Source organism: Chanos chanos, chromosome 2 (assembly GCF_902362185.1).
Source record: "Chanos chanos chromosome 2, fChaCha1.1, whole genome shotgun sequence".
Taxonomy (NCBI): Eukaryota; Metazoa; Chordata; class Actinopteri; order Gonorynchiformes; family Chanidae; genus Chanos; species Chanos chanos.
In genome coordinates this window covers 37,241,275-37,345,471 of record NC_044496.1, presented here as the reverse complement: position 1 = coordinate 37,345,471, position 104,197 = coordinate 37,241,275, and the positions used below count along the sequence as shown (strand labels likewise).

General features: G+C 42.0%; 2 protein-coding genes across 2 annotated transcripts; one reads left to right on the top strand and one right to left on the bottom strand.

The window, feature by feature from the left end:
* The first annotated feature begins 13,101 nt into the window (after positions 1 to 13,101).
* klf13 (Kruppel like factor 13) lies at positions 13,102 to 30,879 on the top strand. Its single transcript, XM_030765700.1, has 2 exons — positions 13,102 to 13,847; positions 30,510 to 30,879. The coding sequence occupies exons 1-2, from the start codon at positions 13,400 to 13,402 to the stop codon at positions 30,827 to 30,829; spliced, it is 768 nt and encodes a 255-aa protein (XP_030621560.1). The 5' UTR covers positions 13,102 to 13,399; the 3' UTR covers positions 30,830 to 30,879.
* A 17,323-nt stretch (positions 30,880 to 48,202) lies between these two features.
* otud7a (OTU deubiquitinase 7A) lies at positions 48,203 to 75,283 on the bottom strand. Its single transcript, XM_030766536.1, is given in 13 exon segments — positions 48,203 to 49,720; positions 50,292 to 50,376; positions 51,240 to 51,354; positions 53,312 to 53,395; positions 55,129 to 55,146; positions 57,473 to 57,622; positions 57,944 to 58,071; positions 61,032 to 61,144; positions 62,031 to 62,158; positions 63,929 to 64,030; positions 65,689 to 65,907; positions 66,805 to 66,984; positions 75,181 to 75,283. Coding segments are annotated over 13 exon segments (2,925 nt in total). The 5' UTR covers positions 75,266 to 75,283.
* Positions 75,284 to 104,197: the final 28,914 nt, after the last annotated feature.

Genomic DNA, 104,197 nt, shown 5'->3' with positions numbered 1-104,197 from the left:
AGGTGACCTTTCTGACTTCAAAGGGATGTGGTGATTTGTCAGCTTGTGCTGAATATTCTTTTGGTTTTATGTGCTTCTTCCTGATGGGTAATACAAAACTACAAACTTGGCTCTGTCATCGTCATGAGTCTAGTTTAATTGATCTAATTCCAACGACACAAAGACAAAGCCCCCCTTCAGCAGACTGTGCCAGTCCAAGACGCAAGATTTCAAGTGTATAACAATGATAGCATCAGTTCAATTACATTTTATTATCTTCTGTACTTGCCAACGGGTTTGAACCAATTGAACTTAGCAGGTGTTTGGCTTGTCGTGGAGTGAATAGGATAGTGGGGGAAGTGTGTGTGTGTGTGTGTGTGTGTGTTTCTCTGGGGTTTCAAAGGTGTCTGGCTCTGCCCCCCCCCTCGTTAAACGGTCCAGGGGTGGGGTGAAGGCAAGAGTCTGGGAGATGTACTATCAGCAGGGGAGGCAGAAGGGAGGGATCTGTCTACCCTGCTATCTGCTCCGGGGGTAGCAGAAAGGAAGAGAAATCAGCCAGACAGCACAGAGGAAGAGAGAGAGGTGGCTAGAACAACCCCAATCTCTTTCCGCTGATGAGCGTGGGTTCCGCCCTCTCTCCTTACATAGGGAGTTCTACCCTGGGAATTATCCAGCACTAAAGACCAAAGTAAACAGTTCTTGGAAAACCTGCCTGAGGGGGGCAAACGCATTCCATGAATCCCCCTCCTCCAAGCTGAGAGGAAGAAGAGAAATGGGGGATGGCTGGCGGCTGCCTAATGGCACATCTCTATCCCATTTTCTTCGGAGTGTAAGCGTGGACAATAGGTTTCCGCTTCACACAGGCCTTGCTGCTCATACATGTGGTACCCCCTAAGAGGTGAATTCCTTTAGCCCTGGCTCAGGAGAGGAGATGTAGGGCCATGTGCTTACGCTGTTCAGAGATTTCAAAGCAGCAGCAATCCAGAACTCACATATGTGAAAGACTTAGGTTCAAAATTTGTCCAGTAGAATTAAGGATGACTTCTCTCCTTGGTGTGAGAGGATCCCATAAAGACTCTCTATTTTCTGTCAACTGAGTCTTCTTTGGTGTTGGGCAGAGCCCCCTTCACGCTAACTAACCTTGCTCCCTGGGTGCAATTCAGGGACCTCATCTCACAGATGTGGGAGGAGAAATAACATCAAGGTCTTTTGGTGCTCAAGTCAGCTGTGTAAACTTCCAGTATCAAATCAGAGTCTGCAGTCCCTGGAACTGGAGGAGTCAGGATTAAATGCTTTGCTTTCCCCCTTTCCTTTCTACACTGTCTCGCTTCTCAGGGTGCACGATCAGGGGGATTTGTGGAAGAAATCAAATAATTTTTTCACATATCTTCCAGAATACGTGTGAAAAACGTCACATACTGACTGGAATTCCAGATGAATTCAACCACTGTCGGGAGAAGTGGTGTTGCTTCCTAATTCATCAGCAAGTCGACATCAGAGACCAAAACAGAGACAAAACTCCTTCAGTTTTTCTTTCTGCGAAAACAAATGAGTGGCATTACAGTGGCGCATACTCCTTTTAAAAGAACTTTGCGAGTCCTTCTTCAGACTGCTACAATGATTTTCTGAATGTAGATATATGTCAACATGAGATGTAATCACACAAAATCAATATCAGTCCCTGCACTTATTTGATTGTCTCACACGCAACGAGCTTGGTCAGGATTATTGGGCATTACATACATAGCTAGTCAATACCTGTACGTGTTCCCTTAGCCAAAGGTGGCTGACTCTTACTATGCATTATGCAAATTGAGTCTTTTTTGGTAAGTTCCAAAGGATAACTAACAAATACAGCAATATACAAATGAACTACACAGAACTTTACATGTAAAACAAAGCAAAACAACTTTCTCATTGAATTTGAGCTGAATTTATGAGAAAGCCCATCAGCCTATGTAGACATCTGTGATAAAAATTAATGTCTAGGCTTAGCCTCTAAGATCCTATTTGCTTGATTAAGGAAAGGAACATGGGTCAATGCATTGAGACCATGGGCAGGGATCAGCCAAGTTCTGCAGTGGTTTGCGAAGCATATTAAGACGTGGTAACTGAGCAAATCCAAAATACAAAATAGTCTTGTGAGGCCAGATCCGGTTCCCACTATATAACTTAGGGTTCTTTTTTTTTTTCACCCAATGGTGTAGGCGTGAACTAATGTTAATCTTTCAGGATCGCCAAAGAAACACAATGACCTTGGTATATATCACAATTACTGGTTTGGAAAGTCATTAAATGATCTGACTAACAGAAAACCAGACTAACACGTCTATGATCATGTCAGATGGTAATTTTCCAATACACAGCACATGGTGAGGCAGAATTAACGTTTGGGTGGAGATACTGTAGAAGGAATATTGCTCTTTATCACACAAGCTCCAGTCCTGACTCATTTGGTTTCAGGCCACAGTTAAGATGTGAAGATAAGAACCAGTGGGGGAGGAGGGGGGCGGGGGGAGGGGGCAGGGCAGTAACTTAGAATATCACTCCACTGGACATCTCCCCAAGTCAAAGCCATCAGCCAGTGAGTATTTAAAATAATGCATCATTATTGGACCCTAGACCGATGAGTCAAAAATGTGGTGGTCTGTTCTAATGCAATGTACGATCTTCAAACCAATTAAAGAGTTGTTGAGAAATAAGTAATAAGTGACGATGTTCTCAGAACATGCATACTGGAGAGAGGGATATGGTAAAGCCATTCCATATACATTTCAAATGAAATTTGCCCTCACATTTACGCTCATTCTACAAGAATGACCAGCAGAAATGGAGTATGGAATGAAGTTCTTCTGAATGGGGAAATTACATTTGGTCTACCCCACACAAAATACAAAAGCCTGTGCAGCTTGCTTACTCAAAGTGACAGTATTTCTTGTACAAGCATCGATTGGTCAGGGAGCTTTGGAGCACTGTCAAAAGCCCCTGTCTAAGACAATTCATCAAGATCTGTCTAATCTTGCTGATGATAGCTGTCTTGCTTGTATTTATGGGGTCTTATCTGCGGCTGTGTTCATTAGAGGTGAGTTGGGTGAACCGTAGCACAGATGGCCAGTGGGCTATCAGCTAATGCCTAGGAGATGAGGTAATTGGCCAATGCTTTGGGGAACAAACAGTCTATACCTGCTCAAGTGAATGGGGGTCAAAGACAAGATTATTGGTCACCATTTGGACAAGGTTCCTGTCAGCAGGGAGCCTTGCTTTTTCTAATGGTTTGCTACTGTGTGTGTGTGTGTGTCTGTGTTTATGTACTGGGAATGAGTTCCAAAGTCACCCGGGCCCAGTTAGAACACATTACAGTTGTACAGCCAAAACATTTCCCAACATCTAGCCAAAGTTTTGGTTGTAATATTGACACAGAAATTACACTAATGCTTGGAAAAAAAAAAATGTCAAACTAGATTTTTTTCTTTCAGGGTAAAGGTAAGGAGACTTTCCAAAGCAAAAAAAAGAAAAAGACTTTCTGCATTTTTAATAGCCTTTTTATGTCTGCTGAACACAGGACTCTGTTTGCCTTGTCTTGTGATGTGGATTTTTTCACAGTTTGCACTATTCACCTAAGTGTCATCTTCTGTTTTCTAACATCTCAAACAGACTTCAGAGTTGAAAACGTTAAATTCTCCAGCACAGTCTTCTTTGAGGGGAACCCAGTGGAGAAGAAGTAAGAAGGCACATTTTGAAAGAGGAACTCCCAGTGGCCCAGTTTATCCAGAGCTGAGCAACACGTATCCTCTTCAAATACCACAGACACCAGAAAGCACTGGAAGGGGAAGAAGGTTTCTCTAGAGTTCAAATAGTACTTTTTGAAATATTCCATTACTAAGCAGAAATCATTTGGGACAAAAATGTGTATAAGCGTGAAAAATAACTGTTATAAGAATTTTTGTGGCACCAGAAGTTACATATCATGATGGTGTGACTGGGTTTGGACGGTTTTGCCTGATTCAGAACTGTCCAGGCCAGTTGCACTGAATTGGTCCTAGTAATAATAATAATATTTTTAAAAAAAACATCTCTAAGTGCAAAGCATTTCCATTCCCAATAATTATCACAATCAGTATGCAGACATTTAATGACATTTGGAAAGTACTTTTCACTTTTTATTATTCTGTTGTAACACACTATAACTTCTCTGTGTTAAAATGCATTGTTAACATCTGTTCTCGTAATGTTATGCTTCTGAAAGAATTGTATGACTAAGGCACAGCACACTTGGTATTAACTGAACATTTCTCATGATTCACAATCAGAAAACTGCTGTATATAAAAACAGAAGAAGTACCAAAACAACAATGTCTGATGACTCAAAGGCTCATCATTACATTGTCATTCCAGTTTAACTGTCTGGAGCATGTTGCTAGAGCCTTCCATAGGGGTTGATATCTCACTCATAATAGTTGGTGGGTGTGTTTGGGGTTGTACTGTAATTTGCATGGTGCCTGTTGTCTGGGTGAGGCTGTTCCTAAACAGAAAGGCACTGATGTGAGCCTCTTGGGTCTGCTAATTGCGGGTTTGATACAATACCGTGGATTGGAGATGTGCTTCAAATAGAGACTGGGTCTGCAGAAGCTACGAAATGGCCTCTCCTCATAAGCTTGTTTTGCAGGATTGTTTAGAAATATTCCCACTGAAAAAAATGGTGTAGTGTGACTACATACATTTTCACTTTGTCAGAACACTGAATTTTATGCAAGTGTATTTTGTCAAGAGTAGCAAATGAACAATTACAGTCCAAACTCTCAGAGCTGTGCAAATTTATCTTGCTAATCCTCAGACATTGAGCCATATCACAAAAGACCTATATTCTCACAAGTTAAAACAGAAATCATTCAAGGGCAGACTGATATTGGAGTTGAGGGTGCGGTTAAGAGGGACTAAACATTCATTGCCTGTTGGATAAAGACTTCCATTCACAGGTATTTCTAAAGAACTATGTGTCACCATTCACCTACAAGACTTTGCATACTTATTTGATAAACGTACTGTGCTGTCCTACTTCATGATTAATCAGCAGGAGTGTTTTTAAGCTGTTGGTAGTTGCCATGGTATTAAAATTTGGCCTATTTTTTTCCTTCCATATATCAAATCCTTGTCTTGCAGACTAGACAAGTGAACCCAGCAATTGAGAGATCCTCCTCCATCCTTCTCTATGACCTCTCTCTCTCCCTCCCTCCCCTTTCTCCCTGGAGTTGTGCCAAGCCTACACTGCAACTCCAGCTTCAGTAAAAGGCGGAGAATGGGGGATGGGACAAACACGACTAGTTATTATACACTGTATGGGTGGTTTACAGAAAACTCATAGCTCGTTGCAAATTGTGTTTCCACATAAATGATCTGTTTACATAAATGTCATGTACAAAAACGGGCAAACGCTGGGTCACCTTTCTGAGCTGTATGTGCACTGTGTAAGTCGCCCCATGATTTCTAAATGTATAACTGTAAACAACTTGTGGTTAAAACTAAGCGCCATACTTAAACGCTACGGCATGCTGTTTAGCTATTGCTGTAGTAAACAACCCCACAGTAAAAAGCTATTTTGCTGGACGCATGAACTTGTGTACATATGAATTTTTTAAAAACTTTATTCGAACTTAACGTCTTTCCTTGAACTGGTGCCTCGCACGTTGTTTGGATTTATAAAATCAATTGAAAGTTTTATGCATTTAAATGTAGATTATGCGTGAGGTTCTGGATGGAAAGCTCCAGTCGAGCTTTCCACACGAGACGTCTCTCATGTTTGGGGAGTGATACGCACGTATGCACGCCCGACCTAGACAGGCAACTGCTGACTGATGACAATCTGTTTTACAACTGTGTTTGCTTGGAATGAGAATGTGTTACTGGCTCGGTATGATGGTAACATCGCGTGTCTAGCAGAGCAGTCTAGCACAATTTGGTGACGCAAGGGGAGCTATTAATATCACAGGAACGGGATGTACTCTATTCTGCACTAGGGTCACTCCAGGACAGAAACAAACAAAGTTTCTCGATCGTTGCTCTATCGTGGATCCAGATTACTACGCTGATCAATTATTTGGTCGCGAAGCCCTTTTTTATTTTAGCGACTGTTGTGATATACGTGTCTTGAACTTAAAGACGTCGACTCTGTGCGTTCAGCGAGCCATGCTAGGCGCTGCGCAGTCGATGCGAGCCTCGCCCACTAGTGAACCCGTTGACTCGTTGCACTCTGATCAAAACAACTACACAAAGAATGTGTGCGCGCGCGGGGAAGGAAGCTGCGCATGACCGTTTGTTTTCATACAGAAGTGTACACTTCACCTTACAAAACCCCCTTGTTTAAGGAGTGCTGATATAAAACAATGTATCGCATATATCACAAGCTGGACATTGTTATTTAGAGCGAGAAATACTAAATGAGGATGTAGTGCAAAGTGTAACCTTGAGGTTTCTGAACCTTGTAAAGTTGTAAACAAACGCGAAAATCTCTAATGTAATGGAATTGAATATAAATATCACCGAATAATTAATTGGCTCCTTTGCAGCAGGACATCCAGCAAATTATGCCAGTAATGAAGGACACAAGTATATCCAAATGCCCATCAAACAAGATATAAATAAAATGGAGGGAGGGATGTGGGGTAAAATGGGACAAAATGCAATGCATAACAAAAGTGAGAGTTTCCATTATATATCTTGCTTTGTGGATTACTGTTAATGTGACTTATTATATGTGGTGTAACACACACACACCCACACACACACACAGCTGTTGTATGTACGTGAGAACTTAAATATCTTCTGGATGTGGAACTGACTGCCCATGCACACACATACTCTACATGTGGAAATACGTCACACGAGTTTACACAGCATCCCTTAATCAATTCACTGCTCCATATGAGACCTATGGATCACAGGGGTGCAGTCAATGCATGGCAAAGCAAAAGCACATCAGATGATGAAACATCCATGAAAAAGACAAGCACTCACAGATGTTATATCTGCCTTACCAGCTGCAATTCTCATCTTAGGTTTTGTAAGATTTCTGAGGCAACAATGCATTTGAAAGCAGAAATGGGATTGCAACACAGACAGATATTTCATTTGTTTCACATGGGTGTGATCTCAGGAAAATCAATTTTGTACCACATGCACACTCATGTATACCTCCACAAAGTATAAATGAGTCCCCAACAAGCTTGCAACCTGCTGTGACATATAGATGCATTGATAAGTAGTGGGAGAAATCTAGCAGGCTACACAGTTTCCTGTTTGGCATTGCTGGGCCAAATGGTATCTGTCAATGGCATTATGCAGTATTACCCCTCAGAGAGGAAAGAGAGTTTATCAATAATCCAAAAAGGTCAAATGGACGCAATTTATTGAGTTTAGCATGAAACGGATACCATATTAGCATGAAGAATGTATGTGGCATGCTTTTTGGTGCTATAGTCTCTCTGATGACCCTTGTATACTCTGTATCCCAGTGCTCCTGCTCAATAAAACTTGTTTTTTTTTTTCTCCTGCACATTGGCAGCCCAAGGGCATGGCTTGTCTATTGGAGCCCCCTGTGTTCTCTTCAAATAAAGTATAGACCAACTGACCCAATTCGAATCCCATGCACTAGATACATTTATGCTCACATACATATTTTTGTGTTGTTTCCTGTGCCCCAAACTGACTGAGTATTTGTGGTGGACTTCAAAATCTTTGGTGTGAAATTGACTTTTTTCCCACTCAGACAGCTGGTGGCATAGCATTGCTTTTCTGGTTGAGGAAAAAGCAGTGAAGAAAATCAGTCTAGTATTCTTCTCTGACGCGTAACTCCTGAATACCCTGAGGAGAGAAAGAGAGCGGCTGAACTCCTTCAGTGTCTGTAGAGCTGCGCAGAAGAGGAGAGCGCTGGCTCAGAGAGCTTGAAAAAGGGAGAGAAATGGAGCCCTTGGTCCACAGCATCATTACATTGAGTTAATGCAGGGCCTGGAGGTCATGGTGATGCTGAATAGAATCAGTTATAGAAAAGATGAGGCTTCTTACTCAGCTCCTACGAGGTACTTCTCACTCCAGCTGGCTCTCTGATCAATGAGCCCTGAGAAGAGCCACCATTCACGAGCAAATAGGACAAGAACAGTGAAAGCACATTCGTGCCATCGTGCTCCATTCGGTTCTACCACAAGTGAAAAACAATCTTTCCGTACCTCACTGGTAGCTTTGGCGACAGCGCATGGTTATAACGCACAACATGTCGGCCCTCAGTCCATATAAATGAATGATTAACAAAGAGAAAATGATGCTGATACCAGAATGATCATCAAAAAGGAAGCATACTATGTTTTCTTTTTACCCTTGTCTTATCTCACTGGTGCCAGATTGTAGTTTCATTCTCAGTTTTAAGAGGAATATGAAATTAACCAGTCTTTTGTAACTTCTGTTTGTGCAGGGTGTGATGGGGTGTTTATTACAGGGATGAGCAGTGATAAGGTTGTAAATAGCCCTGTGGCACGTGTAGCCTTAGTACAGACTTGGGCAGAAGCCAGGCTTGAAGAACATTAGAATAACATGCAGTTTGGACTTGTTTATATGCCTGTGTGACATTCTCTGGAACGGCGTTATTTGAGATTATCAGGAACATGGTGTTATATAATGGCAAATACCGGAGTTTGGACTCTGATACGAAGATGAGGAAATGTTAGTTAAGAAGAGGGAATTTGAGATTTCTAGTTCCAGTTGTTTACTGGAACTAGAACATCACAGTGAAAGCTGCAATTAATCTTATTCTTCTTAAGGTCTGGAACATTCTTCTGTTGAATGTCAGCATATTGTTGTCAGACACCTCGAATTTTTCATTTAAAGCCAACAATACACAGCTTTACAGTTTTTCAAGTTGGGCTTGTCATGTCTACACTGGCAGAATGAGCTATAGACATACAGACATTTTGTTTCACCCACTCAGCACTCAATGACTAATCCACTCACATTCTCCTCAACTCACCTGTGAGCACAAAGAGAAAAAAATCCATCAAGACTGTTCATCACTCACTTGTCATCATTGCAATAACAGATGAAATTGTGTTTGAAAAAGCTACACTGGGGGATTATTAAGATTATTATTAATCTTAATACCTCATCCAGAATACAAAATACAACATGTCTCGAACTTCAGTAACAAGATCCTTAAATATGACTCATAATTATGTTTTAATACCATCTTCATAGGTCAGAGTGACCAATGAATGTAGACTGTGCCACTGAGGTAAAGTACTGTGTTAGGAAATGGCTTCATTGTGTGTTGTTGCTAATAATGTGAGGATGTCTGTAGTCCTGCCCAGGACAGTGTGTGTAATTGAAGTAACTGTTGCTTCAAGTGAAATGTCCGTCATTGTGTACCTTATACACAACCACACTCAACACTGCTGCTGTCACACAAAGAAAAAAGAAATTCAGTCAACAGCAAAAAGAGGAGAAAATCAGCATGTATTTCAACTTTTGTATGTTGGTCTTATAATTACCGATGAGAACGCTCATGGAGGTAACACTGCCAGTGCTCATGAAGTGGGGAGGAGGGGTGTGTACGTGCAAATATGTGTGTGTGTGTGTATGTGTGTGTGTGTGTGTGTGTGTGTGTGTGTGTGTGATGTGTTAAACGGGCACACCCTCGTGTTAATGTGCTTGAACGTTGTACCTGGCCTCTCACATGCGGTGATGTATCTACCACTGGGGCAGATGAGCAGGAAGACGATCTTTACGCACATGATGGGAAATGAGACGTTTCCCAACTCTGAGTATAAAGAACAAAGTCAAACCACAAGATGTAAACAACCACCGAGTTTCACAAAAGTGAAAAGCTCAGCATTGACATTCAGTGCTACTCCCCTCCCCTTCTGATACACTCACTCACACTCAGCTGGCTCAGTTCACTTTTCAATTCAGTTTCCTTTACTGGCATAGCACCTCATTTACAGTAAACACACTACCCATACTGCTACTGCTACTACCACTACCGCCACTACTACTAATTATAATAATAGTAAAAAATATCCATCACATTGCTATTCTAATACAGAAACTATGATCATGCATATGCTTGCATCTGCATATACACCCACCCACCCACACACATTCATAGACAATCACATGGACATGCACATGCTCAAAAACATATACACTCTAAAACACCGAACACTGATAGTCACTGTACGGACAGAATAGATTATTTTGAACTAATCAGGCAGGCTATAGATGAACAGACTTTGGGACAACGCCAGAGTTGCTTACTGCGCCTTGGGCAATGGCATACTGTTACATATTCTGTTGTGGTATGTCCTCAGCCAAGGATGAATTGTAACTTTTTCCTCTGTGGTAACTGCAAGAAATGTGGGAATGCATTTTAAAATTTTGTTTCATTTGACAAAATGAACTACCTGTCTCACAGAAAAACCATAGAACAAATCCTCAAAATGAAAAGACTGAAACACAAGATGAGTGTTATCACTGCATCAGCTGATGAGGCACCTGCCTCGTTTAAAACACACGTAAAATAACCCTCTGAGTGCATTCTTTAAAGCTACTCATTACTGCACAGTATCTGACAGAAGGATGAGCCATGTTTGAATAAGTTTATGTTTTATGACCTCTGCTGCTGAGATAAGCGTTCGCCTCTCAAATGGTCAGGGTGCCCCGACACGTTCTCGACAGGCATGCGATCTGTTGGTGATTAAGAGAGACACTTGAAGGCTTAAACGCCTGTGTTTCACACACACACACACACACACACACACACACACACACACACTGGAATGGTACAGGATCACATGTTTGATCCACATGAGTTTAGGCTGTAAAATATGAAGACACTCACCATGACTCTGCCTTTGCTTTTGTTCCCACTGCACGGTATAGCATGCACAGCATGCCTGCAGTCCATGTGAAACTATGATCATGCAAGTCCGTATACATTTCTACTACAGCTGCAACAAAATATAGAATCATTACATCATAACACATAATATATATATACATGCATGACACACAGAATGTGACCTAACTATATCTAATGCATTTGACACATTATTAAGAACCATTACATAACCATATTATCATATATGCTGGCAAAAAAATACATTTGATATTTGTTCTAGCATCAGTCTACAGAACATTAAATTAGTGCCTTGGTTTAAGGGACCAATTTTTTTTTTTTTTTTGGACAAACACGTGACAGAGGCTCGTGTTTGTGCCATCACCGATACCCACACTACACTGAGCCAAGGAATTGGGGCCATGTGTTCTAGGACAGCGTGGCTTTGACTGGACAGTTCTAGCAACTGGTGTTTGAGTAAGTTGTATCGTGCTAACATGAGAACTCTCCCCTTACAGACAGTCTGGGAGGTTCGTTAGGACATATATCTATTGCTCTGGACTTTCCAGCATGTCACCGCCTTAAACTCCTAATATGAATCTCCTTGTCTAGTAGCAGAGGGACAGTGGGTTCAGGTTGTTTCCACACATGTGGACAGAATAAAGAAGAGACTCATTCCTCTATGTTTCCACATTGAAAAAGCATTTGAAGCTCTACTGCACTGTTAAATGAGAGAAACGATTAGCCAAAGATATCCATAAAATGCATTTATTTATGGTGACATACAAAGAAATATTCAGATTTGTCCTTGGCTGGCAAACTCAGAATACAGCAGTCATTTTACTACTGAATTATCAGTTCATTTAGAATGGCTGGGCTGTACAGTTTTTTTACCCACAATTTTTCTCCCATTTTAATCTTCCATCAACATTCTTAAATCATTTGTGTATTTGGGCAGCACAAACAAACTACAAGGGAGCCAACAATTATTTTCCCCTTCTTGCAGAAATAGATTGGTGTAATATTGTTTTTCTTTAAGGATTTTTTTTTTCAGGTGGATGATTGTTGTATACAGTTTCCTCCTTAACACGTGTGAGTGTTGATAGCAATAGGAATGGGAATGTTTCTCTTTTGTGTTTGAGGTAGCCATCTTGTGAAAGAGGAACTGCCGCTCTTGTGTTGTCGTGCTCGTCATAGATTCAGGCTGCAAAGCACCACATGAAACGCAAGAACTCCCAGTCCTCATGGTGAAAGAATATGTAAAGTAATACAGCCAGATGGTCTTCTGAATGCAGCGTAGCCTTGTTCTCACTGAACACCAGGAACTTTCTAGAGAGGCCTATTGTGAAAGGAGCTGAAAGAGTGTACATGCTTTCCCACAGAAAGGCCGTGCATCGTTAGCACTGAAACCCTCTTCTCTCTCACACCATGTTTTAACCCAAAACAGTAAATGTGGTCGCTTGATTTTTCACCATGTGTTTGGAATCTAGCAGCTGTTCTTTTTGCGCATTAAAATACCAATGTCTATAGCATAATATATTTTTAAATTGTGTCATTTGATAGTGTGTCTGCAGGGGATGGGAGTCACCAGAACAATTTCTCGGTTTGCGATGGTGACGGTCAACTGTACCACATGTCATTTCAAGAATTATCTCCAATCACTTGAGGACTCCTTCCACCCAATAATATTACTTGCCTTTTTGGCTGGGTAATACATTTTAACAACATAATCGGGCTAATCGATGATTTGGAACGGGCAGGTTTTCGTGTGCAAAGTAGAGGAGACGAATAACAACAGTGACAGTGGCAACGTTAACGACATTCATGACAATGACGTACACGTCCTACCGGTCAGCATAACGTGATCCATATATTACGTACAATATATATTACGTGAGTGATCCACCATTATCCATTGCTTCAGAGATATATAAAAATATTTTGATTTTACACACATACTTCATTATTTGAATGTAGTTAAAAGAGTATCTGAATACATAAAACTACAACGTCTGGTCGCTATATTGGGATTGGTTTCATTTACACGAATTCAATGAAGTTTCCCAAGCACTTTACAAAGTTTTAAGGGGCTATGTGAGGTAGGGCACTTCAGGACAAAGCATCATCCAATGAACGCACGCCCGCTCTGACGACGCTGCCAAATGCTACCGGCCGACACGCCCCCAGCATGGATACACTCAGTTCTAATCGGCGCTGTGCATACTGTCACTTTGCTGTGGAGGAGACAGCGGCCACGATGGGAGTTTTCAAACTCAATCAAGACAAGTTTTTAACCCTTTTACCGGGAGAATACATCTAAAGTGAGAAAGCGTTCCGTTGGATGCGCTCAAGGTTCTGTTCTGCATGAATTACACACAGGATGTGAATCTTGTTGAAAAGCCGGTAATTTCACTAAGTGAGTTTGCTTATGAGAGCTACCTCCACATCAGCACCACGCAAAGGGATCCACGGAGTATTTTAACCAGGTGTCATTTTGTTTGAATGTCATAAACGGAACATTTTGGGGCTATTTTCTTTAACGAAATGGATCACTTTGCAGCAGAGTGCCTTGTGTCAATGTCCAGCCGTGCAATTGTTCACGGTCCTAAAGGGAATAGGGAGATTAAACCCGAAACTGCGGCTGCTCCCAGAAACGGAGAAGAGACTAAGGAACCCTTGGTGAAAGACAACTCTTCTCTTTTTGTGGTTGCCAGAATTTTGGCGGATTTCAATCAACAAACCCCAGCCAATTTTGCCGATCAGGCTAAAATTAAAGAGGAGAGCATGCCAGCAACCCTAACAAAAGATGATGGAAACTCTGCCACACCTACCACCATCACCGCCGACTCTGCTCTTAAACAAAGAGGCAAACGATTGAGGGGTCGAATTGAGCAGGAATCCCCCCAGAAAAAGCACAAATGCCACTATTCAGGTTGCGAAAAAGTTTATGGCAAATCGTCCCATCTCAAAGCCCACCTAAGGACACACACAGGTCAGTTTCCATTGTAGCGTTTAGCCGCTTTTCAGATCTAAAATGTTAGCGACTGAAACTGGTTGGAATAAAATAGACTGAAGTGGATTTACACAAATTGATCCATTAACGTAACAGTCTATTTACGCTGATACTATGTGACCGAAAGTAAACCATACATTCTGAAACAATGTGTCTTATTTCCAGCTTAGATGATCAGCACTGCTTATGTATACAGAAGAAAAAGTGTTGTACCATTTAAGACGTTTGTTCAAGTTAAACTGAGAGATATTTAACTAAAGGAAGTAGCATCGTAAATATTGTCACGCCCATTATAAGAAGCCACAGTCAATAGCAACAGTTCTCCCCCATAATTCTCCATTGCCTCGCCTATCGTCTCTGGCGCGAACTGGGGGTGTGACCCCAGCTTCAACGTAAACGAAAAACAAACGTTGTATAAGCGATTCTCGCTATACTAACCAACCCGACACAGCGAACACATTAATGAACATTCGTCATCCTTTGTTTTTAGTAGTACTAGATTATAAATATTAGGCTACTTGCTGCTTTCAAGGGCAAGATCAGGTAAAACGCACCGTGATGTAACCAGTCATAAAATACTGTAGCATATGTTGGAACCTGCAACGTACGGACAGCCACGTTGGTATGCGAAAAGTTGACGAATCTGGCACTACTTGTCAGCCACGGAGTCACTTTGCAGATATAACGGAAAATGCTGGGATATAAACTCGGTCCGTTCCATGTGTAGATATCGTCAAAACGCGTTATTTAGCCTTTTCACTGGACAGATGCTCTTCAAGATTAAAGAAAAGGAAAATAAAAGGGGAAAAGAATGAAAGTGGGGGTTGGTTAGAATTCTGCAGTTTGCCTGTCTGACTCTAAAGCTCTTTGTTGTGATGTGCCACACCCCCGTCAGACAGACTGCCAGCTGATCTGGCCAGCAACAGACTCAGCTAGCTGAGCACAGAACAAGGAATAGGCAGAGTACAGCTCTACTTATTCCAGAGAGCACCACCCTGAAACAAGACATCAAATAATCAAGACAAGGGTGGATCAAATTTGTTTCTATATATCACATAATAACGCATATACACGTCTAGACTTTTCCAGTTAAACATATTTTGTGAATCTAAATATTAAAACAGCTAACATAGCTGTAAATATTAACCTTGAGAATGCTACCAACATGCTGCGTACTATATGCATTTCAGATGCAAGAACTAAAACATGCTTCTTGTTGTACGTGCTGTAGTACACCTTGTGCGCGGATTCACCATATATGTTACACAAAGTCCTTTGTGTCTGGGTTGTTGTCTCAGACATGACTTGTTGCTAATCACTGAGAGTGCAACACACGAGGAAAAGGCAGTCTCAGCAAGTCCTTCAGTATTGTGTGTGTGTGTTGCGTGTATGAGTCGAAAGAGTTGGGCGTTATCATGGTATGAATGCCTTTGCTGATTGCCAAGTGTACAACTGTAATAACAAAAACTTAATCTCTCTCTATCTTACTGTTGCTTGCAGTTGGGAGTGTTGCTGTGCCGTTCTATATGGGGTGTGTTCCAGCAACATTTACAGCGCTGAGCAGCTGAGCCCGTGGACTGTTACTTAATAATGGGTAGCGCAGTAACGTGTTGGTTATACTTACTGTTTGTGTATGGGCAGCGGACAAAATTAGGGATGTACTGTAATACATTAACCCCCAATCATTGTTGTACCTGTGGCTCTGGATAATCATTTATATCAGTTTAACAAATTTTTAAAAATTACCACGAAGTCTTGATATAGGAAGCTTGCATTGGCAAAACAAAATCCCTGGTGAGGAGCAAGGACATTTGAACAAAACCAACCTCACCTCTCCGTCTAGACCGGATTTTAGCCAATTACATTAGATTTCACAAAAGACTGATCCACCTGGTGCAAAAACGTGCGCAAAAACACTTGGGATTTTGTCAAGTGTAGAGTACTCATGCCTGAAAACTTGCTTATACAAAAAGAAAAGACAAAAAGAACATTTTCCCGTCTGCTTGCCTCCACAAATGACAATGGTGGAGATCGAATAATCACGTCATTGATTTTACTTATATTCCTTAATTTTTGTGGCGATATGGGATCTTGTTACCCAACGTAGCTCGGAATGTCGCAGGTCGTCATGTGGAAATTGTCTGAGCTGGACTAATGCAGCGACTGGTTTTTCTACACCTGACAATCTCTTTGCTGAATACCCTCAATTATTTTGTTCTCATAAAGTAGGATTTAGTACAGTCTGTAGTTTAGGACCTACTCAAATTATATGTTGATATATCAGTCACGAAAAAGCTAATTTAGAGAACGTTTAATACCACAGTTCAAGACACTGTGGTGTCTCGTATTTTATGGTCTACATCTAAACCCTGCCTTGCTTCCTCATTATCGATTGGGTCATTTTTCGCGTTTCTGTCTTTTGATTGGACCATGATCCAGTTGCCACATTGCGATTGGGTCGTTTTCCGGCTGAATAATGAGTGTTCCGTCTCATTTGTTTTGGTAATCAGAGAATATGGGTCATTTCAGTTCAGCAGCCCAGCCTTGGCCAATATGCTACGTCCTGGGCGCATTTCCTAAGCACTCAGCAGATTTTCCGACAGTCTCTACCAGTTGAGCAAAGAGAGAATGGATCTCTATCAGTACTCCAGCCAGATTTTTTTGCCAGTGGTGGACTAACATTTGAAGTTTTAGGAGCGCATGATCGCGCAAAAGTTCGCCGCCACGTGGGCTATTAATCAGTTTAGCGTCTGTCGCACAAAAGCTTTTGATTTGCTATAACCTGTTTAAGAAAACCAATGTGTTTCGCTTGAGTTCTGCTACTGATGAACAGTCGGTGAACCTAATTAAAGAACATTCTCTGTAATTACGCATTTGCGCTTATCTTGACCGCAGAAGGGTTTTTTTTTTGCTATAGGAAGACACCTGCTATTATTACGTTCCCTGATGGAAGATTCGGTACCTCGGCTGTGAAGAAACTGTAATTACTTGCTAACTGAAACTGTGTGCCATAGACAGTTGGTCACCATTATGTCCAGTAAACGGAGTAGGCTATATGACTATTGTTCACACTTGGGAGCAAATGCTTTAATTCCCTTTTTGAGAGTGAGGGATGGCAGTTTTGTGCTGTTCCATGTTCCAAGATAAATTCTTCATTAGGCTTGAAATTCTGCCTACACAAGTGGCATTGCTACGTGTATGGAATGAAGTGGTGAATTAACAGACGTTTTTGGAACAAGGAGTCGACCGCGCCATTTAAGCTAAATTAGCAATTATGCCTCTCTCTGTTAGATTTTCAGGCGCGGACAACATTGTTTTTCGGGTCAGTGGAAGGACGGAGTGGGACACTCACACACTGATGCAGCGTAGAAAGCCGCGAAACAAACATTCCCAGATAATGCACAGTTTAATCGCAGTATAATAATGAGCACAGACTAGAGAGCACGGTTTGTCCAGGTCGTTGTGTAAGGATTACATATTGTCGTTTGTTCTCTAATACCCTCCTCTCCCCATCCCCCCGCATATGCGAAATCTCAGTAGCTATTTCGCTGGTTTTGGATAATTTGCTAGGTCTTCAGTACAGCTAGCGGGGGGGGGGGGCAAATTCTGTCAGTCACAATAGCGCAACGACTCAATTTTTAGCGGCAGTGTCAAAGAAAAATGTTCGTATGTTCGACCAAATGATCGTTCTCTGGAGCGCTGATCCCCATCCAGCTGTCTAACTGGAGGGGGGGGGTGGGGGGAATACAGTGTTATAAAAACAAACTGGGGTAGCCAAGAGCACAGAAGTCCTCATTTGACTTAAGAAACGCCCTGAACTCTGTGCTGAAGCCTGCTTAGTGTCATTTGTCTTAATGCAACAAGAGCTGGTCAAAGAGTAGCCTACATACCATCTGCTTTCAAAAAGTCACACCAACTCTGTTCTGACTAGAGCTATGATCCGAGAGTGGTTAAGTTTGACCTTGGAGGGGGATAGATTGCAAAATACTACATAACTGTTTGTTTTAAATACTCTATCTGTGAAAGATGTTGATAAAGAGTTGCAGTCTGCATCACTGTAAAACAAGCAGTTCTGACTACTTTAGCTTCTCTGGCACTTTGTCAAGTATCAGTGTAAAGCATTCGTTTGTTAATGAACCCCAAAAGTCATCAGTATTTCTTGATTCCTTTCTTAATTTTCTATAATTCAGTCCTTTTAAACAAACTCATGTTTCTGTAATCTGTGACCTCAATGTGCTGTTTATGTGGTAGCTGTCATTTATGGGGGCATATGCTGTGTTTTTGTGCACTTTACAGTGTGATATTGACATTAGAAACAAGTGTGCTCACTTGTACAGATTTGCCTCAAAGAAAAGGGTTTGTGTTGGAGCAGATGTACAATTGTCATCAAAAGCTTGCTTTAACCATGTGGCAGTTGGCTCTAAAACGCTGCTTTGATGGGAACAGCACTCATGCAAGTGCATAATGGCTGAGCATAAACCCCTATTTTTTCTTAATGAATTGTTTAGACTTATTGTGTTTTATTTTTAGTCTGATCAACCTTTCTTTATTTTTTGTTTGATGCAGATACTTTCCTGCAATGTTTGACTGAAACATGATTAGCAACAGACTCATTGGAATGTAGCTAAGGCCCCATCTTTCCAGCTCATAATGATATTTAAACTACCCGTTAACGCAAACATCCTTTGCGTGTTGAGTCAAATTACACCAGCTTACCCGCCAACTGTTTAAAACCAAAAGTCGACAATGCTAGGTTTGAGATCTTTATTGGAGCCCTTATTGTGAAAACAAAACCCAAGTGTGAAATGCACTAGGCCATCCCCAGTAATCCTGTGGTTCTAGAATGTTCCAGCTGTATGAATGACCCTTAGTTGAACTCTCAGGAGTTCTGACACATCTTAGGTTGTCATTACACCGGGCTGTCTATTGTGGAAAAGAGACCTTTGTACACGCAGGAGAGGAAAAATGGAAAACACAGTCATGCAAAAGCAGGTTACAAGGCTGCTCATCTAAAAAGCAAGTCACTCATGTCACTAGACCAATGGAAGCAGTTGAAGATTACCTTTGAGAACAGGCCCTGGGGTGTTAAATGTGATCATATATCTGTGCCACGTTTGTCTAAGTGACCGCTATTATAGATGGTGTTTGTCTAAAACGCTCTTTTGTATGGTATGCGTTTATATGGTATGTGTTGACAGGAGTCATTTTATAACTTCTTCATTAATAGGACACAGTATGTAATCAGAGGAGGAACAAGCCGAATGTTCAGTGCCATGTCCACGGATGGTTATGTAGTGGGTGGTGGTCCCTCTGTGAAATAAACTCTCACAGAACTGGAATGGCACAAGTTCCTCTGCAGAGAGAGGAAGTGACATGGTTAGAGGATTGAAAAGAATGAGACTCTGACGCATCTTGGGTAATTCAGTGTGGGCAACGCTGTTTTTCTCACTCTTTAAAACGCCTGATTTACTTGACATTTCAAACAGAGCCTCAGCTTGTTGTCTTGTGGCTTGTCAAGTGCAGCTTCAAGTGGTCCTAGTCTTTTCTGCCTAAAAAATTCTTTTGTAAATACTGAATGAAAAATACGATTATGTTTTATGGAATGCGAATTATCTTCTCATTGTAATATATCCTTTTTATTTTATTTCAGTTTACTGCTTTTGTGCATGACGTCTCAGCTGTCTGCAGAGTAGTTTTTTTCTGTCTAATATTTGATCTAATCTCCATTTGCTTATAAGCCTCAGAGTCACTGTACACTCAGCTTTTGACTAGGTTACACTGTGTACAAGAAGCCACTTAAAATCTGTTACACCAAACCAAGACTTGTTTGAAATTTTCATACATAAGACATAATTGTGAAAAAAAAACACCACTGTTAAATTAACTCCGGGTGTTGAATTGTCACTGAAGGTGTTAACACAGAGAGTGTATATAGGAGTCCACATGGACTCAAATACACACCCTTAGTATTAATGTAACTCTTTTTTTGCTTTGTAAAAGTTAGTGCTCAATAAGTTCGTTTGGTTCTTAAATTGGTTTGAATGGCAAACCCATGACAGAGCTGCACGATACGGAATTTAGCATGTGGGTCCTTTAGCTCAGTGTAAAGCTCTTTCCCCCACCTGTAATCTAATATGTCTTTAGTACAACTCATAATATCATCTGCGCTTATTCAACATCCTCATTATCCTCATACAGACATATGACTTTAAGATTATTCTAATAACATTTTTTTGTGTACCAGACCTATTTTAGAGTTTTGATTATAACACTGTAACACAGAGGACATAAAATACCATTCAGAGTCATTTAAAATGGCAGCCCAGATCTTGTGACTCGTGACTTAAGTGTGCTGTAAGCAGTAGGTTAAGTAAGATGGCCTCCATGCTCCTAGAGGCCTGTCTTTATGTGGTGGTTTTTGTTTTGTTTTGTTTTGTTTTTCTTCTCCTCTGCCCTGAATCAGTTACCATGAGCAAGAAGAGTAGTAAGACAAGGCGGACACGAGGTTACATGTGGAATACAAATTGCTCATTATGCTATGAGCAGTTTCAGTGCTGGGAAACCACAGCAGGTTTAGGGGTCTAAGGTTAGCAGACAGCTTTGTCTGAGCTCCTGGAATTGGAAGGGGTGGGGGTTCCCCTCCGACCTGAACAATCGTCCTAAGCTATGGAAAATGGGACGATAATGCTGCAAATGGACACGGGAGATAGGATAAAGCAGATTTACGGGGACAGGATCTATAAAATACAATATGTCAGCTGAGGCTAGGGGGTTTTTTTTTGTTGCAAACGTAGTCCATATTAACTGCTGCAGACAAAGCCACATGTTGGCATTTTCCGCTGAGTTTGTTCAATCACAGTCTGTAATGAGGAAGATTTCTATCTGTGGGAACATTACAAGCTGGACAACATTTTTTTTTTTTTTGTGGAAAGACTGCTTTGCCACGCAGTGCCTTGCTTGCTTGTGTTTTTCCCCTTTCTTGTCATTGGAATGTAATGAAGTAATGAAGTATGGAATATGCACTTACTATAGACTCAGAGATGGCCCCTTGATGAGCTCATTAAAAGTTATGTCTTTTTTTCTGAAGGAGGAACTCTCACTATTCTTATTGGGAGGCCTTCTCTATCCCTCGCTGTGAGGGTCCTCACGAAAGACCCACCCACTCCCTGCATGAGTCTAAGATACACTTCACTTCCAATCACCTACAGAACCTTGTTAAATCATTCATATAAACAAAAGCCATAACGACATATTTTACAGTCAGTTTGCCTTTTTGTTTTCGCCTCAAATCTACATGTTCCTCACAGTTCTCCTCTGCATTGTTCACTGGAGGCCCTGGAGTACCACCTATGGAGTGTGAACAAAATGTACATGTGACATTGTTCCTCGCTGGGTTGTGGAGTGCACAAGCATGCATACAGAACAAATCTCCAATAAAGATGGTATGGTGAACTCAGGCAGGGATAGCCTGAGGACAGCCCAACCAACAGTACCTTTTTGGAACGTAATGAGCAGAAGATCTGAGAGATCATATGGATTTGATGTACAGGACTTTTCCAGTCAGCTGTGTGTTTATGGTCTGTAGTACATTGTGGATTCCTGTGGAGTCAGACAGACCTCTGTCACACTCCAGAGCTCTCACGCTAGGGTGTAAACTGGGTATTCCTGTCCCGCTTGGGTTGCCACCCTTACCCCAAACACAGTGCTAAGCTGTAACTCTGCTCAACCCAGTAGGTCAGATGTCCCCACCCTGTGGCTTGTGCCAACTTTCCATTACGTTTTCCCAGGTCTGCGCTGCCCTGAAACATGCGGTTAGATGACGTTTTGCCTGGGGGTACGCTTTGGCATGATCCACCTGCCCACTATCTGTTCCGGGCCAGACGTTACTTAATGGTTTCCGGTTTAGACAAATATCAGTGAGGGTGGCTTATTGGAATGTCGCTTACCTTATGTATTTTTGGAAACCTGTTTATATAAACATGCAAATTATGTTAATATGATTTTTGTTACAGATGTAAAGAACTACTTTTTGAATATTTTTTTTTTCTATCATATAGGCTATTGTCAAAGTACCAGATGGATTTTTAGCTGAAAAAACGGTTTTTGAGTGAAATCATACATCTCGATATCTTTAGATCTGTTTGGAAATCCACTTCATTCCACACATGTAAATGAACTGGAACTGGCCCTCTCTATTCTAGCAAAGCAGTGCTGCCAGCCTCGTTTCTCTCTCTCTCTCTCTCTCTCTGTCTGAGCACTGAGAGCATATGGGGTTTGAGATGCTCTATCCTTATGAATGTATCATCATCTTCTTGATGTTCGCCCATATACAGTCATGCACGACTCATAAATCTGACTGCAATATAGCACTGTTTTTTTCCCCATGTGAAAACCATGTGTCTGTGCACTCAGCAATAATGAGAGCCCAACATAAGGCTTCTTACTGTTACCTCTGTTACATGTGCGATTCCAAGTTGTGCTCCTGTGGACCTACTGGACCGCACACCGCACACTGCTCCTCCATCTCAGCTCTAAAAACCCTTTATTCAACTTAACGTTTAGAAACGTGCCGTCTGAGTTTGGGCAAGAAAGGATGGGACAAAGCCGCCCATAGTTAAATGGACGTGGATTTCTCCTGGGCCACTGCCAGGATTTCAGACCTCTTATACTGACTTTTACAGCCCAGTGGGCTTATGTGTTCTTGACTTAGCTTTTATAAAAGCTACTCTGTTTCTTCCCTGCCCCCTTGCTCTATGTGCCCTGTAAGACTTAAGAGAAAGAACTGGTGCAGTGTTGTCTGTTGCCTGGCCTTGTCCTTCTCACTGGTCTTTACTGGAGTGGTGTGAATTACCCTGGGCAGGAAAAGGGGGATCTGGAGCTTTTTGTGGCTTTGCATTTTTCACCTTCCTGATGTGGGAACCAGTGTGGGAAAGACTGTCACGCTAGCACAGCAGCTCCGCAGCGAGTGAGACGCGGTGTACAGTACAGTGAGGCATGGGGGGTTGGGTAGGAACGCAGGGATCTACTGTCAATGCCCTCCATTGATGTAGGTCATTCGTTCAACTGCATTCACAGGCAATCTGATTTGCGTGTTCAGCTGCAACTGCAGCAGCAGCAAGTCTCATTGTTGATTTAAAGGAAAATCTAAATTAGAGGAAGAGAGAGAGATAGAGAGAGGGAGAGAGAGAGAGAGAGAGACCGTGGGTACATTCCCTCTCTAAAAGGGGTATTTACCTTAACTCCTGTCTGTGAGCTGGTTGGTCCTTCACTGTGTGTAATAAATCAGAAACTGAGGGATTGCGGTTAGTGAGGACAATGAGGCGGGGCCAGAGGGGAGATGAAAAGAAACATTGAATAGACATATACTGGCTCCAGGTGGGGGGAGGGGATGGCCCTGCTATTTCACATATCGAGGTAAAAAGACCCCCCCCCCAAACATCTCACACACACACACACACACACACCACACTGAATAGTTTGTGTACTGGAAGTCTTCGTTAGATTTTCAGGGTCAAACAGCTTTTCAGTCCAGAGTCAACAGTTTTTTTTGGTAGAACATTTTAACAAGTATTTATACAAATGTGAGTAGATTTTTTTTGGTCTTTTTTTTAATGGAGTGAATGCTGTGAGTGTAAAGCCTGGGTGAGGGTTGAGGTCAGGGGTGAGCTGCAGGTTAGGTTAAAGTTACAGGCAGATTTAAGTTTCGATTGAAGTCTCTTGTCATGAAACACCAACATGCGCTCAGATTCTTATTGGAGCAAAAAAAAAAAAAAAAACAAGAGAGAGAAAAAAGCAGCACGCTGCTAGAATGTGAGTCACGGATGATGGGGCATCTCTCCGCCCCCCTACCCATGTCAGGGCCTCTGAAGACATAAACAGCCAGTTAAGGGTACAACTGTCTCCATGTCCTTAGTTAACCAAGGTTTAAAACGATCAGGTGCTGGTGCTTGCAGCTAAAAAGGCTACCGGGCCGTTGGTAGTGCAGTCCAGGCCTGTGAGGAGGTCCACTCAAGGTAATTGATGAGGAGGAAGAGATGAAATGACTGATGCAGTGAGACATGTTTGTGTGGTGAGAGATAGTGAGAGAGCTTAGAGGAGGCCAGCTGGGAGAGAGGGAGAGAGAGTCTGGCTTCCCGCTCTGTGCATGTGTCTGAGAGGGGCAGAGAGAGTGTCTGTGGTAATGCATAAGTAGTGGAGAAAAGGGAGGAGTAGGTTAGACTGAGTTATAGTTATCACTGTGTAGCTCACAGGTCTTATTCAAATGCTTGACTTTGGCTGCTCTCCCACCATCAGTGTGGCTGGTGCTATTGTTCTCCGCCCACAAGCACAAAAAAATGAGAGAGAGATCGATGTACAATTCAAAAGCGTGGTTCATTGTTGTTTTTTCATCTAAGACAAAAAGAGGATGATGAATTGATCGTGGCTTTGGCGAGCCTTGTCTCTTGCCACGCCCAATTCAGTCTTGATCATTAGGCCTGACCTACCCATATGGTTTTGTTAACCCACGGTTCCATAAATGTTAAACTACTCTTGAAGCCCTGAACTGAATGAAGACAGTACTGAGAGGTTGACTTGAAACTTGCTCTAAGGCTAGACTGTCTCTACAAACACACACACATACACACACACACACACACACGGACACAGGTTTTCAGATATGTGCTACTCTAATAGCAAGTGGAGAATTCTGTAATCTGGTTATAGTTTCACTTTGTCCACACGCAACTCTCAAGACCTTCACAGAACTGATATGCGTGTTGTGTCTCCTGGTGACGTACATGGTATGCTTATACACGTTGACCAATAGCAGATGACCATTCAGTGGTAGTCATCATTTTATTACATTCTGTTTATGAGCCAGTGTTTTATGTTGCCATGGTGTACTGTTGAATCATCATGTTCCTGAGCTGGGTGTGCCCCCCCCCATAACATGGTCACCGAGTCAACTAAGTACACCCTCTTCCATGCTGCCTTGCTGCAGTGGCTGATGAGGTCATCGAGTGAGCGTGGCAAGGATGGAGGGGTCTGCCACGGCAGCCGTGTCCTGTCATTAACCCACAGTGGAGCGCCAGGGCCTGGTTGGCTCTCGACTGGCCCTCGGCCACAGCCATAAACACAGAAATAAATTATAGCCCTCGTCTGGTTCCGCGGTGCCATTTTCAGCTCAGGTTTCCCTTGTGTGCCACTGATCCAAAACCGGGCACTCTTCTCAGAGAGCATGGAAAAGTGTGCCGAGAAACCTTCTTTTCAGCATGTCTGACTGAACATCTTCAGATTCTGGTTCATGCCCTGTTTCCTCCAAAAACCCTCTAAACATGACTTTATCCCTTTTTGAAACTGTTTGCACCATGGTTTGCTTTTCTCTCTCTGTGTTTTTTATGGGAGGCCGTGAGGAGAGAAACGTAGAGGCTGAGTTCGAACTGATAGGAGTTTCATGATAAATAAATGAATTCTATCCATTGATGTAGGACGTAGAATGACAGACTGCAGATTGTGTCGTAGTCCAACAAACAGGTGAAGCTAATTGAACTTTTGATAAACCACAGGCCACCATTAAATTCATGAATGGCCAGAATTCGCTTGAATCTGCCTATGCTCATATTAAAAATGTGGAGGAACACAATACTACAAAAGTATGTGTTTAGGCATATGGAGACACCCACAGCAACCCAAACTACAGATACTTATGTCATTTTACTGAAACGAACACCCAATCAAAATCTGAATACTGTCTCAGTGCTTTGATAAACAAGGTCATCGACTGAGACCTGCGGAGGAAATTCTCTTATCTGTCTAGTCTTCTTGATAGACACAAGCAATCAGTGGTAACTGTCTGCTGGGTGACAATAACTGAGGAGTTAATAGAGATGAGTGTTAGGAAAAGCTCGTTATGGAGCTTGTTTGAGGGCATCCTCAGCAATCATGTCTGTTTATAGCTCTTGTTTCTCCAGAGTGCGGGCTGGAGAGAGTTTTTTATAAGGTTTACTGAGGTCGCAGAAGACCCATTAACCTTCCAACCGCCGACTGTGCTCAGGAGCTGCCCATGGCTGGGCAAACCAGAGGAATTTTATCTCCTCTGGAAAGTGATGCTGGTAGCTCTTGTTGGAACAGGTTAGCGACGCAAAGTCTTGAGAAATTTTGCTTTCGCCGTCCAGATGAGTGTGCATGGGTTTACGCGTGCGATCAGATATCTGAGTAACAGATGGTTCTCAGAGCTGAAAAGCCCCCTCTCCCATGTCTCTGAGTGAACCTTCTCAATACCCATTCAGAGCAATATCGATGTAATCGGGCTGCAGTATATGCAATGTATTCATGCGCTGGGAAAGAAAAGAGGATGAGCACTTTATTTACCGACCCAGTGGCCCCGAAGGGGAACAGTTATATAACTCTGCTACCTGTGACATAATCGGAGAGCCTCTGAGGGAGACACTGGCGCTTAGTTAGCCGAGGTGCTCCGTGATGTAACTGCTTCTCCGGGTAACTGGGTCACTATGTTCGTTAGACAGGCGCTCCAATCCAAAGCTTCCCTAATTACTCCTGCCTGCTTCTACGAAGGCATGGCACACACTGTGCTCTGGCAATGCGCCAAATGACGAGACTAGCCAATGGGCAGGCCCGTTCGTCACGAGTGGGCGGGGACATCAGCCTCGTCTACAAGCAAAGCGGAGAATGAAGTAGAACGCATTGAGTGGTCGATGGGAATGTATTTTTTTTTTTTATAAACTCATTGACTTGTGACCGGGTGCTAAAAGCTTGTTTGTCATGGCATGGCTCCACTACGGGCAGTGGTTTGCCTATTGTTTTCATAATGGAACAAAAGGGGAGGTTTTCAAAGCCTTCCCACTGTCCCCAGAGTTTGGCTTATATTATGCTTATAGAGTCAGCTTCCCCCCACGTTACGAAACCGCAAAACACACGGATTCCGTGCCCTGCTAGCCTTTCTCCTAAGTCTTTAATTGGGTCCCATGACCGGGAGTACACAGATGTACGAATGTTAAAGTCTGTGGTAATTGAAGTTCTATATGACCAGCCTCGTCAGAGATGGGCTGACAAAACAGAAAGTTCTAAGCGCAGCAGTTTTTGAATGGAGGCTCAGGCTTGTTTTAGAAACATGGTGACATAGCCTGCCACTTTTTGTGTGGCTTTTTTCTCCTGACTAAATGCATGAGTGACCCCTCTCCTGGCCCTCAAGAGCTTTCTGGACAGTCACCATCATCAGCTCTGCAGAGAATAGACTCACACTCTCTCCTAATTGGGGGAAAAAAACCTCTAGAATGATCCTCAAAGTGTGATGAGTGTGGTCTATCCCTCTAGTAGTAAATGACACATTGATGTTCTCGGTTGCCTCTTTATAAATATTTATTAACATCTAACTTTGAGCATGTTGTAATAACTTGTCCTTGCTTCTTATAAATGTGTGTAAACGCCTTACGATGACTTACACCAAGTAAACAAAACAATATACCCACTCTGTGAGCAAATATACTGATTCTTTCAGATTTTCTTTTAATAACAAAATCAGCTAAATCAATTTAAACTAGGATAAGGAGCTTATGTCTGCTTATAACTTCCGGGTATTTTGGTGCATTATAACTGCCTCATAATGAATTACACAGTTTGGTTTTTGAGGCATAAATGACACCAAATGGTTTATGTTTCCCCAATGTCAGTATATTCCATATATTACACTTAGGGTAGATTAATATTGTTGTTAACTGTGTGAACTCTAGAACACACGTTTCAGACTTATATTGGTTTTAGTTGAATGATATAGCAGAACCTTGTATCAACGTTGATTGAACGATATTAGTACCTACAATGGAGCGCTTTTGCCTGGTTTTGTCGTCAATTTCTGTCATGCTGTTGTGTTGTGCTCTTGTGATATCTCTCCTGCATCATCACAGTCGTGCTGAGCTCTCTGGTGACTGGTGAAATATTGATGGCACTGGATCTGTTACCTTAGCTACTGGTCTGCCTTTGCACACAGGGACCGGCATACCACACACTTAGACCCATAACTCACACTCTATCTCCTCATTTTACTACAAGCCTTCTTTTATTAATCCAGCAGTAAATCAGAGACTCGTTCTTCTCCTCCCTCCATGCAGGGTCTCTCACGGGCCAATGTAATTTAGGTTTCCACTGTTTCTCTAAGAAACTGGGCTAATCTTAGACTTTGTCTCTTTTTGTTTATATTTGCAGATGATGGTGGGGTCCAGGATGTTTAAACAAGGTCAAACATGAATGGCCCTTTGGATTCATTCTGTAGCTTGTATCTGTTCTGTGGGATAATTTAGAGAGAATTAAAACTGTGTGTTTTTGTATATATTCATTTCGGAATGTGTATGTGCCTTGAGTGCTTATGTGTGTAGCCAATGAGAGTCATATGATGGGTGTGTTTTCATAGGAGTACAGTTCTGACATCTGATTTGCTTACTTTTATTTACTGGGAGAGCTAGAGTTCATACACTATATAGGTGGAGATTTTGTTTGTTAATACACAGTATATTTGTGTAGTTTATGTGTGTGTTAAGGGATTTTTTTGTGTACGTGAGAGTCTGGATAACGAGGGTGTGTGTGTCTGTGGGTGTGCATGCAGTTTTTGTTTGTGCGTGTGTGTGTGTGTGTGTGTGCATGTTTGTGGTGTACAGAGTCTGCCCCTTTGAGTGTATCAGGAGGTGAGGCTGTCTGGATACAGATGCAGTCTGGGAAAGTCTAGACATGTTCTCTCTACTTATGGTTCCTTTTCAGTAACCCACTTCTGGTTGGGAGGGGGAAAGGCACTCCCACCCCCAAAGTCAGTATACGTTTACCATCACGTATGTGCGTTTGATGTCTCCATTTTCCATCGCGGCTTTGAGAAAAACCACAAAACAAAGACAGCTATATATACAGTGTGAGATCTTGTGTGTGCCTGTTCTGTCCAATTTAACAGAGTAATGACGGAAATGGCTGCGACTTTTCTTCCCCTCTACATATTTGCTTTTCAAACCTCCAGCGTCACAAGATGAACAGATATAAGCGCGTACATTACCGTTTCATTGGGGAAGTTGAACAACGTAGCATTCATAACCTGTTCTAGCAAATTGCCCGGATCTTTTTCTGTAAGCATAACAAAGAGAGAAAAATTCTGCATTTAACATGGTAAAATTAGAACAGAGTGCCATGCTATTGTCAGGCAGAAAACCACTGAGATGGAACTAAAATGAGTCCTTTAGCAGACACGTTTGCCACAGGGAGCACAAAATGCTGGAGTTAGGGCAGTATCCACTCTTTCCAAATGAAAATTGTAAGGAAACCACACCAAGATATATAGTTCCATCTGGCTTTGGCTCGATTTGTGTCAAAGCCTAGTTTTATGGCCTGATGGAGGGGGTGGGGGTGGAGAGTATAACTCCCTTTACACTAGCTCGCTGATAGCTACATGTTGGAAGAGGAGTATGGTACTGGTCTTAAGATTATTAGTGTCTGAACACTGTCTAATTAGATTGTGTGGCTGGGTACTACCGCTGCTTGACGCCCATGTTTCGGGTTATTCTTTCTTTACGTTTTTGTTTTTTTGTTATTTTTTGGGGGGGGGGGCATTTTTGAGTTAGTCCTCTGAGAACAGTAAGTGAGTGTTTACCATGTTTATCAAATTTGTTAACTCAATCACTGAACTCACGATGTCCTACTGAAAGTTCCAGGAGTTTACAGTGTCCACTAATTCCCTTATAGTTAGCCGGCTAAAATGATGCAATGCTGGTTAGTCCGGAACATATAGCTCATTCTTTAATGCTCCACATTCCTCGTTAAATGTCTCCTACATAGTTCAGTGCTGGTAAGGACCATTTCATAGGCTGTATGCCTGCAGAGAAAAAGAGAAGGATCGCTACCTATTCTCACCTGTGACTTGGAGAATTCCAAATTTTATTTCATCTGTGGCAGATGAATTTGAATGATCTTTGTCTTTGATGTAAAGCCTTATTTGATTTTGGCAGTCAACAGATCTTTTTGAGGCTGGATGCCGTGAGAGCATTGTGTATGTGGACATTTTGTGTCTTCACTGTGAGGGAGAGAGAGAGAAACGGAGAGAGAAAGAGAGCGAAAGAGAGAGAGAGAGAGAGAGAGAGGGAGCACAGGTATGAGGGGGCTGTGTATATGTGCAGACATTAAATGGGGGCCATGCAGGATACAAAGGGCACGGCAGGATTCGGCTGCTCTGAAAGACGCCTTTGTCTACGTAAAGCATGAAAAAAAAAGTGAAAGAAAAAAAAAACAGTCAGACTTAGATCAGCTGGTACAGCCCTACTCTGTTAATTACCATCAGTGACATACAGCAGTGTCAACGACTTTTGGCTTCCTTAACACCTTTTTGTGGACTCAGCACACAAATTGAAATTCCTTCCAATCAGAATCCGACATATGTGATTTAAAAATAGAAACAGGCAAGACAAAGTTCAAGATCCCTGGCTTGATCTCTTCGTTTTAAGATCACCCCACTTTCAAAGTGACTACAGCGCCCAGCCATAATCCATGTGTACAGTGTAACGTATAGGTTATGATAATGTATGTTTTGAAAATATCCTCATTATATGCCAATCTTTGTGTGCCGGTGTTGGGTAAACTCTGAGAGCCGTATTGTCTGTTCTGCACTGACAGGAGAACGGCCTTTTCCGTGCACCTGGCCCGACTGCAGTAAGAAATTCGCCCGTTCAGACGAGTTGGCCCGGCACTACCGCACCCACACCGGCGAGAAGAAATTCGGCTGTCCCCTCTGCGACAAACGCTTCATGCGGAGCGACCACCTGATGAAGCACGCCCGCCGTCACTCCGACTTCCAGCCGGCCATGCTGAAGAGGCAGCCGGGGGCGGCAGGGGGAAGCGCAAACGCCCGACCGGGTTCCCTCAGCGACTACAGCCGCTCAGATGCCTCCAGCCCCACCCTCAGCCCCACCCTCAGCCCAGCTAACTCGCCTTAAACCCCCAGCCGCACTTTCTGCCATCTGTCCCTGGGGCTCCAGGCTGCCCACCCCCCCCTTTTTTTTCTCTTTTCTGTCTCCCTTTTTTTGATAATTCTAGTGTTGCACAGTTGTTGGCAACCCCCCTCCCTCTTTGCTAATCCCTTGCTTGCTGTGGTGTACTGTAGTGTACATAACTGCTTCTTGTAGTGCAATTTCATGTGCAACCTAAAAGGTAGAAAAAAAAAAAGAAAATCAAAAAATGATATGCCTTTCCCAAATGGCAATATATACACGATGTACCATATGTCTGTATTTTTCTAGCCTCTCGCCACAGCTAGGTTCTCCATTGTGTTTTTTTCTTTTCTTTTCTCTTTGTGCGTTTGTTTATACATTTCTTTTTTAAAGTAGAAACAATAGACATAGATATTAACAGATGTATAATTTTTTTTTTCATTTGTTTTTGACCTTTGATTTAAAACGGGTGAGGGAGAGAGGCAAACACACATCAGGATTCAAGACAGTTTCTATTTTTTTTTTTTTTGTTGTTCCTTTAAATATTCACCTCGACTGCACAAAACAAACATCACTTTACTCTGAAATTCAACAGAGGTTGAATTTTGCGCCCTGCTCAGGGAAGGCCTCGTTAGCTTGAAAGAATGAACATGATGAAGAGAAATTCATACATTAAAAAAAAACAGCCTTACACTCAACTAAATTTGCACTCTTTTCCTTTTGTTTTCTTTGTTGGTTTTCACATCAGGGGAAACAAACTCTGGGTTAACCGTCATGATAACTCAAAAACAAATATTTTGATCCTCCTGCCTGAAAGACGTGGCATAACAGCTCATCCCAGATACTAAGAGGACTGGAATACAAGTCATTGTGCTTTTTAAAGACTGGAATTAACATGTAGAAACACGTTAACTTTTTGTTTTGTTTTTTTTCCCCTTCCTTTCAACGTAAGCATTTACAAGATCATCCTTTTTGCTCTTTTTTCTGGTAGCCATAATTCCCGGACTCTTCATTTCAAAGGGAGTCCTCTTCATGCCGTCTGAATGTAGGTGATCACACGCTCGTTATGTGTTGAGCCCGCCCAGCCGGGAGGTGGCTGACAGCACCCCAGGTTTCCTCAGAGGTCAAAAGATGCACCCTTAAAATGAGGAGGATGAAGTTTTAAAGCAGCTGTTTCCTCAATAGGGACTGCACATCTATCAACTTCAGGGTTTCACAATGCAACACAACACACACACACACGCAGAAAAAGAGAGAAAGGGAGTTGTGTGGAGGAGCGCAGAGGAGGTGTAAATGAGCTAACAGTGAGTTTTTCTGCCAGCGATAACCTCTGGAGAGAGCCAGGCTGGGATATTGGCAGTCTCTTAGGTAACAGCAGACGCCCTGGCTCCCTGCCCTGCCCTGCCCACAGACCGACCGACAACCCCCCACCACCACCCCCCAGTCCCCCCCCCCCCTTTCTTCCCCTCCTCTTCCTCCTATGTGGCCCAAGTGCTTAGGAAGCGGCTGCATCCCACACAGCTCTATTCATAGCACACCAAGGAGGGAGTGACACACCGCTGCAGCTCTAGCTTTTCCTGCTTGCCTTATAAACTCTACCTGGCTCTCCGAGAGAGAGAGAGAGAGAGAGAGAGAGAGAGAGAGAGAGAGGCAGACTTCAGAGCCAAACCACAGGGAGGGATACCCCTGACTGGCTTGATTTGGGTCAGACCTCTGCAGTCTCTGGCCTAAGCTAGGCAGAGCAGGGTTAGATCACTGTGGTAGGAGGCCTCCATAAGAACAAAGGCAGCTATCTGCAGGAGGCAGGAAGGAGAGGGCTTGACCCAGAGAGACACAGATAAAGAGGGAAGGATTATCATGAGTCAAGCAGTCCAGCGGAAGAGACACCCAGTCGGTTTCTCCCTAGAGGGACACACCCTGCTCTTCTCCTCTCCTCTCCTCTCCTCTCCCCTCCTCTCTGGTCCTGTTTTCTACTCTCTTCTTCTTTCCTCTTTTCCAGTCTTCTCTTCTTTCCTAACTTGTGCTCCCCTCTCTAAGAGAAGAAAAAGTATCCCAGGATACCTCATTGAGACACAGAGAGGAAAATAACCTCTGCTGATTGGCTACAGTCCAAGTTCTGAAACACTGGGCTCTCTGAAAAAGGAAGTAGAACCCCAAATAACAGAGGACTGAAAGAAAGCAAAGAGGCAGAGACAATGAGCTTGAAATGTTATCAGAATTGAGGAGAATTTTGCCTCAAGATGTTATCTTGACCTGTATCTCAGAGTGGAAGGAAAAATGTACTCATTCTACAGCTGTTTAGAAGCACAGGGAATGTTAGTGTGTCTCAGACAGAACCGGTAATATGTTTCTTTGAATGACACTTCAGTTTTTTTGTTCACAAGCACAGGGAACTCTTCAAACACACACACTTTTTTACTGCTGTGACATTGGTGAGGCAATTCAGCATGTCACAAACTTCATTACCTCAGTGTACAATTAAACCAGCCGCTTTCAAACTTGACTCTCATTTAAAGGGGGCTGCATGTTCTTGTAAAAAAGAAAAAAAAAGAAAAAAAAAGAAATACAGATGTCGTTACCAAATTTCGTTTGTGAATTCACACATATCATTTAAAAGTGAGGAGGGATTTGCCATGTTTTGCTTGCTTTTGCCTGTGAGGAAGAAACTGAGGTTGGCGTGAGAATATTGCCTTGTGTTTCTAGCCTCACACATGCCCCGCCAGCTCAGGCAGAAGGCTCACAAAACGCTCCAGGAATACAGGCACCACTGTCTAAACTATGGTGGTGCCTCCGATCTGTACCACACATACACACTCACACAGTTTCAGCAATGTTACATGTACATACACTCTCACCAACCATTCACAAAAGTCATGCCAGCCTGTCTAAGCTTTCCGGCAAATTCTCTTACCTCTGTTACCCACCCCAGCCCCCTATATCTGCCCACTGTGGAGAGGGGCAGGGGAAGGGAGCTCCAGAATGGCCCAGCTGGATGAGAAGTGTCCCTGGGTCGGGGGAGCAGGTGGAGGCCTGTGAATACTGGGCCTTGTCCCTGTAGCCCCCTCACTAACCCCCCCACCCACCCACTGGGGGCCCCCCTCTCCCAAACCCCTTCAAAAAAAAACCAAAAAAAAAGGAAAGAAAAAAAAAGCGCATAATCAGATCTTTCTCTCCACTTCGCTGTAAAGAAAAACAGCCCTAATGAAAATATCCTCTATCATGGCCGGATTATTCTTGCAATAATACGCAAGCTAAACTCACTTCGCAGTTAGATAACCTCTCTTTCAACCATGGCATGATGCTTGAAATGCTACTGCATTTAAAAATGATAATAATAATAATTTTTGCCAGCACTCTGGGAGTAAGTCAGCTTTTAGATCCACACACTTGGGCATTTCACATCTCTGTCGAGCTTTATTCTTAAAGCCATTCAAGCAAAATCAAGGTCTTCTGCTTTTTTTTCTGTTTTGGGATTTTTTTTGTTTTGCTTGCATATTGTTATAGTACACACTTATCCTTACATCGCATCATTTTTGTACGGTTCAGTCATTATACCCGGGGTTTTTTTCTGTGTTTGGTCCACACTGCTGGTTCAGTTTTGGGCCATGTGCACAGGAAACTGGGGTAGTGCTCATTAGAGGAATAGTCCTTTCCTCCATTACTCCCCATAACTTTCTTCTCCAGTCCACTCATCAGTACCCAGCTCCTCTGACAACCCAGGATCCAACCTAACAAAGGTTTTCCCTTACTGGATCAACGACGAGAGAGTCTCTGATGATGGGAAAAATAGTAAAGTTTCCCTAAAGCGTCCCTGAGTTGAACTTCGTGAACACACACACACACACACAGCGACAGGTTAGAGCAGTACTTACAGAGCACACATCTGTTTGTCCTTTTTTAATAGTTTTTTTTTTTCACTGTACCGAAAGTACTTGAATCACAAGAAAGACCATTGAACACAGATTAAGACATGTCTTGGGTAAACTGTACTTACTCTGTCCAATCACAAACAACTCAAAACATTCACATGAATTATCTGTGCTCATGGATTATTATTTTTTTGTTTGTCATTTGTGTTATATTGTCCTGTATTGGGTTGATTTTTTTTCAGCTTTTTTGCGTTCAGGTCATATGTATTTAATTATTATTATTATTATTATTATTATTATTTTATTTTTTTTCTTTTGTTTTGCGATTACTGCTAATAGTATTTGTTATTTTTGTCTGCCGCAGCAAATCTTGCTCCATGCTTTGTTTTTCTTGCATTAAATGCAGAGTGTGTTGGACACTGAGGGAAGCAAACCCCTACCATTCAACCTCTATTCAAAGACACTGAATGCTCTTTGTGTTTGACAGGACACAGGCAGATAACCTCTCTTTCCAAGAAAAAAAAAACACAAAAAACACAAAAAACCGTGGAGTCATGGAGGATGTGAAGAGAGGACTGAGGAGTTTTGGTTAAAAGGGAATTTTGCTGACTTCTTCCCATACATTGCATTGGACTGATTGTTTTTTTTTGTTTTTTTTTTGTGATTGGCTTTGTTTTGAAATGTCGTGTAACCATAGAGACCACAGCATTGTGAGTAGATTGCGTAGTCACTTATTTTTTATTATTTTTTTTTCCATAGTTAAAGGTTTAACCAGATGTTTATCATAATATGTCTTTCCAAACTCATACCTCTGTAAAACAAACTGAGAAGGTTATAGTGATTTTTTGAAACTTTGGAGAAGTTAAAAAAAATCCATATCTGAAATAGTGGACCCACTGTAAATTAGAGGATGTCATTTTGTCAGCCAAACAGCATTCTTTTAATGACTTTGTATAATTTGATGCAAATCTACCTGAAATTTTCTCTTGTACCTGCCCCCTCCCCTTGTTGGCTAAGTCTACCAATCAGTTTGATTGATTTTGATTGAAGTTTAGCACAGAATAGAAAAAAAATGGATTTGGTCATAATGTTAATGATTAAGGTGATATTGAGTGCCAAAGGCATTAAAGTGGTAATTCCAGTAAACGGCAAAACTTTAGACAATGAAATTATACTGCAATTTTAAAATAACCTTGTACAGTTTTCTATGAGTTACGTATGTTTTGAAATGTATGTAGATGATTGAATGATGTGTATTAGATATGCGAGTATTCTTTAAGTTTAAGGTTTCCTTTTGGTGTGATCTTGTATTTTTTGAGTAATTTTTTTTGCTTTCTTTTTCTTTTTTCTTTTGATTTATTACTGATAATTTGTCATTGTTGTACAGTTCAGAACAAATGTTCATGGTTAGTTATTAAGAAAAATCTCAAACATAAATATTGTCATTGTTGAAAGTGAATGCCCAACCATTCCAAAGGATTGCAAATACATTTGCTATAAATATGCTGCTTGTATCAAACCAATGCATCAAAGCTTCCTTTCTTTTATGTATTTATTTTATGAAGTACTCTTTATGACTGTGATGTAGTTACTACAGGACATTGTGAGTAGTTCTATGGGTACTTTTCTTAACATCCTCTGCTTTTTCTTCTTCTACTTCTTTCTTGTTGATCTCTCTCAACATTTGTTTTTTTTCCCTCCACATAGTCCTGCTCTCATTGATTGGATTGGTTCTTGTAGAAATGGATACAGCCATGTTATGTTCACAAAACAAGACATACCCCCCCAGCTCCACCCCACCCTACCCTCTCAGAAAAGGGAATCTGAAAGACTGTTTTCTTTTGTACATGGGAAAGATAATTCTTAAGCTGGTCTTCCCGTGTGAAGTAATGTAACCCAAGTGGATGCAGGCGTGAATGACAGTTAAGCTCGTTGTAAATAAAAAAAAGAGCAAGGCCCCTCAGGATGTAGTATGTTTTGGTTCGAAAGGGTTAAAACACATTGTTGCCAAGGTGAACATGGTGCCAAGACCCAGGGTTTGGCCACATTCTGAGGGTTATAAAATGATAGTACTGGGTGACAGACACATGCCTGTGTTTTCTTACAATGCATTTGGTTTTTTTTAGACTTGTTACCAAAGGCTTCAGGAATGAATGAATAAATGAAAGGATGAATGTGTGTATCACTTAACCTGCTATTTCAAGAGTGCAAAGTAAACTGTGTCTTTGTAAGCACTTGAAAGGAATTATGGATAACATACAGATCATAATTTATGACTTGCTGGCTTATATTCAAAAGAACCCTCCAGAAGGTTTTTCCTTACAACTTTTATGCATCCTGATTCGAACAAAGCAAACCCATAATTCTCTTTTTTGTTGTTGTTGTTGTTTGCAGCGTTGTGCCAAGAGAATGCAATCCTGCTCAAAAACACTCAACAAATTGAACTGAAGAACACATTTGGTTTTTGTCACCCCAGTATTACATCTGTATGAATATATAGACATGCAAAAAGTCTTAACTGTGGTTAATTCCTCATTGGCTGTGGTTTGGTTGGCAGTTTTTGGGCCCAAATGACACAGATGGAACCTTGTGGGTCCTTATAAGTAGAAGAAGCACTGTGCATTTAGCCGTTAGGTTTTCTCCAAAGAACCCCATGTGGAGATGAAAAAACACGCTATGGTTGTGTACAGAAACCCCTGTGATGGTGTCTGTCTCTATCAGCGCAAGCACATCTTTAGGAATTAACAGGGTGTGTGACTTTACAAAAAAAAAAAAAAGTTTTAAAAAAGTATGTGTTTGTTAGTTGACAAACATGTTTTGACTGGTCATATATATATATATATATATATTTATTCCCTGTGTTGTTGGAATAAATGAATGGAGAGTGGATTTAGGTGATTTGCGAGGGCTCTTGAATGTGCTTGGCTTTCTCCTCTCTCAGAAGTCATTGTTGAAAACCATTTTTTGAAGATTGTGAATGGGTATGTTGTGGATTTATATGGGTAGCATCAGCAGAATTGATCCGCCTTCAGTTTCTGGTGATAGACAAGTTGTGACAAAGCTACCTTGAACTTCTAGAAGGTTGTTGAGGGAGAATTTAGCAAGGGGTATTTCACCACCTCACCCCATCCCCCCAAAACATCTTTATAAATTGATGTCATTTATTGCAAAAAACACCACCTGCTTTCATCTTATAGAAATTCACCCCCTGATGTCTGGAGACCTTTCATAGTGTACTGGTATTCACAGTCTCCAACATCTGGGAAGGGCCTGGGTTTGCAGTGATTGTTGAATTGGGTTGTCTTTGGAGCAACTCAGTAACATTTTATCCTTTGACTTCTTGAGTGACTATAATTAGCCAGACCCCTTGACTTGACTAGAGCATTAGATGTTGATGGCATTTTGCTGTTCCACTGTTAAGACTCCAGTGATTTATTAACAATTTTTTTTTCATTTACCAATTATGCACATTGTTTTGTACTGTTAATAACCCTCTAATCAGATTAGCAACTGTAAATGTTGTACAGAGAGAATTTTAGTGAGGCTCATAGGCCTCCTGCTGTCCCTCTAGATTTCCTCTGTGTGAATTCCACTTGCCTTCCTTATGTCCTTGTCTCGATTTTCTACATCACCATGCGATGCCTGTTCAAGTGACGTCATGGTGCTTTTCTCCTCTCTCAGCACCCATGTTATGCGCTTTTTTTGTACAGTAACTCTGATTCAGCTAAGGCCAGTTCATCTCTCTCTCCTACTCTCTCTCTTTCTCGCTCTCTCTCTCTCTCTCTCTCTTTCCTTCTACTTTGTTCTCTCTCTCTCTCTCTCTCTCTCTTGTCTTTCTATGACCTCATCCTAAACTGCCGGTTACCATTTTACATTTTCTTCTTTTTTTGCAATCAACCAAAATCACTACAGTAAAGTATTACAGATGTACAGTTCCATGAATTCAAACGGATAGTAATGTGCTGATCTATGGTTTCTCTGCTGTATCTTTTTATTACATCATTTTTTACATGTTAGACAAATATATTGTGACTATGTCCTATGCAAATATGAGAATTAACAAAAAATTGTTAAATAATGTATGTTGTCTTAACTTGTATGCATGAAATAGTGAAGTTTACATTCAAGAATAAATTCATAAATAAGCAACAGAACTGAGTCGTTGTTATATTTGTGGGGCTGCTTTAATGTTCATTTCTCTAGCACAGTAAGAGGGTTCCTTTGATGTAACTGGGCAGTCAGGACACATTTAACTGACACACCCATTTTTACCCATTTCACTCATGTCAGATCTAATCACAGGCCACATGCAGATTTTAAAACTTCACAAAAACACACAAAATGAACCCAAGATCAATTCATTAAAATATGTGTTTATTAATGTCACATGTAAGAGTGTTTACTAATACAAATATCTGCACACATCCCTATATATGGAAAATGATGTATAGGATTTGACTATTTGTGTTATTTGAATGGGTTTCCATGCACTGCACGTGCCATGGTAATTGGCATAGTAATACACGCAACATACGCTCACACCAGACTCATGGCTATGAGGCATGGCATAGCTATCACCAGGATCCTGGCATCGGTGGTAGGCAGTTACACGTTTACGTCATTACTTCTCCAAAAGCCCTCGAAACAAGGCCAGAGGACACATGTGCTGCTCACCGGGGTACAGGCTGGCTCGAGGAACAGAGACAAAGAAACCTCCAGCCTGCCTTTCTATTGCATCTCTATGAACCCATGATTTTGCAGGAAGTGCACCCCATGTTCCCCGAATGGCTGCGCGTATGCAAATCTTTACTGTAACTGACGTGTTTCTACCACAACATGGGAAAAAAAAAAGAAGCAAAAACGCTATTTGTGATTTCTTTTTTTTTTCTACTCAGTGATGTGTAACAGAACATAGAACACTGTGTAGATTTCTGAAAAAAAGGAACAGAAATACAGAACATCCTATTCAGCATGATATGAAATGCAGTTCAATGTGGCTCACAGCTGTGAACTGTAAAAACTTGTATGTGTGTGTGTGTGTGTGTGTGTGTGTGTGTGTGTGTGTGATGTCGTTTTTCAGCTATGTGCATATAAAATCCAAAATTGGGCAATAAATGGCACAGAAACAGCTTGAATAAGAATTCCAGAAATCAGAGTAAGAATTAATTTCATATCTGATGTATTCTATATCTGGGGTGTATTAGTCCTAACCAGTTACACAGCCAAAAAAAAAAATGTTCTGTTGCAAACTGGTTTGCATGTCTTCAGTTAGTCTCCATCACTTCAGAACATAACAGGAAGGAGGAAAGTGCTAAAAATAATTTAGTGGAGGATGGAGTGTTCCCTACCCAATCTGCCCACCTCCTGCCTGGCTGTCTGTTCAAGCTGCCACCATGCTAAGCTAAAATATCATCCACTGCCACAGGGTACCTCTCTCTCTTTCCCTCTTTTTCTCTCCCTCCCTCCCTCTCTCTCTCTCTCTGTCCCTCCCTCCCCCCTCTCTCACCCCCCCCGACTCTCTCTCGTCTTTGCCTCCCCCTCCCTCTGCTTTTTTCCCTCTCTCCTCTCATTTAACGGATCCCCTACTCTTAAAGCGTGATTATAAGCTGAGAACTTTGTGGCGGGAAAAACCCACCTCAGCTGACAGCTTGGAGTCACTTTTATTGCCTTTCTTATTCTGACACTGTCATTACGAAAAGAACATGGTGAAATTCTGTCTCATCTCCGTTCCTCTCTTGGATGAAAGGATATCCTGCCATCTTAGAACCAAAGATTACTCTGCAATTTAAGACCCATTAAACTAAACCTGCATCCTGTTGCCATAGGAGAGACGGACAAAGTGACACATCGTGGTCCAATCATATATTAGTGAAAGGCAGTTTTTCTGCAGTCTGATGCTATTAAAACTTTAAATAACTCAAAATAACAATACAGACTTGATACTAGAAAACCCTATTCTTGCATCACATTCCTGTTCGATATTAAAACCTTGTTCCCTGTATGCTTTACCTGTTTGCTAAATTTAATTTGTCTGTCAGATATTGTGCTTTCATCAGGGTGTATACAGACTGCTGTTGTGTCTTGAGGAGATCTCTGTTAAAGGAGGGGAGAATGCATGTCTTACAGTTATAACTGAAGACTGTTGGAATGGTCCATTTTTCTCTCTCCCCCCCCCCCCCCCGCAGTGAGTGATGGTGCGGCTTGTGCCAGGGGCCATGTGAGGACAGCTATATGAGCTTTAGAGAACGCGTTGTTCCTGTCCTGAGTGCAGATCAGTGGGCGGAGGAATATGAGAGCTGAGCAAAAAAAAAAAGGGGGGGGGGGGCTATATCTTTTTTATTTCCTTATTTATTTATTTTCCTTTTCTTTAGATATCTGCTTGGGTCTTAAGAGATGCAGTCTAGATAAAAGAGGAGGTGGAAATGTGATAGCTATTTTTTTCTAACCACAGTTATTTTCTCCTCAAGGATCTTCTATGTGTCCATAGTGGTCCTGCTGTGCAATGAATTAATTGTGAGAAATCGTGAATGTATCCGACAGCATAAGGGTTTAGTATATGTGAGGGGGTGTATTGTGTGAATGTGTGAAAGAAGGTACTGGTTAGAGAGGCAGAGAGAGATAGAGAGAGAGAGAGACAGAGAGAAAGCCAAAGGGAATGAGTGAGTGTAGGTGTAGTTATGGTACCCAGTGCTGCTTTGTGAGGATCTGGGCTCGGATTTACTCAGACTTAGTGTGGGTGTCTCTCTGTGGGTGTTGCTGGTCTTCTGTGACCTGCCTCGCTGGGCCTCCTCTCCATCCACTCCATCACGGCATGCGTGGGCGGCACCGGCTGGCACTATCACACACAGCTTGTCCTGGAAATGACGCGGTCGCAGCACAGAGAGAGGATGGCACATTCTGGGTACCAACAAAAGGCTGCACTATCTGCTCAACTGAAAAATTCCCTCCACCAGTTCGGCTCTCTTGCCGCCTCTCCTTCTTTTGCTCTACCTCTCTAGTTCCTATCATCTCCTTTGTCTCTCACCACTTCACTTTCTCCTTTCATCTCTCTGTGGGTCCACAGTGAAAGACAGGAGAGGTATCCCACGGTGCCCAGTCGGACAGGGGTAAACATTCCCTGTGGGGCAAACAGTATGAAATCAGGCTGTGCCTAAAGCCACCGAAACATCAAATAGTTTCTGTGAAACCGCAGAGAGAGGTCTGAAAGTTCTTCAACCTCGCCAGAACTCTGCAGTCAACTATAAACTCCAAATGACACGCATTTGATCTGTAAAATGTGAAGTGAGTTGCTGTCTTTGCATTTCCAATGAGGTTTTAATCCTTACATGTTAGGAATGCAAGGCTCCATCACCAGTTTATCAACATCTTACTTTCAGTAAAGCTTATACAGGCTTTTGCATCAGCTCTACATTAACACTTCATTCAGCAAGGCATGTTGTTTAGGAGCCTCTAAATAACAGAATCCGGTGTGTTACACCAGAATGGACAGAATCAGGTGTGTCAGATAACAATAGACAGAATCCGGTGTGTCAGATAACAGTGGACAGAATCCTGTGTGTTACACCAGAATGGACAGAATCAGGTGTGTCAGACAACAATGGACAGAATCAGGTGTTTTGGATCAGAATGGACAGAATCAGGTGTTTTGGATCAAAATGGACAGAATTGGGTGTTTTGGATCAAAATGGACAGAATCAGGTGTGTTATACCAGAATTGACAGAATCAGGTGTGTCAGATCAGAATGGACAGAATCAGGTGTGTCAGATCAGAATGGACAGAATCAGATGTTTGGGACCAGAATAGACAGAATCAGGTGTTTCAGATCACAGATGAAAGAGGAGTGTGGGAGGACAGGTTCAGGGATGCTGGGGAGGTTGCCTCTGGATTACTACAGCAAGAAGCTTCATTTTTCTTAAAAAAAAAACGTCCATAAATTGTGTAAAGACACATAAACCTGAATACATTACTCAAATAAGAAGTAAGTCATAACAAATGAGAAATGAGGGTATGTAAGTAATAGCAGAAATAACAAATCAGAATGTTCAAGAACTAAACCTGTCTATAGAGTTACACTTGGCCAAAAATCTTTCTGAGGTAGTCAGTTATCTCAAATACTTTGGGATTTCATGTGTCTGCTGTTCCATCTCAGCATAATAATGTTGTCTGGGAAGAAAGTTATTCTTCATAAAGCGTTGAAAATTAAAGTCGTGCTTCTTGCTTTAATTTGCGCGCTTTAATGAGCAAGAAACACAAAACAAACATCAATATTTATTAGGAGAATTCAAATTTCCTTTCGCCCCTGATGTGGGCTGATCACTGCAGAGTGGTGATAGATATAGCCGAGACAGACATAAAAGCAGAAATGATAATAATGTTTTTGGTAAGCACTCTTCTTGGGAAATTACCTCCATGCAAGCAGTAACACGAACCCAGGGCTGTTGTCTTCATTTTAAGTGAATTTTAATGCCTGCCAAAAACAACCAAACCTGTTATAATGTGCATATGTGTATGTAATTCGGCGTGTGCAACTTTCAGTGTGTTTCTGGGTCAAACAGAAATTCCAAAATCCAGGGGAATTCAAAGATAACAGACACTCACGCTTATGCTGTCTAACTCTCTGTCCCTGTCTCTCCCTCACACACACACAAACACACACACACACACAAACACACACACACACACACTCAGTGAACTCACAGTTCTATCACAAGATCTCTTCAGAAACATTCAGTACTTCCCACACACACACTCTTCTCACAGCCAGTCAACCTGGCCTCTGTGTCTTTCTTTCTTTCTTTTTTTTCCCTTTGTGAGAGAATCATAAAACATTTTGGTTGCTTTGTTGTAGTCATGTTGTGGAGAATTCTCATCAGTGTTCCTGCAGAGGCTCATCTAGCATTGTCTAAATCTCTTATTTCTTTTTATATCATCAGAGCATTTCAAACTGAACGTTTTAACGATGAAACATCACATTTTGTTCTTTTTTTTTTTACTGTAATTTAATGTCATTTTTTTATTCTCTTCTATTCAACACTGTCAAATGCTTATGTAATTCTGACCATCTAAATTTGCCAAGGGGAAATTTCAAGGGAAAATGGATTTTTTCCCCCTCTCGATTCTAATGAATTTTCGGCAGTTTGACCTGACCTTAGCCCTGTGTTGGTGGGTGGAATTTGGAGCTGGGACTGGATCCTGGAGTGCTGGTTCTCTGTCAGTGTAGCACACACACATACTGTGCAGTACAGAGAACTAGCAGTGCAATCACGAGATCCTCTAAGAGACATTGAGTTCTTCCCACACATGCTCTCTCTCTCCCTCTCTTTCTCTCTCTCCCTCTCCTCACAGCCAGCCCATCCGTTTCTTGCTCTCTCTGTCTCTCTCTCTCTCTCTCTCTTCACAGCCAGCCCATCCTTCCTCCTCTCACTCTCTCTCTCGCTCTCACTCCACCAACGCAGCAGACGCACGCTAGCTCACATACCACACTGTACACACACTGCTAGCACATGATGATCTTTTCCCTCTGTCTGTCTGTCTCTGACTCTCTCTCTCTCTCTCTCGTTTCTTTCTTCTTCTCACATTCCTTTCATTCTTATCACAGCTCAGTCCTTGCCTAATGCCAGCAATGTCAGCAGCAGTCTAACAAAAGTCAACTTTTCTAGACAGACACACACACACACACAAAAAATACAAAGCAGAAAAAAAGCTAAAGCAGTAGGATTGCAGGATTGTGTGAGTGAGGACAGCTATGTGGAGATGTGCAGTGTAAATTAGGTCATGGGAGAATCTCCACAGACATGCTGCCGATTGATGGGAAGATCTGAGCCTGTCGTTTGAAGTATATTTTGCCTCAAATTTAAGCTGTACCCTCTGGGGGGGGGGGGTGGGGGGGAGACATCCACGAACTCTCTATATGTTTGTGTAGCATATTAGACTTCATATTTCATGTTAACTGAATCATAGACATATAAATCTAGATCTCGGAATTTTGTATGTACATACCAGTCTTAACTGTTGAGCATGTGAGATCTACTAGCTGATATTGAATAAATATATATATATATATATATATGTGTGTGTGTATTAAACATATGTTTGTGTGTGTGTGTTTGTGTGTGTATGTAATGTCACATTATCTAATGTATCAGTGGTCAAATCGATTAGTCTTCCCACTTAAAAAGCTTAATAACCAGCGACGTGACGGTCAGGTTGTTCAGTGCTAAGCTTATTAGAATATAATTAGTGGGTAACTGACTGTCTGGTAAGCCTGGGGGAAAATGCTGTTAGATTTCTGGAATGTTACCCTTTAGAGAGCTGCTGAAGAACATTTCTTCAGTGTTTTTATACAGTCCCAGACCTGTTCAGTGAGATTTTATCGGTGTGAATACTGTCTTGCTGAAGAGTTAAGCAAAGAAAGAAAAAGAAAAACAAGAAAAACTTGAGGGTGAGTTAGCTTCAATTCAAAATACCCCTTCTCATGAATTACCAATGTCAGCAGCAGGTGAAAGGAAAATCCAGTCTTCAGGTAGACTGTTGGCTGTCTGACATTTGCATAGTCTCAAAAGAACGTTTTCTTTTTTTCCCCCAGTGACTTATGAGAACTACAAGAATGCAAACAGCAGCGTTAATAAATTCACCATAAACCACAGAGGCTTTGCGCCTTGCGCACTTTATGATTTGTATTTAAAAACCAAGAGCAATTGAAAATTCATTATCCAGGAATGTGTGTGCAAGTGCATTAAATACACAGAGGTCTTTTGAGAATCAGGAGCCATGAGGCAGATGGAAGACAGGTGACCTGCAAAGCAGCTGCCTGCTACAGTAATTCTCAGTATTTTTGACTCAAGCTCTGTTGGATTAGCGTGGCAAGCTCTGCTGTTGCTACGCGGTGACAACGGACAGCTGAGTTTTTACAGAGCTATCAGAGCTGGACAGGATATAAAGCATTACAAGTACAATGGCCTATTTCAGTTCAGATGGGTCAATTATATGAGTTTAGCAGAGGCACTAATCGCTGCTGTATTACAGACTCATAGAGCCTGAAACATTTCTCAAATTTCAAAGTATTACACTCACACCCAAAAGAAGAGCATTCACTCAGACACATTTAAAAAAAACACACAGAGACAAGTCTGATAACAATAAACTAATCTCCTTGATTTATCTTTTTTTTTCCTCCCGCTATTTACATCGGTACCTAATGTGCAAATTAATAATTTAAAGTAGTGTAAAACTCTCAAATGAATATAAAATCATATTTTACAGTTCTAATCTGGTGAGACTCCATGAGTTTGCCACATAGTAAAGGAGGAGAAAGGCAGGGAGGAGAGGAGGAATTGCAGTGTATGGAGTAGAAACGAGGGAAGCCACCACACAGGAAACAGAGGACATCCTTGGCCAGAAGAAAGAAAGAAAGAAAGAAAGCGGGAGAGTAAGAGACAGAAAGAAAGCGAGATAGAAAGAGACAGAGAGAGAGAGAGAGAGACAGAGGGACAGAGAGACAGAGAGAGAGACTCATATAAGGACGGCATGGTATCCAGTTGTCATCACAAAAAACACACAACGACAGCAATGTTATTACAGTAGTAACATTCAAAAGAGTTAAAAAAAAAAGAAAAAAAAAAGCACTTTGAGAGAACCTCAGCTTTTTTCAGAGGTATACAGGGTGGATAAAGCACTAACAATGTCACAAAAAAGGCTTGTGGTGGGGCTTTTTTTTTTCTTCTTTCTTTCCAGCGGCACTGGAATCAAAGCCAGTCTTTGAATGGCCACATTCTGACATATTAGCGCACCTTATAATCTCACCACCAAGCTGCTAAACACCTGTGTGTGTGTGTGTGTGTGTGTGTGTCTCTAAGCAGAGCTAGTTAGTAAGTTTTAACAAAGTCAGCCGGTATATTCAGCGAAACGATGGGAGGTTTCTATAGTTAGAACCCGCAACCTTGTCTGGGAGGATAAAAAAGAAGAAAAAAAATTGAAATATATTCTTAATTCTACATGGCAATTTAGGAAAAAAAAGGGCAGATATGTATCTTTTCCAATTTTACTCCTACATTTAGGGATTAAAGATTTATGAGTCAAAAAAAAATATCATTTGATTTTTTTTTAAAAAAAACTGTACCTGAGGACTAATTAAAAGTTGAAGATTGTTTTTGGCACACATCATAGCTAAAGGAAAAGCAGAGGGATGGATCTACGGCTGGCTAACACGGCTGAGCTTACAAGATTATTTGTGAGTTACACAAAACCTTTGCCAACAGTGGGGTGGGCGTGTCTATGGAGATTACAGATGGGTTTTTTTTTCCCTGCTGTCCGCTCAGACCTCTGATGTATGAGGGTCTCTTTTCCATTAGCTCAGAACAACATCTGAGTAAGGTGTAAATTGGGCCGTCTATGGTTCGTTTTACGTTAGCTCAGCGTTTCCAATGAGTGAATCTAATAAACTGCAATAGCATGTACAGCTAGTATGAAATAAACATCAGATTTCCTCTGATACATTAATGAAAAAAACAAAACAAAAAAAATACAAACTAAATTGTACACAATAAGAGAGCATCGAATGGAAATATGAAACCGACATACACAAAGGTCCTGTCAGATCATTCATAAGCTGATGTTTTGTGTGATACAGCGTACATATAGTCCACAATATCAATCTATCAGCACATTTATATAAACCACAGGATGTACACTGGACGTGGATCAGGACATGCTGAAATCTCATTCAAATCTCTAATAAAAAAGAAAAAAAAAATCAGTTTATGGCTGACGATATGGATGCATAGATAAAAAAGAGGGAGGGGTTGACATTACCAAACTTATTGCTTCTTTTTTTTCAAGAAAAAAAAAATCCATGCTTAGCAGTACTTTTCCCTCCCATGGTAATTATTTGTAACACACAGCAAAACACACATTACTCAGTACAGAGACTTTCCAAGAACTATGCTGTGGAGTATTGCATTCAGATCAGCCTCACTCCAAACCTCCAGTTCACTTTTGATTGGAGAGCTTCATGGAGGTTCACTCTTTCTTTGACATTTCTATTAAAAGGTATGAGGATATTACAATACGTACTCTGAGCAAAATACACAGATGTGAACTTTTACTCTAAAACAAGTAAAAGATCCAATTCAATCTGGCATCAAATAAACAAACAAACAGACGAACATACAAACAAAACAGAACAAAATGAAACAAAAACAAAACAACAGCACAATCTCTGGCCAAAGCTGTAAACTGATTCCAGTTGCACTTCCTTTATCATATTAGGTAACAGTGTCCTCTGCTATTGAAGGAAAGGTAACAAGAATACAGGGAAACCATTCTTAAATAGAATAGGAAACTGCTATGCCAGCAGTTTTTCTTTTTCTTTTTCTTTTTTTAATTTGTCATTATTACTCATCGAGTGCAGAGGGGTGATAATGTGTATGTCATTCCTTTGCTGAGTCCGGCTGGATGCGTTGGTGGCTGTGTGTTTGCGTTTGTGTATTAAGAGAAGTGTGTGTGTCTTGGCTATCCAGGCCGGTGTGTCTTGCCCTCCCTCTCCCTGCGTTTTAGCTCCTCCCTGTAGCAATAAGAGCAGTAGTTCTCCGTCTCTGGTCTGCCGTAGAAGGAGCAGTTCTCCCTCTTACAGCGTTTCTGCTGGAAGCAGTACATGGGACAGCCGCTGTTCCTCCCTTTGGTTTTATCGTGGCTGAGCCAGGCGTGTGGCGTCGGGTCTTCGTCGGCGAACTCCAGGCTGTCCCGGATGTCGCCTGCGTCGAAGCCATTGGTGTATGTGTGTGACTTGTGCTCCCCGGGCATGTTGTATGGAAGAGCCTCCACTGCATTGATGGTGCGTACCCCAGACATGCGGGCTGGGCTGTAGCTCTGGGAGGACAGTGAACGGTTCTGCTGGGGGTATGTGGCACAGGTCTTCAAAGTACCCACCACTGGCTTATAAGGGTCATCCTGGAAGCTGGGCGACTGGACGTTGACATCTCGCAGGTGGATGACACTGTGCCTCTGGATGGGCGGGGTATGGCTATAGTGGGCAGACACTGGGACGGGCCCTTGTCTCTTAGCACCGATACTGGGGGAGGAAAATGGGATCGGAGACATGGAAGAGGCGGGGACGGGGGTGGGGATGGGAGTAGAGATCGGGGAGCCCACCAGGGTGGGGCTGTTTCTCTCCTGCGCCTTCATTGTCAGCTGTGGGTTATGGCTCGGATGGAGGACCGGCGAGCAGCTCTCGGGCGGAGAGCTGTCTGAGCGTTCTCTCTGAAACACACTCTCCTGTTCCGGTTTCTTCAAGGCCGCCCCGTTGGTCGAAGCCTTCTTCTCAGCCTCAGCTTTCCTCTTCTGTTCCTGTTCGGCAGTGAAGCGTTCCTGAGCACTACTCAGGTAGAAGCTGATCATCTCCTCGTGGAACTGATGCCGATGGCTGGTGAGCAAGAGCCCGGCAAAGATGAACTTCCGTTCGCCTTGCATGGCGGCCCGTAGAATGTTGAGGCTCAGCTTGACGTCCGTGCTGTATTTCCAGCTCTCCAACGCACGGTCACCAGATGCTTTTCCTGAACCTGGCTGCCTCTCGCCGGGGGAACTCCCCGACGCTCCATCTGTGGGTGAGGGACTGGTGGCCTTCTCTGATGAAGATGTGCTGGCCGATTGGCCAGACTCCTCTTTGCTGCCCTTGCGGGTTTTCGAATCCTTTTTCTTAGGCTTCTGTTCCCCGTTCTCAACGCTGCGGCCGTTTGTTGAGTTGGATTTGCTGATCTTGCCGTGTACCAGTCCACCCAAACCTCCCATGTTCCTCTTCAGCTTGATGCCCAGAGTTTTGCTGAAACTGCCAAGCTTGTTGGCCACTGAGTCTGCCCTGGTTTTGTCTTTGTCCTTGCGTTGCTTTTCCTTGTCCTTTTCTTTGCTGGACTTGCCATTGTTGACGTTGGAGTTGCTGCCGACGGATTCTCGGTCTGAGTCCATGGATTCAGCCAGAGACTGGACATCCTCACCTGCTGAGGCTGTGGGCGACTCCGGCTGAGCCAAAGGAGCCTGAACAACACAGATTATAAATGAGATACTACAGTAATAGTATAGACTGTCAATGAGATACTATAGTAACAGCACGCGCTGTCAATGAGAAACTATAGTAACAGCGTGGACTGTCAATGAGATACTATAGTAACAGCATGTGCTGTCAGTGAGATACTAACAGCATGAATTAGTAACCAAATACTATTGTAATAGCACAGACTAACAATGAGACAGTAACAGAACAGTGTATGGAAATGCAACGGTAACAGTAGCACAGACATACAATTAGACACTAGATTATGTTTGTAGAAACTAGTAATCACAGTAACATCAGACTATCATGAGACTCTATAACACTGCAAAAACCAGCAAATGAATACTATAGTAACCTAGACTGGTTAGACCACATGAGCTGTAACAACCATGGTAATGTTACAACAGTAAAAAACAAAAATATCACCATAACTCTAATACTCAAACAAGCAGGTAATTCAGGCCCTGTTTAAAAAAACTTGTGAGAATCTTTAAACACTGAAATGTATTCAGATTAAGCTGGCCTTTACAAAGAGGCAATGGAGGAGGCACCCACCCTTGTCTCTGATGGAATTCGAATCCACGTTACATTCATGTAGCTGTGCAGAAGATTCAATTTTGCCTCCAGTGACAGAATCAGACTAGAGAAGACAGAATATTTTAATCAAACACTGGCATCATTCAGAGTCATCCTATAACATATTAATGAACTGGCATCTCGTTCCAGGGCTGGAATCAGCTCCGCTTCTTGAATAGTCTGTCTTTTATCTGTGTATGGTTGGAAAAATTTCTCCACCAAGTGATGAAGACAGACAGAAATTAAATCAATGCTAAATTCCTCAGTCACCAAGAGGCGATGAGGCTATTAGTGTCTATTCATCAGTACATTGAGGATTCAATGGAGCATAAGGCTACTTTATTACCTTATATTCAAGAACAGATGTTTGCTAAGGGCCACAACATTTCCTAATCTGCAACCCGACTATGGGTGTGGCAGTTTATATTTCATTTACAGTTGATTAATTGACTTCTTTACGGTTAGTAGCAAGAAGAACACTAGCGAACAAGAAAATTCGTCCATTGAGCCCAATGAAAAAAGAGCCTAAAACCCTGATAATGGAGTGAGGATAATTGTTGGGGGTGGGGGGCTCTATCTGTCCCGGCTGGCTGAGCTTTTCCAGATGAATATGCTGTAATAGTATGTTCTCCTCTCATTCTATACCCTGACCCTGAGGCCTAGATTTAGCTGAGCTAAATCCCTCAAATGCTAGGAATAATATAGCCAGAGAGACCCTCATTACACCTCCTCCTCCTCCTGTCTCTGCTCCTCTTGTTGAGGCATGATGGGTAAAGGGAAGCCATAAAAAGTCTCCTCACTCACCCCCCGCAGCCTTGTTGGGGGGGTGCCTGTCACATGTGTACACAAACACACACGCACATGCACACACACACACACACACACACACGCACACACATCACACACACACACACAGACAGGCCTTACTTGGCCAGCTTGGCGTTGTCATTATCGTCCCTCCCCCACTCCCAGTCTGGTCCGGGGTCCACGGCAAAGTGCAGGGCAAGCAGCTTGTGCTCTGAGTCAGTCAGAGGGATGACGGCTAGGAGAGAAAAGTAGGAGAGCTTTAGTTCTGTAAGAAAAGGGTGGCTCTGGATGACCTTCCAACAAACATGCCAAAGTCTTTCTCCAGAACAAAGATCCGCACTATTAGATCTTTCCTCGAAACAAGAAGTCAGAGGCAAATGTTAGTGTAATACAGGCAAGAGCCTGTGTAGATACAGTAAAGCTACAAAAAGGCTATGATGCTATGAACCGTAAGAATGTGTTTGGCAAAGCTCTGCGCAAGATTAATGTGCACATTATCCCTTTCACATCTCTTAAAAAAAGCCTTTTGAGATGGCTTGCACCATGGTAACAGGCTTCGGTCTCTCTTGTTGCGTTTGAAATGTTTGACTGAAGTGGCACTGTGCTACGCTTTATGACGGCAGACGGTGGAGAGCTCTAGAAGCGATAATGAAAGCGCTGCACTGTGGCAAAACCCATTTTCTCGTGCCATCCACACCACACACAGGAAGATCTGTTTCAACATTAATCACTGAAAATACAAGCCAGACGCGGACGCAGGTTTCCGACACCGTTTGGGTGGAGTCTTGTTTCCTAAACAGACGAGAGGATGACAGAGTCTCGCTCTCCTCCCACTACACTCCTTCTCTCTTTCCCTTCTCTGTCCGACCGATGGCTCTTTCCAAAATAGAGAGGGAGAGGGAGAGAGAGAGAGAAGCTGAGAACTAGCGTCCTCATGACTTGAGGGGAACTCAGCGTGTTAGAGCAGAGGACATTCCTGTCTGGAACACAGTATTGGTTCGTCACGACATCACTGCCATTTCCTAAGATCTGGTGTGGAAAACTTCTCGACACATGGCCCAGGGAATAATTTCAATCGGTCCCCAGCTTTAATCTTACACTCACCATGGGAGCGGGGGGTCTCTTTGTGCCGTGTGTGTGTGTGTGTGTATTTCTGAAGCAGGCCTCCCACCACAGTAGCCAAAATACAGCCACACCACAGACTTCCAGTCTCTACCTCCCTGTTGATTTTTAAATAAGCAAAAGCCTTTTTGCCCTCCACCCAACTCTTCATTCAGAACGCTCTTGCCAAGAGCCAAATCAAAAATGTGATATCAAGAACATGTCACATCACAAGGCATCCACATGTTATTTTCATTTTGGAGACATTTTTCATTCTTCGAGATCTCAAACATCCACACTGTAGCTTCAGGTTGTGAGAAACATTAGTGTAATGACAGTTAATTATTAACATATGGAACAATGTGTATGAGAGCAAACAAGCACATGAGGTCCTGTGCTATTAATGCTCTTGGCTCCTATTGGCTGCAGTAACTGAGTAATTCATTCACACTGCAGACATGGCAAATATGCTTTCCCACATTGCACTATTAACTACAGCCCGTCTGGGTATCTGAAATGGATATTGTGTGAGTGACATCTTTGGGTCATGTTGCAAGGTGTTTTGCTGGTCACGGACCCATGGAAACTCTCCAAATGGAGTCATGCCAGGACAGAAGTCAGACGACCATAGGAGGGAGAGAGAGAGAAAGAGAGAGAGATGAACAGGGCGAGTAGGAGGAACTTTTGATTATGGGAGTTTACTGAAGAGCCTTGCACGTGTCTTTGTGCATTCACATATACACCTCAAACAAAGACAAACATACACACACACACACACACACACACACACAAACCAAAACACAAATACGCACACACCTAAATACGTACGCACACTAACACGCGTTTGCCCAAACATGCCGTTACTCCCACTCAGGCACACACACATGTACATACTATTCCCACAAACCCGAGGTCAGATGGTGGACATCGGGGGTATGCAGGGTTGTGGCCTGACTCCCACAGCGCAGCTGTCTTCTCCTCTCAGCCCAGCTCACAGAGCCGATGGCTGATCTGTTGTTCCCATTTGGGCCTGGTCCAAATCCAAACACTACTACAGCCAATTCAGCTGTGTGGGACAGTGTGTAACATACTGTAGCCATTCTCCCTGCTGGAAACCGTTGGTCAGTGTCCTTGACTGACCTTCTCGAGCGCCATATGCATTTTGGACGTCACATCTAACTGAAACACAAGCAGCCACACCAGTTGCTTCCTAAATGGTATAGTTGGAAGTCCTCCCGGACAGAGCTGAGGAACGGCGGAAACCGAGGGGGAGGGAAAGGGTGGAGGGGAGAACGAGAATCATCACTCATTCTCCGATAAGTGATGAGAAAAAACACAGACACACAAGTTCTATGTGCTTGAAAACGTATGACCCCAAATAAGGTCACTGGTGGTATTGTATGAATAATACAAACAGGATTTGTTGATAGATAACAGGGTTGACAGACTATGACATGCTACATTACCCCTACCACACACAGAAACTTCATTCCTGCCGTGCACAGAACAATACAATTTAGAAGAACAATTTAGTCCAGTCCGGCGTTGGTGTCAGAGCTGCGCGAGATTATTCAGAAAACATACCGTATGAATCATGCATTTTCAATATGAATGTGAATGTATTACCAAAGACTGGCCAAAAGCATTCCAGAGGAGTGCCTTGCTTGTTTCTGTGTGGTTTTCTTCTAAATAGACTCCCTCTAGTGGGTAAAATTACTCACTGCACACATGTCTTCAAAACAATTTTGTCACGCAATCAAATGTACTGATGTGAATTCCAGGATTAAAACAGCTTCCAACGGGAGTATATTTTAAAAAAAGGGCTGTAGTAAACAACAATCATGTGTATAAACACAGCCTTCAGTTTTTACTCCCCTGATGTTTCATCAGATGTCACATGACCTGTAGCACATGTAGCCCATATTCTCACAGCCGCATATAAAGCAAAAGAGTCTGGCCATAAACAGCAGACTTCATCAGCAAGAATGATGCTGTGACGTCAGTTGTAATCAGCCTTTAATGGGAAACACGGTTAAATTTTTTTTAAAAATCTGAGAGGGCGAGCTGGTGGTCTGGGCGAAAAAAAAAAAAAAAGAAAATGCCGCTTTTGTACTTGGAACAGTTGAAAGGGTTGGTTAGTCGATGCCAAAGAAAACCTGGAAGTCTTTTAAAAGTGGAAGCGTGAGCCTGAAATAGCTGCAGAGGTTTTCCATGGGTAGACTGCACTCACACAGTGCTGGACCACAGTAAAGAAAGATGGGCGTTTTAAAGAAGGCACCACTGGTGTGGCCCCCAGACACTAGACTCATTCAGCTGCAGTGAGGGAGTGCACATGTGAATGAAAGAGGGAAAAGAGGTCTATATTACAGCACGATACACCTGATGATTTGACACCTCAGCTAAAAAACACTTTATTGCTGTACTGGGACCCCCCCCCCCCCCCCCCTCAAAAAAAAGGAAAAAGGGGGGGGCATGGGACTCAGCTGACAAAGCTAAAAAGTCACAAGACTTCGAAGACTGAGGTTCCAATTCATTCTCTGTGGCATAACTTCATTTTTTTATGTTAATCTTCTGATCTTCTGACTGGAACATAGAGGAAAAAAAATATCCCTCACTAAAGAGGCATGCATAAAGCAACCTTCATACATGCATGCAGAAGTTAATGCAACAGAACTGGCAGAGGGAAAACAGTTATGCGCTGGTCTAAGAGGAAGGAGAAAGAGAGAGAGAGAGAGAGAGAGAGAGAGAGAGAGAGAGAGAGAGAGAGAAAGAAAGAGAGATAGGAAACACAGTGAAGAAAACAGAAAGAGTAGGGGGAAGTGAGTATTAACAGAAAAAACCCAGAGTGAGGGAGTGGGTCTTGTGATTCTAACTGTTTCCAGGCGCTTAGCAACAGATGACCTCATACCAGACTTCTGAGGGCAGTCTCTTTTACATCATTTATATAAAGAAGAAGTGAAAAGATCTCCCTCCCTTTTGCTCTCGCTCTCTCCCACTCACTTCTCAAAAGCTCATTTCACAGGCGTTCACTGTCTAGTAACTGGAGACAAACCACATCCGGGTAGAGGTGGAATAATTATACAGTAGCTGGTGTGCAATGGCCTCGATCCAGGAGATACAAGAGGCGTACATTATTTTGAGTTACCTTTCATATCCCAGAGAAAATTCATCTACATAGGAGCTCTCTAATCTGTCAGCGCCCTGCTGCTTCAAAACCAACCACAGCCCCCCTGGCTCATGGGGTCAGAGAGTCCAAATAAACAGGAGTGCTCAGATGGCCAGAGAGGACGATGACGCCATCTACTGAACACATCAGAAGAGCCTCTCTACCCATAAATGATTCATTATTCCTTTAAGACACTTCCACAGTGCATCTCTTTCTTCCCGTTTTTAAAGATGACTCCGCTGACAAAATTTGGAAGCGTGCTAAGCCATAGTAAATGAAAATAGAACAAGTTGTCTCCCTTATATCACTGATTTACTATTATAATTATAAAAGCACATTGCAACAGGTCCAGGCATATTGTTTTCTGACACACATGCCTGTAGAGGAGTGTAAAACTATATGGGTCATTAAATTTTTAAGTAGTCTGTGTAAGACTATGTAACTGCACTGAATTTAGGCAAGTCTCGGCAATGTGACTGTTAACTGAATGAAAAAGTATCCATATGACAAACACAAAAATGCACCTCTGACATTTTGTATACTACTTATAAAAAAAGTATATAAGTAATAAAAGTACGCATGAATTTGTACAAAGTCACTCATATTGCTCAACAGTTCTCATGCACACTAATCGGGTCGTACAGAGTCGAAAGATGTAAATCTGCTTGTGGTTGTGAAAGAAACTTTCCATACGCCTACATGGGAAGAGTAAGTTTAGGGTGAGTGTGTGTGTGTGTGTGTATGTGTGAATGCTATCCTGAGTGCTAATGACCAGGCCTCGCAAGTCTGATAGCCCAAATATGAAGAGTCTGGGAGAGATGTGGGGACAGAGTTGGCTCAATGTCCATGTAAATGACAGGCCTGCATCCAGACCACACCACAGAGAGAGAGAGAGAGAGAGAGAGAGAGAGAGAGAGAGATGGTATCAGTCCTATTTGAGGAGGGTCATCACAGACACCTCCTCTGGCGCTTTTCAAAAGATCAGTGCGAGAGGCAGTCAGGTAAAGTTCAGACGCTCACCAGTGGACTGTAACTGTCAGAGAAATCTCTCAAACACAGAGCCACATACACAGTACCCAGGGCTTTAAATACAAATGAAATAAGATTTGCAGATAATAAGTACCCAAAACAAACACTACTCAGGGGTAAATCCTGAGATTAGTTTGTTATTTGCAGTGTTCATTGTTTCGGCTGAGAGATGAGAGGTAGAGACAAGAGGAGGTGGGCAACTGCATCCTTCATTAAGTACACAATCCTCCTGATACGGCAGATATTGACATGCTATAGTTCACTAAAATCTCTCTCTCTCTCGTGCAGACTGCTGTTTGAAGGACCTTGTTTAATAATTGATTATTGGTAATTAGGCATCAACCCCATGCATAATTCACCAGGGATGACGGGGAGTATGATCTTATTCTTAGCTGTGAAATCAAAACCCTATAATTAAAACAGTAAAGGCGAGGCTGCCAGCGACGTGTTCCCTGCCGGTGTGTGAAGCTACTTCCTTCAGTGCACTAAAACAGCATTCTGAATGAAAATGAGTGTAATTAGTCATTTCGTGCAGGCACAGCGTGATTTGAATGTTACATAACTGACCAATATGGAATGGTCTAGCATTTGAAGTATTTTTTGGTTAATTTCTCCCTTTGGTTGGTCTTTGAAGCTATTTCTGAGCACTGCTGTGGCCACTTCATCTTGAGTACACACTAAGATACGTCTAATTTGTTTTTATCTCACCAGTGTGACTGTGGATTGTGGATTCAAACGAGCTTTTCTCTTGGGGTGTCATTTTGTCTTTGTCAAACTTTGACTTTGTCTTCATCTGGGCTGTGATTGGCCATTACTAACAAGATTCTCTGCTACTATTGGTCACTCATGGTTTCACTTATTCATATCAGTGTTTGTGTCAAAAGCAGTGTGATCGGTCAGTTTAACCCCTGTTCTTCAGTATCTGGTCTTGAGCAGTTTTTGAATAGTTTCCTGTGACTGATCAGTCCTACAAGACCTATTACAGGTCTGCCTTTGTCAAAACCACTGCCCTGATTGGCCAGTTCTGACTCAGTCCTGAGTTCTGATTGGTTTGTACCTTGTTCTCGCTGTTGGTCTCTTTGCTCCATTGACACCAGAGCAGAGAAGTGGGCTTGGTCGTATGCCAGCACCAGTGGGGAGCAGTGGCATCGGTTTGGTGGCACCTCCAGGGGCAGATACAGCCCTCCGAAAGGAATGGGAGCAAAAGCTGGAAGGAAAACCAGACGGAAAATTTTAAACCACAAATGAAATATCACCACTGAAACATTATAACTAATGTAACTTTTACCACTTAAAAGTCATTCACCTCCAGGGCTTACAGACTACACAACAAACCTGCAAATAACAGAAAAATGACTGTAACAATATCAATATTTCTATAATACTCAGTAATTTAGTGATGAGACACGTTGGGTAAAGTCTTCTCGGACAGCAGATGGGTGGAGTAGGGGACCCACACAGAGCCCTGCAGTCCCCAAACACTGCCCTCATTCTTTTATCTCAGCATTGACTCCCCTGGTGAACTTACCTTCCCCTCCGGAGTCTCGCAGCATGGTGTCGGCCACCACCACTATGGGCCGTCTCAACACGTGAGCCAGCACAAACACATGGAACTCCTCCAGGCTCTCATAAACCGGATCCTCCGAGTTATCCACCCTGTGGACCACACACAAACACACACACACACGCGCACATACACACACACACACACACACACACGCACATATACACACACACACACACGCACACGCACATACACACACACAAACAAGAAGCTTTTCATTCAGTGGTAGGGTAAACATTTGGTTATCTGTTGTATTCCTCTAGTCAAAGCACTAGTTTTGTTCTACAGTCTCTATGCTGTCTTTGATATGATATCCACTGATTATAGAACTATCATCTCAAATTCCAGTAGCTAATATAAGGCAAAAAAGCTCCTCTCTTCAAACAAACTTCTCTCACATACTCCCGTTCACTCCTTTACAACCACACTGCAACAATTACGATGGAATCAAAAGCTTTTTTTCCATGGTGCTGCACCTGCAATATGTGTGTGTGTGTGGTAAGATAACAAAGAAAGTGAAAGAAAGAGTGAGAGAGAGCAAGAATGAGAGACAGAGAGAGAGAGCGAAAGAGAGCTCTGTTCCTAGCCTAGCAAAGCTTATCCCCTTGAGGGAATGCAGCAAAATGAAGTCCTCACGCACAGAAAGAAAAAAAAAAAAAAAGAAAGAAAAAAAAAAGCCGAGCTGCAAAACGCCATAGCTGACACTAATGAAGAGCCTTTTAATATGTGAATTCCCACTCTCATTCTCTTAATGGGCTCACCATACACCAGGGCACAAAACACAGCTCTAACCTGATTACTTATTATCACAGAGTCAGAGTAGCGCACTGAGGCATTAATCAACACTTCAGTCCTGTTATCAAACCCTGTTCTCCGTTCAGCAAACAGGCTTTCCAAAAACAAATGACGACACCCAAACTTTTTTACGTCGCTTTCGTTCTTCACCGATAAAAATCGCATCAGAGAGGACCGAGGAAATTAAAAAAATAAAAACACCGGTGAGGAAATGGCTCAAAGGGAATTTGGTCCTCTGTTTGATATTCACCCCGCCAGAGGTTAGTGAACACTATAAAAAAGTTGAATATCTGCAAAGAGGAAATACATTTTTTTTTTACACAAATGAAAAGAAATGACTTTTGAAGAGACCTGGAAACACTGAGACATGAACGGATATGATCTTACATGTTTAAGAAAAGCGACAGCTGCGTGGCTGGTCACAGAGTAAGCGTTTTAATTGAAACAAGACCAAATCATGGTGTTATCGCATTCCCATCAGCAAAGTACATTATGACCTGTGGGATATTCTCGAAAGCTCAAGTTACAAGTAAAGAAAACATTGTAGTGGGTCGCTGTTGCTGACATGTCAACTTAATAATGCGAGAGTGACACAGATAGGTGTTAGTTTTCAAATCTGAGGTGTTTTGTGTTAGGTCGAACAGAGCAGATAGACACACACACACACACAAGAGCTGGGCAAGGTTACACACAGCTACAGTGAGTGTTTCTATCTGTGTGTGTCTGGATGGAAACTCTTGAAACCACAGTAAGACAGTCTCTCGCCTGGAGAGGAAACCACAGACAATTCACATCATACAGTTTCCATACACATTCTTTCATGGCCTGAGGTAAACTCACAGGTTCACATGTTTAAGTATATATAAACACATGCTCACACACAGATACTGAGAAAATAAACACGCCTAACTGAATCTCTCTAAAGGGGCTCTCCTTCAAACACACATACTCAGAGTCTAAACTTCAAACACAAACATACAGACATGTGCAAATTAACACTTCTAAACACTGAGACGAGTCACTCTAAAAGACTCCTCTTCTTCACACACACACACACACACATACACACAAAATCACAGAATTAATGCAAATAATTAATGAACCTAACACACTGGGTTTCTCCAAAGACCACCTACTTCAGAATTTTCATTAGTATGACTGACTCTTCACCAAGTATTACTTAGAACAAACAGCCACTAGATGGCAGTGTTTTGTATCAAATTGACACAAACAGCTTCATCTAGAATGTGGTACAGAATCTCTTCTCCATGATGAGGAAGGATGCGGTGCACCTTTTTCTGATTGCACAAAACGCTGTTGTGTACTGGAATAGTCAGCACAAGTGAGGCACTCTTAATCAGATCCTCTCCGGTGTTAATGAATCGGTGACCCTGTATCATGTGGAGGGTCTAATTCCAACTGCTGGAGGTGCTTAATCACCGGTGGCCTTTAATAGCAGTGTAGCAGTGCATTGGCTGTGTGTTAGCATTGCTCAGAGAGATGACAGTCAAGGAGGGAGAGACTGTACATTACAACCAATGCACAGTGCAGTTCACTGGCCATTAACCGGTTTGACCTCTTATCTCCTATAGCATAGTGTGAGATAACTTCCTGTTACCTTAAAGCCTGTCCTGTTCCTACTTCACTTCTGTTATTTGTTTTTCACTTTTCAAACAGGCCTCTCTTCAAATATTTTTTTACCCTCTCGACTGTTTAAGGAATAGCCATAGTGACAGTCCGTCTCTCTCCCTCTCCCTCTCTCTGTCTCTGTCTGTCTCTCTCTCTCTCTCTCTCTCTGTCTCTCTCTCTCTGGCTCTACAGTTCTGTAATCTCTGCCAGCTTAGTTTTTGAGCAGTTTCCTTTGGTTAACCTCAGTTCACTGAACCTCTCTGTTTTTGCTGTATTTGGTGATATTTAGTGCTTGGTCAGTTGATTTATTCTGTGTTTGTTTACTGAATTTTATATTGTGTGAATGTGAATGAAGGTGTGTGTGCCTCTGGCATGGTCTGTCTATGCACGTATCTATGTGTGTGTGTGTGTGTGTGTGTGTGTGTGTGTGTGTGTGTGTGTGAGAGAGTGGGTGAGTCACTAATTTGTAGGATGTGTAAAGACGTGTGTAGGGAGCTCTAAGGGTGTGTGTATGTGGGAAGAGGTTTGTGGGTGTGTAAGCATACATTTGGGTACACGTGTGTATATGTGTGACTGTGAGAAAGAGAGAGAGAGAGAGAGAGAGAGAGAGAAAGAGAGAGAAATTTACCCTCCACTGTTGTTGCCATTCTTGCTGATGTGTGTGCGTGGTTCACTAGAGGCTAATTTCAGGAGTTCATTCCACTCTCTCTCCCACTCTTCCTCTGTGTACACCAGCCCCGACTACAGGGAGAGAGAGAGAGAGAGAGAAAGGTTAATATACACAGAAAAATCATGCTAAAGGAAACACACCCACACATTCTGATACATATATTCTTTCCTCTCTTCTGCTCTAACACTCCTACACTTATAGATATATTTCCACTACCCATGAGAGACTGTCAGAGGCAAACAGCAAACTGTACATCCTCACAATTCTTATTGCTTTATTCACTGGCACTGGAACACTGTAAAACACTCCAGCCATGTACAGTACATGGGAATGTTAAGGTTTTCATGGCTAATACAGAGCTGGCCGTTGGCTACACTTCGGCTGGGGAAAAAATGACCGTCTGATTAGCTCATAGCTGTGCTGTGCAGTTAAGTTAAGCTAAGTGACTAAGAGGCTATGTCCAGTCAGTGCGATACTGTTGCAGTGAGTGTGTGTTAATGTGATACTGTTGCAGCGTGTGTGTGTGTTTATGTGTGTTTGTGTTTATGTGTGTGTTAATGTGATACTGTTGCAGTGAGTGTGTGTGTTTATGTGTGTGTTTATGTGATACTGTTGCAGCATGTGTGTGTGTGCATGTGTGTGTGTTAATGCGATACTGTTGCAGTGAGTGTGTGTTTATGTGATACTGTTGCAGCATGTGTGTGTGTATGTGTGTGTTAATGTGATACTGTTGCAGTGAGTGTGTGTTAACGTGTAACTGTTGCAGCATGTGTGTGTGTATGTGTGTGTTAATGTGATACTGTTGCAGTGAGTGTGTGTTAACGTGTAACTGTTGCAGCATGTGTGTGTGTATGTGTGTGTTAATGTGATACTGTTGCAGTGAGTGCGTGCTAATGTGTTGTTGAGCTGTACAGCTGTAACGAGAGCAGTTTGACAGACAGGAGGTGTAGCTCTAACCTCTTTGTTCTGCTGTGTTTGTTGCCATCTCCACCTCCTTTTCAGAGCCTCCCTCTCAGCTCCACTCTTCATCATGGCATACAGGGACTTCCTCAAGACCAGGTCCCTGTCATGGAACCCCCACATTCCTGAACACAAACACAAACACACACACAGGGAGAGAGTGAGAGAGCGAAAGAGAGACAGAGAGAGAGAAAACATACTTTGATGCTCACGCATGGAACCAATGAAGCTAAGATAGTACAGGTACACATAATGGAATAATATAAGGAATAACTACCATTGTCCAGCCATGTCATCTAAGGTCTGGGGTGGGGACTGAATGTATGTACCAAATGTAGGTACAGTCTTAATGTATTTAATTACATTTCTTACAGCTACTGTACTTCAATCAACAAGTTACTTTTTTGAGAACTTAGACTTTTTAGAAGGTTTCAAATTTTGAAAATATTGTACTTTTACCAATTCTGACAATGTTCTGCCGTGAAAATGTGCGGGACAAAATCTGAAGAGATCCCATAGCTCATGTCTGACCATCTTGTTATCAGACACAAAATTTTAAAATACTGGGAAAATTATGATCACACATACCGCTTCTCAAAATCACCGAAAACGCAAGGCTTTCAGCACTTTTCGTAACAAAAAATGTAATTGAACATAATTTTGGTTTTTACAGTTTCTGAAGATGTTCAGAACATCTGGTAGTGATTTGAAAATGAGCACAGCCATGACCACAGAGTTTGGGCTGGGTTTATCCCTCTTTACAATGACATGATGAATCATTAGCCCATCCGCTCATGAACAGAGGAATGGTATGTAGTGGTTTAGGGAAAGTGACAGGCTGGAGAAAGCTATGGACAGGTTTGGAGAACATTGATGTGGACTACTTCCTCTTACCTACTCATCTCTCATGTTTTGCCTCTAAAATGCATCTTAGTGTTTTATGATAGTGTTTTATGCTGAATATTCATTTAAGGCAAAGCTGACTGATTCTACTCTTGGAGATTTCCTCTCCTGTAGTATTTAATGACAACTCCTAATCGAACACACCTGATCCAGCTAATTAACACTTTTGAGAAATTCTAGAGCCATACGCTGTGTCTGAAATCACTCATTACTCACTATGTAGTGCACTATATAGTGAGTTCACCATTTTGTAGTGCTGTTCGAATGTGTAGTGAGAATTGTTATGGTGCACTCAAAGTATCCCAGAATGCATCGTGAAAAGTAGGGTACAACCGATGTACCCTACATCGATTTACTTAGACCATCATGCATTGTGGCCTGTCTCCTAAAAGGCAAGGTTACAGACTTTACAGACCAATCAGATGCAGATGTTCTGGTGTTTGTCTATGCGACAGAGATAATAATTACGAAAATCCGGTGCATAATTACGCAGCAGCATAACATCCAAACAGTGTCCAGAATGTTACAACAGCTATCTGCCCTTATGCCCTAGGGAGTGTTCTATGCACCAAACACTATATAGTGAGTAGGGAGTAGCGAATGAGCAAATGATTTCGGACACAGCAATAGTGTTCCATGTACAATATTAGAGGCAGGTGCAGGAGGCTAGATCTCCAGTTGGAGGACTGGGCACACCTGGTTTAAGGCCCCATATTAATCAAACTGCAATAATAATCCAATGATGAGAAATAAATGTATAACAAATGCATTAAAAATGCTAACACCCTTTTCCCATCTCACAGTAATAAAAAATACTTTATGTTAATGATGGATAGTTTGTGTTTAAGCGAGGTCATTGAGTTGAATAGCTTCTATTATAGTCTGTGTGAATCTTAAGCCAGTCAACCCTAAAATAGATGAACGCATTAACAAACACAGCAGTCACATCCCTCCCAGAGTTTAAAACCCACGGCTGGTGTAACAGAGCTTACCTAAAGAGGCAGCGTGCAACAGACAGTTGCCGTCTCCAGTGGTGGCCAATGGGAGGAGTTTTTTGCAGCTGGTGCACATGTTGGACCACCAGTTGAGTCGACCTGCAAACACAAAAAAACAATACGTCTGCATTCTAAGGGCACACATTCTAATGTCTCAGCTGCACAGTGGAACAAGTCACATTCACACCTGATACATCATAAGTTATATAACATACATGACAAATAAAACATTCATGAAAGTCTAAAAAAAACAAAAAAAACAAAAACAAAAAATAAAAAAAGATCAGATTTAGAGCATCAGTCATGCTTCCAACTCAAATTTGCAATTTTTGTCCTAATTGATTAACTCGTTGATTCTCAAAGGTTGGTGAAGAGAGGAAGAAAATAACAGGAAAAAAAAATGCTATTCAGATTTAGAACATGTAAATCTAACATGTATATCTAACATCTACATTCAACATCTATATCTAACATAGACTAGTTGACATTTGAGGGTTTCAGAAAGCCTGGTCGTCATTGTATGAAGTGGCTGTTTGCTCCTGTGTCTGCCCTACGGCTAAAAAAGGCCCTGACAGACTCTCTCCCACTGCTTGAACTGGATCTGAGTTCAGGTTAGACCAAGACCCTCTACCTCCTCTACTCTCACCCCCTGACTCCCCTCCTGTGGCCTGACCCCCCCTCACCCAGACTGGGCCCAGAGGCCTGGAGCTCCACCCCACGCTCCACAGCCCTCAGGGCATCTGCCCGTTTCAATTAACATCCACCACGCATGGAAGAGGCTTCCATTGCTGTACTCGGCTGAGAAGATCAAATCAAAAGGCCTGGAGTTTTGAAATGTAGGCTTCTGGATTAGCTACAACAACCAGAGCAGAACAGCCAGAACAGTTTCAAAATTCAAGCCCATTTGACAAGTGAAGATTTAGTGCTTCTTGACATACTCTCTCTGTGTCTGTTGGCTTCTGTTTTCTATGCCTCCCACATCCATGTAATCATATGTGTGGAAGTCTGAGCAAATATGCAGGTATCAGACACAATGCAGGTATGAGAAAACCCTGATCCATAAGTGGCTCTGGTTAAGAGTGGCATCTATGTGGAGCAGTTACCCATAGACTTACTTTCCTCTGGGGAGCCTTGACTGGCTTTCATTTAACTGGGATAAAGACAAATATTTGATAACATCTTAATTATGAACATAATTGGATATCACTCCATACCAACTCTGGTTACTCAACATATGGCAATTATCTACAGCTCTGAATCACAGGGACACAAAACAAGACATTTAGCATAGACAACACAGACAGCAATAAACCATGCTAAAAAAACACAAACAGTAAGCCACACAGACACAGACAGGAAACTTGCCTTCATACTAATAATGCCCACAGGCAAGGTGGATGGTGAACCAAGCACTTTTATGCAAAAGAGTAAAGAGCTAGGATATGACTTTCAGTGTTATTAGCAGCTCTGTCTTATCTAATTCAGTGCATTGTTGGGTGCATATCTATTAAAGTTTTTTTCTGCCTAACTCTAGCTTTAATAAAACAGTTTTCTCTAAAGGCAGGCTGTTGTTCTAAAGCTGTGACATTAGGAACAGGACTGGGTGGTTTGTACTGTCTCTGTGTGGACTTAAACTAGGCGTTGTTTATGATTGCAGTCACATCTGTAGAGTCTGTGAAATGAAGTCTCTCTGTGCAGGTAATCTGAAACCACCACTCATCATAATCCCACAGATTATCATCCAGGCTGTCACTCACCGGCCTGTTCCAGGGCCACCATGGTGGACTGCTCGATGAGGTCTCGCTCGATGAAGCTGCGGAAGTCCTCGCTGTAGACGCTCAGGTCCGGCAGCTGGAAGGTGTAGATGGGCATGTCGAGAGGCAGTTGCTCCCTGGCACTTTCACCCGTCACGTGAAGCCGTGCCAAAGACATGATGGCAGAGCTGGCGTGCGAGATGCCACGCGAGAGACGCTTCTCTGGAGGAGGAGAAGAAAGAGGGACGAGTCCCATTTTTTTTTAGGAAACTACAAAAAAAACCCCAACTCATTCTGAACTTATGGCATCATGGTACTGTTTATGACTGAAGACTGATGATGTAAAGATGAGATCATATTTCAGTTTTATCATATTTGGTTTTTACTAGCTACCTCTGAAAAATGGTTTGTTTCACATGTATGGGTTACTTAATTATATGAGGTTATTATAATATTTTTAGTCCTGGTTTGGTGATAAAGATGAACTTCCCTCCTTCACAGAAGACTTAAGTTCTTATGTCTGTATGAAAAAACCTATTAATGATTAAGGTGAAAATGAAATGTTAGGGTTATTTTTAGATGATTAAAAAACAGGGAACGAGAGAGAGAGAGAGAGAGAGTGAGAGAGCGAGAGACAGAGAGAGAGAACTGAAGGTGTTCTTGCAGATAACACAGATTCACATAAACTTTCATGATCTGAGTTTTACCTGTTCTTTTTTGTTTTGTTAAAAATGAACATCAGAAACGGGTGTGATTAGCCTTAGTTACATTATTATTATGCCATAATTTTATTATATATTCGACTACTGCACAATTATATTAAATGAGAATTATAACAGCCCTCATCATCATCATGTTGAACAGGACGAAGGATCTTTACTCCATCTCCTTCAGTGGAAATGCATCGTATTCAGGCTTTTGTGCTAACCCTACACAAACACCCCTGATCCAGTTAAACAGGCCCTGACAACCAGCTGAGCAACAGAGCCAGGTGTGTTTGACTGGAATAGGATCAAATGCCTGTGCATGCTATAGTTCTGCTGATGCAGAGCGTTTAGTAGTGTGTGTGTGGGGGGGGGGGGTGTATAATCCAGCGCCTGCCGGGAGAGCTGTACCCACCCTGAGTGTTCTCCTCATGTCTCTGCACACATGGTTCCACCTTACTGACGTGCTGGGGTGTGTTGCGCTCAGGGTGCTTGTAGTACCGGCCCTCGTTAAAGACCTGTGGCAAGTTGGCTGTGTGGACCTGCCGCAGCTGTTCATAGTCACTGAGAGCAGCACTCAAGTCCCAGTTTTTACCTGTATACATGCACATGCACACACGCACACACACATACACACACACAAACACAGACACACACACACACACACATGCATGCATGCAAACACACACACACACACACACAAAGAGAGAGAGAGAGAGAAAAATAGGCTCAGATCAAGGCGGCACAAAAGTAGGGCAGTCCCAGAGCTGTGGGAGTAGTTGTGGGGTATACCTGCTGTGAGCTGAGCCCTTTCCCAAGGCTCTACAGCTTTACATGGCCTCAGTGATACATGGCCATCCACTCAGCTCAGACACAATCGCATTAGAGAGTTCTCACAAATATAAACCACAAACACTTTCAGAAGACACCTTCCTACAGGCACATCCTGGCATACACTCATTTACACGCACACATGCATTTATACGCACACATACACATACACGAAAACACACACACACACACACACACAAACACGTGCACACACACACACGCTCGTGCACACACACACGCACATACACACACACACGCACACACACACGCACATACACACACACACACGCACATGCACACACACACACGCACATGCACACACAAACACACACATGCACACACTATACAACTATACAACTGTGTCACTAGGATTCAAAAAACTCCCTGACTCCTTGACAAAGCCTGCACAGTCATAAGAGCTCCACACACAGAGAAGTTTGGAGATGGAGAACAGCCTAACTCATGGGTCAAATAGGTCTTTCCAGCCAATGACTGTCACATTATTCTGAAAACCACTGAATCAAATAACCCCTTTAACACAGATGTGCACCTGGAAATACTACTTTGCTTTATTCACAGAGTTCCAGCTAATACTTATCATGAGCCCTGACAAAGCTTTATTCTGTCTCCAACGTTCAGAGACAACTATAAGTAGACATATCTAACCACATATAGTAGTGGTGGCACCATTTCAATAAACACATCTTCAGAGAACTAAAGAAAAATTTTAATGCCAAGACATGTTAAAGCCGGGCGCCAAGCCTAAAGCTTTGTGACTGAGTGTACAAAAAAACCCTTCTCATGTGTCATTATTACATAAATAGATCCTTAAAAGGAATGATATTAAGAGACACTTAGTAGTAGAGTCATTTTTCATGATTCAGTGACTGGCTTTGTCGGTCATTTTGAAACTTTTGTTTGAATAAGTATTGCCAACTCCCATAATCCTTTTCAACTGCATCCAAATGACGCAGTCTGCCAATTAAAAACACCACAGGCAAACATAATTTTACCTCATATCTCTTTAATGATAAACTAGAAAGATTGGTCATGTTTGAATGACTAACTTAATCTAAACACAAGTTAAGAATGAATGATGAAAGATACCAAAGGCATGGAGAACATATGAAAATATACCAAATCTTACGTCATTTTATATCACAGGTAAGTGAAGACAACAGGAGATATGATACAAAGACAGAGAATTGGCCACACATATTGATATGAACTGAGATGAGCATCCCTGAAGGCACTGAGACTAAAGGAGGTGTTGGACAAAGACAGAACTGGTTGAGGCCAGCTGTGAGGATGAGGAGAAAATGGGAGGAGGAGGTTTAGAGAGAACAGACATGTCCTTTAATAAGAAGTGACAGATGACATGACCACTCTCTCTCTCTCTCTCTCTCCTTCTCTTTCTTTCTCTCTCTATCTATTTCACACACACACTCTCACAAGCACTCTCTCTTTCACACGTGTTCACACTAGCACACACATATAGTCTTTCTTTCTCTCTTTCTCTGTCTCTCAAACAAACACACACACACACACACACACACACACACACACAGAGCTGGCCTCACCTCCTCCTGCTAGTGTCTTATCTCTGTGACAGACACACCTTCCAGCAATGAGAGAAGCAGGTCAGGACTGACTTACATTAGCCCTCAACCATCTCCACTCTGCACAAGCCTTTGTCTCACGACAGGCAGAGAGAGAGAGAGAGAGAGAGAGAAGGGAAGAGAGAAAAGGGGCTGCTCCACCTACAGAACATTGCGATCCCCATGGACACAGGTCCCCATGGTAACAGACACAGGTAATTCCTATCACAGTCTAATACTGAGAGGCGGACTCCTCTTTGTTGAACCTTGTTTGAACATGTTTTCTATGACCTAGACAACTCTTTTCATTTGATTCATTATCAGACGCTGCCTTCCCGTCAAATCACTTCCAGTCCATGTACTGTGATGAGGAGCTGTTGGTGGATTTGATTCTTAAATAACCCAAAACCTTGGGCATGATCACAGGGTCATAGCGACAGTCTGAAGAGGCCTGTCTGTGTTTGTGCTGGACGTGTGGAGTTGCAGGTGGGCATTAGTTAGCAATGGCAACACTAACAGGCCACAAACTCTCCATGCTAAACTAAAGCACTAATGAGGCCCCTGGTAGGCATAATGATTAACAAACAGACAAACTTCATTACCCACAGTTCCTTGTTCCTCTACAAATATGATATCTCTCTATGGGCATGGTAAGAACCAACCAAACTCTGTGTTTTGTGTGTGTGTGTCTGTGTGTGTAACAAAGAGACAGAAAGACTTCATGTGTGAAAACTGACCACCAAACCAGCTCACACCCAAATGACTCGTCCTTGTCTAACACTCAAAGAAGATGCATACAGCGCTGTCCGATAGTCTCCCTTTCACCATTCTCTCAGCAACCTCGCTACAAAAGCCCTTCAACATCAATCAATACAAATCTTATTCGCCTTTATGGATCTCTGCAGCCTTTAGCCAGCCAAACACAATTTAGGGATGAATCAAATGACCACTCAGCACCTCTGACACATGTACTGCGAGGCTTCCCAGCCGTCAGACTTTTCAGTCAATGAACACAAGCCTGAAAAAGCACCGTTAATGTCCTAACTGTTTCGTTGTGTACCGTCCTCAGACTAAAAGTCTGGCCACTGCAGGCAGACCTGTGCTATCCCTTCCAATATGATACGTCCAATAAGAAGGCATTTAAGGACAATGCTCAGAGTTTATTGATGCAATATTTCAGGGTCTTTTTTTAGTAGAGCGCTTATGCCAGTACTGTTCTCATAAGGATACTTTATGCTGTGCTTGGTTCGTCATTTTCAGTCTAATTAGGGTATCTCTGACCTCCGACTGCATTCATTCGACTTTATTAGCCGTGTTCTCGCAATCCCCTCATTCCTCTTTTCTCTGTTCTCTGCCTCCTCTGTTTTTTACTGTCTTTTTGTGTTTTCTGTTTCCTGTCAGTTCTCTCTGTTTTCTGACTGGGCTGTGATATAAGACACGGTTTGTATTACAGACACATATTTTGTAGGGCCAGCAACTGAGGATTTGCTAACACAGTGACCGATTAAGGACCATGTTACTAATTTCATGCACTCCTCTCTCAAAAAAAGGCACACAGTTTATTTAAGTAAATCATATCCTAAATGAACTCCAAAGAATAAAAACCATTATACAAAGCCCATGCTGAATGAGAATGAAAATAAGGAGTGAAATGGGCCTGTTTTTAATGCCACATTTGTTTGGCCGTCTCGACTAATAAACAAGGACAATTTAAAGACAGCCACAGTTGCACTGGCTAATTAACCTCAAGAAGTCTCAGTCATTAGCGTTCTCGTTTTTCATTCTAATTTGTGAAGTGTTCCAGTTTTCTGTGTCGGAAACACACAATGAACAGCAAAGGATCTCAACGCGCTGATACATGCCACTTCAGATACTTTCACACTAAAAAAAAAAATCAATAAAAAAATGGTATGGTGTAACATCTTTACATGATCTTCATTTCAAACACATAACAGCACTATAACAGTATTCTGCCCCGTCATTCAAATTAACACACACCCAGCCAGAGCATGCATTCCTGTGTTATTCTCCTCCAGACCTGTCCAAGCCCAGATAACTCAGGTACTCAGTGTCTGACTGATGTCCAGTCAACACACTGAACTGTATGTGACATTGCTGCAATCATTGTTGCGGAGGCATGTGGGGTACTGTGGTACAGAGATGGATTGAATGTCATGGATACAGGAATTATTGTAAAGATTTCTAATCTGTTTGTGTGTAGAAACACCTTCCTGTTGAAGAGGCTGTGCTGGACAGGATAATGTCAGCAGTACCTTTACTGTCCCCTAGAGGGGGACACTGTATATGTCATCTGCTAAAATGCCACCATCTACGTTAACACACTTTCTTACCACCTCTTCCTTCTGACACAGAGACAAAAGACACAACAGGAAATAAGTAGTACATAAACACATGCACACACGCACACAAAGGAATACAACTACATACAACCACCCGTGCACCGCCCACACACACGCGTGCCCACGAGAAGTGTTTAGGGCTCTTCAATCTCTGTTAAAGAGGGTTTTCCCCAGGGTTACATCCCCATGCATGCTGTGACTCTAATAACACGCACGCACACACGCACATACTTATTCATATGTGCTCCAAAGATGCCCACGCAGCACTCTCTCTCTCTCTCTCTCTCACTCTCTCTCTCTCTCTCTCTCTCTCTCTCTCTCACACACACACACACACACACACACGCACTTTAGCATGGCTAACATGATCCCTCGCGTCTCAACTCTGCTCACACACACCTCTCACACACTCCAGAGGGTAAATGAGGCATTTCACGCTTTGGCACTGAAGCCACAGATGGGTGGCAGCGTTTGGGTGTGTGGAGGCATGGGCAGCAGAGCTGAACATTCAGACCAGTCACTCAACACTGTTCTCTTCACACTCTCACATTTTCATCACAGACATGCCGAGGCCTTTGCATAGACTTACAGAGCTCTGTCTACTTAAAATATTCACACTTAGGAACATTATATTAGCATGCAAAATCAATAACATGAGCTGTGATTGGTGCATTATAGATACTGTGACCAATTGCTGACCACGTTACAGATTTTTCCATGTGCTAATAGAACTGTAAAGCTGAAGAATGTTTGAACTATCAAATCAATCCTAAAATGCACATACAGTAAATTTTAATACAGCAATCACATTCCAAAAAAGGAAAAGGAAATGAAAGAGTGGAAAATTACAGAAAAAAAGGGGTAAGGAAATTACCGGTTTCAGATCTGTATGGCTGTTGTTGACCTTGAATTTCTCTAACAGGAGGGAGTTAGCGAAAGCTAGCACCTTAATCAGCATCCGTCTGATTCAGCCACTCTGGGGAATCCAGAACGCAATCAATGCTACGCCAGCACGCACGTGCAGTTTCACACACCTGCAGTTCATACCTTCCTTCCCTCTGTATGAGCAGTGCAATTCTAAAACTAAGCTGTTACAGATTATACACACATACGCGGAATATGTTTACCAGAACCATATGTGTTTTCTCTCAACACAGCATAAACACCATGCACAGTGCATATGGATGTTACGTAAACAACCTATATTGTGTGTGTGTGTGTGTGTGTGTGTGTGTGCATGTATGTGTGTGTGTGTAGCCTGGGATGCTGCAGACAGCTGGTGCGTCTGGTCCCAGTGGTGTGTTTGGAACTCTCTGTCAGCTTTTGGCTAATAAGCCTATTCCATGAGCGCTCTCTCACTCTCTCTCCTTCTCTCTCTCCTTCCTTTTCTTTCTTTCTCTCTCTCAAACTCACTCCCTTTCTCTCCTTCTCTCTCTATCTCTCACTCTCTCCCTTTATCTCTCTCTCAGTCTCCTCATTTTTTCCTCTCTCTATCTCTCTCTCCCTCTAACCACAACACCCCCCCCCCCCCACCCTCTCTCTCTCATATTCTGTAGTTTAGCAGAGGCAGCGCCTTCCTGGTATCATTCTCCTCAGTGAATCGCTCTCACATCACTACTGACTCAGACTGTGCATATACAAGGGAGGAATGAAAGAAAAACAGAATGGTAAACTGCAATACTGCATCTTTGCTGCGTTATTTATATCTCACTGTGAGCTGTCACATCGGGTGACGAAAACATTTTCCTGTTTCACATTCTGTCACTTTCTGGGAGTGAGCTGAGATTAGACGTGTTCTCACTGGCTCTCTGGGACGTGACAGATCACATGACAACATCAGCAAATAATCAGCAAATGTGCAAATGAACACCTCAGTAAACTGCAACATGCTACAGCACAACATTTACCATTTCTGCATTACGACCTATGATGGTGGATGTGTAAAACTGAATTTATCTATTTGAAGCCTATTCAAAATACCATACATGAAACAACTACATCTCATTTCGTTGTTGTTTTCTTGGTTTCTTGGGATCTTTTATTTACAAAAAAGCAGCATTATGAGAGGAAATGACTTGTTATAGGAAATGACTAGCTAGGGAGAAAATAGCGAGGTGGAGCCATTTGAATCTCATTAACGAGTAGCTGAGAGTCATTCATAAACTGCAGTGAGCGGAGTCTTTCCGGGAACTCCTGCTCAAACTACACCTCCCTGACACCGCCCGCCATCCTCCACCATTTCACGACATTGTCCATTAAGGCCGCGGCTGTGGAGTGGGCTTTCATGGAGACACGCTACGGGCCACGCCGACAGCACGGCTCCAGCTGGCTAGGCATGTTTACCACTCCAGATTTACGCTTGTTTTAAAACAAAGCTTACACTGAGCATTGGTAAATATTTCATATACCTCGATTTATAATTCAAGACAATGCAGTCGGATAATGTACTGTAACTTTACTGGAAGCATATGGGCTGAATTTAACAACAAAAAAAAAAATCGAAATTTAAGTTTCAAAGCTGCAAAGTTTGTGTGTTGCTCGTGTTTGTGTTAGTTGTGGTGAACAAACAATGTAAGGGAGACACTGAGACATCTGAGGTAATAAGCACCTGTTTGTGTGACAATATAATACAGAAACCTGATGATTTATTATAAGCGAAGACTATTGGCTGACCTGAGCAGGGATACTGTCAGGGATACTGAGTTCAGACAGAAAGAGAAAGAGAGAAAGAGAGAGAGAGAAAGAGAAAGAGAGGGAGAGACAAAGTGAGAAAAACAGCTGTAACTATGTGCACTGTCCTGCACTGTCCCCCAAAAAAAGAGGTGTGAAAATGACAGTATTTCTCATCTTGAGTCCTATGAAGCCATTTGAGGAGATTCTAATCTGTTACTAACTCACCTGATTTGACTTGTCTAATAACCACCAAATCCTTGCTGGGTTGAACTGAAATTATGCTGTCAGGTAAGTGCCCAGAACTGGTATTGGGAAAACATGGTAAATGGTAAATGCGATCGGGATCAGATAAAAATATACGAGACCTTCATCTCTCTCTCTCTCTTCTCTGTCTTTTCCAGAGAAAGGGTGTACTAGGAGGACTGCCAGGAACACTCCACTCTTCAATGAGTTTCACTGAACGGACACAAAGGTCTCCCTGGGGATTGTGCTCGTAAAGCCATCACACAAACCTCTAAATCAGCCAACTGCAGGCCCTCGCTCTGCTGCCAATCACAGCAGAGGCGGACCCTAGGCTGGATCCTGGAATAACATCAGCCAATCGGAGCCCCTACCCCAGAGATGCCCAGCTCGGTACCACATGGCACCGCCACCGAAATGCTGCAAACTGACGACATGAAAAAAAAACCAGGCCTAAAATTTACTGCTAAATTATAAATAGACTTGAAAAGTGTATAACTACAAATAGGCCTGAATCATGATGTTGGGGCTATGAATGGGCTTAAAATATACTTGCCAACAAACCAGATGTCTAAAATAGACAGCTTTAAGGCAAAAAACACAAACACACCAATGAAGGACAAAAGTAGGCTGTCCTACAAAGCTACACAGCTAACTACAGGTCTGAAACAAATCACACATCAGTGGGTCCATTAAAAATGCACAGGAGAGCTAGAAGCAGGCTTAAGACTGAGGTCTTACAGTACTTACAAACAGAACTAAACCACAGAACAGATCAGTCAACTGGCCTACAAAAAAAGCACGCAGCAGAAAACAGGCATAAGGGATGTTATCGAGCCAAGAATACGCTGGAAGCGAAAGCCGGACAGCTGGAGAAGCCCTGCACATCAACATCAAAGTAAACAGCACAGTTAAGCACAGAACAGAACAGAACACAGCAATACATCACGTCACATGCTTCATTAAAGCCCAAGACAGCGCAGTTTAGCCCTGACACAATTTACACCTTTCCACAGACACACAACGTACACATCGCGGAGTCGGGGCGGTAAAGGTGATCTGGGGGAGGGGGGAAAATTGATTCCTTACCTTCCAGCAGGTCTCGTGCCAGACCCGGTTCTGCCCCAGTGGACCGAACAAAGTCTGACAGGACCGCGTCCATGTCCAGAGTCATGTGATCATGTGGAAGCGCTGCCCAGCCCGCAGCGCTGACAGTTGTGGTCGCCAGACTTCACGCGCTCATCTGAGAGAGATAGAGAGAGTGAGAGAGAGAGAGAAAGAGAGGGAATGAAGCTCAAAGATGCAGAGACTCCAGTCAGGTCTAGTTTTCTATGTAAACTGTAAAGAGTCACTTACAGTCAGAACTACTGAACAATAACAATGATATGAATGATACATTTTCTATAGGGCAGGATTTCCTATAGAGCAAACACACACACACACACACACACTTGTCCACTCTGCAACTATTACACATAATAGACCAGAAACAACAGCACGGAGATCAAAACTGAAATTGATAACGCAAACCCACATGTGAATGAGGCTTATTTGAATGTGCTAGAATAAAAGATTATTATTGTGGTCTTGAATTATTGCACACACACACTACAACTTGATGAATCATAACTATACTTTTTATTGAATAAAATTACCCTTGTTTTTTAGATTTGCTAGTAACTCACTGCTCACTGTTCCACTCAGCAGACATAGATGACACAGATAATGAAAAAAAAAAAAAAAACTGCTTTCCTCCAGAGCACACCTGTTACTCTAGCCTTACCACAGAGAGAGAGAGAGAGAGGGAGGGAGGGAGGAAGAGAAAAAGACAGAAAAACAGGAGAGAGATTTTGGAACAGAGCCTTGGCATATCACCAGAGCTATAACAACACGCTAGGTCAGGGTCAACGACCTGTGCCCACAGGCACGGGGAGGGCAAAGGGCGGTGGGTGTGTGGAACCAGGACACATAGTCCTTTTGTCGCTGCTGGACAGGCTGTATGTGTGTGAGTGAGGATGAGTCATCCTTCTGGACAGCAGGCAGGGTAGTGCGATGTTCTCTCCGCCTTGGTGTTGCATTCCATGCCGTGGCTGTGTCTCACCGTGCGTTTTCCTGACAACCATCATATCAAACAATATTGACTGTGTTTGGAGTTTTCGGAGCGGACCGGGATTTGGCAGTGACATTCAGTTCTGGCTGATTTGTTCTCCTTTCTCATTGAAATGCAAGGCTGTCAGTCGTGGATGATGTCACTGAGACCGAAACTTCACAAAACCTCCCCAGGAGAGAGCTGCACCCCGCAAGAGGGTAACAATGACTCCGCTCCCTCCCGGGCGAGGCGTGCGGCTGCCCGACCGCTGCCCGGTCCCTTAGAGAGTGCGATAAAAGTATGAGAGGAATGCCTGACGTTCTGCCCACAGTGAAGAAAAGAATCTGTGTGCTGAGCCACCGGGAAGAAAAGACCAGCGGTCAGAAACTGCTTGTACGGAACGACAAACTCTCATTTAAAGAGAATCACAGAGGGGTGAAAGCTTTAGACCAAGGAAGAATAATCCACTCAACTCCATCAGAGATTGTGAGCATGCTCCCAAAATGTTTTCCTGCTGGTGCCTATTGAACAGGAGCACAAAGCCATAGTAGATTCACACTATTCATCAACAGATTGAATGCTGGGCTACCCAGAGACCAAATAAAAATAGTGCTGTGTGTGTGTGTGTGTGTGTGTGTGTTTGTGAGGCGGCAGTGGGCTCTGTGTTAGGTGAGATTAGATGCCTTTGTTCATCAGCATCATCTGATATTTATCAGTAACAGATAGTTTCTTTTACCGTAACACATTGAACAGTTTCTGTTGAACTGTGATGAACCTTTGCTTAGAGAAAAATGAATTATGTTGCATGTTGCTACAAACACAGTGATGTGTTTCACAATGAGAGATTATTATTAGATGAATGTCCAAATTTGCATGGGTCCAAGGGGTCTAATGGTTTTTCTCTTTGTTTTTTTCTGGAGTGGTCCTGTAAACAAGAGCGTGGACAACAGTAAACTTCTCATGAAATGACTTCCTGGCTATTTCTCTGTGTACATTTCTAAATGCCTTGAACGCATATGGAGTTAGATCTATTAGTGAAAACATTAACTATCTTTCAGCAAACTAAGAATTCTTGTCATGTTCCGGCATAATAATCCTGATCCTGTTGGCAGATTAAAACTACAGTTGACGAAAACTTGGACGTCATGTTCTTTGAAAACATCTCCTGAATGACAGTGGGACATTCTGAACACTATCTTTCTTTCTCTCCCTCTCTTTCTCTCTCGCTCTCTCTCATGAAAATGTTGTGTGTGTGTGTGTGTGTGTGTGTGTGTGTGTGTGTTTGTGCACGCGTGCGTGCGTGTGTGTGTGCGCGCATGTGTGCGTGTGCATGTTGCCACCAACAGAAGATATCTCTGCTCAAGATGAAGAAACTTTTCCTCATTCCCTGCATTATTTATTGGAAAGCACAGCACTTTCACCAGAGTTCAGCTGACCTACTTACAGGAGGCTGTTAGCATTGTGTGGCGTGTGCGGCGTGTACCTCACCATATGCAAACGGAGGACCAGAGACACCCAATGCCTTTGACTGAACGGCCAAGGCAAGTTCTCATTTAAACCTTTAAGACTGACTGACTTTGAATGTGTCATCAACTAAGAGCATTTTTAAATTTCAAAGCGTCTACAATTCAATTAATGTAGATGCTTTCGAGTTTTACGGCGCATCTCATTCTGTTGGAACAAAACGCATTTTCTTCAATTGAGCAACTTTCTGTGTGTGTGTGTGTGTGTGTGTGTGTGTTGTAACACCAGGAGATGCACCAAAGAAACAAATTCAAATTTTTTTTTTATCTTGACTGCTACTTGAAGAAGCGGAATGACGTGTTCAGTGCTGATGAAACCGTGAGGCCAGACTTGAACTTTCCCCATCACTTAAGGCCAAAATGTGTCATTACGTCACCCTGCTTGCTAAGAGAGACGGCTAAATAGACACCTACATAGGACATGTGCTAATGACTTGCGTAAAAAATGCTATTTTCCAAGTGGGATGTGAACTGTAGGAGGGCTTAATGACTCATAGTGTCCACAGTGAGTGTACATACTGAACATTTGATGTAACACAGGTGCGTGCGCGTGCACACACACACACACACACACACACACACACACACACATACACACACAAGTGTGGGCAAAAGCTGTGGGCCTTTATTTTCTACTATAATAAAGCCCCCTTTGTCTGTTACACACACTGACAGAACTCTGGTACAAACAGGGTCTTACGCTGGTACCCACCAGTCTAGCAGAGCCGTGAAGCTGCTTTTGACCTAGAGACATTTATGTGCAGTGGGAAATATCACCTGAATCAACACTTGACGTCATCATATAAAACCTCAGCAACAAATACCCCCCCAAAAAACCACTTGACAGAACATTGTTCTATCTTTTAAAATGAATGTATCTGTATTTGGATAGATGACAAAAAGAAGAGGACAGAACTGAAAGCCATGAAAAATAAACTTATCAAATATTATAGATATTCGTCAGCTGGAAAAACACCTTGTCTAAAGGCATTTAATCTGTTACTACTGTGTGCTCCCCCCCCCCCCATGAACAATATTTCCCTCTAAAATCTCACACTGAATGACATCAGCAATGTCAGTATTGTAAAATCATAAATACAGAGCTGGCTAGACTGACCATGCCCCATGATTGCATTAATAATAACTGGCTATGAAATTTCAAGTCAATGTCACACAGAGTGAAGCATCAGCTCTCACTGTTTGTTGTTAAAGTACTTAAAACACTGATGAACGGATCAAAGGAAACTATGAAAAATCCACTTACTTTCAGCATTCTCATTAAGATGTCTTCAGTAGCCGTCTTATCACCATGGTTACATCCAAGGTCACACACACACACACTCACTCTCACACAAGGGCAGCCTCTTTAGTCCATCGCTTCAAAGGTGTGGAAGACAGGGAGGTCAAGGCCAGGTCTGAAGAATAGAGAGAGAGAGAGATAGAGAGAAAGAGAGAGAGGGTGCAGGAGAGAGGAAGAAGGAGGAGGATGAGATGACAATAAAACACATGTCTGTATGACTCATCAATCATATTGATGAATCATCACATTAGCCTGTGTAGTCTAATCTCATTTATATAACTGTGAAAACATATCCCACTAACCTACTGTGGAAAAAAATACAAAGAAGAAGAAGAAAAATAAAAACATACAAAAACGTTATTTTTGCTCTTAAAAGGAAATGGTACTTATAAAAACATGCCCAAAATGGGTAAAAAAAAACAAAACAAAAAAACCCTCAAACTCACTTTTACAGAGCCGTGGTGTCAGGAGCAAAACATACATTCCTCACCAAACTAAGGCATTTGAGAAAGTGTTTACCCAAGCATTAAGCCTAGCGCTAATACCAAATATTCCCATGTTGGGACACCAGTATCTGTGAGATATTTGATTTGGAGCGGATGGGTATGACGTAAACCCATATTTGGGTCGGGCGACAGTGAGAGGGAGAAGCATGCGGGTAGGGTGTACGGCTGCAGTCATCTGGAAACACAGTGTAAACACAGTGGAGAGAAACAGGTTGAGAGAGCTGCTGACACCACAACACATGCGAGAACCAGTCTGATGTGTTCTTAAAGCTCACTGCTGACTGGCCAAACACTAACTGTTATAGCCATCTTATCTGCATGGAGGTAAAAGAGAGAATGTTCCAGTCAGTGTGTATTTAAAGAGAGAGAGGGGGAGTGGGAGAGAGAGAGAGAGAAAGAGACAGAGAGAAATAAAGAGAGAGAGAGAGAGCATTCTGTGCAACAGGTTGAAGTTGACTATTCAACTGCAGAGATGCAGAGTGCAATGCTGCTTTGCCAAAAAAGACCACAAGAAATACAGCAAAGACCACAAGAACAGACGTACACACACACACTAGCAGAGACACTCTCTCACACACACACTTAACCACCGATAACAGAGCTTGTCCAGGGACACAAGGGCATTCTCTCAGGTTGAGAAAAGGAGTCTACAGAGGAACAGACCAAAATATCCATTCAGAGTCATTCATAATTCAGAGCTAAGCAGAAAGAGCATCCTCCTGCATGCCATTCACTTCTCTTGCCTTTAATTTCACTCTTCATCAGAGCTCAGCGCACAAACTACCACATGCCTCTTAGATATGGCCCATTCCGCAAGTGAAAGATCACAGGCAGAAGGAATGGACGCCTAATTTAAGGGTCCCTCCACACAGGGGTTGTGTGCCGTGTTACTTTAGAAGGTTTAAAAAGGTTGAAAGTTCAAGAGAGTGTAAGTGTAAGAAGAGAGAGATTTAGTGCTTGTTTTTGAGGAGCACATTGACTGAAGGATTGAAAAAATGACTTCTAAGAACAAATGAATGAATTTTAAGAGGAAATTGAAAAATAAACAACAAGCCAGGAACCTAGAGCCAATCTGTCCTAGCAATGACAGCCAAGTCTTTTTATAGAAATAGTGGCAAACATTTTCATCACAAGATGATGGGGAGTTGAGGAGAATCAGGGTCACAGTTGCTTGGTGTCCGTAATGGAAAAAAAATATGAGAATGCACATGCACACACACACACACACACACACACACACACACACACACACACAAACTCATGCAAATAAAAGAAGTCAACGTTCTTTTCAGCGTCCCATCCTCACACTCCACTAACCTCAAAAGCCAGTGAGCAGCAATGGTCCCTGTGTATTTACGAGATCACGTTTACTGGCAGTAAAATTATCTCTCATCACAGCCCCAGAACAGAGACAGGGTCTTTCCCACTGCCCACCCCATTCAAACCAAAAAACCTACACACTCAAGACTTCCGCATTCACGAATTTACCAGAATGTTACAACGAGTGCTATGTTAGGTTGTTTTCAAGTGGTACATTAGCTTTTTTGAACCTTAGGCTGTGTCTGCCCTCCACAGCATCTTAGAGAGCACTAAGACCCATTAACATTTTCCACAGGAAGTTTCACACACACACACACACACACACACACACACATACACACCCCTGGGTCGCTTCAGGACTGCAAGCGACAGAAAATAAGTGTCATTGGTAAAGCTATGGAAGCGGTGTCAGACGCTCTGACTCACCCGTGGATGGAGACGGACACTCTTCGGTGATGATCAATATTTCCACCACCAATATAAATACAGAGACAGCGCCAAGTTTCCTTTCAATAACGGCATTCCGATAAGTAGTGGTGAGATGTCGAGAAGTAACGCGACTTCTGAACCATCTCAAAAACAACACTATTTAAATCAATCTAATCTTGGACCTCGATTCCACAAGATCTGCTGCTTTTTGCATTTTCCCATCACTCTGTATTACCAATTGGCAGAAGCAAGTATATGGTTGTTTCCAAGGTGGACCTTTGCCTTTAATTAGGGGGCCAAGGTGAAAACAGCAGAACCTCTTCAGGGGCGAGAGTTAAATGGCCCTGACGCACAGCGTGTACAAACAGCCAAAACTCTACCAACTGGTGAACCATTCCTTTCAACCTCTGCAGCTGTGTGACATTTGCTTGTGGAGGATGTTTATGCCATTTGAGGAAGCCAGGATGTACAATTAAACATTTAACTGTAGTATACCTATATATCAGACACACACATGTACAGCAGAACACACAAAGGCACACATGGACATACTTAAAAACACACAGACACACAAACACACATACATACAGGCACCAGCAGACCATCTACCATTCTGACTTAATAAGGAACAATCAGATCCATAGCCGGACCGATATGTCTCTGCGGAAATAATAAGATCCATGTGTCTGTGTGTGGGATGTGATGCTTTCAGACAAGCGTGTCCTGGCCTTGAATTATTCATATCTTCCAGGCCACTGTAAGCAGCCTCTTCCACAGGTGTCCTTCAGGAAGACGCAACACTTCCCTGGATCTCTGCCCACACAGACAGCCGGCAACACGAGCCCAGTGTTCTCCGTCCTTCCCTCACAAGCCTGTACTACAAAACCAAACAGGACTGTGAGGTTTGCCAGGGCCTGCAAGCTTAATGATCAAAATCTCAAAGTATATGAAATATGAGAGCAAAACTGCATATTGATCCTCGTCCACTAGATGAGAAACATACTTCAAGCATGCTACTGCCTGTCCTCGCTGAGTTTTTTTTTTTAATGCCAGTTTATTCACAGTAATGATTAAACAGAGAAAAAAGAAAAGCTCTCAAAATCTCGAGATTATTGAAATCACTTCAGTTCCACTGGAGTTTTAGTATAAATATTCACATCAGTTCTAATATTGTGAATTACCATACTCTAAGACAGGTGAGTGCTAAATTTCTGCATCTAAAACACTACATCCCCTCTAATCAAGGGAAAACTTCCTTATAGATTAGTAAGAACTGCTCTCCACAGATTCAGGAAGCCATGAGACAATATCCAGCACTTTTAACTCCTCACAGGCAAAGGTGAGTTAAAGAGAAACAGCACATCACACTCTCTGTCACACCTTATACTTCAAACATACAAACTAAGGGTAAAAACATTGTTAGGAAGTCTTCCAGGTTTTCTCAGTAGAAGTCAAGATTCTAAGGATGTGACCACTGCATTAGAATCAGAGAGTATGTTAATTTCATAGAGACTGGACACTCTGTTGGCTACGGAATAAGTTTCCACCCTCTCCTTTAAGACTTTATACTCAACTCTGTTCAATTTATTCTCTGTCCCTCTCTCTCTCCTGCCATGAGATTATGGAGGAGGAGGGAGCCCAGATTTATGATTCAGAAACCCAGAAGTGAGTTATCCTTTTCTCAGGACAATTTCTGGACTCAGTGAATGCTCTCACTGACGTGAGAATGAGGGTTGTATTGCCCGGTTGTATTGTATTGCCAGAAGCAAGGGGGGAAAAAAACCCCATCACAGTTGACTTTACCGTGATATTCAAAAAATATTTAAAAATCATTAGTTTTAATATCACTGCTTTAACTCAGCTGACAGGGTGTGGAAAAGTAGAGCAGGACAGCTTTGATTTCTGAAGGGTGTTATGTTTAGGAGAGTTCTAAAAAAGCTGTTTCAATATATGTTACACTTTGGCATAATATACATTGCAGTGAAATGACAGAATAATATAAAAACATGAACTGAGCCTAAGTGAACAATAATTGACATGAAATACAAATCATGATGGCTTCATTCTCATGCACTGAATTCTTCTTAAATTAAAAACAAAACAAAACAAAACAAAACAAAGAAAGAGAGTATGTGATGTCAGCATTCAGAATATGCTTCACAGTTCTGGAAAGGACCACCTTGGCCATCTGGACAAACGATCTCTAATACTAACACGTTTTTTATCAGTGTTTGGCTTAGTGCACCAGTTGACCCTTAAATGTGAAATCTAAGACAACAAATGTATGTATCACCCTCTCCACATCTAAGGAGTATTTGAGTAGAGATTAAAGATGGTGTCAAATGAGGACAGATGCCTCTGGTAAGAGCTCTCTGGCCTATCTGTTGAGTTTTTATGTCTGTTCAGTGAACACAGGCCCAGCAGGATTTGGATTGGACTGGGTTTTTGTTTGTTTGTTTGTTTTTTTATCATCTTTGTCCACTGTACGGTAGGCAAAAAACAAGAAGGGGAAGTGGTGAGGACAGTGTTGACTGGGTTAGGGGTTATAGCACAGTCACCATGACTTTGTCTGTGCATTAGAAAATCGCACGCAGGACCTCTACAAAGCCCATCACAGCACACTTTGAGTCTACACGCCATTTACCTCACATCACCATCGAATATTAGAGAACACACACCTGAAGGCCTGTGTTTACTAAGGCCGCTAGTGTGTGTGTGTGTGTGCGTGTATGTGTGTGTGTGCAAGCTTTTTTAAGCTCATGCAAAACCAATAACATGATTAATGATTGAGCAAAGTGAATAAAAAATGCACCTAACGCCAATCATGTTTCTGCATGTGCACACACAAATAATGTCAACACATGAAAATGATGTTAGCTCTCTGAGGAGAAAAGATTATACACGGAAGACAAACTTACAGCCCTGACGAACCCAGAGGCCTGACTATGTTGATCACAAAGCAAACAGTGTGGTTTACCAACAGAATTGAGAAATACAGGGTGTGTACGTGTGTGTGTGTGTGTGTGGGGGGGGGGGGTAAGTGTGGGTGGGTGAGTGTGTGTGAGAGACAGCACAGAGCAGACACGTGAGGGCTAAGAGGTGTAGAGTCTGCACATACAGCACTGTTTTTCATCAAAGATCCTTTTAATATTCTATCCTGCCCCTTCTACGTGAGTTCAACTGACAACTCATCACCTCATGAATATTCATGAGTAAAAGGGGTGTGGCTGTTAATGAGTGAACCTGATGTAGAACGGTTCTGGTGGAGCACCACGGCTAAACACAAGCTGTAATCATCAGATATTTTGTATACATTCTGACTGCTAATGAACATGCCATTTCTTTAGAGTGGTGTTTTTCTTTTCTCAGGGAGACGATTCACTAGATGAAGATGAGGCTTTGTTTGTATTCAGGGACACGCCTTCTCTGGAAGTGGATCTTTGTCAGCCAGTACTCAGCCGTGCAGGATGGCAGCCTGACTTAAGTGCCTCTGTGAGTCCCACGGTCGACTGTCATGCTCGCGTAAAGACACTCCTAATCTTACAGAGACCCCCATGCCAATATAAGAACAAGCACTAACAAAGGCTGCAGCACACAGGTGGAGGACAGGGAGAGGTAATTTGTTTTACCTTAGTGACATAGATGCAGACAGAGCATTTGAAAGAACTGCAGGCATGTACAGACTTGTATGTGAAAAATGAAAGAATCAGTCAGGAGAAATGGAGGAGCCATTATAAGCTTAATTTTTAAAAAGACTGATAAACTGATTCAAAGGCAAAACAAACAAACAAACAAAACCAGCAAGCTTACAGAGGTGAATGTTGCATGAAAATGGATTTCAGAGGAAAGAATGTATCTGCACAAGTCAGGCTTCTCTCTGTTAAATCTAAAATCAACCTAGGACCACTCTGTGGGATTTAGCTGGTGAAAAAAATAGCTGCATCTTCCTAAGGAGGTTATGAACCAGTAATGATCCAGTAAAACCCTAGCGTCTCTATAAAACAAAAGATCTTTAAAACACAGAGCAGACTTAATAAACATTTCAACATTTAAAGAAGAAAAACGACGGCAGTCGTGTAGGGCCAATGTGGAAGAGAGCAGAGAGGGAGGGAGAGAGAGAGAGAGAGAGCGAGAGCGAGAGAGAGAGAGAGAGAGAGAGAGAAGAGACTCACTAGAATTCTGGCATGCTGCACACACTACGCCAATCGTAACCTTTAAAGAGAGACCAAACACAACTCCTCATCGAAACCAAAATGATGAAATTTAGGAAAGTCTGGACTTTTCATAACTGCTTGACTAAGCTGGAGAACTGAGACAAGAACTCAGTCGCTTCTGCACTAGTGTCAAATCAATCTCTATTTCAACTGACAACATGGAAAAACAGTCTAGCAGCTCCATGAAATGGAAGACAAACTGCTGCTTTTTATGAACGAGATTTCACATCATGTGGAGAGGTTGCTGAAACTGTCACTGATGAAACATCTGCTGCTGCACCCAGCTGCAACAAAAAAAAAAGACTCCAGAAAACTTCAGGACAAAACCTCAAACAAGAAGAGAGGTTGATCCAGGTCAATCAATCAGGAGTGGTCACCAATGCCCTTAATGCCCTTGAAAAGGAATGGATTCACAAATCAAGAGACTGTTCAACATCTAGATTGTAGACCTGATCTTTATCTTTGGCAGTTAGAAAAAACAAATAGGTGAACCAAGGCTCCAAACCATAAAGCAGAGCTTCAACTCCTGAGAAAACACACATTATTTAGTTAATCACAGCTCCAAGAAGACTCTGAACGTTAGAGTCAGTTGTGTTGGATTAAGACTGGAATGAACTTCTGCAAGAGACAAGCAGTAAATGAAGACTGGCATTCCCACGTGTAGTATGACATCATAACGGTCTGAGTTCAGGTCCCAAATCAATGCAGGACCACGTAAGCCAGTAGATTCCACACCTGGCTGCCTGAGAGGAAATTTCCACTCATCTCAGCATGTTATTGGTCCAGGACCCAGGTGCTCCTCATGTCATCACAATATTTACACCAATTCAAAATGCACACACAGGAATCATATTACTAATCAGTGCAGGCTTGGTTCTCGCTCGAGAGGTTTAATATGGTAAATTTGTTATGTTCTTCATAAACAAGACACAAAATATTATTGCTGAGGCTACAAAGTGCTTCTTCAGTTTAATACCATTTGCAATTTACACAACTAATACCTATCTGAACATATTTATAATGTCTTGCCAGTGACTTTGTACCTTCACAAACATTATTAGGTCTGGATTCTCATATAAATGATTTCTTTAGGAATTGAGCCCTCAGTATTATTGTGCCACTGTGATTCATGGCCTTACCTAACAGCGCCCAGGGCTGAAGCCCTTACATAAGGAGGCAACAGGGCCGCTCTGTACCGGACGATAAGAGGTACAGAGTTCTGGACACAGTAATACTCATAACTAAAGCCCTGGACTTGCTGCCAGGTGGAGCAGATGGAGAAACCACGGCGCCGAACCACACTGCTCCTCCAACCAGCTTAGCACCATGGCAGCGTTTCATACGGTCCTTCACGCAGAGCCTGACCAAGACAAAGACACGACGAAAGCATTTTAAATTACAGTTCAAACGTGTTCTGACAAACCTGACAAACATCTCTGAATCAAAACAACCAATTGTTATTATGAAGCTGTTTTATTTCACAACCGAATCTATACAAAAAATCAGGGGTCATAAGAGTGTGGTTTCAGTACACTTCCAGTCTAGGATATATATTCTACCGGTCCTCATTTGGATGGAGACCAGCATTTGCTCTTTGGGTATTTGACTTACTGATGAAGGCCAATTGAGACATTCAAAGGCTTTTAAAAACCAGATCTTTTCTCATTAAAATTCTGACACAAATCATTATCAATCAATGATAATAATCAAAATGACTGTTAAGAATATGTGGCCAAAGTCAGAGAGAGCAAGTGGTTCTTGGTCATTAATGGTCAAGTACCTTCCTGTTTCATCACCTAATCTACTCAGGACCCTTTTCAACAGAGAGAAAGACAGACAGACACACATACACATACACACACACACACACACAGAGAGAGTGAGAGAGAGAGTGAGAGAGAAAGATAGAGTGAGAGTGACAAAGAAAGAGAAAGAAAGGGCAGGAATGTGTTTTTTGAGAGAGACAGCGGATCTATTGGGGGAGACAGATATTCTCTCAGAGACAGAGGGGCAATATTTTTTACAACTCATATCACAGTAAAACCTTAAATAGAATAGAACTGAATTGACTCAAACCCAGCCCAATCAATCTGATCTGAACTGATCAGGCGAATTCAGTTGAACTGAATTGAGATGAAATGAACTGAATTGAACTGAATGGAACAGAATTGAACTGAATTCAATGAAACTGAACTGAGCTGAATTGAACTGAATTAAACTGAATTGAAGTGAGTGGACTGAGGTAAGATTTTTGGACAGTGGCGTCCTGTTGCAGGCCTGTTGTGCCGGCAGAGATACCTTGACACGGGGGTCCTAATGAGAAGCCTTGGTCTGAGCACTCATTTTTTCCACATGATGGCTGAGGTAAGAGGCTTACTGAGTACATCCACTCTGGGATGATCTTTCTCAAATTAGATGAATGTTGAGCTTGAAAAACAAGGCACTGTGCCAGGGGGATACTTTCAAAATGGCTTATCTCTGACATAACAAGCAATTTCATGAATCAAAACATCTGTGAAAAGAAAACATCCTTCAGAAAGCCCGTAAATACTTTTATATATACCAATTAAAAAACTCATTTAGGGAAAAATGCACAGTGCAAACATGTTAAATACTCACAATGCAAACAGTAAATTATACTCACATTTCAAAAGTATTCAGATATTAACAGCATTTTAAAACATTGATAATAGTATCAATGAGCCATGAATATCTATGTACACAAAAACGCTCATACGTTAGTCTTCCTGAAAACAAATGAAGATGAATGTACAGTCTGCCACAGTGCTCAAAAACATATTAAATTAAGAGGCAACCGCCTTACAAAGCCTTTGGTAACAGAAACCGTAACTGAAAACAGTGGTTTAAAAAACTCCCCTGTGTTTCAGACATATTGGTTTTGCCCCAGAACACTGTGTTCTGCAGCAGGCCTGAGCAAAGAGCAGCAGAAATGGATCACTCCATATTCCACAAGGCAAACCCACTGAAGCTCAAAGGGGGGGGGGGGGGGGTGTCTGCAGAATAACTGTCTGCTCCACAGTCCAGAACAGATCTTTATACTTTATACTGTTTTACAAGCCTTCTCAGTGCCTCAGCATACCCTACTCAAGCATCCACAAACAGAGAGAGAGAGAGAGAGAGAGAGAGAGAGAGGGACCACTGCCAGGAAGGGAGAGGGCAGCTAATAAAAACTGGTGTGTGTTCCTCTGACAGAGATTCGCGCGCCACTGCCCACTGAAATGTCGTGCCTCCCTTTGGTATGGACGGAGGAATGCACTCATTCACAGAGGAGGAAAACATGTTTGTGTTTGTCCACAATGGAACGCGACCACGGCTTGAACTGTTTGGTTGCTGTGTAGAAAAATGCACTTTATTAAAAGAAACCAAACCCAGGGCTGGTTCTGATTCCCTTATTCCTCCAGAAGAGGATTATAGAGACACATAGCAATCAGAGAAGGCACAAAATAAAAACAAAAAACAAACAAACAAAACAAATAAATAAAAAATACATTTACATTAAATATTTTTCCTCACTGAATAATGTTACTTTGTGCTGTTTTTGTTTGCCCTTCTATTTAAATATGATGTCATTAATTTAAAAGAGATAAAATTCAAGAATCTGTCCAATGCTACGCAATTTCCTAGAGTTGTACTGTGGTCACTCATTGATTGTTAATGCATTTACATGTATGGGAAAGCCCCATAGCTGCAGGAGTGGGGAACGGTAATGGGATATAATCATGTTTGAAAAAAGCCTATGCAGTCTCGCTAAGTACTTCCGCTGGCTAAAGCCCTTTGCTTGAGAGCACCAGGCCGATTCAATGACTGAATTTCAATAGCGGGTGAAAAAAAAAAGCTCTCCCTTATTCAGCCTGGGAATCAATCACTCCATCCACATTCCCTCCTTTAGCTACAATGGCAAGGCTGTGCTGCTGAAAGTGGCAGTTTCTATGTGTGTGTGTGTGTGTGTGTGTGTGTGTGTGCATGTGTGTGTGTGCGCGCGCACGCATATGTTGGGGTGCCGGATGGAAACTAGGAGGAAAGAGGTTTAATGGTTGGTTGTGTGTGTGCGCACACTGAGGAGAGGAAAGATACTAGGGAGATGGAGAATTCAATATCTATTGTCTTATTCAGATCAGGCATGTCCAATATAGTTCCATTCATAATCAAACTCAAAACCCTTACAAACAGCTAATGGACTCAGTTAAGATTTACTTTTGATTTATTACTTACAGATGAAAAATGAACATCTTATGAAAAATGTCTCTCCAACAGAATACTACTACTTAGTAAAAATATTTCAAAATGGATATTTGATTTCTTGGATAATGAGGAACTGTGTTTATTCATATTCAAAGTAGCCTTAGTTTACTACGTTTACTATGTTCCTATGTATTAATAATACCAAATATAAGCTGTGGCTAAAAGTAGTGCAAAAGACCTTGACAAGATAAAAAGATTTGATCAAGATTGAGAACAGAGTGTAAAGGACAGATGTGGACAGTCATGAGAAAGCTGGCCTCCGAGAAGTTTTAACAAAGATCACTCCAGGTCTCTACTGCTTTCTTTGACACCTTTTCCTGTCACCTAATTTTTCCGACAGTCCTGTGTGCACTTGTGTCTGGTGTCAGCATCTTCCCCTGTCATTCTGACAGATCTTAGGATAGAGGTTCAGCTCCTCTAGTTGATGCTTGGCTTTATGACAATGCTGCCTTCCAGTGACAGATTCCTCCCCAAGCCCCGGTTAAGTCTGGCAGACAGGCACACAGACATGCACATGTCCACGCTAATGCTAATTGGACTGAAACAACCTAGCGTACTAGGCCCAATATGGTGCGGGGATCACAGCCATAGTTGTCTCCTTCCACTCTGGCGTCCACTGGTGACAGTCTGATCTGCGGTGGACTCAGAGAACTCTGATAAAGAGTCAGAAATCTCCAGACGTTCATTCTGGATGACGTGTACTTCTGTATGCATCAGCGCACAGGAGTGGAGCTGTACGGTGACAACTGCAATGGTGCAACGCTACATGAAATGTCAAAAGTTGAAAGAACCACAGCGGCTGACTGAGAGGGGCAAGCTGGAGAGCATTCGCTGCTATTCTCATCTTCAACATGAGCGTCTCTAATCAGACCCACTGTTTCCATAACAGCAATGCTAATTTCAGGCAACAACAGCCCAGGCTAACTGCCGATAGGCAAAGGAAGAGAGGGTAGCGTCAGACACAGCTCTGAATGCAACAGTCGGACAGACCGACCACGTCTCTCTCTCTCCCTCTCTCTCTCTCCTGTCCTACTTTTCCATTCAGCATAACGGAGGCAGCTCTGGCTCTTCCCCATGGGGACTCCACTTGGTCTCAGCCACACACACACACACATTCAGCCAGTAGAACACTGATGATTGATGACTTAAAACCGTACTGCAGACTTGGCTCCAATACCAGGGTGATTCCTGATTCTAGATTTCCTTTTTCTGCCACAGGAAATGGATGTCAGAGGGCATTCATAAAGAATCTAAGAGGTTGTGTACACATCAAAATATATGTTTTGACAGGAAGAGGACAACTGGGGTAAAAGGAAGGGGGTGGCGTGTGTGTGTGTGTGTGTGTGTGTGTGTGTGTGTGTGTGTGTGCGCGCACGTGTGTGTGTGAGTGGAGGAGGGGCAGGGGGTTAATGTAGAAATTTTGACTTTGACATTTGCATGCACGCCAGTGCAAGATATTTGCTTTGACAACATTAGCACAACATGAGTTCACGATTTTGCATGTTTGGGGCCTTGAAAGCTGACCATTGATAGGTGAAACACTTGATACAGTGAGCTTTTCTTACTGTTGTGCATAGTCACCGTAAATTGGAGAGGACTGGGGTAGAAGCAATCTGTTATTGTCCAAATACATACTACTTTAGGTGGAATTAGTTCTGGACTGGTCACTCATGTCCTGGCCATTCAGAATGAACAGTTATGTGAGGATAACAATGCAAGAAAACCATTTAGAAAAAGTAGGACATAACCAACCATTTATCGTTCAACCTGTTTATCCTCCAAGTTTAAACCACTGCAGCAGCCGTGTTTCTGATCTCTGCCATGTGATGCAGGTAAAAGAGAGAGGGGAGAACAGACGATGCTGTGGTAGGAAGGGACGGATTAGGGAATAGGGACGCAAGGATCCACAAATTAACCTCTGTGGAATATCACAGTCAGCCATACAAAGAATAATGCCATGCACACATATAAGACAGAAAGAAAGCGAGAGAAGAAACTGGTACAGCATTACACAACATGGATCTGGTCCTTACTGAATCTCATCTAAAAATAGGGAATGATATCCCTTCCTGAATAGACTTAACTCAGTTATTGCAAAACACAGTACTACTGAAACACAGCACAGAGACATATGGGCTCACATCAGTCAGTAACATCTACTCTCAGAGACAATGAATGAGTGTAAGCATCATGTCCAACCATTCATATTACTTTAAATATTACTGAACATGGCTGTGGTTATTATAATGCTTTACTGGTCCCTAAAAGGCTGATTAAATTAATCTTAAGTTCATTTGGATAATACATACTATATACTAGACAATATCAAATATCAAATACTTTACAAATGTAATTCATTTAAAAATCTTAAAGGATTAGGTATAAATGGCAGTCTGCAGCTTAAATTTTGTCGTAATTCATCTATTTTTCTACTCTTTTGTTTGTAAAAGTTCATTATATATTGGCTGATGTCTCAGAATTTGTTATAAAATAAGCATATTCCAGTATGCATTATAACTGTCTAGACTTGTGCAGAGTTTATGTCAGTATGAGTAGAGCTTGTCTCATTTCCTTGTGCTTCCACAGCAGGTAATAATACACCATGGGGACATGATGATAACACACAGAACATCACACGATCACACGAACATCACACATCACAGGTATGGAATGTAAAGGCATGACACTTTTTTTAAGCTCAAACTATTGTATGCATGTTATAGACATTATGTATAAATGAGAAGTTATATCTGAGTAGTATGTTAAGAAATTTGCAGTACATTTCAGATCTCTCAATAAGACCTAGAAATTTATTAAAAAACAAATTTATTTAAGTTTATTCTCAACATAAAATTATTCATTTTACATATTGCGCTACAAAAGATTATTCTTTGAAGACTATAAAACATTCTTTGGAGCAGATGCTGTATTATGCTTTCAAAAATTTCATCCATACATTTGGCCTTATAAGAAGATCTTCATGTCACTCTCTCAGTGTGAGATATTCTCGCCAGGAGAAGCCACCTTTCTTAGCATATCGCTCATCAGTTCCTCAAATAACAAACACACACACACATACACACAGCCAACAGTACCCTTAGTCCTGCAGAGAGCCAGCTCTGTCCACTGCATGTCTCCCATCGGCTCAACAGCCCTTGGCAACAGAAAACTCACATGTCTCCAAAGAATTTCCACCAATAGGGCACTCATATCTAAGTATAGCCTAGATTCTGAAAACACGATTGAATCTGAGTGTGTGTGTGTGTGTGTGTATTTTCCATTCCACCTGGGTGAGAACTACAAACCATTCTATTCAAAGAAGATACTTCTCTCTTGCAAATCTGCAACCAGAGTGCTTTACACCAAAGAGTCGAGGTTAACACCTGTACCCGTCTCAGGAAGTAACAAGAATGGCCTGTAGACAGATACGTACATACAAATATGCATGTATGTACATGTGTGTGTCTGTACGTGTAGTACACCAAATGAAATCAAATGAAGAGGTTTTGAGGGATGGCATTACCCTGTGTCAGGTCTCTGAATGCTTTCTCATTGAGAGGCGTCTCGACAGACGCTGAAAGAAGAGTGAAACATACCATGAGTGTGTAAAGAGAGTGAATGAATGATCTAGACAGTGTTGCATGAATGATTTTAATTTTACACTCAATAAGCAGAGTGCTGAGGAAAGGCATTGGAAAAAAGAAGCGATGAAGGTAGGAAATGAATCATCTGTCTCGTCTGAAAAAGTAAATAACAGAAGACCGGCATTTTTTCATAGCTTCAAAAAAATCGTCTCTGTTTTAAAGTGTCTACTGCACTCTCGCTGCTGTATTTTTTTTACCCATTCGCTCTAATGTTCTAATCAAACTGAAAACATTCATTTCATCTTTTAAAAAGAAGCAAAAAGTGCACCATCAGACCTAAAAATACTCTTCTTTTTTTTTTGCCTGGAATATTTTTGTGGTTTCATGATTGAACTTTGACTGACAGCTGAGCAGTTTGTTGAAATATCCCTGCCGCCATTGAAATATGACCAAGACAGTCTGTTTTGATGCTTTGTAATTTTTCCCATAAATCACACAAAAAAGATTGGCCTTAATGTTCTTCTCAAAACAGACAGATGCCCTTATGTTCCAATATAAGGTACACTTCTCTTAAAGCTATAAAATTCCCATTATCTGTTGAAAATGCATGAGCGCAGCAAATTCGCACAACATAGCCTGCATTACATGCAGAATCAATAGTTCCTTTGTACACCAAAGCAAACAACCTTTTTTGTTGTTTGTTGATGCTCTTGTTGTGAAAATGACCTGGGCTTCATTTCACAAAACCAACCAGATAGTGAGATACCTTCAGAGTGTGTCCTGAGCAAGGTCAGAGCTGTCCAATAGGAAGAAACTGCTATTTACACTTATTCTCAGTCTTCATCTCAACAGCATGCTTACTGTCTTAACTCTGTTTGGAATGTCTCTTTGAAGAACATTCCCAATTGTTCAGTATGAAGGTTTTGTGGATGTCTACTGCAATAGCAGGCTAGCTGTTTGCGTGCCAACACATAACAAGACTAGATTGGCAGAAGGGGCATTTTCCAAATGTGCCAAAGATCCCAGACAGGAAAAAGAGGGTAGGCGGAAGATTGTGTGTATGTGTGTGTGTGTGTGGCAGAGTCACCCTCACGGGAAGAACAGGTCAATGTCGGATGCCTGGAGCACTGAGCCTTGCACAGGCGTGAGAGGACAACCGGCAGAGTGCAAATTCAATCAGAAAGAGACGGAGACTATTCACACACACACACACACACACACACACAATGTATGCATGCACGCACACGCACACACACACACACACACACACACACACACACAGCTGGTATCTTGGTGGCCCGCGGAGACGTCCCCACAATGGTACTGTTCTAGCATGGGGGTTTTGGGGGGGGTGGGGGGGGTTGAAGGAAGATGACAGCAAATTGACAGCCAGCAGGCAACGCAAGTTCACTAGACACGTCATCTCCAAACAAGCCCTGCTGTGCCTTTGTTTTTTCATAAACATTTTCTCCCTGAAACACACAGACAGTGTGTAGACACTCAACATGTTTTAAAGTAGGATGTGGGTGGATATTCATTAAAAAACCCATAGAAATCAAAACCCAGAGAAACATTTTATTATTATTATTATTATTATTATTATTATTATTATTGTTGTTGTTGTTGTTGTTGTTATTAACAACACAAACAAAACAACAACAATAAAAAATAATAATAATCATAATAATGTTGTCCTGTTGGTGTTGTTGCTGTCAATAGTACTAGTAAAAATAATGATAATAATAAATAAATTTTAGTAATAATAACACATATGCCTGCTAGTCATCTTTTGTACGAGCTGAGATGATTCACTGCACTTTCCCCAGCGACAATAACATTTTTTTCATTCTCTTTCCCAGCATGCATTGTCTGATTGCTGTAAGACTCACTGCCTTGTCTTTAGTTGCTACATGCAATTAACTGCTGTCAAGCAAATGGAAATTAGCAGACAGCGAACCAAAATGACTACTTATCTCAAACAGGTAGAGCGTTCATAATAACCACAGCTACAAAATGCTGTTATGTATTCATTTATAGAATGAGAAGCGTGAAAACATTCTCTTACTTATCACATCACAGCTCTTAGTCACCAAATGACTCTTGCCTTCATCATATAGATCTCAAGGTCGAGATTCAGCTGTAAAAATACCTCATAAAAGAATATGGGGATTCTCACATCACTGGACCCAGGGCCTGACTTTCCATCATTTATTCTGAAGACATGAATGCTCTAAATCAGTGTTCCATCTGTATCTGTTTCTGTCTCTGTGTTCACATGTTGTTATTACAGCTGTACCGATTCACACATAGAATCATGGGTTCTACACATATATGACTGACAGTGATATAAATCAAATCAGCAATATGGTTTGATACAAAGTGTAAGTGTTGGAAAAAAACAAAGAAACAAACATTGTTTTGGCTCACCAAATCTTGGCTTATCTAACCTTCACACATAGTCAGAACAGTCACACTGAAGCTGTAACGATCTTCGCTCAAAACTTTCAAACTAAATGTGAGGTTCATTTATTTCAGTGTAACATCAGACTACAAGTGTATACAATGTTTATTGTCATCAGTAAATCAGTGCTAAGAATTTCTACCATCTGCAAGTGCCAATATGTTATTAATCATAATGTCAGAGTACACTGCAACAGTAAGAGTAGCCCTAGTGGTTACTAGTTAGTCAAATAGACCTCTGAGATGGTTTGACTGTAAGTATGTTTGTAGGTCATAGCAGACGTAAATAGACAGTTACTGGTCATTTCTAATGCAAGTTGGACAAAATAACACAATTTCACAAGTTCCCCCATTGTAGTTCCAGTCTTACATGGATTGTGTAAGTCCTGTTACCTTCTTACAATTCATTCTCACTAAAGCAGCTCAAGACAGCCAATCAGAAGTCGCTACCACTACTGACCCTGGCCTAAGTGTAAACCAGTAGCATCTTATTACACCTGCAGTTTCTCAAATGAATGACACAAAGACACCACTCTCACTCTCTCTTTTGTTTCTCAGCTGCCTCTCTGATACGCCAGCCTGTTTTGATTTAGTGTCACCAAACAGCACTGGTGCTCCTGGTTTCTTGCGGCTGTGCTGTGGATAGCCATCTGAGCAGAACAGTCTACTGGACGTCCATTGTCTGAGATCAAAGCAAGAGAGCCACAATCCTTCAAACCCGCCCCTGAGCTGTCTCTAACATTCCACTCACGTCTCCGAGTATTTCTCCAGTCAACATGCAACCGGTGACTCAAGTTTTCCTGAGGTTTTCAGCTTGGCCTGATGGGAACAGATTTACCCTCGTCAAGGACGGCGCTGCTTTGCCACTAGACTGTATAGACCAATCAGTTTTCTCACATTTACTTAATGAGTAGCTTTAAACGCGGGCCTGTTGTATATGTAGGAATATTAACCTCTGATGTTGTATTCCACACATCTGGTTTTGTGTTGTTTTATTTTTTTTTGGTTTCTGCTAACACCTAAATGTCACTGATTGGCTGAGGAGTGCACACACCCACGATTTCAGGACATCTAGGTTCCTCAGGATTTAGTTTAGATCTAGGTTTTGACCAAGCTGAACAATCTTGATCTATTCCATAATCTTTAAACTTTGATATAATATACACCAAAAACTTTAAATGATGAGAATATGAAACATGCTTTCTGATAAAATGCACAATCTTTTCTAACCTAAATTCACCATGTAACATGTGTCTTGCTCAGTGTGGAGTTTGAACCTATGGTATAGGCCATAGAGAACAGGGATATTATAAGGTTATAAACCCAGTCTAATGAGTAGACTGCGATCAGGTTCTGATGTGTACTCTTTCAATCAATATTCAGTAGTACTGCTTCTCAGCCTTTCCTCACACTATCTGAAATGCAGGTATTTTACTCCATGTCATTGTACTGAGTGACTTTCAGGACTGATTTTCACCAGTAATCACCACTGTTCATTCACTGGGTTAAAATATGTTTCATTAAACAATAATTAAACATTTAACTAATACAGTCTCACACTAAAGCACTGTATTTGACTTATATGAATACTCAGTGTGAAACTCTGATCTTCCAATGTGCAATTCTCTATCCATCAATAAGACAAACTGTACAGACAGGATACACAAAACAATCTGTTTGGACAGAGAAGGACAATTATAGCATCCTAAAGTAAATATGCTTTTTGGGCCACACCTAGGTTGCGACAGGAACAAACAGAACAAACCTTTGTAGTTCTGTGCTTACAGTATGCACTGAAACAGTCTAATAACAAACACTGAAAATAAGTGAACACTTATTAATGCCTTACTTATGAGATACTGTCCCAGGTGTCTCTTTTTTGGGAGGTTCTAAATAATCAGTAATTGAATCACATAACTAACATATTGTAAAGTAAAGATTCAGTAATGATGCAAACAGTGAATATATTCTTCTATTACACAATGTACACCACAGCCCAAAAAGTCTGTTCGTTCAAGGCAATGTTTAACATTCCTGGATCTCTCTCTCTCTCTCTCTTTCTCTCTCTCTCTCTTTCTTTCTCTCTCTCTCTCTCTCTCTCTCTCTATATATATATATATAAATATATATAAAACTCTGTTGAGAGTGAGTCGAGGAGTGTGTGTGTGTGTGTGTGTGTGTGTCTGCATGTGTAGTGTGTGGGGGTGACTGGACAACACCAGATTCCAGAGAGATGAGAAAGAGACAGGCTTAGAAAAAGATGGGCAGGACCTTCAGTCTGTGTCCTCATGCAGTTCCTCCTCTCCTCCTCCATATGTAGGGAGTTCAGTCAGGAGTAGCAGCCTGACAACAACTCTCCCAAACAGATCTCTTCATCTAACTCTTGACCTCAGTCAAGCTCTCAGACACAAAACACTCTATGTTCTGAAGGCCCGATAAATGTCACAAAACCATCCAGCAGAACGTTCACCTAAAAAAACCCCTTAGCTTCAATGGATTACTCATAAATTCAATGGCACTCCTTGTATACTGAAAATAGCACAGATGATTATTGTGTTATTATTTGGGTTTTTTTTTAAATTTCATCTTTATGACTACCAGGAAAGACAGAAAAGGGGGACTTGTTGTATCCTCATGAATTAAGGGTGTCCCATTCACATAAGCATAAGCAATATCTTGGACTATTACATCAATCAGAGGCCATTCAGGCTTCTCTACTCTAGTCCCTTCTTACCCAAACAACCTGTATTTATTCTTTCACTTCTCTCTCTCTTCCTCTCCTGTCTTTCTTTCAGCCTCTCTCTATTTCTCTCTCTCTCTCTCTCTCACACACACACACACACACACACACACACACACACACACACACACACACACATCTTTTATCTCTGTTCCTATGCACTGTTTTCCATATCTTTCCCTCTCTCTTTTTTCTCCATGCCCTCTTCCCCCCTTTTGTAAATCCTGTCCACTTCCAACATTTTTTTTCTGGCAAAAACACTCCTTTAAAAAGTCTCTCTCTCCCTCTCTCCCTCCCTCTCTCGCTCTCAATCCCTTTGACCTCTAAATGACCTCTGTCTGGCTGCAGACAGACCACTTAACATTGCTTTCCCACCTGTGGAGACATCAGGCAGATCCAGAGCACTTCAAAGCGCCGTGCGGTGATTGAGCACTGATTGTCATGAGCCACTTGACTCATTTCAGCTCATCTCAAGGGCCAAACTTTTCAGGAATGAGGTGGGAGGCAGAAAGAGTTCTCTGGGAAACCAGCTCTCTCTAGATTGGCTAAACATTTCTGTTCAGCTCCTGTTTCAAATCCATCTGATCAGGCCTCAGGCAGACTTTACAACTGTTATCAAAGAAATTAAAATTTTTGAACCCCCCCCCCCCCCTCCCCAAAAAAATCTCTTTTTCTTCAAATGGTATGCCAGGGCATTAAATTATTACTGCACTGCATACCACCTCTTAATGATTTATCTCTTTTCTGACTTCTTTTTTTAACGGCTTTTTCTTCTTTGACAATACTGCTGTTGACATGTTACCTGAAAAGCATATGGTTAATACAAAGAGCTTGATGTCCCTTCATAACTACCTATAAAATTCTGGGTAAACGATCCAATATAATAGAACACACTATGCTCAGAATAAAAAAATCCAGATTATGAAGACAAACAGTAACACTCAGCTCAGATCTCCCAAAAATCCAGATTAAGATGACAAAAGTGACACACTATTTTCAAATCAGCGCTCCAAAAAAATCCAGTTTACAATGACAAAACAGCAATACACTCTGCTCAGACCACCACCACCCCCCCCCCCCCAAAAAAATCCAGATTAAAATGACAAAACAGTGACACACTCTGCTCAGATCCAACCGCTGCCCCCCCCCCCCCCTTCCAAAGAAAAAGTGTCATTTGAGAATGAGCAGGAAGCCAAACTGATCAGAGCTATTGCCCTCATTCCTGTTCGCGTTTGTTCATGTTGGTGAGTGAAGTGCCAGAGACAAGGACAGAATCCCGTGCAGTAAGTGATCAGATGCCAAACGTTGTCCCCAGTGCCCTCTCAAATGCTGGGCCTACAGAGGCAGCCACGCACGGGCCTTTTTCGCTTTGCTGCCTCAGTCTGATTGCTCCATCTGTCCCTAAATCACTCTCAGTCCTGCATCTCAAACAAATAACAAAAAAAAAAGGACGCAGAAATTCCTTCAGGCCAGGACAAAAGAGCCAGTCCGGGCTGTCTGATAGCATCTAAGACCATCATGTCAAGGTCGTCAGTATTTTTTTTTTTGGTTGTGCCGTTTCTCAGAAACGTTTAACTAGACTACATATACAATAAAAAATCTTTTCTTTTTTTTTTTTACCTTAGACAATTGATAGCCTGTGAGTTGAGCTTTTTGTTCAAGTTTGAAGCTTTACATTCATTTGGCTGTTGGGTCTAAGTATAACGCTTAGATAAACTGAAAGGAATGGGGGGAAAAAATGTTGTTTTGTCCTTTTGACCTCTGGGCCACCATAACACTAACTCTAACAGGTCAGGTGATTATTTTCAATTCTTATTAGATAGCCTGTGTACATAACAACAACACCACAAATCCCTGAGGAATTATTGGTGGTACTCCCTGACTGAAAGAGATTTTGATTTTATTGCTCAGATTAAAGAAAAATGGTAATCTTGGCCAACTAGTCTGTACATCCTTTAACAGTGATTGTGTGTGAAATAACAGATTATAAATAATAGAATGACACAAGCTGATACATAGGAAGAAATGATGATCTTCAGCATCAATGCTCAGACTCAAAACTTAACATCTGTGTGGGTTCAGATCCGTTTTGTCAGCTCCATCCTGTGCCAGCCACCAGACGAGGAGATGTTTCGCGATGTCCTACTTTACTTCTAGGGCATTTTAATAGCAGTCCATAAATGTTCATCTCAGAAAAATGGAGTTCAGTCCTAGCCTTTTCGTTCTGAGCTCCTATTTCCATCACTCATCAAACTACACACCTAATTTCTTTTTTCTTCGAGTCATGTTATAATTGATGGCTTGTCGACAAGTTGAATCAGAGGTCTTAGCAGTCTTCTGGGTTACCAGAACTTGAGTCGAAAAGCACTCATCTATGCCAAAAAACGTGAGCTTTGGCTTGTCCTCGTGAGATTTGAGTGTTAAGCAAACCAGAATTTTGCCATTTTTCAGAAGCTCTCTGGACAGAATGGGGAATGTACACGTCAAAAAAAACCACTGCAGAGTCTCATTAACAGAAATAAGGCATCAGCACAGGATTTTCACATGGTCAATGAAGTGCAGCTACTGCTCTATGTTTCAAGATAAAATCACTTCAATGTTCTGTTAGGCCTTGAAGAGAGAAGAGACTTCGAGACCATGTAGGCCAACTTCCAATATAGCCTAAGAGATGGATAAAATAAACAGCCTTGAACCAGCCTTCAACCACCTTAAAAAAATTAAACATCCCTAAATATCAGTACCTCTGTGTTTTGGGGACAGATTTGAAATAAACTGTGTCCCACGGACAGACAATGAAATTAAGACCATATTTACATCTTAGGTTCAAAGTCTCAGGTAGGTCTGCTCCTGTCTGTTATCGGACATTAAATGGACAATTCCCTCTAATCTGACATACACACATATTGACGGATAAAATTGTTGAAATCGGTTTTACATTGCTACGAGAGCCAGACACTACTGAGACAAACGTGAGGATACAGTGGGACTAATATGGCCATCTATTTCTTAGATCTCGGAGAGAACTACAATTTATATTTTTATTTTGATGAAATGTTTACAGTTGCAGGTTGTAAAGAAGCACGTAGCACGGAGGCCTGCAGGCAGAGTAATAACATCATAACCCGACCGCTTCCCATTCGGAAAAGGCATATTCTTGGGCAACGATGAATTTCAGTATCCCGGCAAGTCATATTCTCTGCACTCATTTACGTGTTAAGCAATAACAGAACCATTACAGCACAGCCTTGCTGTTCTTACATCCGGTACAATATCTGACAAAAACAATACAGATCTAAGGCCCGCTTACTGTTTTGTATGATGAATGGCTAAACTAATACGTTTTACTGTACTGTGTCGTTCACAGACAAAGAGATTTCCCTCCCAATCATTCCGTGAGCGTTTACAGCCTCGACTGATGCACCAGAGAACGCCCTAATACCTTCAAATCTATGTAACACAACACATGCCTTACCGTCGCCTCCATAAACGATCAAGAGGTCCGTCTCACTTAATAACAGATCACAAAATCCGCAAGACGCAAGTTACCGCTACACTGGCACGTATAGTGGCCAGGTGCACCTGCCCCGCGTACGCAGTGATTTGAACAGCTGGTTATATCACATGGATGACGTTTGAATTAATCCAGTTGCTGCGAGAAAACTAAAGAGTTGTCTTACCGTTCTGCTTTAGTCGTTATTCCTCATCGTTCACTGTAATGCTGGTATATCAGTCCGTCTGAGAACGTTTTTCCTCTCATATGACAAGACAGTCTCTCTGTCGCTCTGTCGCTACCAGCCTCATCCTCCTCATGTCAGTCTCCGATGCAGCAGAAGCACAAAGTCACGCCTCCAATCTTCTCCACCACATGACGTCAAAGAAGAGAGAATTACGCCCTCCTCAACACCGCTGGCCTGCCCACCTGCCGCTTCATTACCTACCTGCTGATTTTATTATTAAGCCTATTGTTGTTGTTGTTGTTGTTTGTAATTTTATTGTGAAAATACTTTTTTTTTAATGTAGCTACTACACAGCTTTCGCCTTTAGACTCCAGCTTTAAACCTGTATTTTCACAATTATGCTGCGATTGAATTTGTATACAAGAGCAGACTATCTTTAAGCGACTGAACTGGTTATTATTGTGGTAATGACCTGAGCGATCGAATGTCATATTATTAAAGTCTTAACGGGACGCTTTTCGAAACAAATGCAGAACTGTTGCATATTCCGAGGCCACAGTTGTCTGTATTTTCCCTCTTTGGACCAGTGGGTGGCGCCTCTTACTCATGCCTCTACGGTTGCTTAAAACTTCGAGGTCTCCTTTGCAAGTAGGCTGTGTAAAAATTGACTTACTACTTCAAGCTGTCTTTGATTGGCCTTATGTTGATGTACGTTTTCATATTTCCTAACTTTACTGTAAGTTTATTTATTTCATATTTAAAATCGTCAAACATTTGAGATACCTGAACCGAACTGAATTGAGTTCAATCAAGAAATGCCAGTTCAACCCCCAAAAGATTGGTGCCTTCCCACTTTCCTCATCAATCGATTATTTTTAATAAATAAATAATTTAAATCGACCCGTGAAAAGTGATGGATCAAAGATCTGCAGCTGAGAAATAAAACAGCATACCAGTCAGTTAATAACGGTTACTGTAAATAACGGATCAGAAAATAATATTATAAAGTGCGATAGTGTGGTGTGATTGCATAAAATAGAATCCAGGGAACCTGCTAATTAACCACAAAGTAGTCATTTGTCAGCGATGCAGACAGGATAGACTTATTATAAAAAGTTCTGCAGGCTCTAGTTAAACGTTGTTACTCCAACAATGTACACCATTCCTAGACTTAGTAGGCCAAGTGGTAGAAAAGCAATTCAAGTATTGGTGGACCTGGACCCTTTATTCTCTTTCACTGGACCAATCCCCTTCAAACAAACTTGACGAGCAAGTTTTGTAACCCTGTACGCGCGCCGCTAGTAGCTCTGCTGAGCATGATCTCTCCCTTATTCAGATGAATACGTGCGTGGACATTTTGTTTACGGCTAATGATTGCGCATAAGGACTTAAAAAAAAACTATGAAAACCAATTTAACACCGGTTATTTTCTTGTTCTATTTTGGTTACGTTCAGTGCAAACCTCCATCGCTCTCTTGTCCCAGTGGACAGTTCGCGTTTAAGAACCAGTGCGTGCTCTGCCATCCCACCTGCTCCGAATGTGAGGGTCACGAGCTTTTCCAATGCACTGCCTGTGGTTTAGGTAAGGCTGGACACTTTCAACGGCTTCTGTGAGTTTTTCAACTAATGATTTCTTAATGTCTAGATAGAGAACTCCATCAGGATTTGAAGAAAATTGTTATAATTCCAAGCAGAGAGTTGTTGTTACATGAACATAATTGTGATTTTCTAAAATGTTCTCTTTCTGCTAATGAGTGAAGGGTAAATTTACAGTTCTTCATAAATAACTAGATATTGATTTCCCGTAGTCTAAATATTTATGTTAATGTATGAGTTAAAAGACATGGATGCGCATATGTTAGGCTTTAGGGTTGGATTTTGGAACACAGCGATTACGTTGACACAAGAGCTGCTTGTTAGGAACCTTTTAGACTGTAGAGAACTTGCTTCTCTACACTCAAGCATGAAACAAAAGCAGTAACTCATTTTCAAGTTGCTGGT

Excerpts from the sequence above, each read along its gene's own strand:
- klf13 (XM_030765700.1), top strand. The coding sequence starts at position 13,400 with ATGGATCACTTTGCAGCAGAGTGCCTTGTGTCAATGTCCAGCCGTGCA. Across the intron at positions 13,848-30,509 it reads CCACCTAAGGACACACACAG|GAGAACGGCCTTTTCCGTGC; the intron begins GTCAGTTTCCAT and ends CTGCACTGACAG.